The sequence below is a fragment of the Amblyraja radiata genome, chromosome 29, assembly GCF_010909765.2.
Source record: "Amblyraja radiata isolate CabotCenter1 chromosome 29, sAmbRad1.1.pri, whole genome shotgun sequence".
NCBI lineage: Eukaryota > Metazoa > Chordata > Chondrichthyes > Rajiformes > Rajidae > Amblyraja > Amblyraja radiata.
Genome location: NC_045984.1, coordinates 7,275,107 through 7,419,285, shown reverse-complemented (window position 1 = coordinate 7,419,285; position 144,179 = coordinate 7,275,107). Strand labels below are relative to the sequence as shown.

The window sequence follows — 144,179 nt, the reverse complement described above, 5'->3', positions numbered from 1 at the left end:
CGGGTTGATTGCATTAGTCGAAACAGTGTGGACCACGTGAAGGTTGCAATATCCACCCCAATGCTGGAGTAACTCAGTAGGACAGACATGTGATCTCCCATTTCTATCTCCACCAGGTTTCAACCTCTGCCAAAGCATGGGAACTATTCTCAAAGTTACAAACTGCGCTCTACATGTTTGGGTGGTAGGCACCCAATTTAAAATTCTCCCCCTTGTAATTAACTCCCATTTCTCCTCTTGCATATCCAATACATCCCCAATACTTCTATAATAGTGAAATGAAACATTTAGATGCACAAAATCTCTGGCCCAGAGTAGGGGAATGGAGGAGCAGAGGATGTAAGATGGCGGCATCTCACGGCAGCAGCCTCTGCAGTCCGTCTGTCTTTTTTTATTTTTGTCCTGTTGAGTGTAGAGTTTGGTTGTATTTTATATATTGTTTTTAGCTGTGTACATGTGGGGGGCGGAACTTTTAAATCTCTTCCCTCTACGGGGGACCCGACCTTTTCCCTGTCGGGTCTCCGCTGTTGTTGGGGCCTAGCACCGTGGAGCGGCCTCCAACTGGAACGACCTGGGGGCTCCAGTCACGGAGCCTGTGGACTCACCATCGTGGAGCTTGCCGGCTTCGGAGCGTGGAGAGCTGTGGTGGTGCGCGGCTGTGACCCGACTCTGGAGCTTCAGAGGCTCCAGCCGCAGGCCCGGTGGATGGTGACATCGGGAGCTCGCGGGTCCCTGGTGGGAGACCGCTTTTCGGAGCTCCCGCAACGGCAACTTCTCCCGCTCGAATTGCAGGGTTGAAAACGACCCGGAGCGGGGCCTTACATCGCCCGGCGCGGCTTTAACGGCCGCGGGACTTGCCATCGCCCGCCGGGGGCTCCAACATCAAGACCCGGAACAGGGCCTTACATCGACCAGCGTGGCTTTAACGGCCGCGGGACTTGCCATCGCCCGCCGGGGGCTTTAACATCGGGAGAAGAATGGAAAACAGGGGAGAGACAATGAATTTGCCTTCCATCACAGTGAGGAGGAGATTCACTGTGATGGATGTTTGTGTAAATTGTGTTAATTGTGTGTCTTGGGTTTTTTTTCCCTTCTTTTTTTCTTGTATGACTGCAGAAACCAAATTTTATTTGAACTTCATTTGAGGTTCCAATGACAATAAACGGTATCGTATTGTATGGTCTCGAGCCCTGCAACTTTTTGAAAACGTTGGCCTCTTGGGCATTCATAACTTTCTTTCTTCTTCCGTTTGGCAGGAATAGTATTCAATGTCTAAAATTCCCTTCTTAAATCTGGCTCTCTTCCCCAAGAATATTCTTTATCTGTTATTTCTCTGACGAGGTTTTTAAGCCTCCTGTGCTAATACTCCCTCAGTTAGTTGGTTTACTTTATTGTCAAGCAACTCAGACTCAGTCACCAACTTACCTTTACTTGCTAATGAATGGATTGGCACATTGACAACACAGTAAATTATAAAATATTCTTATTCTTGCTTTCCCTGACTCCCAGGTGCAAAAGTATTTGAGTGAATCTCTGTGTGTGGTCTTTTCAGGACACAATTCATTTAACAGGATCCTGCAATGAGGTCATTGAATTCCTGATGTAGCTCCTCCCTATCATTTGCAGCAGTGGGAGTACGTGGTAGAGTTGAAGACTCCACCCTGACTCACCATCCATATAAATGAACATAAGATCTGTACAGATTATGGGCCAGTGTCTGACTGTATGAAATTATTTCTGAGATGATTCCAAGGAAGTGCTTTGGACATTTTTTTAGCAAATTAAAGGAGTACTGTGAATGCAAATTGTGCTAGCATGGATCCATGCATGGGTCAGTTGTGGGCATGTGAAAAATGCCACTGTTTTGTGGCATCTTGGTTCCACAATTCCCATGTTTGTAATCCAGGAATACATTAAATCTTAAAATACTTGACTTGAAATCCTTCCTACTGTAAACTGCTCTAATTCTAGACCGCATTAAAATTTTTGATCTTCTCAGATTTTGGCCTGTTGCACACGACCAGTATCATTGTTCCATAAATGGCTTTCATGACTTGAGTTGCCCAAGCCCTCAGCTTCAGAAATCCATCCCAATGCCTCTCCAACTCAGGCCTGGTTTACCTTCTCCTTCAGAGTCTTCAGTTGCCTGTTCAGCTATCACCTTATGCAATGTGCTGCCAAATTTTGTTTAATAAGATCTCGGAATATTTAATTAAACGTGCGCTATAAATGAAAGCTGCTACTTTGGCAAACTCCCACCAAAGTCAAAGCAGAAATATATAGAACAGTTGGTGATCTTCAGAGATATTTATTCTGCAGGACCTTTTTTTGCAGAGGGAGGTTAATTAAAGCAAAGCAAAAGCGTGAAACATTGAGCAAGACGGCATAGCTTTATTCAACTGTAAGCAAATTATCACTGTATTTAAAACAACTGAATGTTCCTGTGGTGACTCACTAACCTTAACAAATGTACGAGACATTTTATGCATTATAATATTCTGTTTTATAAACATATTTAAGTGCCCAATAAGTTTGGATTTGCCCAGTGCATGATTAACAATGCTTTGATTGGATTTCAACAAACCTGTCAAGGTAGTTTTTGGAGAGCATAATGTAATCACAACTGGTTCCTTCCTTACTGTGGAATGCTTTCTAGGTGGAACTTTGCATTCCTAACATTCTCTCGTCAGTTTTAATCTGTTAAAGAAAAGATATGGCCAAATATTTTTTTGCAATGAAACAAAATAATGCTGTTAATAAGCATCATTGCAGGCAATATCTCTGCATATCTTAAATCTGGCAGATGTCTGTTCGTAGTTATGTTTTCTATTTATCAATGTTTGCAATGCAGGCATAACACAATTATGTTCTATTTACAGGGTGTGTTAGTAATTCTCCATCCCCAAATTAATTTGTCAATGGTCAATATAGATTGTTTCCACAAAAAATATTGGTCAGAGTAAGTCACTATTTTGTGGTTGAAGCCGTTTTGACTTTCACTGCCCTCAAACAGGAAACTATTCTTCTGTGTATGAGTGTGAACCAAAGGAAAGGAAAACTGCTTTCGTTTTAACAGAAAGTCATGTGCTTCTGGTCCCACCTCCTTACACTGAGGCATCAAGCAGCTCGCTCCCATTAAAAAGTAAACATATTCAGATCCTTTCAAACTAGTAAATCAGTCATTTGTCATCAATTTTTCTTTTCTTTTTAATTCCTGGCAATTTTACTTGAGGTATGTTACTGCAGTCAGGTGTGTGGCTATCCTGAATCAGAGTTATGTTTTCTGTTTTCACATAATACAAAAATGCGTATAGTCTGCTTCAATGTGTGAGTCGATAACACAACTAGGAGAGGGGGTGGGAGGAATTTGTGACATTCCCTGCAGTGGTCTGCACAAGTGGAATTGCTGACCACTGTTCAAATACTTAACCTCAGTCAAATTTACAGTAGTAACGGATGAAAATTAGAAGGGCAAAAAGAGGTCATGAAATATTCCTGGTGGGAAGATTATGGAGAATCCCAAGTCATTCTATTAGTATATTAAGGGCATAAAGGTATCTAGGGAAATAATGGGTCCCCTCAGGACAAAAGGGGTAATCTATACCTGGAGCTGGGATGTGGGTGAATTCCTAAATCAATACTTTTCATCTGGATTCAAGAGAAAGGCGTGGAGGGTAGTGAGTTCAGGGAAGAATACATTGATTGTCTGGATCATCTAGGTATTAACAAAATACAGGTGTTAGATGTCTTGGAACACAAGGATAGATACATCCCTAAAGCTGGATGGGATCGATCCCAGAAAGCTATGGGAAGCAATGGAGGGGATTTCAGGGACCCTGATAGAGATTTTTACATCTTAGTGTTGCTTTATTTAGGAAAGGCAGCAAGGATAAGCCAAAATACTACAGCTCACCAACCTTACAATAGTAGTAGGGAAATTACTGGAAACATTTCTAAGGGACTGGACTCTTGTTCCTTTGGAAAGGGAGAGACGGTTTAGAGAAAGTCAGCATGGCTTTGTGAGGGAGAAATCTTGTCTCACTAATTTGATTTAATTTTTGAGGTGGTAACGAAGGAGATTGATGAAGGCAGGCCTGTAGACATTTGGACTTCAGTGAGGCCGTTGACCCATAGCCAGCGTGGTACGCTGATTCAAATGCTGAAGGCACGTGGAATCCAAGGTGAATTAGCTAATTGAATCTAAAACTGGCTTGATAATAGGAAACAGAAGGTAGTGATGATGTTTTTTGAGAATAATGGTCTATGACAATAGACAATAGGTGCAGGAGTAGGTCATTCGGCCCTTCGAGCCAGCCATTCAATGTGATCATGGCTGATCATCCCCAATCAGTACCCCGTTCCTGCCTTCTCCCCATATCCTCTGACTCCGCTATCTTTAAGAACCCTATCTAGCTCTCTCTTGAAATTATCCAGAGAACGGGCCTCCACCACCCTCTGAGGCAGAGAATTCCACAAACTCACAACTCTCTATGTGAAAAAGCGTTTCCTCCTCTCCATTCTAAATGGCTTACCCGTTATTCTTAAACTGGCCCCTAGTTCTGGACTCCCCCAACATCGGGAACATGTTTCCTGCCTCTAGCGTGCCCAAACCCTTAAAAATCTTATATGTTTCAATACGAATCCCTCTCATCCTTCTAAACACCAGAGTATACAAGCCCAGCCACACCATTCTCTCAGCATATGACAGTCCTGCCATCCCGGGAATTAACCTTGTAAACCTATGCTGCACTCCCTCAATAGCAAGAATGTCCTTCCTCAAATTAATGGTGACTTCCATGACTAGTGGTATACCACTGCGATCGATGATATACATTAACAATTTGGATGTGAATATAGGAGGAAGCATTAGCAAATTTATGGATGAGACAAACATTGTTGATGTTGTGGATAATAAGGAAGATTATCCAAAACAGATCAGTTGGAAAGTTGGGCAGAGTTTTGTCAGATGCAACTTAATCCTGAGAAGTTCAAGGTGATTCATTTTGGGAAGTCAAATAGGGGCAGGAAATAAACTAAGGAATGTTGAAGAACAGAGAACAAGAGGACTCAGTCATCGTTCCCTGAAAGTAGCAACACATTTGGATAGGTTGTTGAAGAAGATATATGGTATGCTTGTCTCAACTCTTTTATTTTATGTCCTGACCTGTGAATAAATACATGTTGCAACTTTACAAAGCATTGTTTAAGCCGCACTTAGGAGTGTTATGCAGTTCTGGTAAACACAATATGGGAAGGTGGTGATGGCACAGGAATGAAAGTAGAAGAGAATCACTGGATTTTGCCTGGATTGCAGGACTTTAATTATGGGGAGAGATTGGATATACTGGGCTTGTTTTCCATAGATGAAGGATGCTGAGAGGTGACCTGTGGCATTGATGAGGAAGATAGTCAAAATCTTTTTCCCATAGTTGCCGTATCAAAAAACATATGACAATAAATAAACCGAACTATGGTATTTTCTTGTTGTTTCCTTTGAATCTTTAGCCAACTACAGACAATCCAGTTTTCTTTCAATGCTGACCCTTTCACCATAGGATAACTTCTCCCTATCTATCCTATCACTGTGATTTTTAATAACACTGTTATATTTCCTCTTAAATAGCTCTCCTAATGAAAACCACCCGGTCTTTCTACATAGCTGACATACTTCATCCTTGGTATCATACCAGTAAATTTGTTCTGCACCTTCTTTAAATGCAAAAATAGTATTTATGAAAATTGCCCAAAGAGCTCCATTTATTGTTAAATCAGTGTTTTATGAAGGTGTTTTATGCACTGCTTTTATGGTTTGTGTTTCATAGCTTTATATTCCCTTGACTATGGGACTAGATGTCAAAGGATTAACGTTCCTCTTAATTGAGGAACAAGGCCTCTCTTATCCCCTAATAATGTCAAAGATTAAGAGATAAGAGTTCCTCACAGAACAAAAAAAAGATATTGCTGTAATAGGATGTTGGACTGTGCTGAAATGAATATGTGTAGGAAGGAACTGCAGATTAAATTTATACCGAAGGTAGACACAAAATGCTGGAGTAATTCAGTGGGTCAGCTCCCCCCCCCCCCCCCCCCCCCCCCCCCCACCCCCCTTCCCCCCACACACCTATTTTTTCAGTCTGAAACATAGAAACATAGAAAATAGGTGCAGGAGTAGGCCATTCGGCCCTTCGAGCCTGCACCGCCATTCAATATGATCATGACTGATCATCCAACTCAGTATCCTGTACCTGCCTTCTCTCCATACCCCTGATCCCGTTAGCCACAAGGGCCACATCTAACTCCCTCTTAAATATAGCCAATGAACTGGCCTCAACTACCTTCTGTGGCAGAGAATTCCAGAGATTCACCACTCTCTGTGTGAAAAATGTTTTTCTCATCTCGGTCCTAAAATATTTCCCCCTTATCCTTAAACTGTGACCCCTTGTTCTGGACTTCCCCAACATCGGGAACAATCTTCTTGCATCTAGCCTGTCCAACCCCTTAAGAATTTTGTACGTTTCTATATGATCCCCCTCAATCTTCTAAATTCTAGCGAGTACAAGCCGAGTCTATCCAGTCTTTCTTCATATGAAAGTCCTGACATCCCAGGAATCAGTCTGGTGAACCTTCTCTGTACTCCCTCTATGGCAAGAATGTCTTTCTTCAGATTAGGAGACCAAAACTGTACGCAATACTCCAGGTGTGGTCTGACCAAGACCCTGTACAACTGCAGTAGAACCTTCCTGCTCCAATACTCAAATCCTTTTGCTATGAATGCGAACATACCATTCGCTTTCTTCACTGCCTGCTGCACCTGCATGCCTACTTTCAAGGACTGGTGTACCATGACACCCAGGTCTCGTTGCATCTCCCCTTTTCCTAATCGGCTACCATTCAGATAATAGTCTACTTTCCTGTTTACATTTACATTTATCCACATTATACTGCATCCGTCATGCATTTGCCCACTCACCCAGCCTATCCAAGTCACCTTGCAGCCTCCTAGCATCCTCCTCACAGTTAACACTGCCCCTCAGCTTCGTGTCATCCGCAAACTTGGAGATGTTGCATTCAATTCCCTCGTCCAAATCATTAATATATATTGTAAATAGCTGGGGTCCCAGCACTGAGCCTTGCGGTACCCCACTAGTCACTGCCTGCCATTCTGAAAAGGACCCGTTTACTCCTACTCTTTGCTTCCTGTCTGCCAGCCAGGTCTCTATCCACATCAATACTGAACCCCCAATACCGTGTGCTTTAAGTTTGTATATTAATCTCTTATGTGGGACCTTGTCGAAAGCCTTCTGAAAGTCCAGATATAACACATCCACTGGTTCTCCCTTATCCACTCTACTAGTTACATCCTCGAAAAATTCTATAAGATTCGTCAGACATGATTTACCTTTCATAAATCCATGCTGACTTTGTCCAATGATTTCACCACTTTCCAAATGTGCTGTATCCCATCTTTAATAACTGACTCTAGCAGTTTCCCCACTGTAGCAGTTAGACTAACGGGTCTGTAATTCCCCGTTTTCTCTCTCCCTCCCTTTTTAAAAAGTGGGGTTACATTAGCTACCCTCCAATCCTCAGGAACTACTCCAGAATCTAAAGAATTTTGAAAAATTATCACTAATGCATCCACTATTTCTGGAGCTACTTCCTTAAGTACTCTGGGATGCAGCCTATCTGGCCCTGGGGATTTATCAGCCTTTAATCCATTCAATTTACCTAACACCACTTCCCGGCTAACCTGGATTTCACTCAGTTCCTCCATCTCAATTGACCCCCGGTCCCCTGCTATTTCCGGCAGATTATTTATGTCTTCCTTAGTGAAGACAGAACCAAAGTAGTTATTAAATTGGTCTGCCATGTCCTTGTTCCCCATGGTCAATTCACCTGTTTCTGACTGCAAGGGACCTACATTTGTTTTAACTAATCTTTTCCTCTTCACATATCTATAAAAACATTTGCAGTCAATTTTTATGTTCCCTGCCAGTTTTCTTTCATAATCTATTTTCCCTTTCCTAATTAAGCCCTTTGTCCTCCTCTGCTGGACTCTGAATTTCTCCCAGTCCTCTGGTAGGCTGCTTTTTCTGGCTAATTTGTATGTTTCATCTTTTGTTTTGATACTATCCCTGATTTCCCATGTTATCCACGGATGCACTACCTTCCCTGATTTATTATTTTGCCAAACTGGGATGAACCATTGTTGTAGTTCATCCATGCAGTCTTTAAATGCCTTCCATTGCATATCCACCATCAACCCATTAAGAATCGATTGCCAGTCTATCTTGGCCAATTCACGTCTCATACCCTCAAAGTTACCTTTCTTTAAGTTCAGAACCCTTCTTTCTGAATTAATTATGTCACTCTCCATCCTATTGAAGAACTCAACCATATTATGGTCACTCTTGCCCAAGGGGTCACGCACAACAAAGACTGCTAACTAACCCTTCCTCATTACTCAATACCCAGTCTAGAATAGCCTGCTCTCTCGTTGGTTCCTCTACATGTTGGTTTAGATACATTCCAAGAAATCCTCTTCCTCAGCACCCCTGCCAATTTGATTCACCCAATCTATATGTAGATTGAAGTCACCCATTATAACTGTTTTACCTTTGTTGCACGCATTTCTAATTTCCTGTTTGACGCCATCCCCAACTCCACTACTACTGTTAGGTGGCCTGTACACAACTGCCACTAGCGTTTTCTGCCCCTTAGTGTTTCGCAGCTCTACCCATATCGATTCCACATCCTCCAAGCTATGTCCTTCCTTTCTATTGCGTTAATCTCCTCTCTAACCAGCAACGCTACCCCACCTCCTTTTCCTTTCTGTCTATCCCTCCTGAATATTGAATATCCCTGGATGTTCAGCTCCCAGCCTTGGTCACCCTGGAGCCATGTCTCCGTGATCCCAACTATATCATAGTAATTAATAGCTATCTGCACATTCAACTCATCCACCTTATTACGAATGCTCCTGCATTGAGACACAAAGCCTTCAGGCTTGTTTTTACAACACTCTTACCCCTTATACAATTATGTTGACAAGTGGCCCTTTTTGATTTTTGCCCTGGATTTGTCTACCTGCCACTTTTACTTTTCACCTTGCTACTTATTGCTTCTACCCTCATTTTACACCCTCTGTCTCTCTGCTCACACATTTAAGAAACCCTTTCCCTTTAACTCCATCCTCGACTATCCCATTTGACACCCCACCCCCCTTATTCAGTTTAAAACCACCCGTGTAGCAGTGGCAAACCTGCCTGAAGAAGGGTTCTGAACCGAAATGTCACCCATTCCTTTTCTCCAGAGATGCTGCCTGACCTGCTGAGTTACTCCAGAATTTTGAGCCCATCTGCTGAAATATAGAAACATAGAAATCAATCTGTTCATAATTTTGTCTATCCCTTGTAACATATTAGAGTTATAGAGTGATACAGTGGGGAAACAGGCCCTTCGGCCCAACTCACCCATACCGGCCAACAATGTCCCAGCTCCACTAGTCCCACTTGCCTACGCTTAGTCCATATCCCTCCAAATCTGTCCTATCCATGTACCTGTCTAACTGTTTATTAAACGATGGGATAGTCCCAGCCTCAACTACCTCCTCTGGCAGCTTGTTCCGTACACCCACCACAAACTCGGTCAATGTTTCAGGTCTGACAAATGGTTTACAAAATTTCTACTTGTGCCAGTAAAGATGCATAATCATTCAGTCGTAGTATGAATGAGTAATGTAGACCCAATAGAAAAGTCAACTTTCAATGCAGTTATCACAGTGCTGGACAAATAGGCACACAGTAATTACTTTATGCGCAGATAAATAATCAAACACAGCATATAAAGACCACAACCAACTTGGATGGGTTAACCATTCTATTTTATTTTACTTAACTGCAAATATAGTGGTTACTGTACTGTACCTTGATGTCTCAAATCTGTCTCTTTGTAAAAATGCTCTTCTCTGTTCTTACCATATTAAACTATCTTTGTTTGCTTCAGGCATAAACAGATTTTCGCTCAAAAATATGATGATATATATTTCAAACAGACAGTGACAGAGCAATCCATACTCCAACAACCTTCTGCATTAAGATATTTTTCTTCACTCTCCGACCGCACAATTCCGAGCCCTCATCATAGCAGAAGAGGTTTCATATGGTAACCGTTTTTGTCTGTCTTCTTCTTCCTCTGTGAAGACATTTGCTCTTTGTTAGAGCAAAAGTTAAATAAACAGTGACTGCCCATTAATATATTATCTAAATACCATCCTTCCTTTATGCGATATGACAATATGATAGATCATATATTCATAGATCATGTATTCAACATCCACACATGATCTTTTTGCCAGGAGTAAAAAAAAACACTGCCCGTCAATCGAAAAAATGAATCCTAACTAATTTTCTTTCTGAGAGAAACTGCAAGCTCAGGTGAAACTAGCTGACTCAGCATAAACAAAAAGTAAAAATCTTTGAATTTTTTCCACTTGAATTGTAAAGAAGTTCCTGTCATTGGAGTCATTCATGTTGTGAGCAGCCAAACTATGTTTCACCAGCTCGATAGAACCTTTGTATTCAATACGTAGCTCCATGCCTTTCATTCAAATTTGCATCATAAGAATCCACCATTCTGACTGCACAGATATGAGTATGATTTTTCACAAACTGTTGCTGGTCTTGAGTTGCAGTGGAGAGTGGAAAATAACTTGTACAGGGAGGAGCAAATTGCTGGGAACATTGGTCCACAGTCCACTTGTGAGCAAATTAATCAGACAGACATAGGTAAAAGAAATTGATAAGGACCGTGAAAGGAAAGGAAACTTATATCAATTGATAATAAATGCAGTAAATTGAAATAATTGTCAGGTGCAGCTTTATTCAGAACCAGACGGCATGCAAGACTGCTTTGTACATAAAAATCAAAGTAATCCAAGGGACAGAAGGAAACAGACCAAATGCTGGAAAATGGGAATAGTATGGATAAGAACTTGATGATCACTAGAGCCAGGATGTTTAGGCACTAAAAAACTCAGAAATAGGCAGGTAAAAAGGCATTATAAAATTACAAAAAGGGGACGAAAAGGCATTTATTGACAAAAAAGGCATTTATTTCCACCACCAAAATATGGTTTAAAATGATAATATAAAGGTATACTACATTAAATGACCAAAGTTGCCGGGTTGCACATAATTACTAGCATTTTTTTCAAATTATCTGGTGTTAAACTATGCCGTCTGTCAGACAGAATATGCTTCAGTTGTGAAAAACTTCTTTCTACCTCAGCTGAAGTTACCGGTGCATACCCAAAACAAGCTACAGACTCTATATTCAAGTCGATATCTTGTGATTTCAACTACCTTTGAGAACTTTAGCTATGTTTTCTTTTTCTTCAAGATCTTTGTTTGCTAAAATCACTCTCTCACATTTTCCTTATATGTCTTTACCTACATCACCAGGAACTTTACGAATAACGTTATTACTATGTTGAAAACCTGTAAGTTATTCACTAATGTTTCTCAAGGGAAGTGATAGCTTGTGGGAAGTTTGCAAAATTGGAAGCAATAAACACAAGATTGCGATGGAGGGACTTTTTCTGCATGATTTCACTGATGATCCTGACTGCAGCAGATTCTTTTTCTTCAAAACAGTTGATGATTTCTTTTATCTTTTCAAAATTTGCAGCATAGTAGAGTACAGCAGAGAGCCATGTACCCCACCTAGTCAAAATGGGCTTAGGAGGTAGCGGAATCTCGGGTGCCATTTCCTGCCAACAATTGCACACGTGACGGTGCTTTGAGGAAAATTTTCTTGATATTCGAAACTTGGCAATTGACATTTGGAAACGAGCTACGTATGTGCTTGGCAATTCTATGAAGTCCTTGAGCTAAGCATGTCAAATGCAACATTTTGTGGAATAAAACTGTCACAAACAGAAGAACATTCTCGTGTTTTATACCTTCTGGCCAAAGTACAGCAAGTGAAGATGCAGTGAACTGAGCAGTAGTTGAGCTGTTTGACTTCTCCAATACTTCCGGTCACAAATGCTCCTTTGATGGTTGACCTGCCTCCAGTGTACCGATGACCACATTGGCAACATATCTCCCCACAGCAACGGTTGTCTCGTCTATCTCTAATTTTCTGCACAACAATGTTGAATTTGCTGTCAACATAATGTTTTCATAATGATGACTCGCTTGGTATATGTTCCTCTGTTTATTTCTCTAAAAGACCTCTGAGAGATTTGTTTTTCAATTTCCACAGTGGAATTCCAGCATCAATGAATGCCTTGCACAGATCACTCGAAAACTCAGCTTTGCGACTGGAGCCAGCAGTAAATGTAGTGAGGAGACAAGCTTGGGTATTTCGCTTGGGTAGTCTGCACCCCAGCGGTATCAACATTGACTTCTCTAATTTTAGATAGGCCTTGCCTTCTCCCTCCTCCTCTTCCCCTTCCCAGCTCTCCTTCTAGTCCTACTGTCTCCGCCTCTTCCTTTCTTTTTCCCACTCCCCCCACATCAGTCTGAAGAAGAGTCTCGACCCGAAACGTCACCTATTCCTTCTCTCCATAGATGATGCCTCACCTGCTGAGTTTCTCCAGCATTTTTTGTCTACCTTTGACTTTTCCAGCATCTGCAGTTCTTTCTTAAATAGATCTTGGAGAAGACTGAACCAGCGGGCAGCGGCACGAACGAATGAATGACCAACGGTGGCGTCCCGGGTTTCGCCCCGGTGGTGGAAGTTTTCTTGTAAGTTATATTATGCTAACATGTTAATAATAACATTAATATTAATGTGTTAACATAGAAAACGTCATTGTAATCACGGTACAACTAGAGAAAATAGCATGACTTTTTAGCAAAACGGCAAAAAATTGCTGATTTAGGCACTCGATTGTAAAAAAGGCATTATCCTGGTGAAATCATCAAAAAAGACATGAAAAGGCATTCATGGTAAAATCCTGGCTCTAATGATCACCATGGACAGGGTGGGCTGCAGGCCTGTTTCTGCACTCTGTGACGGTGACTACATTTATACAGGAAAAAAACACAATATAGAAAATAGGATTAACCAAGGGTTAATCTGTTTTTTTGTCAGCCATTTAATCAGCCATGATTTCCAGCCTATTCCTTGATTTATACGATGCAATTATTAACATCCATCTGAATAGTCAAGTCAAGTCAAGAGAGTTTATTGTTATGTCTCCCAGATAGGACAATGAAATTCTTGCTTGCTGCAGCACAACAGAATATTGTAAGCAAAAATACAGAACAGTTCAGTTCAATATACACTTAAATAAGCAGATAAAGTGCAATAGGCTGTTACAGTTTAATAGCCTGATGGCTGTGGGAAAGAAGCTGTTCCTGAACCTGGATGTAACAGATCTCCGGCTCCTGTACCTTCTGCCCGATGGTAGCGGAGAGATGAGTGTGTGGCCAGGATGGTGTGGGTCCTTTTTGAGGCAGCGACTGCGATAGATCCCTACGATGGTGGGGAGGTTAGAGCCGATGATGGACTGGGCAGGGGTTACAACTTTCTGCATCCTTTTCCGCTCCTGGACGGAAGATAGGGCTTCCATTTAATGTTTTACGTAAAATACACAGTCTGGAAGGATAGATCACATGGAATCCAAGTGAGCTAGGTAACTGAAATCAAAATTGGCTTTGAGGAGGAAGTCAAAGGTTTGTTGTGGAGGGCTGGTTTTTTTAAAATTGGAGACCTGTGACCATTAGTATGCCACAGTGGTCAGTACTGGTTTCACTGTTGTTTGTTATCTACATTAACAATTTGGATGACAATGTACTCAACATTGTTAGTAAATTTGCAGATGACAGCAGAATTGGTGTCGGGGAGAGTGTGCAAGGATATTTAAGATTATAACATAAACTAAATCAGTTGGGAAGGTGTGCCAAGAAATGCTGAATGGAATCTAACTCTGACAAGTGTGAGGTGTTGCACTTTGATGTGTCAAAGCATGGCAGGACTTGCGCATAAATGGTAGAGCTTTTGAGAGTGTTATGGAAGAGAGAGATCGAGGCCCTGAGAGAGGCAGTTCAGGTGGACAGAGTGGTGAAGGTGATGTTTGGCATGCTTACCTTCATGGGAAGGGTATTGAGTCCAAATGTTTGAGCATCATGGTTGTATATATTCTTGGTAAGACCACACATAGAGTACTGTGTGCAATTCTGGTTGTCCAGCTATAGGAAGGATGTAATTAAGCTGGAAATGGTGCAGCAGAGTTTCATCAAATGTTACCTGGACTTGCAGGCTTAAGTTATAGGGAGAGCCTGGGACTTTTAGAATAGGAGGCTGAATGGTGACGTTGTTGATGTATATAAAATCATGAGTGGCATAGATAAAGTGAACATTCACAGTGTTATCTCTGGTGTGGTGGAATGAAAAATGTAATAACATATAAAGGGGGTCTCATGGGCGACCTTTTCGCTCAGAAGGTGGTCCAGATCTGAAATGAGCTGCCTGATGAAGCTATAGAGGATGAAACAATTATGACTTTCCAAACATATTTGGACAGACAGATGGATAGGAAGGGTTTAAAGTGATATGGATTAATTGCAGTCAAATGGAATTGGCCAAGAATTCCAAGTTGGTCGACATGGCTAAGGTTGGCCACAGGGTCTGTTTCCATGCTGTGTGGGCTCTAAGACAACTGCTCTCCTCACAAGAACTGCTGAAGTACTACATAACAACATGAGAAATAGGAGCACAAGTCCTCTATTTAATGAAATTCTCGTAGACCTGAAGGTTGTCTCAATTTCATTTTTAAGCGCAATCTTCCAAATGGACCAAATATCTATCTCAGTCTTGGGTATACATATGATGATTCAGTATACGCAGCTTCCTCTGGTATAAAGCGTCGTTGATGACCTGGTGGACAACTTCAGTGGGAAGAAATTTCTGTTAATTTCAGTCTTAACTGAGATGAATGAATTATCCTGAAATATTTCCCCTACATCATAAGCACTCCTATTAGGGGAAGTATCCTCACACCTTTAACCTTGTCAAATCCCCAAAGAATCTACTATGTTTCAATCAGAGTATTTATTCTTCAAATCTCTTTGTAATCTTTACTCATTGTATAATCCATTTATTTTACGAATCAATTCAATGAACCTTTTGCTGAACTGCCTTCAAAGCAAATATAACCATCCCCAAATTATACGCAGCACTGCAGTTATGGTCTCACCAAAGATTCAATGGTTGCAGACACTGTTAGTCTCATAATTTACCTTCCCATCATCAGCAAATTTAGATATATTTTCGAATATATTTTTATAATTATATTTAGGAGTCTTTAATGGGTTCAAGCACAGTAGACTTTTTCGGTAGGATCTACAGGATGATTAAAAATAAAGGTGACTTGAGTAAATTGTGGAAGTTGGAGAAAGACCTCACACGGAAAAACAAAAATGCTTTTAGCCACTTTCCAGAAGAGCATATGCTACAATAAAATAAATTAAATTGTCATAGCTGTTCTTGGCATTGAGAAACACTGACAAATTACAGCGATTAACACAACTTTTATATTGTTCCTTTGCCACCTATTATTGATGGGTGAGCCTTGTGTGGCAACTAAATTATTCTTTAAGATCTTCTTTAAAGTTGACAGATATCAACTTCATTCTTTCAAAAGAAATGGCATGATCCATCATTCAGGACATGCACCCTGTGATTCTCAGCAATGATGGCACAACATTACTTGTTGCTGTCATCTTGCCACCAGTAAACATGCTTTCTCACTGCCATCTAGGACAACCAGTCTGCAAAATGTACAAAATACTTTTCAGAACCAGCTTAGAGATATGATGTGAATGTGAGTGAGTTAAATACATAAAGTTGATCATCAGTTGAAGAAAGCAGAATTGGTATCATTAATCTTCATCAAAATCACTGAAAACAATCCTGAATAACATGGCCCTATAAACAATGGATGCACGTGAGTCACTGCCTCATAGCATTGCTATGTCTGATATTTGCATTGTAAATTATGCTTCCGTTGTTATTTATTCTACACTAACTTCCTGCTTTGAGATGTTGTCATTCAGATCAAGCGCTACACAGACCATAGCCTGCTCTCTCTGATGAACATAGTTTCTAGAAATACCATTAGGAAAGTCACGTAGGATATTGAAGTGTTATACCACTTGCTGTCAGTTATTAATTATGTAGTTACTGCATCAAATGTGCATCAGTGGAAAGACAGTGGAGTAATATAAATAACTTAGATCAGTGACCAAGTTAAATGCAAGAGTAATTTCTCATAATTTGAATATTATTGGATAATGTGTTATTGCAGTCACATGCAAAATGAAGTTTAAATTAAATATGAATCTGAATATCTTTAATGTTAGCCAGGTTAGATCAGAAGCTTGGGGCTCACACGTCCATGCTGCGATTTATAGCCTTTTTCCCCCCTTGTTTTTCATACTCACTTCTGGAAGCCTCTTGTATTTCTTTTCTTACATATTAAATATGTTATTATATCATATTTTAGGTTCTGACACATCCCACTTTATTTGTCACGTTCTTTCAATAGTTAATTTAAAAAAGAAACACAATTCTAGATGCCTCGATGGAGGAAAATCATTCAAGCAACTCCACACCAGAAATGTAATTATTGAAAATAACTCCAAATATTTTCTGAATATTTTTAACCCTTTTTTCCCCTGTTAATTGCCATATGCTCATTATAAAATTATTAACATAAAGAATATGTAAATATATTATATGCCAGAAGGATACTAATATGCATACTTTAAAATAACAATGAACTTGGCATTGTTGTTAATATTTTAGCTTCAAAATAAACATATTTATTCTCCTATGTTGGACTTCATTATCCCTGCGCCCCCATTCACTTGCCAATTGGAAAGTGATTAAAAAATGTTGCAATTCTCAAGAAGCTACAATCGGAATACATATGCAGATAATGTGCAGAAATGTAAAAAATGTAACATTTCTAAATAATGTAGAATTTTGTATGCTATAATATGATTCCAGAGAAACTTTGACTTTTAAAACAACCTAAAAGATGCTGAATTTGATATGCAGGGTTGTCCAGGTAAAATTCTGCATTGCAATGATCGGTATAGAAATGGTATGGTACATCAGAAGTTACCCATGTAATTTTCTAATATTCCCTCATGTGACAGAGTAATGATTTTTGGGATTTCACTGTGAACATGAAACTCCCAGGATTACTATCAGCTGTTCAACAAGCTGATGATGAATCCCTTTCTGGGAACCCAACGAGGAAACAATTATTTACTTGATTATATAATGTCAGGCTGTGCTTGTTGCAACAATTGATTTCCTTGTATATTTGAATTAAAATGAACAGATGTATTATTTTACATAAGTGATTGAGTTTATTTCATTTTTTACTGCTTTTAAGTATTTTAGCTCATTTTATGGAAATAATTCCAGCCTATCCCCTAAGTCTCCTCATAACTTTTGCATGCAATCCTCTGCACCTTATCGCGTGCAATCACATCCTTCCTGGAGTGTGGTGACCAGAATTGAATACAGTATTCGAGCTATGTCCTAACCAACCAGTTAGGATTGTGCAGAATGGTTCAAGGGTCTGCTGGTCGATGGGAAGAAGCAGTTCTTGAACGTGGAGGTAATAGTTTTCAGGCTTCAGTGCTGTTATGGGTGCTGGTACATTTAATGCATCTGGTCACTTGCTTTGCTGGACAATTTTAATGCTCTGGGTGCTGATACATTTCCACTTCTGGTCACTTGCTTTGCTGGACAAATTGATAGCACAGTAATTCATATGTTACATGCACACACTGAAAGTATTCAGGGCACAACTTTCTTAATGCCATTCTTCAAACAATGTTGACGACACCAGCTCTGCCAAATTGTGCTCTGATTATCCAGGTAAAACTGTGCCAAAGTCTCAGGGCAAAGTTGGTATTTAACTGCAAGAAGAGTTTGCCCACCTGTTCCCAACTTAAAATGATTCTCAACTATTAGAAGGGAACATTCAATCACTGGATTTGCGAGATAAATTCAGTAATTCCTGCAGAGCCTTCTGCGGTTGGGCTTGGAAACCCAACCCTGCCTTTAGTGAGTACACATGAGTAGCAATTCAGATGAATCTCAGCCTCACATTGCAACCAAAATTGCAATTCATAGCTGCACCAGGATCATTCTGTCTATAATAAGCCAGTTCGGTATTCTGACTGCGCACGCCCAGGTCATAGGTGACTCGCTATAAACATTCTCGGCAACTGTGGTGCTGCGTTTTTGTGCAGGCATGCATTTCATCTGGGGTCGGGCCCGGGTCTCCGGCGCTGCAGGGGCTGTTGAGTTGCTGCTGGGCCATCCCCGTCTCCTCTCGGGTGTCCCGTCCCTGTCCGGAGGTGTCCGGGGTGGCCCTGGGCTGGCGGGGCGGTGGCGCCTCCAGACTTGCAGCCCAGCCGGCTGCAAGTCTGGGGCCGCGACCGCCAGCCCAGGGCTGCTGGCCAAACCAACGGGACAGACAGAACCGAGCTGGAGCCAGCGCTCCTCCTTCCGCGCCGGCTGCAAGTCTGGGGTCGCAAACCGCCAGTCCAGGGCTGCCGGCCAACCTGGCGGGACAGGCAGAGCCGAGCCGGAATCAGGTAGTGGGAGAGCGGGGTGTAACAGCGAGAGAGAGGGGGCAGATGCGAGTGGGAGATAGGGGACAGTCCAGTGGTGGTTCGGCAGTGCTTGTGGCGCCGGAGAACCAGGTTCAATCATGGCTGCGGATGAAGCATGGGTCTGTGCACTCGCTCTCCCGTCTCCCATTCGCACCTGCCCCCTCACTCTCGCTGTTACACCCCGCTATATGGCACACCTGTTCCTCAGATTAAACATATTTTAATACATAAATCATGAATAAAGATAATCATTTATACATAGTTTGTACAGCCAGCCCATTGTTTGCTTTTTCTTTATAGCGAGTGACCTTTGACAAATCCCATGATTCCTTGCGTTTTTCAGAATACCAATCTCGCTTATTGCCTACAATTTAGTTTAGTTTAGAAATACAGTGTGGAAATAGGTCCTTCAGCCCACCATGTCCACACTGACCAATGATCACCTGTGCACTCATCCCCAGTTTCGCATCCTACACACTAGGGGCAGTTTACAGAAGCCAATTAACCTACAAATCTGCATGTATTTGGAATGTGGGAAGAATCCGGAGCATCAGGCGAGGCCACACACACAGAGCGAGAACCTATAAACTCCATATAGACGGCACCCATAGTTAGGAACTAACCCGGGTCTCTGGCGCTGTAAAGCTAAACTCTACCACGGTGTCACTCCCACCACTGTATTATTTCTAAACTAGCAATATCTCCCATTTTATTTTCCATTAATGAATCAGAGATGTTATACTCCCAACTCAAGGAGAGGGGAAGTCATTGCCTTCTCTTTGTGGTCAAGAAATGGTATGCACACAAGAAAATGCAAACTGAAGCTTCTCAAGATTAGAGGAGGAGATTAAATGCACCTGCAACATATTCAGGGCTCCACAATGGAGCACTAAAATGGAGTGGCATACACTGACTTTCTCTCCCTCAATGTTCAATCTATTTGCAACTAAAAACAGATGATTAGATTAGATTAGATTAGATTAGATTCCTTTATTGTCATTCAGACCTTTCGGTCTGAACGAAATTATGTTGCCTGCAGTCATACACAGAACCAATAAAAACAAAACATACAATAAACACAAATTAAACATCCACCACAGCGAGTTCACCAAGCACATCCTCACTGTGATGGAGGCAAATTCTTAGTCTCCGTCTCTTCCCTCCTTGTTCTCCCTCTGCGCTGAGGCGATCGATCAAGGACGGAGATGCCGCCCTCCAGTCCAGTGGACCTCCGTGGTGATGTCGCCGCCGCCGAAAGCCGGAACGCCGTCTCCGCTCCGAGACGGCCCGCCACAGCATCAGCTCCGGGCAGCCGCTCCAGCTCCGGGTCCCACAGTCTCCGCTCCGGGCCGCCGCCCCAGCTCCGGGTCCCGCAGTCTCCGCTCCGAGACGGCCCGCCACAGCATCAGCTCCGGGCAGCCGCCCCAGCTCCGGGTCCTGCAGTCTCCGCTCCGGGCCGCTGCCCCAGCTCCAGGCCGCTGCCCCAGCTCCGGGCAGCCGCCCCAGCTCCAGGCCGCTGCCCCAGCTCCGGGTCCCGCAGTCTCAGCTCCGAGCCCCGCTGCATCAGCTCCAGGCCGCCGCCGAAAGCCAGAACGCCGCACCAGCAAGTCGGGCCACCGCTGCCTCAGCCCCGAAGACAGCCAGCCTCTCGTTGGTGAGTCCTGGCTGGTTCTGCCTCCGGAGCCTCGTGGTCAGTCGCAGGCTGGAGGCCGCCAGCTCCGCCATTAGGCCTCAGCGCAGACGGAGGCAAAGAAGGGGGATACGACATGGAAAAGTCGCATTCCCCCGAAGGAAGAGACAGAGAACATGTTTCACCCCCCCCTCTAACACAACCCAACAAACTAAAACTTAACCAAAACAAGACAAAAAAAACAACAGAAAAAAGTAAAGACAGACGGACTGCAGGCGAGCCGCAGCTGTTAACAGCACCGCCACTTCCGGATACCGGATAAAGTCGATACCAGACAGCTGGATAACTTCCAAGACTCATTCATTCTGTGCAACCAACTGTGCATTTTGTCCTCCTGCCACCATGCCAAATGAATTGTCTTACAATAGACAATAAGTGCAGGAGTAGGCCATTCGGCCCTTTGAGCTAGCACCACCATTCACTGTGATCACGGCTAATCATCCACAATCAGTACCCCGTTCCGGCCTTCTCCCCATATCCCCTGACTCCGCTATCTTTAAGAGGTCTAACTCTCTCTTGAAAGCATCACCGGACGTTGCGGCGCTGCCTTGCAGCTGCGGCTCGCCTGTAGTCCATTTGTCTTTTCTGTTTTTTGTTTTCTCTTGTCCCGTTTTTACAGGTTATTTCGGTTTATTTAGTTGTGTATGTGTGGGGGGGGTGGGTGTAACATGTTTTTTGACTCTTCCTTCGGGGGGGGGATGCGACCTTTCCTGCCGTATCCCCCGTCTCCGTGTCCGTCTGCGCTGAGGCCTTTCGCGGAGCTGGCGGCCTCCAACTGCGACCGACCTCGAGGCTGCGGAGGCAGAGCCAGGACTTACCAACGAGGCTGGCCGACTTCGGGGCTGTGGTAGCGGGGCGACCCAACTTCCGACCCGACTTTGGAGGCTCGTCCGCGGGCCAGTGGACGACATCACCGGGAGCTCGAGTTCTGTTTCCGGAGCTCCCGCAACTACAGCTGCTACCGCTGGACTGGAGGACGGCAGCTTCGGCAGCTTCGATCGCTCCGGGCCGCGGAGTTTCAACCGGCCCGTTTGCGGAGCATGGATTCAGCCGCGGGACTTACCTACCATCACCCGGCGGGGTCACAACATCGGAGGCTTTGATTGCCTCAGCGCAGAGGGAGAGCAAGGAGGGAAGAGACCATGACTTTGGGACTTAAACTGTGTTGAGTGTTTGTTATTTATTCTATGTTATGACTGCAGGCTAAACTATTTTGTTGCACTGAAAAGTGCAATGACAATAAATTGAATCAAATCAATTGGCCTCCACTGCCTTCTGAGGCAGAGAATTCCACAGATTCACAACCCTTTGTGTGAAAACGTTTTTCCTCATCTCCGTTCTAAATGGCTTACCCCTTATTCTTAAACTGTGGCACCAGCCGCTCCATTCTATCGACATGACAGCCCCGTCATCCCGGGAATTAACCTTGTGAACCTATGCTGCACTCCCTCAATAGCAAGAATGTCATTCCTCAAATTTGGCGACCAAAACTGCACACAATACTCCAGGTGCGGTCTCACCAGGGCCCTGTACAACTGCAGATGGACCTCTTTGCTCCTATATTCAACTCCTCTTGTTATGAAGGCCAACATGCCATTTGCTTTCTTCACTGCCTTCTGTACCTGCATGCTTACCTTCAGTGACTGATGTACAAGGACACCCAGATCTCGTTGTATTTCCCCTTTTCCTAACTTGGCACAATTCAGATAATAATCAGCCTTCTTGTTTTTGCCACCAAAGTGGATAACCTCACATTTATCCGCATTAAACTGCATCTGCCATGCATTTGCCCACTCACCCAACCTGTCCAAGTCACCCTGTACCCTCATAGCATCCTCCTCACAGTTCACACTGCCAGAAAGCTTTGTGTCATCTGCAAATTTGCTAATGTTACCTTTAAACCCTTCATCTAAATCAATAATATATATTGTATATAGCAGCGGTCTAAGCTGTCAATGAAGACAGCAAATTTATTTTTTTTAAACTGTCTTTGAAATTAAAAGTTAATGTTAAGAATTAGTGATGTTAAGTGAGAAATAATTAAATTCAATTCAATGTACCTCATCTTTTCTCCCCGTATTGCCTTTTAGTTATCAGGGGTCATGGGATTGTTTACTTATTTCCCCCTTTACTTCTAGGGGTCAAGGCTTAGAAACATAGAAAATAGGTGCAGGAGGAGGCCATTCGGCCCTTCGAGCCAGCACCGCCATTCATTGTGATCATGGCTGATCGTCCCCAATCAATAACCCGTGCCTGCCTTCTCCCCAAATCCCTAGATTCCACCAACCCTTAGAGCTCTATCTAACTCTCTCTTAAATCCATCCAGTGATTTGGCCTCTGCTGCCCTCTGCGGCAGGGAATTCCACAAATTCACAACTCTCTGGGTGAAATTTTTTTTTCTCAGTCTTAAATGGCCTCCCCTTTATTTTAAGTGTGGCCCCTGGTTCTGGACTCGCCTAACATTGGGTACATTTTTCCTGCATCTAGCCTGACCAGTCCTTTTATATTTTTATATGTTTCTAGAAGATCCCCCCTCACCCTTCTAAACTCCAGTGAATACAAGCCTAGTCTTTTCAATCTTTCCTCATATGACAGTCCCGCCATCCCAGGGATCAATGTCGTGAACCTACGCTGCACTGCCTCAATCACAAGGATGTCCTTCCTCAAATTAGGAGACCAAAACTGTACACTATACTCCAGATGTGGTCTTACCAGAGCCCTTTACAACTGCAGAAGAACCCCTCTGCTCCTATACTGAAATCCTCTTGTTATGAACAAGAGGATTTCTCCTCTTATCGTATGCTTATCTCTCATACACCTATCTCCTGACTTAAGTCAAAGCTGCACTTATAAGAGAAGGTTCATCTAAATCAATACAGACAGCTAATGGCACCACTGATGTGTTGAAGAAAAGATTTCGCTGCCCAGTAATTCAGTCCAACGAAGATCTCTAAATTTGAGATGGCTTGGTGCAATTTTAATTGAGACGAGTTGTTGCATCATTCGATGAGGCTTTTAGATAGGCACATGGATATGCAGAGAATGTAGGGATACGGATCATGTGCAGACAGAGATTAGTTTATCTTGGCATCATGTTCAGCACAGTCTATGTGCACTAACAAGTTCAATTTCAGAATGTTATGTCAAGAATTAATCGAAAAGAATGGCTCTTCAGGAAAATATATCTTGACTGGACTTTGTGGTAGTTGATTCATAATCTAAGTTTCTATGTTGTACGTGAGTCAGAAAAAAAAAGAAAATACATACCAGTAATGTAAAAAAAAAATTACCTAAAACATTTTTCTCTCATGCAGTGCGAAAAAGTTGTAGATTTCAACGGGTCATTTGGTTAGTGAGGATTTTAAGAGAAAATAAATGAAAGATTTGAAATGGGGGCAATGTTTATAAGGTACGGGGCTGTCCAGCAGGTCAAGTTAATAATTTGAACAAGGGAGCATCCATGTAACTTTGTAATTGATTTGAGGACAGGATAACATGTTTGTTTTTTTGATGTTCTATATACATCCGAAGAATTGTGCAGGAATGAACTGCAGTTGCTGGTTTAAATCGAAGGTAGACACAAAATGGTGGAGTAACTCAGCGGGTCAGGCAGCATCTCTGGAGACAGGGGTGGAAATCGCTATCAAAACATGGGGGGGGACACAATTTATTGGTGGCCGCGTGCACGCACACACACACAGACGAGGCTTCAGCCGTGGGCCCTGTGGACAGTAACATCGGGAGCTGACCTGGTTGGTGACCGATTCCAAACTCCAGCAACAGCAGCTTCATCCGACCCAAATCGTGGGGCTTGAATCAGCATGTTCACGGGGCCTTTCATCGCCCGGCGCGGCTTACAACATCGGGAGCCTAGATCGCCTCGATGCAGCAATTTGATCGCGGGGCGGTGGAAGATCCCGTGGCCGATTTTAAGCTGCGCCGGGCGATGAAAGGCCCTGCAAATGGGCCGATTCAAGCTCCGTTCTATGATCTTTGCTCCACCAGGACGTCTCCCTCCTCCACTCACCGCCCTCGATCATCAGTCCCACCCCCACTGTCTCGCGGAAAGCGGAGATTTTTAATAGATTTATTTTTCACCAAATTTCAAAATCTGGATTACAAAACATGGGGGGGATTGTCCCCCACCTCTCAAAACATGAAGGGGACGTGCCCCCCCACCCCCTCGCCTCGCCGGGAGTTCCGCCCTTGTCTGGAAAGAATGAATGGGTGACATCAGACTGAAGGGTCTCGACTCTAAACGTCACCCATTCCTTCTCTCCAGAGATGCTGCCTGTCATCCTAAGAATTGTTCCATTGCAGTCAACACAGTGATTCCCTGTCACGCTACAGGTGCACAACCTTTTATCCGAAAGCCTTGGGACCAGACACTTTTCGTAATTCAGAATTTGTCGGTCTTCGTAATGGAAATTTTTTAGCGTAGATTTTAATGGCTGGCTCAGTGGTAGAGTGCTCGGCCGCAAGGTCGCGAGTTTGCGCCTTGATCCCGGCAGTTACTCGGTCGCGAGTTTGCGTCTTCAATGTAGTTTTTTCTTGCAGAATAAATGTTTGTATGAAATGCAGTGTAGGAGAGGTGTACTGACTGTGTGGGCAGAACTTTGGAAGTGATTGCCCACCAGTCTAAAAAGCCGCTGTGTCTCCCTGTTCCTGGGATAGCAGGGGGCGATCAAACAGCACAATACCCCCCTCCCCCTCCAACTCCAGAGGAATCCGCTCCCCGATGGGCCGCTACGGCGACAAGTGGCAGTTTGCCCACAGCCCGAGCTGCGCCCCCTCATCCGCCACCCCAAGAACAAGACGTACCTTGCACACCATCAGCTTCTTCCACTACGTGTTCCTCAGGAGTTGGAGCGGGGCTGGGCTGGAGTTGCTGCTGGCTGTGGGTCTCTGGGATCTCCGTGCTTGCAGTGGGCCTGGGGGTCGGTGTCCCGTTGGTCCTGACGTCTCCGGCCACCCCCCTGGACTGGAGCTGAGACTGGGAACGGTACCGCCCTTGCCCCCTCCCTCTGCAACTGCAAACAACCCCACTCTCCTGCAAGGGCGGTACAGTTCCCGGAGGATGGCAGGTGGCTGGAGACGTCAGGACCAACAGGAACCCGCTCCCCGATGGGCCCCTACGACGCCCCGAGCTGCGCCCCGTCATCCGCAACCCAGGTTCCTCTGTAGTTGGAGCGGGGCTGGGCTGGGCTGCTGTTGGCTGTGGGTCTCTGGGATCTCCGTGCTTGCAGTGGGCCTGGGGGTCGGTGTCCCGTTGGTCCTGACGTCTCCGGCCACCCCCCTGGACTGGAGCTGAGACTGGGAACTGTACCGCCCTTGGCCCCTCCCTCTGCAACTGCAAACAACCCCACTCTCCTGCAAGGGCGGTACAGTTCCCGGAGGATGGCAGGTGGCCGGAGACGTCAGGACCAACAGGAACCCGCTCCCCGATGGGCCCCTACGACGCTCCGAGCTGCGCCCCGTCATCCGCAACCCAGGTTCCTCTGTAGTTGGTGCGGGGCTGGGCTGCTGTTGGCTGTGGGTCTCTGGGATCTCCGTGCTTGCAGTGGGCCTGGGGGTCGGTGTCCCGCTGGTCCTGACGTCTCCGGTGACTGGCACGGTCCTGCTGGCATCGCCGACTTGAAGACAGTGCAAAGCCCCCGCGCCGGTGCAATGGGCGGGGAGCTGGAGATGGGAGGGAAGGGGTCACACACATGGCCGGGAAGCAGAGGGGTGTAGGTGGGGTGAAACTGAAGGGAGCGACAATCTGTTGCTCGATACACTGTGTATCGTGAGTCTATCATGGGAACTTTTTAACTCAGCGGGCAGGCAGCAGCATATTGTCAATTATTAACCCTCCCGCGCAATATACCCTCACCTTCTCTTTTATGAATGGGGATTTAGTTCCCCTTTCTTCGAGGACCGACCGGAGGTTCCGCTGTCACCTCTGCGGGCCGCCCTCGGTGAACGTTTTCAAGGACCTTTCTTCAAGGACCGAAAGAATGGCCGCTATTCGGAGGTTTTCATTATTTGGATCTTCGGATAAAAGGTTGTGCACCTGTATTAATCTATTATGTTAGAAAATAAAGCCATTCGATGAGCCATTAAGATATGCTCTAATTCTATAAATAATGTATTTTGCATTGGAGCACTTTTTCTCATTATTAATGTAGAAATATCAAATGTTTAAGGCTACATACCTCCAACAAAATCCCTAAAGTTTTATAGTTAAAAGGTAGCCCTTTGGCTGTGTCAGGAATGTCGGCTGTTTCAAGCATAGCTGACGTGTTGGATTTCACAATAAACCCAAACCAGCTTCCCTACATTCCATTTTGAAGTAGCCCATCCAGAAGATAATGGCTAAAACCTTCCATTAAAAAAAGCCTAGGTAAACAAAATGCTGGAGAAACTCAGTGGGTGAGGCAGCATCTATGGAGCGAAGGAGATAGGCAACATTTCGGGTCGTAACCATTCTTCAGACTCAGACTCCAAGAAGGGTATCGACCCTTGATGCCGCCATGGAAGGTGTAGCTGACTTGGGACCAAGAATCACTAGTAGTGGTTTGTGATCAGTCACTAGGGTGATTGGTCTGCCGAGAAGAAACTGATGGAATTTCTTGATTCCGAACACAATGCTGAGTGCGTCCTTTTCTATCTGTGCATAATTGCGTTCACTCGGTGATAGGATGCGGGATGCAAAAGCAATAGGCTTTTCCTGTCCGTCATTCATTACGTGGGAGATCACTGCACCTACACCCTAACATGAAGCATCACAAGCAAGTTTCATCTCACGTGTCGTATCGCAGTGAACAAGGAGTTTGTCACTTGTCAAGTTTTCCTTGCAGATGTCATATGCACGTTGCTGTTCCTTTCCCCACGTCCATTTCACATCTTTTTGTAGCAGATGATGTAGTGGCTTTTGCACAATTGGTAAATCTGGAAGGAATCGTGCATAGAACTGCACCATCCCAAGGAATGATCGTAGCTCTGACACATTGTTGGGTTTTGGAGCATTCACTATTGCTTCCACTTTCGCCTTCACAGGGTGAAGTCCGTTGGCATCTACTTTGAGTACAAGATAGACCACCTCTGACTGCGCAAATGCACATTTACATTGTCGCAGTTCGACATTGTGGCAATTCAGTCGTGTGAGAACTTGCTCGAGGATTTCCAGATGTTCTATCATGCCCTCTGTGAATATCAGTAGGTCATCCTCATTGCACACACACAGTGTGGAATGCCTTGTAACATTTTGTTCATGACAGACTGAAAAATTTGCGGGGAGGATTTCACACCATAGGGCAGCTTTGTATATGAATACAAGCCCTTATGTGTGTTGATAGTCAAGTACTGCTGACTTTCCTTGTCGACATTGAGTTGGGCGTAAGCATGAGACAAATCCAGTTTAGTGAAGACTCTTGCTCCGCTAAGTTCCACGTACAGATCTTGCGAGGTTGGCAATGGATATTGTTCGTCATCAACGGCTTGGTTAATTGTGACTTTGTAGTCACCACATAGTCGAACAGTTTTGTCGGCCTTGGGCACGGCCACAATTGGCGTTGCCCAGTTACTCTGGTCTGTCTTCACGAGTACACCATTCCATTCTAACCTGTCAAGTTCTTCCTCCACTTGTTGCTTTAGTGCATATGGTACAGGTCTTGGTTGACAATACACAGGTTTCACATCTTGCTTAAGTCGAATGTGTGCAGAGTACGCTGTTATTCCCGTGTAACTGTCAGCAAAAATGTTTGCATGTTTGCTTATGAGGTTTTCAAGACGTGATTTGGACAAATCGACGCTGAAAATGTTCTTCCAGTCTAACTCTATTCTACTCAGCCAATCCTATCCATGGAGGGTTGGTTTATTTTTGTAACTGGCCACTTATGCTGAACTTTACAGTTCATTTGTCCACATGTCTCCAAAACTTCGCCCGAGTAGGTTCTCAGCTTGACCTTACTTTCCAGCAATGGTATCTGTGGGAACTTTGTTTCGTACAGGTCTTTGCTCATGACCGAACAATCTGCTGCCATGTCAATACACATATCGATTAACTGTTCATTAATCAATAGTTTAGTTTGAAAGTCCGTGCCTTGGCTGGTTGTAGGCTTATCGATGTTGGTTGCATAAATGGTGTACAACCCAAGTTCATTTCCATCTGGGTTCACCTCCAAGTTGTGAACTCCTTTATGGTGTTGTCGCTTGATTCCCGCAGATTGTTGGTTTCCTGTTGTAAGCTTGGCCCGACATGCTGAGGCGAATGGCCTTTCTTCTGGCAGTTGTAGCACTTGGCCATTTTGAACTGACAAAATTGGGATGAGTGATTACCGTTGCAACGATAACAACTGGCTGAACTCAGCTCCCCGCCATACTTTGGTTTTGGTTTAGGTTTCGCGCCTCTTGGTTTGGCTATGGGCCACTGCCTTGTGACTCTAAACGGCCACTGCAGTCCATGGTGGACGAAACTCACGAGCACTCCTTGATGCCATCTCCATTGTGTTAGCAATCATGCATGCTTTCTCAAATGTAAGATCTGAAGTGTTCATGAGTTTGGACTGAATTTGTACATCCACTAGACCACAAACAAATCTGTTGCGTAGCGCGCGTCCGAGAAAGGTTCCAAAGTTACGGTGCAAACTTAATTTTTTCAAGGCAACAATGTACTCATTGATTGTCTCATTCTGCTTCTGGTTTCTCGTGCCAAATGTATAGCTTTCTGCAATTTCCATAGGCTTTGGGTTGAAATGCTCCTCCAACTTCTTTATAACGTCATTGAATGGCACGTCTTTTGCCTTTATGGGCGCAAGGAGATTCACGAGTGTGCCGTACACTTCAGGACCGATCTCCGTGAGCAGAATCGCTTTCATGCGTTCGCAAACGGCTTTATTTGTTTCAGTCACTATCTCTCCTTCACCACTAATCTCCATTATGTTGTTTGTCATGAAAAACATGTTTGCTCTCTCTATATAGGAGCTGAACGGCTCTCTACTCTTGTCAAAAGTGCCAAGGTTAAGTCCGTTCAAAAAACCCCAATTTACTGTCTGTTCTGGTGTAACAATTCACCTAATACTTAGCTGCACAAAGGCTATTCAGCTTGAGGAACACGACAAAAAAAAATCTAATACAATCCCAAGGACAGCATCTTGCCACGCAGACACAACATGGAAATAGCCTGACAAACTCCCAAACTCTAGACCACCAGGGGTGCCGGGGAGATGGCAGCCCTGCCGGCAGTCTGTTTGTCTTTTCACTCTTTTGTTATTTTTTAGTTTGTTTTAATCTTCTTCGGTTTATTTTATGTGGGGGGACGGGGGAGGGGATCGGGGGAAACTTTTTTTCAAGTTCCTACCTTCCTGGAGATGTGATCAATTTTCGGATCACATTTTCCGAGCTCTGCGGCCTACCATCGCTGGAGCTGGAAGCCTCCTCGGACTGTCGTGAGCCCCACCGCGGGGCGTGGACTTAACGTCGGAGCTGATCCCTTGTCTGGGATCGCTCCCGCTGCGGAACCAACACCAAGGGCTCGCAGTCTTCGGGTGAGGCCGAGTCGGGAGCTCCAATGTCGTGGAAGGTTCGACCAGCCCCGATGTGAGGTTCGATCGCCCGGCGCGGGGGAGCTGACATCCCCCTCCTCCCCGATGCGGGAGCTTGATCGCCTCGACGCGGAGAGCCCGAACGCCGCCGGCTACGGGAGTCAAGATCGGCCCGTCAATGGGGCTCGAGGCCCACGACCTACGAAGAACTAAGGGAAGGACTTGAACTATATTTCGCCTTTTATCACAGTGAGGAATGTGCAGGAGTCACTGTGGTGGATGTTCATGTTAAAATGTGTTTTTGAGTGTTCTGTTACTTTTAATCGTATGACTGATCTGGCCAACGAAATTCCTCGTATGTTGCAAAACATACTTGGCGAATAAAGTGTGATTCTGATCATGATTTGTCCAGCTGCTGTTTTAAACTACAGTCCCCTGCATAGAATGATCTGAGGCCTATCGTGTCCAGCTTGCAAACAACTGCGACACAACTCCCTATTTACTGTTTAAAATGTTAAACAATACTGCATGTTGCAAAACAGTATTTAAAGGATGAGTTCACAACTCTATCCCATCCTCACCGCTAATTTTGTTATATTCCGGACGGCAGAATGAATAACAACTTACACGCAGGTTGCCTGGATCACGAGAGAGAGGTTTATTACCCAACATTCCCTGCTTATATTGAACACCAACTCATTAACATATACATGAATATGTATGAATACATTACACCCACCAAAGTAGAATCCATGCTTTTGAAAAGGAAATTAATCTTTATCACTCAAAGACATCACCAGGGTGTGACCCTCTACTAAGTTTAGACTGTGGGCCAGGTTTAACAGTCACTGCACACAAATGACCATAGGGCAAAGGTTATGCAACTTCAGAACCATAAATGGGAGACCTTCCTGAGATTACAGCTAACCTTCAAGTACTACATTTTAAATTTGCAAATGTCATTTGAAAGCATAATTTTAGATCAGGATAACAGAGGACTTCAGGAAAGTGTCACTGATGTCCTGTAAACTAAGAGGCACATGGTAAAGAGAGGTGTCATTGGTGAATGAATTGGAAGAACAGGAGATTGTGTCAATGCAGAAAATTATACAATGTTTGGGATTCAAATCAGAACAGATCTTTTTATTCCATATGTTTCACAAAACGGCATAAATAGCTTAGTAATAAGATGAACCATGAAACTGAGCGAAACAACAAGCTCAAATGGCTCTACGACATACTCTCACTGTCATTTCTCGTGTTCTTATGCGGCTGCTGCAATTCAAAGAATGTTAAACAACGATTAACTGACTGATGATAGCTTTAAAGAAATGTAGATAGATATGCAGGATTACATTGAGGATAGGTGATACAGAACTGGCCCAACCAGTCCATGTCAGTGATTATGCTCTACATGCACATTCATCATTATTTCTCATCCAATATTGGCATAATGTTTACAGAGCAATTTCCACATCCTTTCAGAACTTGCAGTTCTTTCTGTAGTATAACTACAGAAATAGAATCACACAGCACTATAGACGTCATTCAGCCCATCATATCTGTACCAGTTCTCTCTCAGAGCATTTGAGCTAATCACATTTCCTCATCTGTTTCCCAGTGCCCTGCAAATTATTTTCTTTCAGTTACTATTCCAGTTCCTCTGATCATCAGAATTAAACTTGTCTCCACTACTATCTCTGGTAGTGAATTCCAGAGGGTAAGCGCAAGGATTATCCATATGTAAGCCTTGTAATAATCATGACGGTTAATTCACATTGAGACATAATTATACAGCGTGGAAATCAGATCTATGGCTCACTGAACGCATACAAGCTCTCTAGGTCCTACTTACACAAACAATTCAAATCCGTGTGCGGTGTTGTACGATGGCAGCCTCGCCAACAGTCTGTCTCGTCCTTTTCTTGTTTTGTTGTTTTTAGTCTGTTATTAAATGTATGTTTTAGTGTATCTTTAGTTTTGTATTATGTGGAGGGGGTGAGAGAAACTTAAAAAAAATCTCTTTCCTCAACATAGATGTGACATTTTCGATATCGTATCACCCTCCGCACTGCGGCCTAACATTGTGGAGCTGGCGGTCCCTTTGCTGGGGATCGACTTCGGGAGCTCCAACCGCGGGAGCTTCGACCATTCCGATCGCGGGAGCTTCGACCATTCCGATCGCGGGAGCTTCGAACACCCCGATGCGGGAGCTTCCATCACCCCGATGCGGGGGCTTCGCTCGCCCCGACTGCGGATGGTTCGAATGCCTCGACCGCAGGAGAAAAGGAGGGAAGAAGATAATATGTTATTGCCTTCCATCACAGTGCGCTGTGGTGGATGTTTATGTTAATTTTTATGTAGTGTGTGTCTTGTTGCTTTTTTGATATGACTGTATGAAAAATTAAATTATTTGTATGTTTTTACCTACATGGCTCATAAATTAATTACAATAACAATACCAATTCCCGATTTATTCTCCCTATATTCACATCAACTGTTCCCATTCCCAAATTCTATCATTCACCAATACACTTGATTCAATTTACAGAGATCAATTAATCAACCAACATCTTTAGGATGACGGAGAAAACTAGAGCACCCGAAAGAGCCTTGCGCAATCACCCATTGAATATGCAAACTCCACACGGACAGTACTGGATGTTAGGATCAAACCTGGGTCGCTGAAGCTGTGAGGCAGTAGCACTATTTTCTGCATGAGGGTCCAAACACCATTGGAAAAATTATATGATGACTGGTTTTCGAGTATATAATTGAGGGAGAAACATTGGTTAGCAAACTGGAAACATGTCGCTCATGTTCAAAATAGCGCTATAGAATCTTTTATCTCCACTTGAATGAATGGATGGAAAAAAATCTATCATGTATAATAAATCTACCATCAAAAAATCTGTTCTACCCTGAACTTAGATTTTTGTGGTCTGATCTCTGAAAGGAGAACTTGAATCTTTGCTTCGAAAGGTCCAAGTGCTACCACAGAACCACTGCTGACAATAGCCTGTTTTCAGAAATTGTGCGGATTGAACTAATTCAGGAAGATGCATTTCAAGCACATGAAACGACATTCTGGAGTGATTGATAAAAATGAAGGAGTGGTTGGATTATTTGAGGGAGCAACTTATGGTAGATATTTGTTGAATAAAACACCATTATTTCACCTACAGTTGAATTAACTTTTTGGTTAATTGCATGCTGGTAGAGACACATTTCCTTAAACAAAGCCACACAAAATTTCCATGAGCTGGAAATATTAAGGATTGACTACACGCTGGGAGAATAAATTTCTTCCCATCCTTTTGCATGAAAGGCCAGTTCTTTACTTTGAAATGTAACCCCTGGTTCTGGCCAGGAGAAAGAAAAATCTCCATTGACCATGTCAAGACATACCAAACAGGTGGGCAAAACACTCTGTATTTCATTTTTTGGAGAGTTTCTGGTGAGAAGACAAGTCAGCGTGCCAAAAAAAACAGATAAAGTTCTGATACACCCATGAAACGTAACATTCTCTCATCTATCGAATTATGCTAACTATCCTCGGAAAGTTTCCAACATTGTGTGCTTTATGTTTTTATTGCACAACGGCACTTACAAAATAAGTGAAAACAAATTGTGACCCCTGACAATCAGGAGATAAAGATAAATACATCGGACCCTCAGCATCTGTGAAGACGGATCAGAGGTAAAGATTAGGGTTCAATGGATCATAGAAACATAGACATAGAAAATAGGTGCAGGAGTAGGCCATTCGGCCCTTCAAGCCTGCACCACCATTCAATATGATCATGGCTGATCATCCAACTCAGTATCCAGTACCTGCCTTCTCTCCATACCCCCTGATCCCTTTAGCCACAAGGGCCACATCTAACTCCCTCTTAAATATAGCCAATGAACTGGCCTCAACTACCTTCTGTGGCAGAGAATTCCAGAGATTCACCACTCTCTGTGTGAAATTTTTTTTCCTCATCTCGGTCCTAAAATATTTCCCCCTTATCCTTAAACTGTGACCCCTTGTTCTGGACTTCCCCAACATCGGGAACAATCTTCCTGCATCTAGCCTGTTCAACCCCTTAAGAATTATGTAAGTTTCTATAAGATCCCCCCTTAATCTTCTAAATTCTAGCGAGTACAAACCGAGTCTATCCAGTCTTTCTTCATATGAAAGTCCTGACATCCCAGAAATCAGTCTGGTGAACCTTCTCTGTACAGTCTGAGGAAGGCAACAATGTCCTTCCTCAGATTAGGAGACCAAAACTGTACGCAATACTCCAGGTGTGATCTCACCAAGACCCTGTACAACTGCAGTAGAACCTCCCTGCTTCTATACTCAAACCCTTTTGCTATGCTATCATATGGTGGTATTTCTCAAAATAAGTATGGATTTGAACCAAAAATCAAGCTACAATTTATATAGATATATATTTAGGTGTATATATATGTATATACGCAAAATACGTATGTCAAAGATAATAAGTGAGGCTTTGGACGAACCTCCAACCAGCTTCGTTCTTTCACCCATTCCTGATCTTATTGAGCTCCCGTAGCTGCGCGCACGCGCCGGACCCCTCCTCCCTTCCCCCGCACCCAACGCGCGCACGCGCAGAATGCAGCCCCGCCTAACGTGTGTGACTGGCCATCCACCACGGATAGTGCTCCCATCTGATTGGTTGCGGCGTACATCAGCCAAGGCCCTAATCCCGCCCCACGTGTTTAATTGCCCATCTACCTCAGGGGAGGGGGCGAGGCTCCAGCCTGATTGGTTGTGCCGTACGTCAGTCAAAGCTCCCTAAACCCCCCCCCCCAATGGGTTTGATTGGCCATCCATCTGGGGGGGAGGGTGGGACGGGACGGAGTTCCCGCCTGATTGGTCGAATTGTACGTCAGTTAAAGCCCCAATTCTGAGCCCCCCCTCCCCCCCCCACCAAACATTCTCCACACGCCCTGGTTGGCGCTCGGAAGGCCAACGGTCGCCGCTCGAGCCCAACGGTCGCCGAACGCGCTCGTACCCGCGCCCGCGAGACGTGAGCGCGCGTTGACCCCCCCCCCCCCCCCTCTCTCCCCTCACATTCCCCGAGCCTTCGCTTTCCGGCCGTCAAGTTGGGTGCGAACAAGCGGGGGTGGGTGTGTAATGTGTGCGTGAGAGTGAGTCCAGCGAGGAAGAAAGGGGACGTTCTTTATTATTATTTTCCTTCCAAACGAATCGACAAAAAATACCAACAGGAGGAGCCGGTAACGGTGAACATTTCGAAGGGGAGAGAGAGAGAGAGAGAGAGAGAGGAAAAAAGGGAGGAGGAGGAAAAAAATCTGACGTACCGGAGGATTATGTGGAAAGAAAATAACCCGTAACCGGGTCTTCGTTTTTCTTCCGCCTCCCTTTCTTTTTATCCCCCCCCCAGCCCCCCCTTTATTTCTCTTCATGTCGGCGTCGCTGTGAGGAGAAAGGCATTCCTTCCTTTTGCCCCCCTCCCTCCCTCTCTCTCCCTCCCTTCCTAACCAAAAGCCCCCCCGCCCCACCACCACCTCTGCAAACAAACAATATACCTCCGGCTTCATGACTCTCGACTCTGTCATGGCGTGCTGCCTGAGCGAAGAGGCGAAAGAATCCAAGAGAATCAACGCCGAGATAGAGAGGCAGCTACGGCGGGACAAGCGGGATGCGCGCAGGGAGCTGAAGCTGCTGCTTCTGGGTGAGGAAGGCCGCGGCCGAGGGGACAGGGGAGGGGGTGTTGTGTGGGGGTGGGGTGGGCAGAATATCCAGTGACCCCCCCCCCCATCATCAACCCACCTCCTCCCTTCCACAATCCTCACCCTGCCTTATTCCTTCATATTGGATTTCTCTTTTTTTTTCTCGTTGGCATTCCCAAGGATTTTTTAAAAATTCTGTGTGTGTGTGTCAACATCGTTTGTGAACTTGATTACGCCGAATATATAAATTAGATTTCGTTGTTGGAAGGGAAGATGTTGGGTTTTTCGTCTTGTTCGTGATCAGATTGTGTGTGTGTGTGTTGTTCCTTGGGCGGGCGAGGAGATTGATCGGTCTTTGAAAGGCCTAGGCAAGGCCTGGAATATGGAGTGGTCTTTCTGTAAGCTTGCAGAACGGTGTTTGCCTTTTTTTTGTGTTTGGGCATTTGTAATTTTAATTTTTTCTGTAATTAACTTTGATTCTCCATTTGTAAATTACATTGGGGAAAATGATTCCCAACAGAACTGCTTAACAGAGTTTAATTATGAACGTCAGGTTTTTTCCCTGACTTTAAAAATAGTGTATTTTTAGCTTATTGTCTTTTCTTTGTAATCATTTTATTGCATTTTCATTTTAAGTAGTGTATGTATGTGCGACAAGTTATAGATTAAAGACTGGAAATGATCAGCAAGTTGGACAGCGTGTGTGCAGAGATATCGCTTCAGCCTGACCTCTCCTCAGAATAAGTTGTCACTTTGTTAGAATGTGATGCTAAAGAACTGTTATTGAAGATACTTTTTGCAAGATTATGTTCAACGAGACGTTTATTAGTTCTTTGGTAAATAAATAATAGGTTACAAAGGAAGCGGTTAATCTAAATGTGATTCTTTTTTTAGTAAAGAATAAGCGAGTTCGATATTCCGAAAAACGCAATGAATCATGGGATTCGTCAAAGGTCACTCGCGATAAACACCCCCAGCAACCGTGCTGCCGCATGGACACAGACCCACGCCCCATCCACAGCCAGGATCGAACCCAGGCCTCTGGCACCGCAAGCGCAGCCGAACCTCCACTTGTTTGTCCCCGCCCCCCCTCCAAGCACCCCATCCTGGTCCGGGGGCGACCGGAGACGCCCGGAGCAACCCCGGACCGATGGGACATCGGCCCGCCACAGCGGCGGCACGCGGCCACAGCCAGCGTAGAGAAGAAGCGCCAACTCCGGCTCAACTCTGCCCGTTTCACTGGGTTAACCGACAGCCCTGGACTGATGGGACACCGGCCCAGAGCAGCGGAGCTAGCTCCTCTCTGCGCCGGCTGCAAACCCCGTCTGCCGTCGCCCTGCCAGTCCAGGGCTGGCGGGACAGGCAGAGCCTGAGCCATCGTCTCCACTCCGCCCCAGCTGCAAGCCCGGGCCACCATTGCAATGGGCCGGTGCCCCATCAGCCAGGACATCCCGGGCCTCCCCCGGACAGGGACGGGACACCCGGGAGGGGACGGGGACGGCCCAGCAGGAACTCAACTGCGCTGGAGACCCGGGCCCGATTCCGACTCAAGATGAATTGCAGCTCTGCACCCACGCAGCTGCACAGCCCACAAGAATGTTTATCGCGAGTGACTCGTGACGTGGGCCTGCGCAGTCGGAATACCGAACTCGCTTATTGATCGAATCAATGGTGAGTTAATTTTTGAGTGTAGTCGTAGCCTATCATAGTTGCACTAAATGTAACTGCTAATTTTGCCAAACAGCAGTAAGTTAAGACTTTAAAATATTGGTTTCCAGTTTAATTTTTCATAAGATTAATAGCAAAATGATGAGTGCCTATACAAAATAGATGATGTCAAAACACCGCATTAATACTGTGTTGGTGTGTTTGGTATACCAGTGCAAAAGGAAAGAACAGATCCCTTGTCCATAAGCATAAATAGATTTTCTGAGGAATCTTGGCTATACTGTACAATTAAAGCAAAGAAACATATTTTAATTTGCGCTCCTATGTTGTCTATCCTTGTGGTCTTAACTGTCCAATAGAGCCAACTGAAGGCAGAAACTGACGGAGTTGTGAGCAGCAGTCTATGGTGATTTTTTTTTTAGTGTGAAATTGTTGTCTTTCAACTCAATAACCTGAATGGACAATTTAAGCATGGCTCACTGCATGACTACAGACACGTGTTAGATACAGTATTAGAAACAGACATGAGAGATGATATAGATTTTTGGTATTTCAAAGCCTACTTTTATTTCTCCCATTAGTTTAAAGTGGAAACAATCTGCGTTTTTAATTCTACGCTCCATACTGCTGAGTTTCTCCAGCATTTTTGTTTACTTAATTTTTAATCATACTGTATCGCCTTAAGGAAATATATTCTGTACCTTGCAAGTTATGCTACATAATATCATAGTATGCATGAAATTAAAAACACATCTGCCCAAAATGTCTATATTTGACCATATATTTTATTGGTTTAAAAGATCTTTTTGTAATAATTCCAAAGAATGATCATGGAAGCAACTTTGAGACTTTTGCTTTTACTATTAGAGGTGCACAGTTCTTCCTGTTTTTGCCCTCCAGCTGATAACATGAATGACAACAGTGTGCATTCATTTGAGCGGGAACCTGCATCCCTCCGGCCTTTGGCACAGCATATTGCAGTTGCCTTCCACTTGTTACACTTCATATCACTAGTGACATTTAAGTTTCTTGTTGATGCTACCAGTTTCTGTAACACAACTGTGATTGTCTAATTTTGTAAACTAATGACTGTTTTAACTTTGAGTTCATAATTTGTACATAAATATGTACAATGCCAGATTGGTATTATTTTTGATAAATATTTATTCAATTATGTACTTCGAGCTTTGGCTGAAGTAATGGGGTGCCTTTTTTCTGACAGAATGCGATGAATTCCCATTTTGGTTTGTGTTTCTATTTTTACTATTAATACCTTTTTATATACACCTTTTAGTTCCAGTTTTACAATTTTATTGTGTGGTTGGAATTATTCTGAAAACCATTTGACATCTTGTTTCACTTAAGTCCAAGCTTTGAATCAGTGCCACAGAATTGCTGAAAGATCCTATGTGATGTGAATTTCGGCTGTTTAAATCCAATTGTGTCAGATAATTTATCTCTGTTCTGTTGAATAATATCACTTCGTCTAGTGTGAGAAGAGATAGAGCTTCATTACAGTTGTGAATTAATTATGATTATGGCCAAGAGATTAGTTATCTCCATACATAAATTAATTTCTAACCTATTTTGAAAACTATTGTTTATTTACATTATGTTTTAGATATTGGTCTTCATAATCATCCCATCGACAACTAAAGAACAGTCCTGAGCTAGTATTTATCTCATTGGAAACTCTCAGACTATCTTTAATCGGACTTTACTGAACTATCTTGATAAAGAGACGTTATTCCCTTTATCCCGTATATGTGTACACTGGATGGCACAATTGTAATTATGTATAATCTTTGCACTGACTGGTTGGCATGCAACAAAAGCTTTTCACTGTACCTACCATTAAACTATTACAGGATTGATATGGCATACTTTAAAACTTACAATACCTTTGAAGTATGTGTTTTAAGTTGAGCAAGTTATGCAGGTGACAGTGCAAAATTTTTACTGTAACGCACCTTGTAGACATTTGAATGGAATGTACTCAAAAACATAGGCGGCGAGAAGTAGCATTAGATGTCTCAACCCAAAGTTTTGTGAATAATCATTCAGCATGGGCAGTTTTTTTTTTTTTAAAGTTAATGTCCAGAATAACAAGTTTTTGTTTTTGCCATTTCATAGTAGTTTTAGATCACTGAAAATTGGGAGCCAGTTCTGGCATTATTCCATTGTGCTACATCATGCAGTTATACGTGGATCTTGCTTGTAATTACATGCACTTCAGAGATTTTAAATGCTACATTGGATAGTTGCCAAGATAAAAACTGGTAATTTACTTTCACAGATTAGAAGTAGGAGCACAGGGGAATACAACAATAGGATAAATTGCCATTCTGTCAAAATTATGTGTCCTATAACTTAATGAAAGCTTTTTCATTCGGTCTGCGAATACTGGTATAGCATTATTGTACAAGATAGCGAAAGGAAATTTGTAATGAGATGGTGCAGCTGTAAGTAACCCAGAATCAGTAGTGTGTGCTTGCATTTGGTCTTCAATATTAGAACAATTCTCCAAAGTACTTTATTAAATGTGACTTAAAGTAAGCAGGTGGAAACACCCTAAAAATAGGGATGTTGTGGGACACTTTGGAAATGGAGAAAGATATGGTGAAATATATATATTTTTTGAAGCAATTATTGTCTAGGGTGGCATTATATCATCCGTGATCATAGGGAAGGAAGGACAGCAGTTGAATTAGAGGCATGCAGGACACATTTTATGAACCTTTATTAAAGAGGTGGGTAACTCGAGTAACCCCTCTTAATATTATAATCGTAGCTGGTTGTGCTGAGCAGGAAATGTGTCAGTTGGGAAACTGAAATTCTTCTTGATGTTCATTCGAAGTTGCAATTATCACAAAGTGTTGAGCATTAATTTCTTTATGTACAAATATTGGAATAATGAATTGTGTTTTGTATTGATCCACGTGTTCTTTGTTCGGACCAGCATTTGATTGTGCCAAATTAGTAACTGATATGCTTGTTCATGGTAGTTAATATAACTAAATTGCATTAGTTTAATATTGCTAAATCTTTTGTTGCATTAAATGGTGAATCAGTTAAATTTAACGGATTGGGACAATTTTCTATCCTGATATTATTTGAATGTTGCATGCATTTCCCTTTAGCAACTCAAGCATACCCTTTGGGGCAATGTTAAATGACTAGAACTATAGATTGATATAGGATTGTAATACACTATTTTAGGTGCCGTAGGATTAAGTAATTTCTACAACTTTAGCAGTTGAACATGGGAGATTCTTCAAGTAGAAATACCAAATTGGTTGCTGAACATACATTATAGTTGTATGACAAATGAAAAAGATCTGAATATTACCTCATCCTTTTATGTTATCAAAAACTGATTTTAAAGTAGATGCTGATTTTGTTTAAATGAAACATTAATATATGCCATTGCCAAAAATTGTAAGCCCATGATGCCACAAAATTTCTTCTAGTTGACATTTATCCACCCAGAGCTACGGATTAGTTGAAGATGGGATAAAACATTGGTGAACGACAAATACTAGTATAGAATTGTGGGCCAAATTGCACAAGTCATTTGTAATAATTGATTGACATGATTCATTTGAAGTAGTAAGGTCTTTGGAGCACAACTGAGCTTTTTTTTGTGATTAAAGCTAAACAGGCTTATTCTGTGTACAGCTGGAGCAATGCAATAACGAAGCAATTTCACATTTGCTGTCAGCATCCAATGTCTTGTTGCTGTGCTTGTGTTATTGTCCATTCTACATGTGCAGAACATGTATTTAAATGTAATGAATGAAACGTGTGTGTTCTTAACCAAATGGAGTATGATGTATTCGTTGACTTTATTCTGCATATTCGGGAGCAGTTCATGTCATGAAGATTTCAATTTGTTAAATTAGCACTAAATTCAACAGGTTTACACAGGAATCACTGTTTATTTGTGGCATTATTAAAAGCATTTTCCTGTGCCATTTCATAGAATCCAAAGTCAAACATTTTTAGGTTAGATGGTATTTTTTTCCATTGTTGTTATTGACCACTCTGGGCATTTTGAGTTATTTAAAAAAACTTCAGGCAAATGCGACAAGCTTCCTATTCTATAATAAATATACATTAATGATTTGGATGAAGGGATTAAAAGTAATATTTGCAAATTTGCAAATGACACACAATAGGGTGGCAGTGAGAACTGAGGAGAATGCCAAGAGGATGCAGAGTGACTTGGTCAGGTTTGGTGAGTGGGCAGATGCAGTTTAATGTGGATAAATGTGAGGGTATCCACTTTGGTGGCAAAAACAGGAAGGCATATTATTATATGAATGGTGTCAAGTTGGGAGAAGGGGAAGTACAATGAGATCTGGGGGTCTTTGTTCATCAGTCACTGAAAGTAAGCATGCAGGTACAGCAGGCAGTGAAGAAAGCGAATGGCATGTTGGCCTTCATAACAAGAGGAGTTGAGTATAGGAGCAAAAAGGTCCTTCTGCAGTTGTACAGGGCCCTAGTGAGACCACACCTGGAGTATTGTGTGCAGTTTTGGTCTCCAAATTTGAGGAAGGACATTCTTGCGATTGAGGGAATGCATCGTAGGTTCACGATGTTAATACCGGGGATGGCGGGACTGTCATATGTTGATAGAATGGAGCGGCTGGGCTTGTTTACTCTGGAATTTAGAAGGATGAGAGCGGATCTTATGGAAACATAAGATTATTAATTGTTTGGACACGCTAGAGGTGGGAAACATGTTCCCGATGTTGAGGGGAGTCCAGAACCAGGGGCCACAGTTTAAGATTAAGAGGTAAGCCATTTAGAACGGAGGTGAGGAAAAACTTTTTCACAAGAGGGTTGTGAATCTGTGGAATTCTTTGCCTCGGAAAGCAGTGGAGGCCAATTCTCTATGCTTTCAAGAGAGTTAGATAGAGCTCTTAAAGATAGCGGAGTCGGGATATGGGGAGAAGGCAGGAGCGGGGTAGTGATTGTGGGTGATCAGCCATGATCACAGTGAATGGCGGCACTGGCTCGAGGGGCCGAATGGCCTACTCCTACACCTATTGTCTATTGGAATGATAAATAATCGCTGCACATTCAACGTTGTCCATTGCCATCCAATGTTTCCCCTCAAATTAATGAGATGTCACTGAATATAAATTTCTATGACATATCGATAAGGACATTTGTTAGGATGGAAATTTGTGCACAATATTTTGATGGAAATCTACTTGTTCAGAGCAAGATGATGATAAAATATGTAAGGTCAACCAGTTAAAAATGAATTCAATTTTGATGCTGTTTTTTTGTAAATCTTGTGTAGTTTTCATGTATGAAGTCACCTCTAAGGCATTAGCATGCAGAATTCAAATAAACCGTTTTAAAAGACAGGAAACAGTTGGAATTCCTGAATGTTAGGGCAGTTAGCACCTATTCGTGGGGTACTCCAGGGATCAATGCATGACATGCAGCTGCTTTTAATTTTAATCAATTTTTTAAAATGATGTGGATAAAGCATGAAACAAATAAACTATCTATGTTTACTCGTGACACAAAACCGAGTGGTGTGAGGAGGTTGCAAAGTGATTTCAAAATAATTTGGACAAGGTCATTGAGTGGGCAAATGAATGGCAGCTACAGTATAACATTGATGAATATGATGCTGTCAGCTTTCCTTAAAAAAAGACGATTCATAATATAATTTAAATGGTGAAAGATTGGGAAATCTTCATGTACAAAGGGATTTGTGTGTCCTTGTATACCAGTCACGGAAAGCAAACATGCTCATGCACTCGCTGTAAGCGAAGGCAAATAGAGCGTTGACTTCCTTTGTAAGAGATTTTGAGTATAGGAATAAGAATAGCTTACTGCAATCATGTAAGACTTGGTGAGACCACACCTGGAGGGCTTTGAGCAGGTTTGGGTTCCTTAATATGGCCTCATATTTTGGTTAAACTTAATACCTAGTAAAAGGTATGTGATCATGAATGAGCAAAGAAACAGATTAATAATATGGAGCACTGCATAACTATGCAGAGTACATGGCTTTTGCCCATTTTATTCCATGATAGTTATGAATTTTCCATTCTGTAAGAAAGTAGAATGGAAGTTTTGTGGAATGTTATAAATGATATAACAATGAGAAATGCTTTATTTTTGTATAATTTTCAGTATTGTTAGTTTAAATCAATAAACCTTTGTTTTCTCTGTTTTTGAAGTGTTCCTGTTTCTGCCCTACCTCCCCGGGAATTTCATGGGAGCATTAACCATCGACTTATAGGTGGTGGAAACATTATAGGTGATAACGCAATAGTCTTCGTCAATTTTAGAGGTTTTGTTTAAAATTCCGAAGGAATTAAACAAATCTTAATAACATTAAATAAGCGCTGAATGGAGAGTAGTGAGTACATGCATAAAATGCAAGTTGGAGTAGGTAAAGGGGTAGATCTAGTCTGCAGGGATATTATTATATGACGGATTTACATATAAAGTAAATAAATCAGACTAGAGAATAAAAAAACTAGCAATATTGGGTTGATATGTCAAGGTCTCGTGGTATGGGATATGAGCTGGAGATTATATGATTGTATTTGAGATTGATTAGGGAAGGCTGACAATGTAGTGCTGAATGAACAGAACTTTTGTATTCCAGCAGCAATGGAATTGAGGGTGGCACGTGTGATATTTGAGAGGTGGAAGCATTTTTGGACAACCTATTATGGTGATATTAATAGAATGGGTGCATTGTACACCTGAATATTCTCAATGTTGGTAGCTCATTAAGTTAACTAATGGTAATATTAAAAGTGAAAATAACATTTGAAGAGGTTTAATTTTCTTCAGTAGGGACATTCAAATAGAGAATAAAATTACATAATTTATCTTGAGCTGTTAACCGTATTGGTATTTGTGTTACATTGTACAATAATAAGTGTTGTATTTTGTTAAGAGATTTTTACAAATAACACCAGGAGATAAGACAGAGCAATAAATGTGGACAAAATCACAAGTAAATTAACAGTGGTGATTGGGCAGAAAGTGGCTTTCAGAATACATTTTGCAGGGTTTATTTGACTTTGCTTCTTTTCCTTTTTTTGATTTTTATGTTCAGAAGTTTGAATGAAAAATGACAGCCGTATTTTTTGTGGCCACATGATAAACCTCGTGACTGAAAATAGTTATGCTGCTGGTATCACTGTTAGTTCATGGAAACTGCTATTTCTTTGTATCCAAACTCTTACTTTACAAATCATATTACAACAGTAACGCTGTGTTATTACTATAATAACGTTGTATTGCACTCAGTCATAGAATTTTTAGAGATTGGGTGGACATTTAGCTAAGTTGCAGGTGTTTGTATAAAATGGTATACTGTCAACCGACCTACATTGCTGAATTTTCAAATGATACGCAGTATTTTAATTTGTGGTGGGCAGTATTCCAGGCACTAATTTAGCTATCGGCTCAGAATAATTGTTTGAAATTTTGTTGGTTTGTGCTGTTGTCTGAATAAAGAAATGGCTTTATTCTGTGGTGTTTGATCTAACTTCATGGGGATTATTGAAAGAAATATACCCGGTATTCACTGACACTTTCATGTTGCTGATTCGAAAAGGATGTCCCAGAACAATGCAATGAGTGATTCTACAGTAGTTGCGTTTCTAAAGGATATAATTTCCAAGTTATTTAAATAATTTTAACCGATGCTGAACTCGGTATGCTGTTCATTGAATCGTTGAAAGATGCAACATGAAAAAAGGCCTCTTGACCCACTGAGTCCATGCCGACCATTGATCTCCCAACCACACTAGTTCTATGTTATTCCACTTATCCACACACTTGGGAGCGATTTACAGCAGCCAGTTAACTTGCAAACACATCTGTAAGATGTGGGAGGAAACCAGATCACCTGGATGAGACTCACAGAGAGAACATGCAAACTCCAAGCAAACAGCACCCGAGGTCAGGATTTAATCCAGGTCTTTGGCACTGAGGTGCAGCTCTAGCAGTGCCAGCACTGTACAACTTGTGAATATTTTCTTTTATTTTTAATTCCACCCCTTTCCGTTTTTGGTTTTCTTGGCATTACACAATCGTCCTTCCTCCAAATGCTTGTGGTCAATTGAGTAACTTAGTTGAAGATGTTTAAGTGATTTGTGTTAGGGAATTGTAGACAGAAGCCGGTGTCTAATCTCAAATATTGTGCAAGGTATAAATACACAGAAAAAGCAGAAAACAAAATTTATTTTACATAATATATTGGTTATGAAATAACATTGGAGTTCCAGCCACTTTGTATCATATTTTTATCATTAAGTTTTATGGTTGAATTGTGCACTGCAGCTGATTGACATTCCAATGCTTTCATAACATGTTCCCATAAAATTAATTGGATATAATGCACCTGTACATCGGGCCGTCCGTAGCGGAGGGTTCAGGGCCCCGACCACGGGTCCCCATAACGAGGAAGACTGACTGAACTTTTGCGGCTTCCATCACAGCGGGAAGTGCTGGTCCCACTGTGGTGGATGTTTTATGTTTAATTTCTGTTGTGTATTGTGTTCTTTCTTGCTGGGAGAGGACTGCTCATCCGCCCAGCTTACCCTTGAGCAAAACTGCAAAATGCAGATGGAATCACTCAACCTCGGTTGGACTGAAAGCCACTTAATGTAATGTAAAAAAAGCGATTGATAAATTAGGAAACACTATTTGTATTTTGTAGGCTGGATTAGTTATTATGCAATTTTGATTGGCAACTGGAGAACCATGTAAAAATTAGCTATCATGCAGAAAATAGTTTCCTCTGGAGGGGGCAGGGTCTGGGCAGGACATGTGCAGTGTTGCCTTTCTGCAGTAATCATTCACCATCAACTGAATTAAATCTAGTACAGGTGCACAACCTTTTATCCAAAATTCCAAATAACGAAAAGCTCCGAATAGCGGACATTTTTTCGGTCCTTGAAGAAAGGTCCTTGAAGACGTTCACCGAGGGCGGCCCGCAGAGGTGACAGCAGAACCTCCGGTAGGTCCTCGAAGAAAGGGGAACTAAATCCCCATTCATAAAAGAGAAGGTGAGGGTATATTGTGCGGGAGGGTTAATAATTGACAATCTGCTGCTGCCTGCCCGCTGAGTTAAAAAGTCACGTCTCCGGTGACTGGCACTGACCTGCTGGCATCGCCGACGTGAAGACAGTGCAAAGCCCCCGCGCCGGTGCAATGGACGGGGAGCTGGAGAGGGGAGGGAAGGGGTCACACACATGGCCGGGAAGCAGAGGGGTGTAGGTGGGGTGAAACTGAAGGGAGCAACAATCTGCTGCTGCCTGCCCGCTGAGTTAAAAAGTTCCCACGCAAGACTCACGATCCCGGCCATGTGTGTGACCCCTTCCCTCCCCACTCCAGCTCCCCGCCCATTGCACCGGCGCGGGGGCTTTGCACTGTCTTCACGTCGGCGATGCCAGCAGGTCAGTGCCAGTCACCAGAGACGTCAGGACAACGGGACACCGACCCCCAGGCCCACTGCAAGCACGGAGATCCCAGAGACCCACAGCCAGCAGCAGCTCAGCCCCGTTCCAACTCCAGAGGAAAACTGCAAACTGGCCGGAGACGTCAGGACCACCAGAAGCCGCTCCCCGATGGGCCGCTACGACGACAAGTGGCAGTTCGCCCACAGCCCGAGCTGCGCCCCCTCTTCGGGACACCGACCCCAGGCCCACTGCAAGCACGGAGATCCCAGATCAGCAACTCCAGCCCAGCCCCGCTCCAACTCCAGAGGAACACGCTCCCTGTAGGGGCAGAAGCTGATGGTGTGCAAGGTACGTCTTGTTCTTGGGGTGGCGCAGCTCGGGCTGTGGGCGAACTGCCACTTGTCGCCGTAGCGGCCCATCGGGGAGCGGATTCCTCTGGAGTTGGAGGGGGAGGGGGGTATTGTGCTGTTTGATCGTCCTCTGCTATCCCAGGGACAGGGAGACACAGCGGCTTTTGAGAATGGTGGGCAATCACTTCCAAAGTTCTGCCCACACAGTCAGTACACCTCTCCTACACTTGTCTCCCGCACTAAGATCATCTCGCAGAGAATGATCCCAGCCTAACCCTCTCTATTCTCTCCTATTCTGCAAGAAAAAACTACATTGAAGACTCAAACTCGCGATCGAGTAACTGCCGGGATCGAGGCGCAAACTCGCGACCTTGCGGATATGAGCCGAGCACTCTACCACTGAGCCAGCCGTTAAAATCTACGCTAAAAATCTTCCATTCCGAAAGCCGAAAAATTACGAATTACGAAAGGTGTCTGGTCCCAAGGCTTTCGGATAAAAGGCGGTGCACCTGTATAGGCACATTAAACACCATGAGTCTTTTTCCCCCTCAGAGATTTGTAGTGATTGAATTAATTGCCTTTGAGAACAAGTCATTAAATGGACATGGCCTTTGCTGGGAATTATAATCTTTGGTGCCAATTCCTAATTTTCCACAAACAGGCAAATGTAGTGAAATGCTGCAGTTATGGTGAAGATCTTTCTGCAGCATTCTTACCTTGAGAGTTCCATGTGATTTGACACTTTTGACAATATTTGGACCCAGGGGTAATTAAATCAGAAACCAAGTGGCTCTGGCAGAATCCCAATTGAATAATGGTGTGAACTGCTTGTTGGGGAATATGTGCTTTGTCATAATACTGCTATAGCTTCTTTTAGTTGGCTGAATTGTTGGAAAGAGTTATAATTGCCTAGACTGAATCTCCTATTTGTGAACAGAGCATACCTTTTGCAGTTTACCACTTTATTCATTAACTGGCTTCATTGTTGCCTTGCTGACACAGCTCAGCTTGGGTATGACTAGTTCATTTGCACCAAAGAAAAAACAATCCAATGGCTGGGGTCATATATTGCATAAAGGAAGATAATTATGGTATTTGGAAGTCATTCAGTTGCTCCATGATATTTCTTTGGAAATTCCTCGAGGCAGTATCCTAGGCCGAGCCATCATATGTTATGGCTTCAGTTAGTGACCTTTCATCATATTTTATAACGGAAGTGACCATCAACAAACAAAACAGCTTGTGGCTGCTGCTGCTACATAATATTCTGGCATTGGCTAAGAATTCACATAGGTAAAGTGACCATGATTAGGTAATCCATATTTTACATTCAATGGCCTTTCCATCGAAGTTTCCTGTTTATTAACTTTATCACTATTGTATCTTCTGCAAATAGTGCAGCTACAGGAATAGATCAGGCTATTTATTCTTTTGTGATTTATTGTTTTTAACTCTTTGATTTGTAATGAAGTTTCTAATGTGCTCATGTTTGAAACTGGGTTGGAACTAAATACTGAGCTGAGAAGCATAAGTTCCATCTTGTGTTGCACATCAAAATAGCCAGTTCATATTTGTCTGTGTATAACTTTCCTGTTCGATTGAAAATTTATGGTGGGTTTGCTCCAGAATGATTAGGAAATTAGTATGAACTGGGGAGAATTCAGCACAGAATTGGTCATTTGAAAATAAACACAGTAGTCCTTATAGATACATTAAAACCCATTTGTACTTCACCATATTCAGTTTAAAAAAAAAAAAAAAAAAAAAAATATCAGCTTGAAATGCGAATTATAATGAGGATTTTTAGAGTAAAAAGTTTGAAGGAAATTAATTTAAAATAATTAATCTGCTTGTTACCCAAGGTGCAGCTTTGTAATTTGAGTACCCTTGCACTTTGGTAAGTAACTTGCAAGAGCCAATTCACAAAGTGATTTATTTACATGTCACTAGGTTCTATAACCCCTCCTACCATGTCATTTTTTTGTGATTCGGCCACTGCAAATTTGCAGTGATGTCATCTGTAAACTCGAATTTGGCCGCACAGTCGTGAGTGTAAAGGGAGCATAGTAGGGGACTGAACGCAGTCTTGTGATGCACCACTGCTGAGAGTTCTGTTGCGGAGGGCATGGTGTCACCAATCGCTATTGAGGTCTGTGGGTCAGACGGTGAGGAACCAGTGGCAGTGGGGAGAGCTGATTCCAAGGTTTGGAGAGGAGTTTGGATGTGATTATGGTGTTGATGGCAGCGCTATAATCGATAAATGGGAGTCTAACATAGGAGTCCTTGTTGCCTAGGTGTTCGAGAGATTAGTTTGGGACCAGGGAGAGGGCATCTGCTCTGTGGACCGGTTGCGAAGGTAAGCAAACCACATTGGAACAGGGCTAGCTGGAGTTAATGTGTGCCATCACCAGTCTCTCGAAGCACTTCATGATGATGTCAGAACAACTGGACGGTAATCATTAAGGCACGCTACCTTACTTTTCTTTGGCACAATGATGATAATGGTATTTTTGAAGCAGGTGGGAACCTCAAAATGGAGTAGTGAAAGGTTAAAGATTTTGTGAATACTTCTGCCAGTTGATCCGCACAGGTCCTGAGGGTGCAGTGAGGTACTCCATCAGGGCACGAAATTAGCGGGGGAGAGAGGGAGAGAGAGGGAGGGAGAGAGGGGGAGAGAGTCGGGGAGAGAGGGAGAGAGAGGGGGAGAGAGTGGGGGGAGAGAGAGGGAGAGGGAGAGAGAGAGGGAGAGGGAGAGAGAGAGAGAGAGGGAGGGAGAGAGAGAGAGAGAGAGAGAGAGAGAGAGAGAGAGAGAGAGAGAGAGAGAGAGAGAGAGAGAGAGAGAGAGAGAGAGAGAGAGAGAGAGAGAGAGAGAGATGGGGGGAGGTCGAGGTTGAGGAGAAGAGATGGCGGAGAGAGGGCGCGAGCGAGGTGATATCGGTTTCTCTCTCCTACTTCTCTCTCCCCTCTCCCTCTATCTCTTTCTCTCTCTCTCTTTCTCTCTCTCTCCCTCTCCCTCTCTTTCTCCCTCTCTCCCTCTCCCTCTTTCTCTCTCTCTTGTTTACATATTATGTTGTGCTGCAGCAAGCAAGAATTTCATTGTCCTATCTGGGACACATGACAATAAAACTCTCTTGACTCTTAACTTGGACTTAAACAAAAAAGTGTTCTAGGGGGGAAAAAAAGAGCTACCTTAAATGTAATTGCTTCTGGTTGGGTACCTATAGTAAGGTAAGACTATTCCATGCTTTAATGGTACGGGGGAACTCCATGGAGCAGTCGATAATAAAATATAGTGGCACAGCTGGTGGACTTGTTGCCTCACATGCCAGAGATCTGTGTTCGATCCTGCCCTCGGGCACTGTCTGTGTTGAATTTGCACATTCTCTTTGTAGGTTAACTTGTCTCTGTAAAATTGCCCCTAATGTGTAGGGAGTGGGTGAGGAAAGTGGGATAACAGAACTTGTGTGAATGGGTGGACAAAAATCCTGGAGAAACTCAGCGGGTGAGGCAGCATCTATGGAGCGAAGGAAATAGGTGATGTTTCGGGTCGAGCCCCTTCTTCAGACTGATGTGAGGGTGGGGGGGGGTAGGAAGAAGAAAGGAAGAGGTGAAGACAGTGGGCTGAGGGAGAGTTTGGAAGCGGAGGAGAAAGCAGGGACTACCTGAAATTGGAGGTCAATTTTCATACCGCTGGGGTGTAAACTGCCCAAGCAAAATATGAGGTGCTGCTCCTCCAATTTACGGGGGGCCTCCCTCACCCTGGCCATGGAGGAGGCCCAGGACAGAAAGGTCGGATTCGGAATGGGAGGGGGAGTTGAAGTGCTGAGCCACCGGGAGATCAGGTTGGTTATAGCAAACCGAGCGGAGGTATTGGGCAAAGCGATCGCCAAGCCTACGCTGGTCTCACCGATGTAGAGCAGCTAACACCTAGAGAAGCGGATGCAATAGATGAGGTTGGAGGAGGTGCAGGTGAATCTCTGCCGCACCTGGAAAGACGGCTTGGGTCCTTGAATGGAGTCAAGGGGGGAGGTAAAGCGACAAGTGTAACATTTCCTGCGGTTGCAAGGGAAAGTGCCAGGAGAGGGGGTGGTTTGGGCGGGAAGGGACGAATTGACCAGGGTGTTATGGAGGGAGTGGTCTCTGCGGGAAGCCGACAGGGGAGGAGATGGGAAGATGTGGCCAGTGGTGGGTTCCCGTTGGTAGACAAAGCTGGAGAAAATCAGTGGATGAGGCAGCATCTATGGAGCAAAGGAATAGGCGACGTTTCGGGACGAGATCCTTCAGACTGATGTCGGGGGGGGTGGAGGTCGGGAAAAAGAAAGGAAGAGGCGGAGACGGTAGGTTGTGGGAGAGCTGGGAATGGGAGGGGAAGGAAGGAGAAAGCAAGGACTACCTGAAATTGGAGAAGCCAATGTTCATACCGCTGGGGTATAAACTACCCAAGCGAAATATGAGGTGCTGTTCCTCCAATTTCTGTCCTGGGCCTCACTCTGGCCATGGAGGAGGCCCAGGACAGAAAGATCGGATTCGGAATGGGAGGGGGAGTTGAAGTGCTGAGCCACCGGGAGATCAGGTTGGTTATTGCGAACTGAGTGTAGGTATTGTGCGAAGCGTTCGCCAAGTCTGCACTTGGTCTCACTGAGGTTGTTCATACGCTGAATAATCCAACCAGAATTTTGTTTGGAAGTGGAAAGAAATAATAGAAATTGCATTCATTGCAACATGTAAAAAGAGATGAGATACTGTATTGTAATTTTGCTGCATGTCATTGTGGTATATATCATGTCTTGATTGGTGAATATGTTTAGTTTGTGACTTTATTTGAAGCAGAAATAATATGTGAATGCTTCGACCATAATTCTGACTGGTAACTACGCACTTTGTCCGAGCACATTATCGCACGTGTCATGCGAGCCGTCTTAAATGACCACCTAAACTGTCATTTGGCAACCTAAAAAGCTGCCTAGGTTGCCCGACTGGCAACAGGGAAAAAAAGTTAAGCGAGAGCCCTGTATTCGACTAATTGCTTTCCTTGAATTCACTCTCGGGAAGGCTGATCTTGCGTCTGACTCTAACCATTGGTAGGCACACAACAGGAAGCCAAAAGTGCTGGAGAAACTCAGCGGGTGCGGCAGCATCTATGGAGCATCTATGAAGGAAATAGGCAACGTTTCGGGCCGAAACCCTTCTTCAGACTGATGTAGGATGGGGTGGGGCGGGAAGAAGAAAGGAAGAGGAGGGGCCAGAGGGCTGAGGGAGAGCTGAGAAGGGGAGGAGACAGTGAGGGCTACCTGAAATTGGAGAAGTCAATGTTCATGCTGCTGGGGTCTAAACTGCCCTGACTGCCCTGCAGTTCCTTCTTAAACATACAAAAGGAAGCCTTCAGTTTGTGCAGCTAAAAAGATCATAAACCAAATGAGATGACCTACTTTAATTGTGTTGATTCTGCTTTTTAAATTGTGTTAATTATTGTACAATTTGCCTAAAACCTAGCATTTCCAGCAGGACTTTGTGCCTTCCCCCACAGTGGGAATCACTGTGGGGGGTTGTTTTTTATGTTTTGGTGTTGAATTTCTTCATGAATACTGTGTTGTATTTTTATTAGTGTGCTGCAAGGACATCAGAATTTCCCCTGAATAAGGGGATTAATAAAGTCAATCAATCAATCAATTGCAGCAAGCTCTCAGTACTACATTTATAGTGTTAACCTTGGAGTTAAGTCAACTGAGGCAGATATCAAGTGTGAATATTTAACAAGATGATAGATACATAAGTCGGTGCAGAATCAACAACATTTTCCTTGTTTAAAAAAAATAGATTTTCAAGATGGTTAGCATTTAGTATTTACCCCGATGGCTTGATCAGGAAGAGCACTGTTTCATAGTACATATTTGTTGATTTTTACTCATGAAGACGTTAATATTTGTTCAACTTGGTCAGTATAAAAGATTGCGTCTTCAATGCTTGATCTCCAAATGTACATGACGCTGACTTTGTTGACATGGATTGAACCTCAATGTGAATGGGGGGTTTTTCACAGTGAGCATAATGGTGTGAATTTTCTTGCTTCTGGCGGGTGGTTCTGCAGGAAACTGCAGGCATTCAGCTACTAAGTGAAAATAGGTTCTGGTTTTATCCAAGTATCCATGAAATATGCTGAAGGACAGATATTGCTGGACCCACCCGTGTGCAGCCCAGGTGAATGAGAGCAGGAGTGGGCCTGCCCCAAGCAAGGAGTCACTTGGAACTGCTGCCAGTAAAAGCAGTCATACAATTTAAAGCAAAATTAGTCTTTAATTATTATTGCTATGACATATTTCCACCAGGCAAAATGTCTCCTGTCTCAATCAGCAAGAAGTGCTGATTGACTTGTTAACTTTTTTCTTATCTGATAGAGCCGTTTGTAGTAAAAAAAAAAATGTTTTACTTGTTAACTTTCATGTTCCAACTTCCCTTTCCTTTCTAATTCCTTGTCTCCTTTGCTGACATGAAATTTTCACAATCCTGAGGCTTGATGCTCTTCATTGTAAGCCTTTTATTTCCATCTCGTATTTTTGATATTGTCTTTTGTTTTGGGTGCTTTAAAGGAGTATCTATTTGTCCTGTCCCCACCTCTCTTCCAATTCTCTCCTCCCTAATAGCAATTTGAAGAAGGGTCCCAACCCCAAACATCACCTATCAATGTCCTCCAGAGGTACTGCCTGGAGCACTGAGTTACTCCAGCACTTTGTTTTGCTTGTGCATTTTCTGTAAATTCTACATTTTTTACACATTTGCTTTTGCTTGTTTACATCCCTCTTATTTATATCTCATTCCACAGTCCTTATTCAACTCTTTTTATTTGCATCTCATCCAGACAAATCAGAGTTACAGGCCTTAACCACCACCTGTTAGTTTGCTCAACCATCACCTATGTCATTACACTTGGATTAATTCCACTTTATCACAGACATTTAATTCCCTTTGTTCTCTCCATCCTTTCCATTTTGGTGCAATGGTTTGATTTGTAACTCTGCCGAGTTCTGATGATAATTGAACTGGCAACACTGGTTTTTACTGTTCCGAGAGATGCCACTTCTGCGTATTTACTTTGTGTTGGTTTGCCCTTTTCAAGAATCCTGACATTGGCCTTAAAGTCTGAGATCACAAGGTTGGCCAGGAGCTGTGGGTGCTTTTTGTAAGTGTGTTCTCCCTTTCAAAGTGTGCAAAAAGGCATTGCTCACCCGAAGTGATATACCATGCATCCTTTAAAAGTCAGTTAATTTTCTAGAAGGATTGGTGATGAATCTGGTGGAGAACAGAATTTTGTCAGGTGTTGTGTGCAAATTTTTAAAAAAACTGTTTTTTTTTCTCAAATTATTAAGTTGGAAAATGTTTTTCTTTTGTTCACCATAAAGATTTGCACAATTTTATGGCGTTTAAGACCTTAACATTGGCAAATGATTGTATATAATTTATGTTTGTTTCATAACCAGCTAGGTATAATAGACATATTAGACTTTGGTCTATTTTTGCATTGTTTTCTCATGGAATTAATTTTAATTTGCACAGCAATACATTTGTCCCTGAAAGATTATTGTCACTTTTCTCTTGGAAGTATATTTGTTATTTGTCCTCGAATTTCTATGAAATAAAGAATAGCTTCCATTGTGACCATTTCATTGGAAGATACAGCTGAATGACAACTCTTCTTTGACCTAGAGATAATGGATTCAGATCCATTGATAATTTTGGAGATACTGTCGTAGAAACCCAGGAGGAGGGCTACAAATGCACTGTATTTCCGTGAGGATGAATTTGCTCTGGAAAAGTGTGCTTTCTAGGGTTACACAAAGATCAGGATAAATCTGGGAGAGGGGAACTGAATGGCTTGCATGTTACTCAATGAATTTTGACCTCTTTAACCTCGATTTAGATGTAGTCTGGGCTGAAATGCTGCGTTCTCTACAAGCTGCAAGGGACAATAAATAAAATGTCTTCAGGTCTTTTCAATTGAGTTTGTGATCACATGAACTCTTAGTACAAATCCATTCCTAATTTGTCACTGTTTGGGATTAGTGGTTGGGAACAGATTAAGCAAATAAAATGGCCTTTATGATTTATTTTCAGTCACTTCAATGTTTACAAATCTGCTCTGTTTTCTCTTTTTTTTTTTACTTCAATTGATTTCATTTTAGTTTTTCGTGGAGTTTGCTGTATGCAACTTCCCTTCCATTCCCAAGGTACATAATGACCTGGATGAGGTATTAAAGTAAAATATCAGATCTTACGGCGATATCAGATCAAATTGCTAAAGCTTGTTTATTGGTATTGGTTTTTAATGTCAAGTGCACAGAGATACAGTGAAAACCTTTCTTTGCGTGCTGTTAAGCCAAATCATATTATACCACATGAGTCTTTTTACAATACTAGAGAGATTTTGAGGAACAAGATTATTATTTAGGTTTTTACACCATTACATAGCAATGTTACAAAATTTTGACATTTAAAAAATCAAGTCTGAAAGTTATCCCATCAGATAAAGCATAAAAAGAGTTTAATTTGACACCTAATTCACTTTCATATCTTCAGTATTAAAAAAGTTATGGCCATTTTCAAACTTAGCATCTTGTTCCCTATTGCTTTTCCATTGACAACTCAAAAGCTGTGATCGAGGACAGTCAAAAGCCCATAACTTTCTTAACGATCGTTTGGAACGTTGCGGTTGCGGTGAATTTAAACCCCATATCGGCAGGAAAAACACTGCCGGTTTGTATATTTACATAATCGCGTTTTCGCCACTGAAATTTTGATTAAAGTAATCCTAAGAAGCAAGTTTATATGTAAAATAAACTACTTACCTTATGTTTTGTCCCGTACATGAGATCCGCCCCGTTGACGGCGTTAGAAGTAGCTTTTTATTTTACTCCAGCGCTTAAATTGTCCCGTGGTTTAAAAAAAAATAATTCAGAGAACTGCAGTCGGAACGAATTTTCAGCATCAGGTAGTAGCCCGAGAAAATGTATCTCAGACAGGCAGGAGAAAATGGCATTTTAATCCCGCCCCCCCCCCCCCCCAAAGTCAGTGGCAGAACTGCAGCACCGCTGAAGTTTTGTAACATACCTACATTACACTGTTCTTAACAAAAATCTACCCATCATGTGAAACCTTACAAATAACAGATATAAATTAGATAGCTTCAAGACCTAAAGTCAAAAAATTTCATAACAGACAAATTTTCATCGTTTTACCACAATTTTGGACACCAAAAACTCTGCCACATTTAGTCATGAATATTTAATTCATAAATAAACTTCATATGGCCCCTCATACACATGTTTTGATAAAGATCTAGGGAAATATCTTCATCAATACCAGAAGCAAAACACAGTAACATGTCTGGTTTTCCGCCTAGCAAAGATCCCGTGACGGTCGTTGTGCTTGGTGTCCATTGTCACAACGACCGTTATCGGGGTCGGTACCTCTAAGTTAAACCACGGAGGCTCCAAACCTCTAATGCTTTTCAAAAACCCAACGAGGTATTCTATAGTAGTAGCGATTTTTGGTTGATTTTTTCTTATTTTCCAAAAACATCGTGGTGCCAAAAACGCGACGACCATTTACGAAATATTTTCCGACTTTTTAAAATCAATAAAAAAACATTTTTTGGATATAAATTGGTCATCAAAACAAAGAAACTGAACCAATCTTCAATTAGGTAACACGCTGTCTCTTGTTTACCGTTCGTCCGGATGTGTATGATGTGTAACGCTCGTTGCGGTGTCAAAAGGATGCAATATTCTACTGCATGATCAAGTGAATGAAGTGGAAACGGTGTTTGCAATGTTATTGTTCCATCTGGTATTCATAAACATAGAAAGGAATAAGAAATACGTGCACTTACTGTGCCAACTGTGTCACTGGTGGACATCATGCGACAACCGTTACACAAAATGTATTTGTGTATTCTGATGCCATTTTCGGAAGCTTGCCATCAATATCAGGGCTCTCGCTTAACTTTTTTTCCCTGTTGCCAGCCGGGCAACCGTGGCAGCTTTTTAGGTTGCCGAATGACAGTTTAGGTGGTCATTTAAGATGGCTTGCATGAATCGTGCGATAATGTGCTCGGACGAAGTGCGTAGTTACCAGTCGGAATTATACTCAATGAAGCATTCACATATTATTTCTGCTTCAAATAAAGTCACAAACTAAACATTCACCAATTAAGACATGATATATCCCACAATGGCATGCAGCAAAATTATATGACAGTATCTCAACTCTTTTTACACATTGCAATTAATGCAATTTCTATTAGTTCTTTCCACTTCCAAACAAAAATGTGGTTGAATTATTCAGCGTATGATCAACCTGTGTCTTATCCTGGACCATGGTAACATATATGCGTACGTATAGTTGTGAATGTTGCTCATTAAATAACTACAGTACTGATACTCCATATTAAGAGCATTGATTTGCCGTTAAAATGAATTCTGTAATAACATGTCAACGGTAGCAGTGACAATCGAACACTGTGGTTTTAATGTTTCACTTGTTCACAATATAATTAATCCAACTTTATGGATTAAAACAAATAACATTGGGAATTAAAACATATTTGATTGCATTCGTTATCAAACAGTGAATGTTAGCTCTGAAGACATTTCCAGGACAATGGGGTCAGGGAGGGAGGTGTGTGTGAATCAGTGCGGGGTGGATAGATGGCAGGGAGGGGGAGGGGGATTAGAAGGCAGTCTGTGCAGAATGGATGGATTGAGGCAGGTGAATTAGTACGTGTTGGTTGGAGTAGGTAAAATTGTGAGGGGAGAGCACGGGGGATGTCAGTGATGTTGAATGGGGGGGGGGGTTCAGTACGGGATGGATGGGGTAGACAAAAGTGCTGGAGAAACTTACCGGGTAAAGCAGCATCTATGGAGCGAAGGAAATAGGCAACGTTTCGGGTCAATACCCTTCTTCAGACTGTTCCCCCCAATTCTTCTTGAATGGGAGGATCAGTACAGGATGGGTGGGGGGGAGATCAGCACAAGATGAATTGGGGGGGGGGGGAAGGGAACGGGGGGTTGGGGGTCAGTACAGTGTGGATCGGAGGATCTGTGCAGAATGAATGGGGATTACTACAGGATGAATGAGGGGAAGGTGCAGGGTAAATGGAGGGTGGGTCAGTACGGGATGAATGCGTGGATTAGTACAGGATGGATGGGGGAGAAGTGCAGGATGGATGGGAAAGGGGTAAGTACAGGGTGAATTGGGGAACCAGTGCAGGATGAATTGGGGAACCAGTGCAGGATGGATGGGAGGGGGGGGGGGGGGTAGTGGCAGGAGAATCAATGCGAGGTGGATAGGGTGATCAGCGCAAGATGAATAGATTTGGGTGGGGGGGGAGGGAGGGGAGCACAGGGGATGTCAGTGAGGACTGAATAGAAGCGGGAATGGGGATCAGTGCTGGATGTAGAGGAGGGGTCCCAGGATAAGGGGGGGGGTGGGGGTGGGTGGAAGGGGCGTACAAGAGAGAGAGAGAGCGAGGTGGGAAGGAAGGAAGGTCAGCGCTCCTCGGACAACATCGCCCCGCTGCCTCGGCCGTTGGGAACTCCTCGCCACCGCCTCCCTCCTCCGCCAGCCAACAGCAAGGTGCGGGGCCGAGCGGTGCAGCTCAAAGATCCTATAGCTATAGTATATTTGGTGCAGCTGCTTCAGAAGTGTCGGAGCGAATGACGGCTCCCGCACAGCCGCTCCGTCTCCTCCTCATCCCGCACCCCGCCCGCCCTGATAAGGGCCGCTGCTTGCGAACCCGCTTACCAAAGATCTTATAGCTATAGGATCTTTGCCGCTAACGGCGCACTTTCAAAACAAACCCTCCCGCACGCCGAGGCCTCCCTGCTCCCGGCCTCGGCGTGCGGGAGGGTGGTTTGTTTTGAAAGTGCGCCATTAGCGTCAAAGATCCTATAGCGGAGCTCTGCTATAAGATCTTTGGTTAGCGGGTTCGCAAGCAGCGGCCCTTATCAGGGCGGGCGGGGTGCGGGAGGAGATGGAGCCGCTGTCGCTCGCTGTTCAGCGCCCGTCATTCGCTGCGACCCTTCCTCACCCCGCACCTAGACCTAGTATCTTTCCCACGCAATACAGCCGTCACCGCCGACACAAAACGTCGCGTTCCTTTTGTCCAGAGATGCCTGACCCACGGAGTTACTCCAGTTTTGTGTGTCTATCTTCGGTACAAATCAGTATCTGGTTGCCAAGCCGGGCAAAATTACTCGGTGTTTAGTTGCCCGGCGGCGCTTTGAGTGGTCAATGGCACCCCGGCAACCGTTAATTTAGAGCCCTGAATATGCAATTTTTTTCTTATATTTTTTGTTGATACTGTATAAGTCATGAACCCAATAAAGTGCTTGTCAACTTTTTTGAAAGAATTTGAAATTTGACCCCCCCTCGTCACTTTTTTGTGTGCAGTATTGTAAAAAGACACATACAAGTACAACAGGTAATGCACAGAGCAAAATACCAGTACAGAATATAGCTTTAAAGCATTGCAGAGTTGCAGTTACAGATAAGATACAGGGTTTTATATTGGGACTACATTCCATCATATGTTAGGGCTGTGTAACAGTATGATAATAGGGTAGAAGCTATTTCTGAATCTGGTGGTACGCATTTTTCAAGCTTTTGTATCTTCTGCCCAACAGGAGAGGGAATGCCTGGGATGAAAATTAGTCTTCATTAAGTAGCTGGCTTTCCTGAGGCAGTTGCTGGAGACAGACTGAGGTTCCTCTGTCTTTTGTTGGAGTGCTTTCTTGGCCTCAATATGGTTGATCCAGCACAGTGTTAGTGATATTTACATCCAGGAACTTGAAGCTCTTGTCCATTTCCTCTAGGGCATGCACATTATTTATCTGCTTGAAGTTAATAACCAGCTCCTTGCTGATATTGCCTTGACACTGTTCCTGAGCTCTGTCTCCTTCTGTATTCTGTCTCATCATTCTTCAAGATCCGGCTGGCTAAGGTGATGTAATCTGCAAATTTGTAAATGGAGTTGGAGCAAAATTTGGCTGTAAAGTGCGCATAGTAAAGAACTGAGAAAGCATTATGTTTTGTTGCCTATCCTCACTGATTGTAGTCTATGGGTCAGGCAATCAATTATCCATTTGCAGAAGGAGGGGTGCGGCCTCCTCAGTCCTGGAGTTTGGAGATCAGTTTAGATGGGTATATGGTGTTGAAGGGGGAGCTGTAGACAATAAATAAGAGTCAGCCTCTCGAAGCACTGTTGGTGAATGTCAGAGCCTGTTGAAGGCATAGAACACTTAATTTTCTGAGGTATTGAAAAAGAAATGGGGCATGAACCAGTTATCAGCAAATGTTCATATTTCTGAACCTAGGATGGAAGGAAGGTCATTGATGAAGCAACTAAAGATGGTTGGGCATTGGGTGTGTTCCATTTTGGATAATTTACCTCCAGCTTCAACCATCTTCCATTGTGTGAGGAATGACTCCAAACAATGGAGTGTTCACCCATTAAAGCCTGGCTTCCTTTTTACTGTGCTTCCTTGATGCTGATAAAGGCAGGTCCACGCAAATCCAAACTAAATTCAGTTGACTAAAGGCTTTGATGTCTGGAGTGGAGTGGTCCTGACAAAACCCAAACTAACCATTGGCAAGTCGTTATTGATAAGTATAGATTGTTGATAAGTAAGTGACACTTAATACTGTTGTTTGTGACGGTGTTCTGGACTTGGACTGGGAAAAGACTAGGCTGTGATTGACTAGATTGCATTTGTTTTGTTTTCTGTGAACAGGACATGCCTGGGCAAATACTGGGTGGATGCTTGTATTTACAACTGAACTGGAGTAGCTTGGATCAAAGTTCAGCTAATATTGCAGCACAAATCTTTAGTGGAAGAGCAAGCAGGATGTTGTCTGGTCCACTCACCATTACTACCTCTGGCGCTGTCAGTTATTTCTTTGTCACAGGGATTTAATCATATTGGCTGAATACTATCTTCTGTGATGGTGTGGATTTTTGGAGAAAGCTGAGATGTGTAGATAGATCACGATTTTTGCCTGAATCATAACAGAGTGGAAAAGAAAGTGGAGAGTTTCAGAAATGCAACTGCACAAAATTAGTTGATGACTGAAATTCAGTCTGGGTAAAATTATTTGTCATGTTATTTGGGGAGCAGGGCATTGTTAAGGAGCAGTTCAAGGGATCAGATAAGGATAGACTTAAAAATGAATTACATATCTGAAGCACTGGAAAACAACATGAACCAATACGAATATAAAAGAGTTAGCTTTGGCCAAAAGGAGGAAATTAATTCAGATGATGCTTGTGAAAGAATTGTGCCTTCAAATGATAGATGTTGGCAGCACCCGTATACAAAATTTAAATTTGATTTGGTTCTTATTCAAGAATCTGATGCAGACACAAACTCCATCAAGTAAACATTAGAGCTGTTATGTAATAGTTCCGAAGAAACCTTGTGCTATAGTTAATTGCAAGGAAAACAATTCATCGATGGAGGAAAGGGGTTTAAGGGCCAGATAGTTTCAGGCTCACAATAAACTTGAGTTTAATCACAGGATTTTGGAAAACCTTCATCTGAGTCGCAAGCAAATTCGGTCGATATTACATTCACATTTTTTTTGTTCTACCCTTTGAACTGCACATTGATTCCATTCTATATCAATCTGATATCCTTATCAGGCAGATATGTTTCCACCTTCAAATGTTCTTCTTCTCTTCACCTTCTCTATTTTCCCACCCTCTTAAATATCTTGTGCAACAATATCAATAAACCACAGGTACAAATACAGCTATTTCAAAAATCTTTTATAAAACCTTAGAGGTGCAAGGAAGCAACCAAATTAATACTTGGATTATAGATAAAATGTTACATGCATCAAGTTAGTACTTTACTTCACCACCACAATACAGGTGCACAACCTTTTATCCGAAGATCCAAATAACGAAAACCTCCGAATAGCGGCCATTTTTTCGGTCCTTGAAGAAAGGTCCTTGAAAACGTTCACCGAGGGCGGCCCACAGAGGTGACAGCGGAACCCCCGGTCGGTCCTCGAAGAAAGGGGAACTAAATCCCCATTCATAAAAGAGAAGGTGAGGGTATATTGCGCGGGAGGGTTAATAATTGACAATATGCTGCTGCCTGCCCGCTGAGTTAAAAAGTTCCCACGGTAGACTCACGATACACAGTATATCGTGAGTCTTGCGTGGGAACTTTTTAACTCAGCGGGCAGGCAGCAGCAGATTGTCGCTCGCTTCAGTTTCACCCCACCTACACCCCTCTGCTTCCCGGCCATGTGTGTGACCCCTTCCCTCCCCTCTCCAGCTCCCCGCCCATTTGCACTGTCTTCACGTCGGTGATTGCAGCAGGGCAGTGCCAGTCACCGGAGACGTCAGGACCAACGGGACACCGACCCCCAGGCCCACTGCAAGCACGGAGATCCCAGAGACCCACAGCCAGCAGCAGCCCAGACCAGCCCCGCTCCAACTACTGAGGAACCTGGGTTGCGGATGACGGGGCGCAGCTCGGGGCGTCGTAGGGGCCCATCGGGGAGCGGGTTCCTGTTGGTCCTGACGTCTCCGGCCACCTGCCATCCTCCGGGAGCTGTACCGCCCTTGCAGGAGAGTGGGGTTGTTTGCAGTTGCAGAGGGAGGGGGCAAGGGCGGTACAGTTTCCAGTCTCAGCTCCAGTCCAGGGGGGTGGCCGGAGACGTCAGGACCAACGGGACACCGACCCCCAGGCCCACTGCAAGCACGGAGATCCCAGAGACCCACAGCCAGCAGCAACTCCAGCCCAGCCCCGCTCCAACTCCAGAGGAACACGTAGGGGCAGAAGCTGATGGTGTGCAAGGTACGTCTTGTTCTTGGGGTGGCGGATGAGGGGGCGCAGCTCGGGCTGTGGGCAAACTGCCACTTGTCGCCGTAGCGGCCCATTGGGGAGCGGATTCCTCTGGAGTTGGAGGGGGAGGGGGGTATTGTGCTGTTTGATCGCCCCCTGCTATCCCAGGGACAGGGAGACACAGCGGCTTTTTAGACTGGTGGGCAATCACTTCCAAAGTTCTGCCCACACAGTCAATACACCTCTCCTACACTGCATTTCATACAAACATTTATTCTGCAAGAAAAAACTACATTGAAGACTCAAACTCGCGACCGAGTTTACTGCCGCGATCAAGGCGCAAACTCGCGACCTTGCGGATATGAGCCGAGCACTCTACCACTGAGCCAGCCATTAAAATCTACGCTAAAAAATTTCCATTCCGAAGACCGACAAATTCTGAATTACGAAAAGTGTCTGGTCCCAAGGCTTTCGGATAAAATGTTGTGCACCTGTACATTGATAGAGGAAAAAGGACACAAAATGCTGGAGTCACTCTGTGGAGAACATAATGTTCAGTTCACAAAATTGCTGGGGAAACTCAGCGGGTGCAGCAGCATCTATGGAGCGAAGGAAATAGGCGACGTTTCGGGCCGAAACCCTTCTTCAGACTGGCGTCTGAACCTCCTTTCTTCAATAGAAGGGAGGTTGGTTTGTGTAATGGTCTGGACTGCTTTCACAATTTATTGCGAGTTCTTGTGGTCTTGGATGGAGCTGTTCCCAAACCAAGCTGTGATGCATCCTGATGAAATGCTTTCTATGGTGCATCTGTAGAGGTTGGTGAGAGTTGTAGGGAACTTGCTGAATTTCCTAACCCTTCCAAGGAAGTAAATGGTGGTGTGCTTTCTTGGTCGTTGCTTCAAAATGAATGGTCCAGGAGAGGTTGTTGGTGATATTGACTCCTAGGAATTTGAAGTTTTCCACCATCTCTATTTCGGCACCGTCAATGCAAACTGGGGTATGTGTACTGCTTCGCTTCCTGAAGTCGATCACCATCTCCTTTGTCTTGCTGACATTGAGAGAAAGGTTGTTTTCAAGACGCCAGGACACGAGGTTCTCCATCTCCTTCACTATGTTATTTGATAATTATTTGATATCTGTCCCACATGGTGTCGTCTGCAAATTTGAAAATTGAATTAGATTTGTACATGGCCGCACAGTCTGGGTGTCCAAGGAGTAAAGAAGGGGGCTGAGAACGCAGCGTTGCTTGGTGAAATTTTGGGTCAGGATCCTTCTCTCAGTTTGAAACATCGCCTATCCGCCTCCAGAGAAGCTGCCTGACCCGCTGAGTTACTCCAGCACTTTCCTTTTTTGTAAAGCAGCATCTGCGGTTCTTTGTTTATTCACAAATAGAGGGACTGTCTGAACATTTTTCAACAGTTAAGTTACCCACCTCACTCCTTTATTGAAAATTCAAGAGTTCCTTTGTATAAGAAGTTTGGATTTTTTTTAAACCAACCTAAAAAAGCATCTTTAAAAAATATCTAAAAGATCAAAATATTTTAAAAGGCACCAAGACTAATTAGCCCAGTTTATCTTGGCAGAACAGATACAATAGAGATATCCCAAGATCTTAACATAAAATGATGCCTTCTTTCTTCCTTACCTGTTAATGGGAAACCAAATTCCATACTATAATTTCTAAAATGTGTAAGACTTAACAACTAACAAAGATTACATTAAATATTTGAGCCAATAATTGTAAACAGAATTATTGACTAAGTTACCAGTATAGTTTAAAAACTTGATTTACCAAATTAATGCCAAATTACTTCAAATTTAAAAATATCTGGGTAGTGTTAAAGCAAATGTGAAGGTTCACATGCACTTTCAAACTTGTCTGTAAAGTTTAATCAATTTTTTGAAATTAAGTACTGATTGACTGGAAAGTACAAATAGTACCAATGTTAAAAACAAATCACAACTTGCACTGAACAATTTAGACATTTTAAAAAACATATCAATATACTGCAGCTTTTAGCTGTGTGCATGTGAATATACATTAGTCTTTTCTACACTCACTTTTCCATTTCGTACCTGGCTTCTGCAAATATATCTCTACAAGAAACATACCAATTGATAACCAATTATCTGTGAATCACATCAATGCCAGTGGAATCATGTGCTTTCCTGACAAAGAGGCCAATATTAAATAATTTTCCTTAACAGTAACTGTCATTGCGCAGGCAATTGATAGATTTACAAACCAGCACAGATGGTTTCAAAATGCAAATTTGAAAAATTTCTAAATTAAATCATAAATCAGAATGCACAGAACAAATTAATCTAAATCCAACCACTGTTCCCCCACAAAATGCCCTCACTGTTATGAACACTGATGGAGTTCCGACACTGTGCAACAATGAAACAACGTCCTTTCCCTAATGTATAGAAGTGATAGAACAATGCAGAATTACTTTAGTCATGTTCAGCATGCTATAGTGTTGCTGACTTGCTTCTGTTGTCCTATATGGGGAAAATGGAAAATAACTCCATTAAATGCTAAATCTGAATTCTACAACTTTTTCAAGTTGAAACAATTCAATAGAAGTGTACAACAATTGTCGCTGTTTGTAGAAATTTATTTCTTGCTCCAACACTTTTTGGGACTAGTGACAGTCAGTACAGTGGAACCCATTTGTTCCCATCTGGCAAAATCCAGAAAGATTTAAAAAGCAACACCGACCATTTTATTCGTCCTTTAGGATCGGTGCTAATTACGTTGCTTGTTGAACTGGTGATTAACTCGGAGGATGGGGGTAGAAGAGAAAATATATAATCGGTAATTCTGGAACACTGACATGAAACATGACATTTTTTTTTAAACCCCATACTTGACAAGAGTTTTTCAATATTTCCAAGTATTTTCTATTTTTTATATTAAAACAAATATACATTTAGTTAAATATATGATCTGGATGTGCCAGGAGGCTGTAATGCTGCTGATATCAGTCCATGTGGCTACACTGATGTTGCAGTGGTTAAAATTACCAGACTAGTAATCTCAGATTAACTAAACAAAAATCATAACGGCCAAATACAAGCCACATTGTGCCCCCCCCCCCCCCCCCAAATGCCTTGCCAGGAGAAAATCTGCCATGCTGACCTTGTCTGGCCGAAAAGTGACTCCAGATTTATCCCTATAGTATTTAAATGCTTTGTGAAATAGCCTAGCCATGAAAGTGTTCCATTGGTCCTATATTTACATGGATAAAGGAGGATACAACTAGCAGACTGAGGCATGTAAGTGAATCAATGAGAATAAAGCCTGTTTGACCTTGACCTCACAAAGTTAAACAACAGAACCGCAATTGCCCAGAATAGAATCTAATTTTGTAATACCAAACTAGCAGTGAGAGATGCATTTGCACAGTGCCCTCCATAATGTTTGGGACAAAGACCTGTAATTTACTTATTTGCCTCTGTACTCCACAATTTAAGATTTGTAATAGAAAAGGGTCACATATGGTTAAAGTGCACATTGTTAGATTTTAATAAAGGCCATTTTATACATTTTAGTTTCACCATGTAGAAATTACAACATAGTCTCCCCATTTCAGGGCACCATAATGTTTGGGACAGCAATGCCATGTAAATGAAAGTAGACATTTTTTTGTATTTTGTTGCATATCCTTTGCATGCAATGACTGCTTAAATTCTGCGATTCATGGACATCACCAGTTGCTGGGTGTCTTCTCTGGACAAGAAATAAGAGAGACAAGAGACATATAATTGTCACATGTACCAATTGGTACAGTGAAACGTGTGGTAACCATACGAATAAAAAAGAGCACAGAACACGATAGTCTTTAACATAGACATCCCCACAGAGCGGAATCAAAGTTTTCCACTTTTAAAACAGACTAAAAATAATTTTAAAAAGATAGAAAAACAGACTGTAGGCAAAGGCTGCCATCAATGCGACGCCCCTAGTGGTGGGATGCCTGGTGATGCTCTGCCAGGCCTGTATTGCAGCCATCTTTACATTATGCTTGTTTTGGGGGCTAGTCCCCTTCAGTTTTCTCTTCAGCATATAAAAGGCATGCTCAATGTGGCAGGATGATTAATCTTCCGTTATCACAATTTAATTTGGGATATACAGTACAGTTTTTTTAATGTTGAAAACCAAAGCTACTTTGGTGGTATTTCTCTGGCATTTATCATTTGGTGATTTAAATAATTTAATCCAATATCAATCAAATATTATTCATTCCATCTTCAATAGAATGCAGTATTACTGCACGTATAGATTTTTTTTTAGTTTTTCATCTCATGCCATGCACTGACTTCCCTGATCTTAATATTTCAGATTATCTGATGTGGAATTTCATTGATTTGTTAAATGGGGAAACAGACACCTCCCCGTAGATAATGTTTCTTAAAATAGTTCATTTGGATTACCTCATTCTTTTGGATATCTTGAGTTTTATATCATTTAAAAAAAATTAAAGTACATTTTTATTGAAGCATTTAAATCCTGGCACTTGGAAAGTGACATCTTAAACATTTGCAGGTGTTAAACAGTATGTAGCGTATGCGAGTTTTCTTCTGAAGATCACAAGAGCGAGGAGCTACAATTATTGGGGAAGCAGAGTTACTCCACAAGTTCTATTACCTTGTTTGATAATGTTAAAGTCATGAATTACTACTTCAACTGTTGCACAGTTGGTGACATATTTATCCCCTCCCATCCCTTGAGCTTCCTATTAACCTACTCATTTCATACTTTTCAGTTGGATTCATTTCAAAGAGGCTCCAGTTTCCAATTAGTACATTGTTTAGTCTTAATATTTGACTGAATGTTATCTATGCAACAATACTTCCAAATATTCCAAGTGTCCCTTGAAATCCAAAATTGAGAAACCGGAGAGATTTGTATTATTCTTTGTAGTCAAAATGATGGGTTATTGTGTATTTGCGGCACCTAACAATGTAAGATTAAAATAAAACAATTTACTGCAAGCATTCAAAGGGTCAAGCAGCCATGGGGATCGAAACTGTCAATATTGTGGGTCAGAACACAGACATTGTGACAAAACATGCCTACTTAAAGTTGGTGAAAGCGATGAGTGGAGAGAACGTCTGTAACAGTGTGCAGACCAAAGATGTTAAGGTAACCATATATGAAAACTGGTGGTTGAAGGAAACAAATTAGAACTGAAAGGTTGGCAATGTGCTCAAAAAGGGAGGGGAGCAAAAGGCAAAAAATTGCATGATTTTTAATTTAACAATTTCAAGTAACAAATCTCAAGGACAAAAGATGAGGATTTGTTTGTGTTTTGCTCAAGATTCCAGCTTCCATCAGGTAGTACTGTTTTAGTGTAGGAGGTGGTGGGGTGGAATAAGGGGTAACCATTTTCAGTCACTTACCTCGACGGAGATGCGACTTTTCTTTGTCGCATCTTCGCCTGCCTCGGGGCCTAACAACTGGATTGGTGCGGCCTTTCTCGGAGACTGGCCCAGAGCATCAGCAGCAGGCACGGCGGGACTTTAACACCGTGGAGCGGGGCGATCTCTTTTCGGAGATCGCCAGAAGTGCTCCGACCGCCGGCCTGCGGACTATAACATCGTGAAGCCGCGGATCGCCAGAAGAAGTAATCCGACTGAATTTTCTTCCCTTTTCGTGTCCAACATTTTCATCCCATTTTGCGTCCTGAATTGATGCGGCCTATAACACCGTGAAGTCGCGATCTCCGGAAAGAAAGAACTCCAAGCAGTGGAGTGTGTGTTCCGATCCGTCCCGACGTTGGAGTTTCAATCATCCCGACGAGAGGGCCTGTATTTTGTGCCTTCCGGTTAGCGGTGACTACGGAGGGTTCATGGCCCCGATCACGGTGAACAAAGGAGTAAGATTGACTGAACGTTATTGCCTTCCTCCACAGCGAGGAATGTTGATTCCACTGTGGTGGATGTTTGTGTTAAATTCTATTGTGTATTGTGTTCTTTTTGATTGTGTGGCTGCATGGTAACTCAAATTTCACTGTACCTTAATTGGTGCATGACATAAATGTGAACTTGAACTTCTTTGTGTCTCCATTTTGTTACTGGAACTAATGTTGGGCATCTAAGGAGCAATTGAAAAACAGTTGTAGTGGGACAAAGCCTGACAGATGACCAGATGCTCAGGTTGTCCTTGTGGACAATATGATGTTCTATAAAATGAACATCCATCTGAAATGTAATGAGACTGAGAAATTTAGACAGGAGAGATGTCTGATAGTCCAAGTGAATTTGAGGCCTGGGTGGAAGTTAGTGATGAAGTTAATTTATAAAAAAAATTTAAAAAACAAGTTCTGCACAAGTGCAGGAGGCAATCCCAATGTCATCATAGATGTGGCAAAGGAAGTGTTGGGGAGTGGCGCCAGTGTACGTTTGGAACAAAGGCTGTTCATTGGAGCCAACAAAAAGGCAGACCTAGGGGCTCGGGAGCATTAGAAGTAAAGCCTGTATGGTAGCGAGTAGTCGCCCAAAGAGTCGTACCTTGTTCTAGTCGCCTCTGGGTTTTCAATCAGTTGCCTTCAACAAAGCACTTCACTTCAACACAGCTGCTCCCAATAGGCCGCTCCACTTTATCTTCTCTTCCTCTTATTTTCTGCTGTGCATCTCAGTGAAACAACCAATTGGCTCCTTTTAAAATGTCCCGCTGCTGCTCTGCACAACTCCATCTCCAAGCTTTAAATTAATGAACATTCCCCTACTGTCCTTATAATTGAAGGAAGAAAGATTTTTGAGGAAGCAGCTGAAGATGATTGTGCATAGGATGTGACCATGAGGAACTCCTACAGTGGTGTCTTGGGGCTGAGGGATTGATCGCCAATAATTAAGTGTTTTTCTGTGCTCATGGTACTACTTGAGGCATTGGTGTTTTGTCTCCTGTAGCTCTCTAAGGCCCCATTCCTATCATATTCTTCAGAGATGCTGCCTGACCTGTTCGGCAGCATGCGCAAGTACTGTTTAAAAGGGAGTTATGAACTTTTGGAATTTTCTACTTTGGAGGTTTATGAATGCTCGGCCATTATATTCATTGAAAACAAAAATCTATCAATTTCTGTTCATTCGAGGTATGGGGATAGTACTGAAAAAATGGGACAGAAGTAGAAGATAGCTACAATACAAGTTGAACACCAAATTTCTGGCAACTGGTAGTTCCCCCTCCCCCATAATCCAAACAAAATTCCGAGAGCTCAGTTGAAATTCCCTGAGTGGCCGCAGACGGCATTGTAAACTAAATGTGAATGGAATGACCTGCCGACCCATCCCCACCTCCCACAGTCTCCTTGGTCATTTAGAGCTCCAGCTTCTGACCTCACTCCCGACTCATAAGGTGCACTCACCTGCTACTCTTTCATGCTGGTTGGTGGTGGCTGGATCCGCTCCTTGCTCCATCACCACTGCCTGCTTTTCTCGTCACTGTCAAATTAAACTTTTTTCCCCTGCCCCCGCCTCCTTATCTTCCCTTCCCCCCACCCCCCACCCCCTACTGCTTCCTCTTTAACCTATCCCAGAGTCACCAACATACTCCACCTTGGAAGCGACAGCAGGTGATAGGGGAGGGAGCCCCACAATAAAAGCTGAGTCTCACGTTGCGAGTTGACACAAGAGGTACCCCGAGTGAAAGACTCGTGGTTGTGTACGAGATCCCAAGTGTATGATCAAGAGTTTAACCGAGTTCCCACGGGTATCACAAGTTTGCCGTTTTCTGCGATGTTCCAAGTTCGTCACCCGAGTTACTCTTGTGCCTCCGTGAATGAAGGTCTGTTTTGATAAGCAACAGTTAAAGATGTTAACTGTGATAAAAAATATATGATTATGTTATTATTTGTGGAGCTGCTGCACAATTGGGACACTGCAGAATCTTTAAAGTAGCTTTTCAATGCAGTAATCATTCAATCGGTTGCCCGTTTGCTGTTTAAAAAGATTGCGAAGAAAGATGAACCAGTCCAAAATTTGTGGTGATTGATATGGCATAAACTTGGAGGTATGAACAGTGTGTGAGATCAGATCCAGAACGAATCGGATTGGAACAGGGTGTGAATAGGGCATCAGAAAAATCAAAAGAAATGAAGAGAGATAGCAAGCAGAGCAAGAGAGATAGCAAGCACAGAAACTTTGTAGATCAATAACCGAAAGTCTGAACAAGTGTACAAAAAGCTGGAGAAACTCGGCGGGTCAGGCAGCATCTCTGGAGTAAAGGAATTAGTGACGTTTCGTGTCGAGACCCGTCTGAAGAATGGTCTTGACCCGAAATATTACCTATTCCTCAGAGATGCTGCCTGACCCATTGTCACTCCAGCATTTTGTCTGTCTCTAGTTCATGGTTGCCTGATTATGAGACTTATTAAAGATAGATTCAGTGCGGGGGGGGGGTTCATTTTTAAGCTAAACAGGTAGAACGAGCTATATAAGTGGTGTTTGGTCTCCAGGAATTCGGCTGGTTCGGTGACAAATATTAATTGCAGCCAAAAGTCGCGTAACCCTACCTCTCAACACTGTCGGCTCACCTGAAAACGGACAAAAGAGAAGCCGTTTCTGAGCTTGTTCTGAAAGGTGTCCGTGGGAAAAGGTGTTCCAAACGGCGAAGGCGGTACAATCGGCTTGTCGTGGAACAAACCAATGGAGTTTCGGGGCACCCAGATCTCGCCCCACCAACACACATATACAAGTTTAAGCAATATCCCACTGTGTATTCAAACTCATTCTGCATCTCGTCCTTATCTGGGAAACAAATAGTCATTTTCTGCAGTGAACCGCCCGCGTCCAAGCAGCGAAAGGTTTCAATGCGGTTGGCATTGTGAAGATCTGAAACGAAGCTTTGCACGGTAGTTAAAATATAATTTCACGTTCCAATATTTGGAAAGCGATTAGGCAACATGTGAACATTATTAGAGCCGCCCGCATGTCTATTTACTGAAGATGATCAGGGAAAAAAACAATGTCACAAAGGGAAATAGAAATAAAGACTTGCTCTGTATTACAGCGCCGTTCAGACTCAGGGTGGCCAAAACACCTAAATAACGATACAACCGGTGGTATATGGAGGAAACAACATGTGGATACACGTGTATTAGTATGGAGGCGGTGGGTGTAAACTAAAATGCTACTCGGTAGATTTAAACTATTCAGAATAAAATTATTACTATCGCATGTATCTTTCATCTGTCAATGGTTGGTTAGTGCTTGTAACATGCATGTTTGATATACAAACCATATTTTGAGTTCAGTTCGGCCGTAAACTTTTGAGCAAGTACGCTGAAGTACAAGGGTAACTCCAATATATGAAATCCATTGTCCTTTCATTGCGAGGTTCAATAGAAATGTCATCCCGTCACCCATTCCTTCTCTTCAGAGATGCTGCCTGCCCGCTGAGTTAAAGAGTTCCCACAGTAGACACACGAGACACTAAGGTGGCACGGGCCACTACGTTCTTACAACGAGTTAAAAACATTTCAATTCTTAACCACAAGAGTAAATTTGACTCGTGGAATACTTTAAACATGTTTGATTTTTTTCAAGAGTTGATAAGTTACACGATTACCTGCCGTTAGCGCCACGAGTCTCTAAGTTGCGTCCACGAGTTCCGTACGTTAATCATACGTTATTACCACGAGTTTTAACTCTGGGTACCTCTTGTGTCAACTCGCAACGTGAGACTCAGCTATAAGCGCGCTTAGTTTTAAAATGAAACCGGCATGGTGGGGCAATTCTTCATATTGCTGGATTGATGTTGGTGTTGTAACTGTAATGCAACTGTGTGACTGGAGGTGTGACATAAAATGCTGGAGTAACTCAGCAGGACAGGCAGCATGCCTGGAGAAAATGAATAGGTGAAGTTTCAGGGCATCAGCTTGACATCCCTCTTTTCCAACAAATCCCAGTTTATTTGAGCAAGTATGAGGTGTTGCATTTTGGGAGGTAAAATGTATGGGGAAAATATACAATTAACAGCATGATCCTTAACAGTATTAATGTACGGTGATCTTGGGTTCCAAGTCCTTAACTAACTGAAAGTGGAACACAAGTAGATAGAATGGTAAAATGGACATATGGTATGCTTGCTTTAATTAGTCAAGGCATTGAGTATAAGAATAAGGAAGCCATGATGTAGCTTTATAGGACTGATTAGGCTGCGTTTGGTGTATTTAAAATGCAGTTCTGGTTGTCCCATGTGGAGGCTGTGGAGAGGGTGCAGAGATGTTTTACCAAAACTATTGTAGCAAGGAACTGCAGATTCTGGTTTAAACTGAAGATAGACAAAATGCTGGATTTCCTCGCGGGACAGGCAGAATCTCTGGATAGAAGGAATGGGTGACGCTTCGTTTCGAGATGCTTCTTCGGACTGAATTGGGGAAGAGGGAGATGCAGAGATAATCAAGTGTGAGGTGTGAAAATGAGACAAAGTGGAAGGAGTTCAATGAATATGTAGAATAGATCATTGTTAGCTAGGAGATGGAAACAACAGAGCAATCAGAGATAAAATGTAAACCAGGGCAGTCAGACTAGTCGGAGAACTGGGAAGGGGAGAGAGAGAGAGAGAGAGAGAGAGAGAGAGCTGCTGTGACCCGACTCCCGGAGATTCGGAGGCTTACCGCAGGTCTGGCAGACAGTAATATCGGGAGCCCGCGGGCCCCTGGTGGGAGACCGCTTTTCGAGGCTTCTGCAACGGCGACTTCACCCGCCCGAGTCACGGGGTCGAGGATGACCTGGAGCGGGGCCTTACATCACCGCCCGGCGCGGCTTCAACGGCTGCGGGACTTTGCTGGCGCCCGCCGGGGGCTCCAACAACAAGACCTGGAGCGTGGCCTTGCATCGCCCGGCGTGGCTTTAATGGCCGCGGGACAATTGCCATCGCCCGCCGGGGGCTTTGACTCTGACATCGGGAGAGGAATGGGGAGTGCAGGGGAGAGATAAGTTTTTTTGCCTTCCATCACAGCGAGGAGGAGATGCGCTGTGATGGATGTCTGTGTAAATTGTGTTGTGTCCTGGATCTTTTTTTTCATGTGTGTATGACTGCAACATTTCATTTGAGCCTCTATGAGGATCAAGTGACAAATAAATTGTATTGTGTATTGTGTATTGTATTGTGTATTGAATTTTGCTCAATGAAGCATTCACATATTATTTCTGCTTCAAATAAAGTCACAAACTAAACATATTCACCAATCAAGACATGATATATGCCACAATGAGGAGGGGAGCACAGGGCAGAGGCTGAATAGAGGCAGGAATGGGGATCAGTGCGGGATGGAGAGGAGGGGACTCAGGATAAGGGGGTGGAGGGGGGCGAGAGAGAGAGAGAGAGAGGAAGGGGCAGAGGAGGTGGGAAGGAAGGTCAGCGCTTCTCGGACAACAACGGCATCATCGCTCAAATTGCTATCAAAATATGGAGGGGCCGGGGGACACTATCTTGGCGGCCGCGCGCGCATATGCGCACACTCACACACGTGCGAGGCTTCGGACGCTTTATCCAGCGCTAAATGCAGCTCAACCATGCCTGTCTCGCCTGGTCATGCCTGGACTGATGACATATTTCCCGTAAATCCAGGCAGGTTCACCTGGAGAGTGTTTTGGCACGTCTCCCTCCTCCAATCACCGCGTTCTATCCTCAGCCCCCTCCCCCCTACTTCCGCCTCTGACCGACACCTCCCTACTCCAAGGGTTTCTTTTGAAAGCGCCGTTGGCAGAGTGGCAGCAGCGACCGTTATCAGCAAAGATCCTATAGTGTTATCAGGCCGGGCGGGGTGCGGGAGGAGGAGGAGATGGAGCAGCAGCTGCTGTTGTGCGGGGCCCGTCATTTGCTCCGACCCTCCGTCACGCCACACTTAGTATCTTTCCCACGGTATATCTTCGGTAAGTTGCCAAGCCGGGCAAAATGACTCGGCGTTTAGGTTGCCTGGCGGCACTTTGAGTGGTCAGTGGGTCCCGGGCAACCACTAATTTCGAGCCCTGTATTAGATACTTATGTGCTACATTATTGTACTTCTAATAATAAATAAATAAATTAATTAATTAAAAGATTCCAGCATCAACAGTTCCATGTCTATATTTTAATGTTCCTCTGCAAAATCTCAAAGAATGGCTTCTTGGAATAAATTGTTCTCCCTCTGGGAATTCTGAGAGACCCTCTCTCACTGCTCCACCTCTGAGTAAAGTGTAAAACTTTACATTCCCTGCTGTAAATCTGTCCATTCCCTCCACATAAGCTGCCTGATCCACTGATTTCCAGCATTTTGTGTTTTGCACATGGATAGTGATAGGTTAGGGTATGGGGCAAAAGCAGGCAAGTGGGACAAGCTCTAACAAACATCGTTGTTAGCATGGATGAGGGGCCAAATGATGAACCCGAGTTTGGAAATATGTAAAAGAACAGATCAGAAAATGAGGTGCTAATCTGCTTTAGCCTCAAAACAGCTAATGATAGTCGTGCTGCACCACAATAGATGTGTTCCATGTTTTGCTGAAAAATGTTATTAAGAACTATGGTGTCTGGGAGTTAAGGTATTTAAAAGTTTCAAACTCGCAATAACCAAGTTATTTCTCCAACAGGATTTTCAGACAAAGATTTTTAATAGCTACATTGATTTTTGTTACTGCAAGCTGAAAATACTAAAGGCATGTTATTATTTAATACAGTAACCTTGCACAAGTGTCAATAGAAGTGATTCTTTCAATTTCAATGGCCACGGGTAATGGAACTGGCAAACTTTGTTCTTAAGAGACAAGAGTGCCTGATCGTTGCAGGACAGGGAGGTGACGATGCAAGTTTATTGCTTTCTTATCTGCTTAGCTATTTCCAAAGTAATTTAAATGGATCTCTAGTTCCTGATTTAAAAAAGGCTTGTTAACCAATTCAGTTGGTATAATCAGGGTGTATCCGATGTGCATTATGCAAATGTGTTGTAGCAGAATTCTCTAACACGTAATCCCACGAGATGAGTCCGTAGTCACTGATGGGTCATTGGTCTAAGTGATGAAAAACTGTGTTCCAACTGGTATTTGATAGGGACTCCAGGACTAGATCGAGCCCCCTGCCTACCCTCTGTCTCACACTCGCTCTTCCTGTTCCCTCCACCTTTCTCATGGCCTTTCTGCTTGTGCACCCCCTGACTCCTCACAAATCCCTGCCTTTTTTCACTTTTCTGGCATATTGCATGAGTTGGAGTTGATTGTATTACCAGCCATCTCCATCATGCATGTCACCAAAGGATCATGATCTACATCAATGATTTGGATGAGAACATACAGGGCAAGATTAGCAAGTTTACTGATGATACAAAAGTGGGTGGTTTTGCAAATAAGAAAGATGGTTGTGAAAGATTGCAGCAGGATCTGGATTAATTGGCCAGGTGGGCTGAGGAATGGTTGATGGAATTTAATACAGAGATGTGAGGTGCTGCATTTTGGGAAGTCTAACAAGGGCAGGACCAACACAGTGAATGTGAGGCCTCTGGGGAGTGTTGTATAGCAGAGGGATCTAGGAGTGCAGGTGCATGGTTCCTTGAAGGTCGAGTCGCAGGTAGATGAGTGGCCAAAAAAAACAGTCAAAGTATTGAGTATAGAAGTTGGGAGGTCATATTGCAGTTGTATAAGACGTTGGTGAGACCGCATTTAGAATATTGTGTTCAGTTCTGGGCACCATGTTATAGGAAAGATATTGTCATGCTTGAAAGTGTTCAGAAAAGATTTACGAGGATGTTGCCAGGACTAGAGGGCGAGGTAGAGGTTGTGTAGGCTGGGTTTCTATTCCTTGGAGCGCAGGAGGATGAGGGATGGTCTTATAGAGGTATATAAAATCATAAGAGGAATAGATTGGGTAGATGCACAGTTTCTTGCCCAGAGTAGGGGAATCGAGGACCAGAGGGCATAGGTTCAAGGTGAATGGGAAAAGATTTAATAGGAATCTGAGGGGTAACTTTTTCACACAAAGGGTGGTGGGTGTATGGAACAAGCTGCCAGAGGAGGTAGTTGAGGCTGGGAATATCCCAACGTTTAAGAAACAGACAGGTTCATGGATAGGACCGGTTTGGAGGGATATGGACCAAGTGCAGGCAGGTGGGACTCATGTAGCTGGGACATGTTGGCCGGTGTGGGCAAGTTGGGCCGAAGGGCCTGTTTCCGCACTGTATCACTCTTATGACTGTGGGCATGACACGTGGTTGCCTTCACTTCTGCATCTTCTGCTGAACTCAGCCTATTGAGGTACCAGTTGCTCTGGTGGTTGTGTCTAACATTCAAGGCAATGTGTGAACTGTTCTCTGGTGCAGTGCTATTTTTTAGCATTTTCCAAATGTTTGAATTTTTTTTCCTCTTATTAAGGTATGTTAATTGACATATCTGACTTTTTGCTGGTACATATCTCCCAATCTATTAAAAATTTCAAATTGTAATTTAATCTGTTTTCAAAACTTGTACCATTGCACGTGTCATCTTAAATTGACCAATTTATTTGGATTTTTTTTTAAGTGGCATGTTCTGGGGATTCATTATTATGATCAGAACTTGTCAACCTGAGGGCAAATTGAAGCTTGGTTAGCACGCTGATCAAAAAAACGTTGGATGGTGTTAGCATTGTTCCTTTGGGTTGAAAATGATTGGAAGTGTTGCACAAAGATTGTTGCCCAAGCAGCTGTTATCTGTCAGGTTTAGATTTAAAAGTGCAACTACAGGTGCACAACCTTTTATCCGAACATCCAAATAACGAAAACCTCCGAATAGCGGTCATTTTTTCGTTCCTTGAAGAAAGGTCCTTGAAAACGTTCACCGAGGGCGGCCTGCAGAGGTGACAGCGGAACCTCCGGTCGGTCCTCGAAGAAAGGGGAACTAAATCCCCATTCATAAAAGAGAAGGTGAGGGTATATTGCGCGGGAGGGTTAATAATTGACAATCTGCTGCTGCCTGCCCGCTGAGTTAAAAAGTTCCCACGGTCACGATACACAGTGTATCGTGAGTCAGTTTCACCCCACCTACACCCCTCTGCTTCCCGGCCATGTGTGTGACCCCTTCCCTCCCCTCTCCAGCCCATTGCACCGGCGCGGGGGCTTTGCACTGTCTTCACGTCGGCGATGCTAGCAGGACCGTGCCAGTCACCGGAGACGTCAGGACCAATTGGACATCGACCACCAGGCCCACCGCAAGCACGGAGATCCCAGAGACCCACAGCCAGCAGCAGCCCAGCCCCGTTCCAACTCCAGGGGAAAACTGCAAACTGGCCGGAGACGTCAGGACCACCAGAAGCCGTTCCCCGAGCTGCGCCCCCTCATTGGGACACCGACCCCCAGGCCCACTGCAAGCACGGAGATCCCAGAGACCCACAGCCAACAGCAGCCCAGCCCAGCCGCGCTCCAACTACAGAGGAACCTGGGTTGCGGATGACGGGGCGCAGCTCGGGGCGTCGTAGAGGCTTTTTCTTTCACAGGGAGCTTTCTGCTGTCCGGCAGAGAAGAAAGGCTCTACAACAAACCTGTCCCCCGCTCGACTCCACGGAGGAGCGTCCATCTGGGGAGGGGGGGGGCAGCAACAGAACAGACCTGGCCCCCTGCTCGACTCCACGGAGGAGCGTCCATCTGGGGGGGGGGCAGCAACAAGGCGGTAGAACCGCTTACCCGGCGCTCCGCTATCCCGACACCGTGCCGAGCCCAGCCCGCTAGCGCCTGAGCAGCGGGCTGGATCTAAAGCCAAGGAAGAGGCGTCCGGCCAGTGGCTCGGGGAGCGGGTTCCTGTTGGTACTGACGTCTCCGGCCACCTGCCATCCTCCGGGAACTGTACCGCCCTTGCAGGAGAGTGGGGTTGTTTGCAGTTGCAGAGGAAGGGGGCAAGGGCGGTACAGTTCCCAGTCTCAGCTCCAGTCCAGGGGGGTGGCCGGAGACGTCAGGACCAACGGGACACCGACCCCCAGGCCCACTGCAAGCACGGAGATCCCAGAGACCCACAGCCAGCAGCAACTCCAGCCCAGCCCCGCTCCAACTCCAGAGGAACACGTAGGGGCAGAAGCTGATGGTGTGCAAGGTACGTCTTGTTCTTGGGGTGGCGGATGAGGGGGCGCAGCTCGGGCTGTGGGCAAACTGCCACTTGTCGCCGTAGCGGCCCATCGGGGAGCGGATTCCTCTGGAGTTGGAGGGGGAGGGGGGTATTGTGCTGTTTGATCGCCCCCTGCTATCCCAGGGACAGGGAGACACAGCGGCTTTTTAGACTGGTGGGCAATCACTTCCAAAGTTCTGCCCACACAGTCAGTACACCTCTCCTACACTGCATTTCATACAAACATTTATTCTGCAAGAAAAAACTACATTGAAGACTCAAACTCTTCGAGTAACTGCCGGGATCAAGGCGCAAACTCGCGACCTTGCGGATATGAGCCGAGCACTCTACCACTGAGCCAGCCATTAAAATGTACGCTAAAGAAATTCCATTCCGAAGACCGACAAATTCTGAATTACGAAAAGTGTCTGGTCCCAAGGCTTTCGGATAAAAGGTTGTGCACCTGTACAACAATTTACAGCCAACATCCAGTTAATGGTATTTTTATTGCTTTTCAATGTTATAGCGTATTAAAGGTGTAGATTTTGAGAACTCGTGTGTAATTAGCAAATGAACCAAACAAGAAGTTGTTAAGAATAAATCGTCCTTGGAAAATGTCTAAATTGGGCAGAGGAGCATATAAAATCTTGGGTTACGGGTGCATAAATCACAGTTGCAATACATGTTGAGAAGTGTAAAGGAGTCAAGTCTGACACACTGTAACCTTTACTGAGTCTTTAATTAAGGCACATGTCACACACGTCCCAGTACTGACTGCATCTAGTCTTCAGGCGTACTGGAACAAAAAGGGAGGAACAAGGGGAGGATATCACAGTTATACTGATATGGCTGGGCGTGGTTAGTGGTATTGAGGTAGCTACATTATAGGTTGCTCTGCATAAACCATCTACATCCTTTCCCTTAGAAATTTAAAATTGAAGTTATAACAGTGGCAGGGTGGTTATACAACACCTGCAAATCTAAACGAAATCACCGTAACGGACAGGAGGTTTGACAACCCGACCCGAGCGAGTGCGCATGGCACCCTCACCCTCCCCACCCGAAAGAAGAGGAGGAGGAGCAATATCAGCCGGGAAGGAGAAAGCCAGCGGAGACCCAACCGGGAATGCGGAAGGAGACCCGACCGGCACAGGCGAGCCAGGGGAAGGAGACGGGGGAGAAGGAGGAGACGGAGAGCGGCCAGGGGAGGAGAACCCCGGAAGGGCAGAGGGAGGAGAACGCGGCAAGCGGACTGACCGGGGCATGCAGGGAGCTGAGGGGTAGTTAGTAGTGGGAGGCTCGAAACGCAACGGAGGAGCATAGGGGGCCGCAGGATGATGCTGAGCCTCGTTAACAGCCAACAGGTGCTGGCGGCTACGGCGGTAGATAGTTCCTTCAAAGTCCACCAAGTAGGATCTCGGTGAATTGTCCACCCCAACCACGGTTGCGAGTCGGGAGAATCCGGTGGCTGTCTGCATGCGGACGACCTGGCCAGGCAGTAGTGGTGAGAGCGGGTGGCAGGACTTGTCGTGAGAGCGGCGCTGTACTTCATGCCTTTGAGCAATCCGTTGCTGGACGGCAGCAGGCTGGAGGACCTTGGGCACTAGGGATTGCTGGGCGATCGGCATCGGTGGGCGAAGAACGCGGGACATCAGACGTTGGGCAGGGGATCGCATGTTAGTGTCCCTGGAAATGTTACGAAGGTTTAGCAGACCCTGGTAGAAGTCACCATTGGAGAGACGAGACTGCCCGAGCAAATTCTTGGCACTGCGGACAGCACGTTCGACCAGGCCATTGCTCTGCGGGTATTCAGGGCTGCTGGTGTAGTGAGTGAAGTTCCACCACAGCGAAAGGTTTGAATTCTGCACTGGTGAATTGACGGCCGTTGTCGGTCTGTAAGCGGACCGGGGACCCAAAAGTGGCGAAGAGTCGGCGCAGCTTACTGATGACCATTTCAGAGGTGATAGCAGGGAGAAGGTCCACCTCGAACCAGTTCGAGTAGGAGTCGACCAACACTAGGTATTGCTTTCCACGCCATTCGAATATGTCAGCAGCCAGCGATGACCAGGGCATAGCAGGGGCGGGCTGCTGCAGAAGTGGCTGGCGCTGCTGATGTGGGGCAAGAGTGTTACAATCAGGACAGGAGGCTACTCGGGCCTTAATGTACTTTGCCATGCCGGCCAATACAGGTGCACAACCTTTTATCCGAAGATCCAAATAACGAAAACCTCCGAATAGCGGCCATTTTTTCGGTCCTTGAAGAAAGGTCCTTGAAAACATTCACCGAGGGCGGCCCGCAGAGGTGACAGCGGAACCTCCGGTCGGTCCTCGAAGAAAGGGGAACTAAATCCCCATTCATAAAAGAGAAGGTGAGGGTATATTGCGCGGGAGGGTTAATAATTGACAATATGCTGCTGCCTGCCCGCTGAGTTAAAAAGTTCCCACGGTAGACTCACGATACACAGTGCAGATTGTCGCTCCCTTCAGTTTCACCCCACCTACGCCCCTCTGCTTCCCGGCCATGTGTGTGACCCCTTCCCTCCCCTCTCCAGCTCCCCACCCATTGCACCGGCGCGGGGGCTTTGCACTGTCTTCACGTCGGCGATTGCAGCAGGACCGTGCCAGTCACCGGAGACGTCAGGACCAATTGGACACCGACCACCAGGCCCACTGCAAGCACGGAGTTCCCAGAGACCCACAGCCAACAGCAGCCCAGCCCAGCCCCACTCCAACTACAGAGGAACCTGGGTTGCGGATGACGGGGCGCAGCTCGGGGCGTCGTAGGGGCCCATCGGGGAGCGGGTTCCTGTTGGTCCTGACATCTCCGGCCACCTGCCATCCTCCGGGAACTGTACCGCCCTTGCAGGAGAGTGGGGTTGTTTGCAGTTGCCGAGGGAGGGGGCAATTCACATAAACATCCATCACAGTGAGTCTCCTCCTCACTGTGATGGAAGGCAAAGACTTGTCTCTCCCCTGCTCTCCATTCCTCTCCCGAAGTCGAGGTCAAAGCCCCCGGCGGGCGCTAGGAAGTCCGCGGCAATTTACAGCCGCGCCGGGCGTTGTAAGGCCCCCCTCCAGGTCACTCTCAACCCCGCAATTCGGGCGGGAGAAGTCGCCACTGCCGGTGCCCCGCAAAGCAGTCTCCCACCGGGGACCCGCGAGCTCCCGGTGTCACCATCCACCGGAGTCGGGTCGCTGCAGCTCGCCCCCGCAGCTCTCCACGCTCCGAAGCTGGCTAGCTACACGGAGGTAGGTCCACAGGCTCCACAGGCTCCACAGCTCCCACCGCCGCCCACCGACCCCCAGGCCCACTGCAAGCACGGAGATCCCAGAGACCCACAGCCAGCAGCAACTCCAGCCCAGCCCCGCTCCAACTCCAGAAGAACACGTAGGGGCAGAAGCTGATGGTGTGCAAGGTACGTCTTGTTCTTGGGGTGGCGGATGAGGGGGCGCAGCTCGGGCTGTGGGCAAACTGCCACTTGTCGCCGTAGCGGCCCATCGGGGAGCGGATTCCTCTGGAGTTGGAGGGGGAGGGGGGTATTGTGCTGTTTGATCGCCCCCTGCTATCCCAGGGACAGGGAGACACAGCGGCTTTTTAGAGTGGTGGGCAATCACTTCCAAAGTTCTGCCCACACAGTCAGTACACCTCTCCTACACTGCATTTCATACAAACATTTATTCTGCAAGAAAAAACGACATTGAAGACTCAAACTCGCGATCGAGTAACTGTCAGGATCAAGGCGCAAACTCGCGACCTTGCGGATATGAGCCGAGCACTCTACCACTGAGCCAGCCATTAAAATCTACGCTAAAAAATTTCCATTCCGAAGACCAACAAATTCTGAATTACGAAAAGTGCCTGGTCCCAAGGCTTTCGGATAAAAGGTTGTGCACCTGTAGTATTGTTCTTGGGCATGTGAGACAGTGGCATCGGCTCCGGGATGCCCCATGTGGGCAGCGTTGTAGTACAAGTCGTACAGGGAGGCAGGGACGACCACCTTGTGACCCTTGATGATGATCCCTTCCCGGAGCACTAGTTCATCTCGAACCAGAAAGAAAGGGTGGCAGGCAGCGAGGTTTGTTTGCTTGGCCACCCCTGCTGGATGACAGCTGCGAGATGTTGCAGGTCGGGGTCGTTGGCAGTGTGCTCAACCAGGCACTGCAGCTGCTTAGAGGGAACAAAGTTGACATTGAGTACCTGCAGATCCTCCTGTTCGTAGGGATGTCTGTCGCAGGAGGACCGGGGGGCCCTGGACAGCGCGTCAGCCACATGCATCTCAGTGCCCCTCTTGTAAACGATCTGAAAGTCGAACCGCTGGAGCTGTATCATCATTCGCAGTAATCTGGCTGGAGCGATGTGGATAGGTTTGTTGAGGATTGTCACCAAGGGTTGATGATCCGTCTCGACGGTGAACTTGGTACCGAAAAGGAAGTCCTTGAACTTGGAGCAAGCGAACACAACCGCAAGACGCTCCTTCTCAATTTGTGCATAGCGCTGCTCGGTGTCCGTCATGGTTCGCGAGGCATAAGAAATGGGCTGCAGCGAGCCATCATCATAGAGCTGCAGGCAGGCAGCACCTAGTCCGAAACGGGCAGCATCACACGTAACCACAATTGGACGCTGCAGATCGAAAAACTTGAGAGTCGGCGTGCTGATCAGCTTCGTTTTGATGAAGTCGAAAGCCTGCTGGTGTTGGGGAAACCAGGACCAGGCAATGTCTTTTTTCGTCAGTTGCCTCAGGGGTGCGCTCAACTCGCTGAGGTCGGGGATAAACTTCCCCAAATAGTTGACCATTCCCAGGAAACGCTGCAGGCTGGTAACATCTGTCGGGGCAGGCAGCTCGGAGATAGCGTTGGTCTTCTGCGGATCAGGTTTCAGCCCGTGGGCCGTGAAGATGTGGCCAACATAGGGTACTTCAGCTACACGGAACCTGCACTTTGACGGGTTAAGCTTTAAGTTGATCTGGCGAGCGTGGTCTAGAATCCGTCGGAGATGGTGATCATGCTCAGCAGCATCTTTCGCATAGACCAGGATATCATCCACAATAATGGCACACGGCAGATCAGCAAACACTTGCTCCATGGAGCGTTGAAACACTTCGCTAGCGGAGTTGATGCCGAATGGCATCCGCAAAAATTTGAACCTTCCGAAGGGTGTGCCAAAAGTGGTTAAGTCTGAGGAGCGTTTGTCTAGGGGTATTTGCCAGAACGAGCTCCTGGCATCGAGAACAGAAAACACCGTGGTCTGACCGACCTGGGCAGCAACATCTTCTACAGTCCTCACAGGGTAGTGGGGACGTTTTATTGCCAGATTCAAATCTTTGGGGTTTATGCACACCCGTATTTCGTTCTTACCCTTCTTCATGGTGGCGACCATGGTGGAGACCCACTCGGTGGGATCGCTGACGGCTGCAAGCACCCCCATGTCAACCATGTTCTTCAGCATGGCCTCGACCTTGCCCTTCACGGCAAACGACACCCTGTGTGGAGCACGGACCACTGGGACGACCGATGGATCAGTTGCGATCTTGTATACAAGTGGCAGCTTCCCCAGCTTATCATCGAAGAGGTCAGGGTACTCGGAGAGTGGATTCAGCATCACACGCACTTCGTGGACCGTACGGTCGAAAGACACCAGACCGAGATCCTGACAGGCCTGATTGCTCAACAGAGTCACAGTCACAGTCAAGAATGAAAAACGATAGGTCACGGGATGATTTCTGCAGCACACAGTGGAAGGTGGCCCTCCCCACAGGTGTTAGCTCCTCTCCCCCATAAGCACGCAATATGGAGCGGTCAGCAGTCAACAGCTCATTATTTCTTAACTGTTTGAATAGGGATGTTGACATAACATTCACCTTCGCTCCCGTGTCGAGCTTAGCAGTGAAGGACTTGTTGTTGACAGTAATGAGCACAGAAGGATCGGGGAGGCGAGATCGGCCATGAAGGAGAGTGTAAACACTGACATCTCCCATGGAATTGCTGGGCTCAGAGTCGAGGGCAGTGTCGACAGAAGACTGGGAATCGAATTCGTTATCAACTTGCTGAAGGTTGTTTAAAACTTGTCTAGGAGCTGGGGGAACGTTCCCACGGGAGCGACAGGCAGCTGAAAAATGGTTCATCTTCCTACAGAAATTGCAAGCTTTGCCAAATGCTGGGCACTGCGACTGCATGGAGTGGATATAATTGCAGTTGGGACACTTCTTGACAAGCGGGACCCGAGGGGCATAAGTCGGCCGCGGCGTAGGGCGAAAGTTGTCTTGCTTGCGACGGGGCATAGCAACACCACTCAGATTAATAGCCCGATTGTCAGATCCCCTCTGCCCATGTGGCGGGGCAACTACTTCAGCTATGCGGCATGCATGCATTGCCTGAGTCAGGGTGAGGTCTGGTCTTTGCAGCAGATCTGCACGTAGCTTCTGATCTAGCATGCTGGTGACAAGGATATCTCTGGTGAGCTGATCACGCATGGTCTCGAAACGGCACCGCTGAGCAAGGTAGCGCAGGTCAGCGATAAAACATTCAACAGGCTCATCAGGCTGCTGCTTCCGTGTAAAAAAATCTAGCCCGCTCCAATATGCGGTTGGAGGGCAAGTCACAAATCTCCGCAAACTTGCGTAAGAAACATACCGGGTCATTGGCAGATTCCGCCGGCTCGACGACCTGGTCGTTGTCATCCAGGACCGCTGGATTATAGTTGAGAGCCTGAGCTCGTTTCATGGCATCGGGACCGGCAAGGTTCAGCAGGAGCGAGGCTTTGACCGCATCAGGGTCATTTCGGTGCACGATGTTGATGAAGTGGTTGTAGTCCATCACGAAAATAGCCCAGCGTTCCGCAATGTCAGCATCAAAGACAAGGGGAGAGGGCTTTCGGCATGAGAATGCCATGATGAATGGGGAATTAAACACTAGTTAGACTAGGGACAATTAAAACCCGATAAACAGGAGGCGCGCGCTTAACTTGCTGACACCATGTAAAGGAGTCAAGTCTGACACACTGTGACCTTTACTGAGTCTTTAATTAAGGCACATGTCACACACGTCCCAGTACTGACTGCATCTAGTCTTCAGGCGTACTGGAACAAATAGGGAGGAACAAGGGGAGAATATCACAGTTATACTGATATGGCTGGGCGTGGTTAGTGGTATTGAGGTAGCTACATTATAGGTTGCATGCATAAACCATCTACAAGAAGGTTATTAAAATGCAAATGGAGGGACTCCTGACTGGTATACCTGATTTACCGAAATATGACTGTGCAAATTTTCCCATACACTTTTAAAGCATTTTTTAATTGGTGGTAAATGTTTCATTGTATTCACTAATAGCTGGATAGAGTATATACTACATTTAGCTTAATTATGAGCAATGTTTGATTGATTATTTAAAGAACTGAATTGAAGCAAGTGTTTGTAAAGTGGTATGGTATGGATTACTGGTTTAAAAAAACAGACTTGCTGATTTCGAGAAATAATCCTTCAGACAGTTCTCAGGAGCTGAATCCTTGTGCGATTTGACGAAAACATGAAAAGCAGAGAAGTTGCATTAAACCTGTTATTGTGGAATATTGTGAATAATTGTAGTTTCTTTATGACAAATGGATTTTTATGCATTGGAGAATGTACAAGACAACCAGCAAGAAAGATTGTATAGCCAATATTTCTTCCCCAGATAAGCATGTTAATAGTTTAAGCTCTTTGATTGGGAGGTTGTTGTTTCAAGTCATGCTCCAAAGACTTCAGTGCAACAATCTAGGCTGAATTGCCAATTGCAGAACTGAGGTAGTGCTGCAATATTCAATATCTTGTCTTCTGCATAAGATGTTAAATTGAGGAACCATCTGTCTCCTTTGTAGAATGACTAAAATTCATGGTAGAATGACTAAAATTGGATCATAGTGTTACTTTTAAATGGTTGGTTGTTGGAGCTTGCTATATAGAAATTGGCCACTGAATTTCTCTTACTGCAATAATTTCAAAAATAACTTCTAAAATAAAATCTTGTACTTCAAATATTCAAATTTACTGTCAGAGAATAGACTAGTGAGGGATAATGTAACAGAAATCTTTGAGATAAATGCATTGGTGAGTAGTTGGAAATAAGATTATTTTTGCAAAGATAACCAGAACTAAGGATCATAATTAGTTGACCATTGGATGGTACATTGCCGTTGCTAGTCAAGCTACTGTACAGTTCCAGTGATCAGGGTCCATTCTTCACCTCCAGTGCTGTCTGTGCAGAGTTTGCATGGTCTCCCAAGATGTCTGTTTGTGTGCGTGTCCCTGAAATACTCCCCTTTGCACAACCCAAAAAGATGCAGGTTAATTGGTCGCTGAGTATTGCCCCGAAGGGGAGTTGATAGAAATGTGAGAATAAAATAGATTTAATTAGTATATGATGCAAGATGGGTGCTTGATGGTCAGAGTGGACTTGGTGGCTGAAGGGTCATTCTGTGCAGAATGACTGTTAACAAATCCATAAGAAATCTCAAGAGAAACCTCATTCTCAGGGTAAGATTTAGAATTTTAAACCTGTTGCCAAAAGAATAGCTAATGTAAGCAGCATAATAGAATTGAAAGGGAGACCTGCGTAAACAAGATAGAGAGAAAACAGAGCATTTGTTAATGTTGACTAGGGTGGAAGGAACTGCAGATACTGGTTTAAACCGAAGATAGGCACAAAGTAGGAGTACCCAGCGGGACACATAGCATGTCTGGAGAGAAGGAATGGGTGACGATTCGGATTGAGACCCTTCCTCAGACTCTAGGGTGGAAGGATGTTGTGTTGAAAATGCGATCAAGGATCTGTTGATGTGAATAACTTACTACTTTTGTTTTGTTACTGCTCTGTAACTAAATAAAAATAAATAATTCCTGCTTTGAATTTCCATTTGCACTGGATACACAAATACAAGTGAAAGAAGCTCAAAATGGATAATGAAGACATGAGGAACTGCAGAAGCTGGTTTACACAAAACAAACTGAAGTAAGCATCTCTGGAGAACATGATGAGGTGACTTTTTGGATCCTTTAGATTAATTGTAGATGGGGTGGGGGAGCTGGAAGAGAGGTGGCAAAGCAAAGTCTGGCAAGTGATGAGTGGATACGGGTGAGGAGGGTTTTTGATTGAACAAATGCCAGAGAAGAAAAGAAAAAGGGTGAAATGAGGATAGAAGAGGTACAACTTGTGAAAGTAGAGTCGTGAGGTGGTTACCTGGGGAGAGCAGGTTGCATCATGAAGGCTGGAAATATTAGTCTGAAGAAGAGCCCCGTCCTGAAACTACACCATGTTTTTCAGAAATGTTGCCTGACCCGCTCACTTCAGCACTTTGTCTATTTTTGTAAACCAGCATTTGCATGGCATTCACTCTTTCATCATAGATGAGGTGCTCACAGTACCCCACAGCCCCGCCCTTGCTCCCGCTCTGCCTAGTCACAATAGGGACAGCCCCCCCACTCCTTATCTTTCACCCCATCGGCCGTCGCATACAACACATAATCCTCCGACATTTTTGCCACCTCTGACGGGATCCCACCATTAGTCACATCTTCCCATCTCCACCCATTTCCACCTTCCTCAGAGACCGTTCCCTCTGCAACTCACTGGTTAACTCATCCCTTCCCACCCAAACCACCCTCTCCCTAGGCACCTTCCCCTGCAACCGCAGCAGATGCAACACCTGTCCCTCTACCTCCTTCCTCGACTCTGTCCAGGGATCCCGACCGTCCTTTCAGATTAGGCAGAGGTTCACTTGCACCTCCTCCAACCTCATCTACTGTAAGCGTGTTCAAGGCTTTGACTCTTGTACATCGGCAAGACCAAACTGAGACTGGGCGATCGTTTCGCAGAACACCTTTGCTTAGTCCGCCTGGGCCAATCTCTCGGTTGCCAAACACTTTAATTCCCCTTCCCAGTCCCACACTGACCTTTGTGTCCTAGGCCTCCTGCATTGTTAGTGTGAGGCCAAACACAAATTGGAGGAACAGCATCTCGTATTTCGTTTGGGCAGTTAACAACCCAGTGGTATGTGTCTTGATTTCTCTAACTTCAAGTAACCCCCTGCATTCCCTCTCTCTCTCCATCCCTCCCCCACCCAAGACATACCAGCTTCAAAGTCGTCTTGTTGAGTCTCATTGTCTACTTGTTCTCAACAAACGAACAGCGAACAATTGCCTGTTTCCTTTGTCATCATGTTTGCATAGCTTTGCATATTTTTTATTAATTTGTACTATATCTCTCTGCTTCACCGTCCATATCTCACCTTTCCCCTGACTCTCCGTCTGAAGATGGGTCTTGACCCAAAATGTTACCTATTCCTTTTCTCCAAAGATGCTGCCTGACCCGCTGAGTTATTCCAACTTTTTGTTTATCTGCAGTTCCCCATTATTTATTTTGATCTTCTTTCACTTGTATTGCGAGTAGCTAAAAGTTTGATATAAATCTACAGCAATATCAAAGGATAAATAACCACCTGAATCTGCAAAAAGTGTTAAACACAGCCCAGTCCAACACAGTCTCTTCACTTATCTTTATCCAGTCCATCTTCATGGCGTGTTGCATTAGGAAGGGTTGAAATATCAGTCTGAAGAAGGGTCCTGTGCTGAAATATCACCGATCCATGTTCTCCAGGGATGCTGCCTGACCTGATGAGTTACTCCAGCACTTTGTATCTTATTTTTGTAAACCAGTATGTGCAATTTCTAGTTTCTACAGGCTGGAAATATCGCCAAGAATGTCAACCAACCTGACTATTCCCTTTTCTCTCTTCTACTTTCTGGAAGAAGAAACCAGAGCTGACAGTTCAGAAATCTAAATTTAAGAATAATTTCTTCCCAACAGCTAACAGACTCCTGAACCAATCACCTCTTTCACACACACCTTTTCCAGAGATGCTGCTGTGTACTCATTTACTCAGTTATTCTGTTGTGTTATAATATTCTAGCTACTTGCATTTTGCATTGTAATCTGCTGTTTTGCACTTGTCATTGTATGTATTCTACATATTACTATATGTATATTTATTCAGAGCTTCTTGTGATCAAGTAATTTCAATGCAATCTGGGTTATGACAAATTATTCTGAAAATGAGGAGCAGTTTACTTGGCGAATGATTAAACAAGGTCCAGCACATTTCCTCATAATTTAGTCCATTATATTCTGTTCAAGTACCAAGTGCAAAATCTGAGTTGACCCGAGTACTATTGCCACATCTCATTCACTTGCACTGAGGAAATATTATACAAATAGAACCGCTTGGATAGTGACTTTTATATAAGCCAGGTAATTTGCAAAAGAAAAGATTAAAGTTTTCCTGAACTGAAATAAAGTGCAAACAGACAGATACACACAGGCAAAGATGAATCAAAACATGGAGGCCTGAACCGGAACCTGCTTAGCTTAGGTTATTGTTTGGGGCAATTATAGCACTGGAGGAAATTGTATTTGATATGGCTTTGTGTTGAAGAATGGGAAGCTGAATAAGGGGCCTCTTCTTAGGCCATCTGCTCTGTCTCTATGGCACATTTTTGAGCTCTGAATGTGACATAAAGGTGAAGAGTTATGGCTTGTTATGCTAGGTTTGAGACAGAATTCAAGGCTGAGAGATGATAGACTGCAGTTAGCTTTGGCTGTGTAAAATAATAATGAGTGTGATAAGGAATAAGATGTAAGTGAAGGAATAGTTGCTTTGAGAAATAATTAGATTGAGGGAGTAGTTTATAGAAGGTTGAAGCAGATGGAATTCTGACGTAATGGTCTGAGATGTAGTCTCTTGTGTTCTGCCTGGTACATGAGATTGGAAATCCTACTTCCCGATAACAGGAAAGGCACCAAACTTATATTAAGTAAATTGACAGATTTACGACCCATGTATGCTTGGTTGGGATGTGAATGGGTTTTGAACTTAGAAACTGTTATTCAGCAAACTTATATAATTAAAGCGCTTTCTCACGGGGCGACTTGACGCAAGAGTTAACCAGAGTTGAACATCGTGGGAACCCCGTGCGATAACCGTACGGCATTCGTGGACCACCGTGGCGCTAACGGCAGGTACTCGTGTAACTTGGTGACTCGGGAGAAAATTCAAGCAAGTTTGAATTTCTCCAAGAGTGACTTTTACACTTGTGGTTGAAGATTGCAACATTATATGCACGTAGTGGCCAGTGCGATATCCGTATTAACTCTTGCGTGTACCGTGGGAACTCCTGCGAACGGTGAACCCGGAAGCTGGACAGAGGGGACAGAAGGTGAGTAATCTGGAATGAACATGCTGTTAGGCTGGGATCATTCTCTGCGAGATGATCTTAGTGCGGGAGACAAGTGTAGGAGAGGTGTACTGACTGTGTGGGCAGAACTTTGGAAGTGATTGCCCACCATTCTCAAAAGCCGCTGTGTCTCCCTGTCCCTCCAACTCCAGAGGAATCCGCTCCCCGATGGGCTGCTACGGCGACAAGTGGCAAGCGACAAGGGATCTCCGTGCTTGCAGTCGGTGTCCCGTTGGTCCTAATGTCTCCGGCCACCCCCCTGGACTGGAGCTGAGTGTGAACTGTACCGCCCTTGCCCCCTCCCTCTGCAACTGCAAACAACCCCACAGTTCCCAGTCTCAGCTCCTGTACAGGGGGGTGGCCGGAGACGTCACAGCCCGAGCTGCGCCCCCTCATCCGCAACCCCAAGAACAAGACGTACCTTGCACACCATCAGCTTCTGTCCCTACGGGGAGCGTGTTCCTCTGGAGTTGGAACGGGGCTGCGCTGCTGCTGGCTGTGGGTTTCTGGGATCTCAGCGCTTGCAGTGGGCCTGGGGGTCGGTGTCCCGTTGGTCCTGACATCTCCGGTGACTGGCACTGACCTGCTGGCATCGCCGACGTGAAGACAGTGCAAAGCCCCCGCGCCGGTGCAATGGGCGGGGAGCTGAAGAGGGGAGGGTAGGGGTCACACACATGGCCGGGAAGCAGAGGGGTGTAGGTGGGGTGAAACTGAAGGGAGCGACAATCTGCTGCTGCCTGCCCGCTGAGTTAAAAAGTCCCCACGCAAGACTCACGATACACTGTATATCGTGAGTCTACCGTGGGAACTTTTTAACTCAGCGGGCAGGCAGCAGCAGATTGTCAATTATTAACCCTCCCGCGCAATTACTTTCTCTTTTATGAATGGGGATTCACAATGTTCATTCAAGATTTAACGGGAAAGCTCGGGAGACGGACAAGTCACTCGCACAAATAACAGAAATGCCGAGTACCCGTGGGAACTCTTTATCTACCCCCCGTTATATCGTGTGATATCGTGCTAGACCACGACCACTTCACTCTGGTTACATCTTGCGTCAAGTCGCCCCGTGAGAAAGCGCTATTAATGTTTTAAAGACATAGGTAAAAGTATTTCAAACTGTGAAATTATAGTGAAACAATTTATGAAATGTATTGGCTTAATAGAAAGGTACACTTTAGACTTATAGAAATTGTTTAGATTTATAGAAATATCTTTTCTCTTGGTATAGAAAGTGTGTATTACTTGTGTGATCATTGTATGTATCTTATATTTTGAGGAGTGGTCTTTGATAAGAGCCTACTGGGGTTTTGCTGTGTTGAAATAAAATAAGCAAAGTTATAAAGTTATTAGACAGGCAAACAAAGGCTGTAATGAGGCCAGGGATCATGTGACTGATGTTGTAAATTACCAGAAGGACTCAGATGATTGGTTACCAGCTTGTCATACCCTCTGTATCTTAAATGTCTAATACCTATATAAATGCCATGAGTTTGTATCAAAGTTACTCCTCTCTGGACCCGCCCCAGAGCATCAGCTCTGTGTTGGAAGGTTCAAGAGACTAGTCTCAGCTGAATAAAGAATTGATTTTAACAGCAACAAGTGTTTGAGTCAAGTTGACTTTAGATTGAAAGAACTCAGTTTAACAGCACAATTTCTCATAGCCCAAGTTCCTCCATGTTTGTTTCAACAACAGCACATGTCAGTTCTGTAACAAATAAACTATTCATTTAAAAATTCTGAATGTTAACTGGCCCAGTATATAATTGATATGAACCATCACTAAATAGCAAGTATTTTTACACTAAAGCTCGTACTTTTTTTCGCTTATTCCTCTATTATGTTTCTTCAATTAGTGTTTTTAAGACTTGAATGCAAAACTCGCTCTTCAAAAATAATTTATGATTAGTATGGTTTAAAGATAAGATGATAGTCGTGAATTACTGATGTTTGAAATAGCTCCAAATATGATTTTCAGATACATAAATTAACAATAGAATTATGCACGTGTATGATGATGGCTTAACTGCGTTGAACACATGACCCTAAATTCATTTCTATCTAAATGGTAACCTATATATATTTTGTTTTTCCTCAGAGTTCCTGTTTTGTTAGAATTCAGTTTGGTGCAATCAATCATTCATTTAACGGATTTAGTTCATTTTGTGCCTGCAATTGGTTGCAGATATGTAGGTTCTGGTAGGTTTTTATTTATAAAATACATTTCTACATTTTTACAGGAACATGTGAACTGAAGTAGGTCATTCAAACCCGTTCGCTTGTTTTATCATTCTTTTGGAATGTGACTTGCTTGCACCAGAATCCCAATGCCCAATATGTGAAATACTGGTTCCTGATTTTGCTCCTAAAGAGGTTAACTCAAAATTTTGGATTGTCGCGTTTCTTATTTTATGTTTGTTATCTGGAACCACCCATCAAATTACTTCACATATCTTGATTGGTTCAAACCACAAGCTAATAAATTAAGTGAATATTAACTAATTTTATTGAAATTCAAGTCTTTGAAGCCCTTTGTAAATCTGACAATCTTTTTATCTCTATACTTTTGCCATGCTTTTGTGTCATGTTGAGAGTGGTGTTTTGGATACAGGTAAATTGTTTCTGCTTCCTTGTAGCGTGGGTTCTTCTTTCCTAAACTGCTTTCATTCCTACATTTTTCTCAAGGGTACTTTTACCTAACCCTTCACTCAGCTGAATCTTGTGGCTTGGCTGTTGAGGAAGCTAACAGCTTGAACTTGACATTCTCCAGGAGGATTATTAGAGGCTTCCTTATCCTACAATTCCAATGGTCCAACCTCCATTTTTATCAATCTCACCAGTCTTGGTGGATGCTGGGGCTAAACCTGCCTCTGTCTTCTGCATGCTGTCCTGCTACTCTGACCTGGAAGTCACTGTTTAATGACCAATCATAGTTCCTCTGAAGTAGATGAATTTACTGCTGCTTGCAAATTCACTGTCCAGCTTCCCTGCAGTTCCCGGGCATTTAGCTCTAAAATAAGTTCCAGGAATTTCTCTCAAGCCTTAAATCTCCTTTCACAAAGCTTTTAGTTATTCATCTGGTTCTTTGGTCTTAAATCAATAATATTTTACTGATCATACCCACCGAGTATACCTTGTGATATTTTGTCATAAATTGAAATAGTTGCTAGAGTTTGAAAAATGTCATGTACAGTATAGATGCTCGATTCAATGAAAAAAGAAACTTCAGAAATAGAAATGTTACAGAATGTGTAGAAACCTTGCGTGGGGATGACCACAATTAGAAACAAAATGAAGGAGATTAAAAGTTGTTTTGATTTGGATGTTAATTCTCAAATATCAATTTGAATTTTTATTTTATTTTCAGGCATACATGTATTTAATCAGTGGATCTCTCATGAGGCGTTTTTGCATGTTTTAATACCCCTGCAATATTATTTGCCTTTTACTAAAATCAAAAACATTTGCCTCTAGTAAAACAAAATTTTATTATTAAGTCAGTTGATGATTAAGCCATTAACTATGCTGGTTTGCAGAATCTCGCATTGTTTCAGGTGCGAGATGGCCAGATGTTTCAGCCTTCAAATTCATACAGATCTGCCTGACGCATCCAAATGGAAAATATCACTCTCTTGGAATTGTCTGCTTATGCTCGGGTCTATTTCACTTTGAGAGCATAGAATATATTATCTGAAATGTTAATAGAATTTCAAGATGGGACTTTTCATTGCAATTAATATTGAATGTCGAAATGCATGCAATATTTACAACAGTGCTGATTATGCCATAGGGGCCTGTGATGCAAGTTGGAAAATAATCATATGGCTATCTTGGTGACATTTTCTTTATTGAGGATTTCAAAATATTAACTTGTTGAACCGTGAGAGAAAAATACTGTATATCGTATTTTTTCCCAAAATTTGGCTTTTCGGGTGAAGTGGTACCAACAATTGTTATTGATGATGTTGGAGGTCAAGCAATGAAAACTAGACGATGAAAACTAAAAATATTACATTATGGAAATTATATTAGCTAACCTGCGACATCAAATATGTAGGTTAACCCAATATACTAAGTTCTGTTTAATAATTTGGAAATTTTAGTAATCAATATTTTTTCCAGGCTCTTTTTGTATATCAAATGTATGATTTGTGATTCTTCAGTTCATGGCAGCAGCCTACCGTTGATGCTGTAATCTTTAGGAGATGCTAAGCAGAAATATCCATGAACATAATCCATCAATGTCCCTGCAACTCGGGAGAGAGTAGTTGTACAACCAAATATGTGAATTGAATATTTATGGTTGCTGGCAGCTTGTGGGGTGCAACAACAGATTTTTACATTCTGTGCATTGCATCTTGTACACTTATTTGCACTGTTGAAATAAAGCAAATTTGATACAAAATTAAATCAAATAATTTCAAATCTTAAGTATTAATTTAACAATATGGTAAATTAATTATTGTCAGTCAATCTCACTGGGATTGAAAGCGAATGATTGTAAGTGTAGTGTCTCTTGTTTATGTTTTGACTGTTGACAATGAATAAAATAATCTTTCCTGTCCCAGATTTTAAGCGAAAAAGGTAAATGAGGAAAATATGACCTTGGCGGAAATGAGATTTGAATATTTGGGGACTTGGGAGTGTTTGCACACACCATACCAATTGCTCCAGCTAACCAACACTTTCTTTTGAAAATTCTAATTAATGGTGAAGGTTCATAAGATCATAAGTGACAAGAACAGAATTTGTCCATCCGGCCCATCGTCCACTCTGCCATAGCTGATCTATCTCTCCCCCTCAACTTCGTTCTCCTGCCTTCTCCCCATAAAGGGCCTGTCCCACTTAGGCAACCTTTCAGCAACTGTCTTCGACCTTCAAGCTCGAGGGTACTCACCTGAAAAACCTCGAGCTGGATCGACCGTCCACACGCACACACAAGCACACACGCCAGGGAAAGCGGGGGAGCGCTGTCTGAAATTCACACCCGTGATGAACAGGAAGGTAAACGACGGCTGGCACAATGTACGTTAAGTCATTTAGAGAGCAGGGAGAAGGGGGGGAGAAGGAGTCGAGCCATTTTTAAGAAGCCAGGAAACTTCTAATAAAGTTTAGCGGGCATTTAACATTACCGGTCGGTCGGTTTTCTGAAAATTCCAATGAGCCAATTAAAATGTCCGGTCAGCAAAGGAAATGGCCTATGGCTATCTCGACTACCTATAACCACACGGCGACCCCACTACCACTGCACTACGAGTTCAAAAGAACCATGCCGACCAATTTTTACTCGCAGAATTTTTCTCACTATGCGGGATCCTCTCGAGCATGAGGGATAGTTACAGTGACCTCCTAGCACCACGTGTCAACTGTGCTGCAAGATTGTGATGAATGAAAACTCTTCTAAACTCGCAAATTAGGTTGCCATAGTGGGACAGGCCCTTAACCCCTGACACATGTACTAAACATATCCATTGACGACCTCCACAGCCTTCTGTGGCATTGAATTCCACAGATTCACCACACTCTGACTAAAGAAATTCATCCTCATCACCTTCCTAAAGGAACGTCATTTTATTTTGAGGCTATGAGCTCTGGTCCTAGATTCTTCCACTAATGGAAACATCGTCTCCGCATCCATTCTATCCAAACCTTTCACTATTCGTAGGTAGTCAGTTACTTGTGTTAATCTGCTGTTAACACAACTCGGTTCATGAAAATAAATCTAATGAAGGGTGCATCTTCATAAAGTTGGTCATTATATAATTTGTAATGCTTATTGTTAACTGTGCAGTGTTTTCATAAAGTAATGACATTAATTGATAGTGAAATGAAATATTTAAACTTAAATCTTGTGCTGACCTTATGGACTTGTTGCTTTTCTAGGCACAGGAGAAAGCGGCAAGAGCACATTCATCAAACAGATGCGGATCATTCATGGAAGTGGATATTCGGATGATGACAAACGGGGTTTTACTAAGTTAGTCTACCAAAATATATTCACTGCCATGCAGTCGATGATCAGAGCCATGGAAACGCTTAAAATTCAGTACAAGTATGAGCAAAACAAGGTAACTTGTTAAAATGGCACAATGTTTTCATTTTTGTAATGTGCACACAATTAGAAAAAAGTTGTTATCCTTGCCATTTAATAAGTCTGAACTTATCACCTCAATTGTAGTCAGCAGAAAAACAGACCCTTCAGCCCAACTCATCTAGGCCGACCAAGATGCTCCATCTAATTTAGTCCCATTTCCCTCTAAACCTTTCCTATCCATGTACCCGCCCAAGTGTCTTAAATGTTATTGTACCTGCCTCAACTACCTCCTCTGGCAGTTCATTCCATAGACCCATGAGTGGAAAGATCACCTCTCGGGTTCCTATTAAATCTTTCCCTTCTTACCTTAAACCATTGTCCTTTGGTTCTTGATTCCGGTGCCCTGGATAAAAGACTTGGTGAATTCATGATACTTTCAGGGAACTGTGCACCTACATTCCCTGGGGTCCTACCATTCACTGTGAAAATCATGTCCTGACATCCCAAAAAGCAACAGCTCACACTTGGTTGCACTAGACTCCATTAGTCATTCTTTTGCTGAGTTGATCAAGATCCTGCCGCAATTTTTGATATCCATCTTCACCTTCTATGATACCATCCATTTTATCTGTCATCTGCAAACTTACTCATCATGCCTTGTACATTCTCATCTAAATGTTGATATAAACCATAAACAGTAATAGGCCAACACCAATTCCAGAAGCACACCACAAGTTATAGCCTACAGTTAGAAAACACCTTACCCAGAGTAGGAGCATCAACAACCAGAGGACATAGGCTTAAGGTAAGTGGGGAAAGATTTAATAGGAACCCGAGGGACAAATCTTCCCATACAGGTGGGTATATAGAACAAGCTGCCAGAGAAAGTAGTTGAGGCAGCTGCTATAACAACATTTAAAAGTCATTTGGACAGGGGTTAGAGGGACATGGGCCAAATGTGGGCAGCTGGGACTCGTGTAGATGTGGCATCTTGCTCGGCATGGGCAAGTTGGGCTGAAGGGCCTGTTTTAATGCTGTGTGACACTCTGACTCTGGCAGCCTTGCTCAAGTCCATATAGACAATGTCTATGGCCTTGCTCTCATCTGCATGCACATATAATATTATCCCACAGATTTCTCTCCAGTAACTTACCTACCCAATTGTTAGGCTCGTTGGTCATCAGTTCACAGGCTCTTCTTTGCATCTCTTCTTAAACCATGGCACAACATTAGCCACCTTCCACTCCTCCGGCTCCTCGCCCGTGTCTAATGATAATTCATGTTTAGCAGGGGTCCTGAAATTTCTTCTCTAGCATCCCAAAGTGTCTTTGGATAGATCTGATCAGGCTCGGAAGACTTGTCTACATTCATAGCCTTAAGACGTACATCACCTCCATGACCATAATGGATTGTCCTCAAGACATCTTCGATACCTGTCCCAAGTTCCCTAGTCTCTGTGTTGTTATCCACAGTAAAAACAGGAGAAATACTCATTGACGACCTTGCTCATCTCCTGGGTAGACAAAAATGCTGGAGAAACTCAGCAGATGAGGCAGCATCTATGGAGCGAAGGAATGGGTGACGTTTCGGGTCGAGACCCTTCTTCAGACTTGATCAGTCTGAAGAAGGGTCTCGACCCGAAAAGTCACCCATTCCTTCGCTCCATAGATGCTGCCTCACCCGCTGAGTTTCTCCACCATTTTTGTCTACCTTCGATTGTTCCAGCATCTGCAGTTCCTTCTTAAACATTTCTCATCTCCTGCGTCTCCTCACTTGGATGTCGGCATTTGGTTTCTGCGCGCACTATTCTCTCTCTGTTACCCTCTTTCTCCTAATGTACCTAAAAAAATGTTTGGATTCTCCTTAATATTACCAGCCAGGTCTATCTCCGGCCTGCTTTCTGCCCTCCTGATTTTTTTTAAATGCTCCTCAGTCTTCTAAACTCCTCTAGGGATACACTTGATTCGAGCTGCCTTTTCATGGCCCATGTCTCTTTTTCCTGATCAGAGCCTCAATTTCTCTCATCATCCAGGGGTCCTTACTCCCAACTGCCTTGTCCTTCACTTTAGCAGGAACTCTTTGAACTATCACCAACGCACTTTTAAAAGTATCCCACTTACCGGATATCCCTTTGCCGACAAACAGCCCACAGAATTGTCTAATTATGTCAAAGTTGGCCTTCAGAACTTTAACTTGTGGACCAATCATGCCCTTATCCATAACTATTTAAAAACTAATAAAACTGTGGTTGCTGGTCCCAAAAGGCTCACTCGCTGACACTTTAGTCACTTGTCCTTCCCAATTATCTAAGGGAAGATCATACTTTCTTACCTTGTAAGGCCCTCTATATATTGGCTAAGAAAACTTTCTTTAACACCGTTAATAAATTCCAGCCCGTCTTAGCACTTGATACCATGGCAGTCACAGAACATAAAAACATCGGAAATAGGTGCAGGAGTTGGCTATTTAGCCTTTCAAGCCAGTACTACCATTCAATATGTTCATGGCTGATCATACAAAACCAGTACACCTTTCTGTTAGCCTGAAGAGCTACAGGTGCACAACCTTTTATCCGAAAGCCTTGGGACCAGACACTTTTCGTAATTCAGAATTTGTCGGTCTTCGGAATGGAAATGTTTTAGCGTAGATTTTAAAGGCTGGCTCAGTGGTAGAGTGCTCGGCTCATATCCGCAAGGTCGCGAGTTTGTGCCTTGATCCCGGCAGTAAACTCGGTCGCGAGTTTGAGTCTTCAATGTAGTTTTTTCTTGCAGAATAAATGTTTGTATGAAATGCAGTGTAGGAGAGGTGTACTGGCTGTGTGGGCAGAACTTTGGAAGTGATTGCCCACCAGTCTAAAAAGCCGCTGTGTCTCCCTGTCCCTGGGATAGCAGGGGGCGATCAAACAGCACAATACCCCTCTCCCCCTCCAACTCCAGAGGAATCCACTCCCCGATGGGCCGCTACGGCGACAAGTGGCAGTTCGCCCACAGCCCGAGCTGCGCCCCCTCATCCGCCACCCCAAGAACAAGACGTACCTTGCACACCATCAGCTTCTGCCCCTACGTGTTCCTCTGGAGTTGGAGCGGGGCTGGGCTGGGCTGCTGCTGGCTGTGGGTCTCTGGGATCTCCGTGCTTGCAGTGGGCCTGGGGGTCGGTGTCCCGTTGGTCCTGACGTCTCCGGCCACCCCCATGGACAGGAGCTGAGACTGGGAACTGTACTGCCCTTGCCCCCTCCCTCTGCAACTGCAAACAACCCCACTCTCCTGCAAGGGCGGTACAGTTCCCGGAGGATGGCAGGTGGCCGGAGACGTCAGGACCAACTACGACGCCCCGAGCTGCGCCCCGTCATCCGCAACCCAGGTTCCTCTGTAGTTGGAGCGGGGCTGGGCTGCGGGTCTCTGGGATCTCCGTGCTTGCAGTGGGCCTGGGGGTCGGTGTCCCGATGAGGGGGCGCAGCTCGGGGAACGGCTTCTGGTGGTCCTGACGTCTCCGGCCAGTTTGCAGTTTTCCTCTGGAGTTGGAACGGGGCTGGGCTGCTGCTGGCTGTGGGTCTCTGGGATCTCTGTGCTTGCAGTGGGCCTGGGGGTCGGTGTCCCGTTGGTCCCGCTGCAATCGCCGACGTGAAGACAGTGCAAAGCCCCCACGCCGGTGCAATGGGCGGGGAGCTGGAGAGGGGAGGGAAGGGGTCACACACATGGCCGGGAAGCAGATGGGGTGTAGGTGGGGTGAAACTGAAGGGAGCGAAAATCTGCTGCTGCCTGCCCCGCTGAGTTAAAAAGTTCCCATGCAAGACTCACGATACACTGTGTATCGTGAGTCTACCGTGGGAACTTTTTAACTCAGCGGGCAGGCAGCAGCATATTGTTAATTATTAACCCTCCCGCGCAATATAGCCTCACCTTCTCTTTTATGAATGGGGATTTAGTTCCCCTTTCTTCGAGGACCAACCGGAGGTTCCGCTGTCACCTCTGCGGGCCGCCCTTGGTGAACGTTTTCAAGGACCTTTCTTCAAGGACCGAAAAAATGGCCGCTATTCGGAGGTTTTCGTTATTTGGATCTTCGGATAAAAGGTTGTGCACCTGTATATCTAACTCTCTTGAAAACATCCAGTGAATTGCCCTCCACTGCCTTCTGTGGCAGAGAATTTCACAGATTCACAACTCCTTGGGTGAAAAAGATTTTCCTCATCTCAGTCCTAAATAGCCTACCCCATATTCTTAAACTGACCCCTGGTTCTGGACTCCCCCAACATTGGAATTTTTTTTCCTACATTTAGCCTGTCCAATCCCTTAAGAAGTTTATGTTTCTATAAGATCTCCTCTCATCCAGTGAAATATAAGCCTAGTCGATCCATTCTTTCTTCATATGTCAGGCTTACCATCCCGGGTGAACCTACGCTGCACTCCCTCAATAGCAAGAATGTTCTTCCTCAAATTAGGAGACCAAAACTGCACACAATACTCCAGGTGTGGTCTCATCAGTGTGTGCAACTGCAGTTGGACCTCCTTGCTCCTATACTCAAATCCTCTCACTATGGCCAACATGCCATTTACTTTCTTCACTGCCTGCTGTACCTGGATGCATGCATACTTTCAGTGACTGATGTACAAGGACACACAGGTCTTGTTGCGCCACCCCTTTTCCTAATCTAACACCATTCAGATAATCTGCTGCAAAGTGAATAACCTCACATTTATCCACAATATACTGCATCTGCCCACTTACCCAACCTATCCGAGTCACCCTGCAGGCTCATAGCATCCTCCTCGCAGCTCCCGCTGCCACCCAGCTTTGTGTCATTCGCAAACTTGGAGATGTTACTTTTAGTTCCTTTGTCTAAATCATTAATATATATTGTAAATAACTGGGGTCCATGTACAGAGCCTTGCGGCACCTCACTTGTCACTGCCTGCCATTCTGAAAAGGACCGTTAATTCCTACTGTTTGCTTCCTGTCTGTCCAACCGTTCTCTATCCATGTCAATACCCCACCCTCAATACCATGTGCTCTAATTTTGCACACTATTCTCCTGTGTGGGACCTTGTCAAAGGCTTTTTGAAAGTCCAGATACACCACATCCACTGGCTCTCCCTTACCCATTCTACTTGTTACATCTTCAAAAAACTCCAGAAAATTAGTCAAGCATGATTTCCCCTTCATAAATCCATGCTGACTTTGGCCAAATGCGCTGCTATTACATCTTTAATAATCGACTCGAGCATCTTCCCCACTACCAATGTCAAGCTAATTGGTCTATAATTCCCTGTTTTCTCTCTCCCTTCTTTCTTAAAAAGTAAGGTATATTAACCACCCTCCACAGGAACTGATCCAGAGTCTATAGAACACTGGAAAATGATCACCAATGCGTCCACGATTTCTCGGGCCACCTCCTTGAATACTGTGGGATGCAGACCATGAGGATTTATCTGCCTTCGGTCCCAACAGTTTACCTTACACAATTTTCTGACTAATGTGTATTTCTTTCAGTTCCTACCCCCCCCCCCCCCCCCCAATATATCCTTGGTATATATTAGGAAAGTTTAAAAACCCCTACACTGACCTATTAGTCTTACAACTGCCATCAATCTCCAAACATATTTGTTCTTCTATTTTCCATTGACTATTTGGGGGCTTTTAGTACACTCCCAACAAGATGATCATCCCCTTTTTATTTTTAACTCCACATAAGAACTTCATTGGACAAGCCATCAATAATGTAATCTTGGATGATAGCCTTGACATTCAGCTTAATCAGAAAAGCGATACCCTCCTCTTTGACCTCCAATTTTATCTTGCCTGCAGCACCTATACCCGGAAATGATAAGTTGCTAGTCCTGTTCCTTCCTTACCAGGTTTCCCTCACGGCTATAACGTACCAGTCGCACGTACCTATCCACGCCCTGAGTTCATCCGTCTGACCTGTCGATCCTCTCGTATTGAAATAAAGTTAATCCTTTCTGCCTACTGCCCAGTCACTGCCTACCCTGTCTATGGAACTTATTTTCATTGACTTAGAGACTCTCACTTGCCTCACTCCTGCCTTTTAATTCTGTCTCTCTGCCAATCTAGTTTAAACATTATTTTAATTAACAGATAGTCAATTGGTTTTTAAATCTGCCTTTTACTTGTGCGCGAGTAGACACCAGTTGAAGTTTGGATATGTTCTACCACCTGAATGTAACTTCAAATCTACAGTCCTATCTACTCTCAGTAACTTTTCATCCAATAGGTTATCAAGAATCTATCCAATATTGTCTTTTTAAAAAATTAAAGACAACTTCCCCCACCTCTGAGGAAAAGAGTTTCAAAGAAAATTATCATCACTGTCTTAAATTGACATCTTATTTTCAAACTATCATCTCTAATTTTACATTTTCCCACAATAAATCTCTCCACATAAAATCTTGAGGGGTTTTGATAGCATGGATATGCTTCAATTAAATCTCCTTACACTTTTAAATTCCACTAGCCTCGAGATAAGCCTGGTCTGTTTAACCTTTCCCCATGAACTCCTACCCATGCCAGTTATCAGTATTGTAAGCCACTACTTTTAGTTACCATCCTTCCTAAATAAGGAAAATAATGTGCACAAGTTGTAGCAAAACCTTTGCCTGATGACCAAGTGTCAATGGACGTGTATACAATTAATTTAGCAAGAAAACATAACAATTTTAGCTTTCCTAATTACTAACTGTTTGTGTGTGGTAGCTTTGTGTGAATCTCACATTAGGACAACTCAAATCCAATTACAATTCAGCTCAATAATTTCTTGCCATCTAGTTTTTTTTTTCAATTTCTGTCAAAATGGACAACTTCACATTTTCCCACATTATACTCCATTTGCCAGATATTTGCTCATTCGAACTGAACAATGCTCCCAATGATTATTGCTTCTCATACGAAAGAGGAAACTTGCAACTGCTTGCTAAATTAGCATGCTAACTGAAACATTAAAAAAGATTTGTGGCAATGGATATGGTTAATATTTCTAACTCGGACAACATAAGATAAGCATTTTGCAGCTCTCAAAACAATTATCATTGGAAATGAGAGTTTACTTATTAGCTGCTATTATATGTATATGTGACACAGATGTAGAATGGAACACAAAAGTGCTGAGTAACTTAGCAGGTCAGGCAGTATCTCTCGAGGACATGGATGGGTGATGTTTTGGTTATGAGACCAGACTATGCAAGATTCCAGTATCTGCAATTTCTTTTGCCTATCCATATTCTCTAGATGTGCTGCCTCATCTGCTGAGTTGCTCTAGCATTTGGTGTTCTTTGCAAGATTCTTGCATCTGCAGTTCCTTATGTCTCCATTGATGTTGCTCACTGACTATCAAATGTGTCATTTTGTGTTTTTATTGCAATTACTGGGCCCAGAAGGAAATTTGAAAATACTGCAATACAATTTGGGTTGATTGCCTTGCGTTCTTGTGGAACAGTGTCACATCGCGCAATACTTTAATTTCACAGTATTGATGTAGCTGTGGAAACTGGTACTTGCCAATTATATTTTGGCAAGACTTAATTTGAAATTTTGGAAACAGCTCAAATTACCACCTATCCATATACTCATGATGCTGCCTAACCCACTGAGTTACTCCAATACAGCACTTCAAAATAAACCGCAATGGGGTTGGGATTGCGTATTATCCAGACTAGTAAGGATGTTAGTGAGCTGTGAATATTTGCATTTCAAGTATAGAGACATTTTGCCAGAAGGATTTGATGAACCGTTGTGGTGCAGTGTGTTTGTAAATCGTACTTAAAGGCAAATAAATATTTATCAAATGTGAGATGTAATATTTTCGATATTTTGTCACTTGTTCATTCAATTAAGCACATGTGTGCATGTCATATAGCAAAGAGGATTAGCTATTGCCCTGCAGGATATTTAGCTAGAACAAAATAAATTAATTCCACAAATTTGTCTCGTAAAATTATATGGCAATCATGATACTAGTCAAAGCAATTCAGCATTTTTTTTGCACACTTTAGTGCGATTGCATATCTATTTGTATTCACATTTTTATTACCTTTTGTAAGATGTACTCGAGTTCTATATTTCTTCTTGTATTTTAATGTTAAGAAAACAAAATGCCCTTTTCGTTAAATTGTAATACCTCCTGCTTGGAAAGAATGAAAGCTGGCTTGTGTGAGAATTGTACATCTGCCATTACTTTATGATCAACCTCTAATACCAATTAATTGTTGCTGTATTAGTTTACTCTTGACAGAATAAACTTAAGTTTGTTGAAGAGTAGGTGGATAGATTTGAATTTGTTCAGTTTGGTCATAGTACATCTAGCATAATTGGCAACCATTTTTTTCAGTGTAAGGCATTTTCAAATGTCAAATGTCAAATGTTCGTCCTTTTCATTCTCTCCTTTAAGCACTTGGATTCACTCGTGCTCCTTGCGTCTCAAACTGTAGTGATTTTGTAGCTCCAAATGAGACCACTTGATTTGCAAGCTGCACCTTATCCCAACTGTGGAATTTGGGTTTAACTTTGAGAACCTGGTGCTCATTTCTTTCGCATTGGTGCATATGTCATGCTGAACAATGGTATTAATTCAACAGGACTTTTTCTCTGTCTTTGGGATGAAATCAATAATTGCAGCTCATCTTGAAAATAGTGTTTTGAATTCTTCCAGTGCTTCACACTATGTTGGATAAAACTGCAGGAAAACAAATCCAGTTTGGTTGGGTCACATTTTGTTGAACTGTGATTTAACATGAACACAAAGCCACTGCACCACAAACAATTTAGGAAAATTCTTGAATATTTTAATTAATTTGCCATGATTGCACGCAAAGTAAACTTTTTCACTCTTTGTATACATGGCAATAATAAAGCAACACCAAATAGAAGCATTGGTAAGTCATACATTTACCACTGTAGTGGTTATCAAAATAAGGTCCAAGCTGATCTACACATCATGTCATTTCTTGATTGACATCCTTATCCCTCAAGTCACTCAGTATTAATGACCAGCGAGATTAAAAGGAATGTGGAAACAGACCATGTAAATTTGATAGCAGTGCAACAATGAGACCCTGGAGAGTTTCAAAGGAGCGTGAGAAAACACTGTGGAACCTATAGGAATCTTCAAACAATAGGATAGCATATTATGAGCTTGCTATTATGCCATAATCAGTCCTATGCCCTGTCATTCTGACCCCTTCAACCTGAGAAACCAGCCTGTCAGCAAATTCTCTTTTCAAACCTTTCATGGCCTTTGGGTTTCATTAAGATGAACAATTATTCCAAACTTGCATTCCTCCAAAAAGATGATCTCCTCATCCCAAGAATTAGGCATTCTACTTTCAAGGAGAGTATATTATTTCAATGTCAATTAAAACTACATACAGTGCCTCAAATGTGGTATTCTTAAGTCCTGAATGGCTGCAACAAGGCTTCCTTAGTTCTATATTGAACTCTTATGTGATTAGGCCAACTTGCAGCTTTCATCCTGATTACTGGTTCTTGTTTTTTTCTTTGTTTAATAAAATGACGCGCTCAGATTTCATTATTAAAAAATATATATCCATCTTAGCCAAATGAATAATATCACTTTAACCAACATTATTTTGCATCTGCCTTTGTCTACTCACTGAACCTGTCTAGAATACTTAAAAAAAAAAAATATTGATACAAATAATTGAGCTGATAGTTCATTATTTATCTTTATGGCATCCTACTAGTAACTGTCTACCAACCTGAGAATTACTTTTTTTTCCCCCTACTAACTGCGACTTTCTTAATGCGAATATAGCCTCCCCAATTTTGGGAACCCTAAATTTGTCAAATGCATTATGAAAGTCTATATTGTACATGCTTCATTTACTTTCCCTTTTCCTAACGTAGTTATAATCATATATTGATCAGACACAATTTTTTTTAATGTATTTTTTATAATTTAGAGATAGTGCTGAAACAGGCCCTTCGGTCCACCGAGTCTGCACCAACCAGCGATCCCCATACATTAACGCTATCCTACACACACTATTGATAATTTCACACTTATACCAATCCAATTAACCCACAAGGCCTGTCTGTCTATGGAGTGTGGAAGGAAACTGAAAATCTCGGAATAAACCCATGCGGTCACGGGGGGAACGGTCAAACTGTACGGACAGCACCCGTAGTTGGGATCAAATCCGGGTCTCCAGTGCTGTGAGGCAGGCATTATTTATTGCCCATCCCCAGTGCCCTTAAGATAGTAGTGAGTCCACCACTTTGAATGGTAGCACTCCTTGTACTACAGACACTGTCCTTTTCGAGCTTCAGCAATTAACTTGATGATGATGCAATGCTTCATATTTCTAAGCCATGGAGATAGGGACATTGCCAACTAATGACTACCTTTGCCTTTGTAGATGAAAGTCTTCAGTTCAGAAGGTCAAAAGAACCTATGGTGGGTTGTTGCAGTACAGCATAAACGCTACTCTATGTGCCAAAAGTGTAATGACTAAATATTGAATCTGTTGGCTGAGGTGCTCGAAAGCCGAGTTGTGTTGTTGAAGCTACGCCCAGCCTCACAATTAGAATGAGTATTGTGAGACTGTATTGATAATAGGCTTTATGGCCCTGTCCCACAGCACGAGTTCATTCCAAGAGCTCTCCCGAGTTTAAAAAAAAAATCAAACTCGTGATAACCACGGAGAATGAACGTAGCGGGTACGTTGGAGCTCGGGGACGTCTCTTAGCGGCTCGTAACGCTAACGGAAGGTACTCGGGAAGACTCGCTAACAGCAGGTAAGCTCGAGAAGACTCGTGAAGATTTTTCAACATGTTGAAAAATGTCCACGAGAGCCTTGAGTACCGACGAGCGGCCATTACTGTAAATCTCAGAGTTCGAATCAGGGCAAACTCAGGAGAGCTCTTGGAATGAACTCGTACCGTGGGACAGGGCAATTAGGAAGTCAGGTAATGAGTTGCTTCCTAACTCTTTATTTTTTCTTGCCCTGGTCTTTGTCAGCCACTTCAGCAGCACTGATTTAACTTATCAACATCAGAGCTAGCCTGAATATTAACCAGGGCATGCTGCACATGGTATAAACTGCTTTGTTATTGTAGTCGATGTGAATAGACTTGATCGCTGTGATCATCAACAATTATCCACTTTCGATAGAAGGAAGATAATTGATAAAGCAGCTGAAGATGGGTGTGCCTGAGGACTTTACAGCAAAATATATTCAGGTTTTTAAGCAATCAAACCATACATTCATTTCCGAAACAGTACAGAATAATTAAAATTCCCACAGCTCCTTGTCTGAAAGCACCAGCACAAATAGTATAAATATGATTCCAGAAATCTGGTAAATATTGCCATGTGCTAGAGTGTGTAGATTCCACATTGTAAATGTTAGGAAATTCCTTCAAGTGTATGCTTCTCTGTTAAAATCCAAGTGAGCTCCATCAGTGGAGCTAGGCTAGGAAGTTTAGAGGTTGCTTGATTATATTGATTGCCCTTCAAAATTACTATATTCAAGTGGTATCATTGAAAGGTAACCCAAAATTCTAAAGTAGGGAATTACTTCCATCTTTTTTCTTTATTTGTACTGTTCTTTATTTGAATCCACATGGTTGCTGTAAATTCCTGCCCCAGCTTTGCTGTGGCAGTTTAGCATATTCCTTGAGTCTCACAGCAGTTGTGCTTTTGGTAATTACAGAAAGCAGTGCATTTGATTGTGCATGTAGCTCAACTGCAAATTTCTGAATGTTAGCCTGTTTCACGTTTTAATTCCCAATGCCACTCAACAATGAATAAAATGTATTTTTTGCTTTCAAACAATTTCATGTTACCCTTTTCAAGGCATTGATTAACAGTTCAATTTTGGGCCAGTAGCCCAATTTGTGGGACATAGCTTGAAGAAATACATAAATCATTGTCTACCTGGGCAATGTGAGGTCTGCTATTTTTGTCTTAAATTGTGTCTCACCTGTCATTCAAACAATAGTTCACATTTTCCATTTAATCTCTAAGTTCAATCTTTCCAGGAGCTATTGTAGCCCAATCTCCTACAATTATATTTCTTTCCCACTATTGAATTTTTAATCTTGACTGCATTGACCCTAAATCCAGCAAAATGCCTTTAATTATGTGACTTTGTTTTCAGGGGAAAAAAACAGATATTTGCACCCGTATGGTTGTGTCCCTTATGCATGCGTGATGTTAATTGATTCACCTTTGGCAGCTGTGCTTACAGCTGCCGAGTCCCTGAGCTCTGAAATTCTCTGACCAATTCTTTATATGGCTTACTAAAATCAACCTCCTTGAATTAAATTTTGTTCATCCAATCTAATGCCACTGTGTGATGTTTCTTATGGTGATTATATGGCAAAAAGTGTCACATGAATTTTTCATCAGAAAGAAGGAAGCAATTTGAGTTAATGCCAATTCTCGGAGCAATCCCATCAATTCCATTTCCCTTATCTCTCAGTAAACTCTTCCATATGTCATTTTCTGCACCATGATTCTCCCATCATTCACTTCGGCTCAGCATAATTTAGAGTAACCAATTAACCTACCAACTGGCATCAGTTTGTCTATGGGAGGAAACTAATGAATTTAAGGAAGGAGGAGGAGTGTTCATAATAAGATGTAAACTTCACAGTACTAAGATTTGTGATTGAAACTAGCCGCTGTTCCCTTTTGCCCTTCCAACAGGGTACAGTAGCATAATAATTAAACTACCTGACCAACATGCAAGGTCTGACTGAAAAGCAGAATTAAAAAAAAACCAATTCTGGTATGATAACTGGGTAATTTAAATACGATGAGGAAAATTATGATTTAAAAAAACAAACTAGCATCAGCAACAGGCAAATTTGATGGGCAAATCATTGGACAAAGGCCAAAGAGACTGGTGAGAGGCCGAGCGCATAAAGAGTTGCAAATTTTTAAACTCTGGGATAGTAAAGTTGCAAATTGTGCATCCATTGTAAATGGTACAAGTGGACGGGGAGTGGGGGAGGAAACCGGTGCAAAGTCAGCCAAGTTTTGGGGGAGGGGAAAACTCATTGTTGGGGGAGAAAGGGAAGGGGGAAGCAGGCTGAGGCTGTTGTGGGTTTAGTTTAGAGAAAGAGCACAGAAACAGACCCTTTGGTCCACCAAGTCCGTGCAGACCAGCGATCCCCGCACACTTACACTATCCTACACGGACACTGGGGACAATTTACAATCATACCAAGCCAATTAAACTACAAGCCTGTAAGCCTTTGGAGTGTGGGAGGATACCGGAGAGAACCCATGCAGGTCATAGGGAGAACGTATAAACTCCGTACAGACGAGCACCTGCAGACAGGATTTAGCCTGTTTGTTACTTAAAACTGGAAAAAATATAATGTCCATACCGTTGGGTTGTAAGCCACCAATGTGGAATCTGAGGTGCTGTTCATCTAGTTTGCATGTAGTCTCACTTTGGAAATAGAGGCACACAGACACGTCAGTATTGGAATAGGTAGGGCAGTTGGAAAGATAATCCAAGGTGGCGCCTGCCTGCGGCGACTTTTGCGGAGCTCCGGAAAATAAAAGGCTCAACTACAACTTCCAACAACTTACCTGGATCAGAAAAATGGCAGAAATCGGTGCCGTTTCGGACAAGCTGCTTGAGCACCTCAAGGCTCTCGCAATTTCGCGATCTCCCGCAGCTGCGGGAACCCCTGACTTTAAACTTTCCCACGCTGGCTGTGGAACTCCCGACCCGACTGTGGATCACAGGTACTGTACCTTGAAACGCCGGGATGACCCCCAGAGCCGACGGGCTGGATCTCCCAGCAACAACGGAGCTGAAGCTGCCGACTTTGAGGGAATCCCCGTTCGTTACGGAGCTGGAGCTGCCGTCTGTGAGGGAATCCCCGTTCCAGCGCAGGTCCGCAGAAACAGCAGGTACAGCAAGCACAGTACCTGGAAACAAAGGGGAAGCCTCCATTGTGTCCGGAAACGTGGCCGTCGGGCAGGACTTCAGGTCAGAATGAAGCGCAGGGGACTTCGGCCCCCTCTCCCTACTATCCTACTGGCTAATGTACAGTCCCTTGAAAACAAAGTGGAGGACTTAAGGGCAAGACTGCTTTATCAAAGGGAGCTGAGGGAATGCTCTGTGTTCTGTTTCTGTGACATGGCTCACCCCCAGCTCCCCAGACTCAGCGGTCCAGCCTGAAGGGTTCTCCATCCACCGCATGGACCGTACCCTGGCATCTGGGAAAGGGAGAGGAGGGGGCGTCTGCCTCATGGTCAACTCTGCGTGGTGTTCCGACGTGGCAGTCCTGTCCAACTCCTGCTCTCCACACCTTGAACATCTGGCGGTGAAGTGCCGTCCCTTCTACCTCCCGAGAGAATTCACCTCCGTTATCCTGACCGCGGTCTACATCCCACCCCAGGCAGACGTCCGTCTGGCACTGGAGGAGCTGCAGGCCGTGGTCAACAAACACCAGACGTCTTACCCCGAGGCATTTACCACCATTGCTGGGGACTTCAATAAGGCGAACCTCAAGAAATCACTCCCCAACTTCCACCAACATGTCTCCTGCTGCACCAGAGGACCTAACACCCTCGACCACTGCTACACCACCATCAAGAATGCCTATCGTTCTATCCCTCGCCCTCACTTCGGTAAATCCGACCATACCGCGGTGCTGCTTCTTCCTGCCTACAAGCAGCAATTAAAGAGCGCACCCCCAGAAGTGAGGACAGCACAGAGCTGGTCGGGGGGGGCAGAAGAACAACTCCAGGATTGTTTGGAGTCTGTAGACTGGGCAATGTTCAAGGACTCGGCAACGGACTTGAACGAATATGCCACAGTCGTTACAGACTTCATAAAGAAATGTGTGGAGGACTGCATCCCTACAAAAACCTTCCGAGTGTTTCCCAATCAGAAACCTTGGATGAACTTTGAGATCCGCACTCTCCTGAAGTCCAGACACAGGGCATTCACCTCCGATGATACAGTGGCCTACATGAAGACCAGATACGACCTTGGTAAGGCCATCAAAAAGGCCAAAAGGGACTTCTGCTCCAAACTGGAGGACGAGACAGATGTTCGGCAGCTGTGGCAGGGTCTGAATGCAATCACCTCCTACAAGGCAAAACCAGGAGGCAGCTCGAATGCCGGTGTAACATCACTCCCTGACGAGCTCAATGCGTTTTACGCACGCTTTGACAGGGAGAATACTGATGTGCCTTCCCGATCCCCCATTCGCTGCGATGGCATTTCAGTCTCAGTCACAGAGGCCGATGTCAGGAAATCCTTCAGAGGGGTGAACCCCCGAAAAGCACCTGGTCCTGATGGTATACCCGGTCGTGTTCTAAAAACCTGTGCGGACCAACTGGCGGGAGTCTTTACGGACATTTTCAACCTCTCACTTCTGAGGTCTGAGGTCCCCACCTGCTTTAAAAGGGCATCAATTATACCGGTGCCCAAGAAGAGTAAGGTGACATGCCTCAATGACTATCGACCAGTGGCACTAACGCCGGTGGTGATGAAGTGCTTTGAGAGGTTGATCATGGAGCAAATTAACTCCTACATCGACAAAAACCTGGACCCACTGCAGTTCGCGTACCGCCACAACAGATCAACGGTGGATGCGATCTCGCTGGCCCTCCACTCCGCACTGGACCACTTGGACAACAAAAACTCATATGTCAGGCTGTTATTCATTGATTACAGCTAGGCATTTAACACAATCATCCCCTCCAAACTGGTTACCAAACTCGCAGAACTGGGTCTCTGCGCATCCCTCTGCAACTGGATCCTTGACTTCATTGTCCACAGACCACAGTCTGTTCGTATTGGTGGAAATGTGTCAGCCTCAATAACAATCAGCACGGGAGCACCTCAAGGCTGCGTGCTCAGCCCCCTGCTGTACTCACTCTATACCCATGACTGCGTAGCGAACCACAGTGCGAACTCCATCATCAAGTTCGCTGACGACACCACTATTGTGGGGCGTATCACTGATGGGGATGAGTCAGAGTACAGAAGAGAGATCGAGCAACTGTCCATATGGTGCCAGCGCAATAACCTGGCCCTCAACACCAGCAAAACCAAGGAACTGATTGTGGACTTTGGAAGGAGTAGGAGGGGGACCCACAGCCCCATTTATATCAACGGGTCGATGGTTGAAAGGGTCAAGAGCTTCAAATTCCTGGGCGTGCACATCTCTGACGATCTTTCCTGGTCCGAGAACACTAATGCAATCATCAAAAAAGCACATCAGCGCCTCTACTTCCTGAGAAGATTACGGAGAGTCGGATTGTCAAGGAAGACTCTCTCTAACTTCTACAGGTGCACAGTCGAGAGCATGCTGACCGGTTGCATCGTGGCTTGGTTCGGCAATTTGAGCGCCCTGGAAAGGAAAAGACTACAAAAAGTAGTAAACACTGCCCAGTCCATCATCGGCTCTGACCTTCCTTCCATCGAGGGGATTTATCGCAGTCGCTGCCTCAAAAAAGCTGGCAGTATCATCAAAGACCCACACCATCCTGGCCACACACTCATCTCCCTGCTACCTTCAGGTAGAAGGTACAGGAGCCTGAAGACTGCAACAACCAGGTTCAGGAATAGTTACTTCCCCTCAGCCATCAGGCTATTAAACCTGGCTCGGACAAAACTCTGATTATTACCAACCACTTTCTGTTATTTGCACTATCAGTTTATTTATTCATGTGTGTATATATTTATATCATGGTATATGGACACATTTATCTGTTTTGTAGTAAATGCCTACTATTTCTGTGTGCTTAAGCAAAGCAAGAATTTCATTGTCCTATACAGGGACACATGACAATAAACTCACTTGAACTTGAACAGTTAAATTAGTAACAACAGGGAGATTCAGTCAGCCTTGGTGGAACAGGCGCAAATGTTCGGCAAAGTGGTGGCCAAGTCTACGCTTGGTCTTGCTGATGTACAGGGGGCCACATTGGGAATACCAGGTGCGGTAGATGAGGTTAGAGAAGGTGAACGTGAACCTCTCTCACCTGGAATGACTGCTGCAGTTACTGGATGGAGGCGAGGGAGGAGGCATAGGGACAGGTGTAACATCTCCTGCATGAACATAGATGCAAATGGGTTGGTTAGAAAGTTCGCAGATGACATCAAGATTACTGGGCTTGCAGACGGTGAGGAAGGCTGTCAACGTATATTGCGGGATATAGATCAACCACAGGAATGGGTGGAGAAATGTCAGTACTTTCTGAGAAGACAAGATATTGGGCATGTCTCCAATGACTAAAACATCTACGGATGCACCATAGAGAGCATAATATCAGATTGTATCACACTTTGGTATGGGAGCATCTCTCCCAAAGACGACAAGAAATTGCAGTGTTGTATATGTAGCCCAGACCAGCACACACACCAGACCTCCCATGATTGATTCTAACTACACTTAATGCTCTCGAAAAAGCAGGAAAACTAATCAATCTGTCCTATCCTGGTCGTTCCTCCTTCTGCCTGCTTCCATCAGGCAGAAGATACAGAAGCTTGAAAGCGCACACCACAAAACTCAGGAGCATCTTTTTCCCTTATGTTGTCAGGCTTCTGACTGGTCCTGCCATAAGCTATGGATACTTTCTAATTCACCTCTACTTCACTGTGGACATTGGACTTTGTCTATGTGACTGATGTGCTACAATGCCTAGAACTATATTCTGCACTTTGGATGTTCCCCTTTGATCTATCTATTGTATTTACATTTGTCTTGATTGTATTTATGTACAGTGTTATCTGATCTGATTGGATAGCAGTTTCACTGTCCATGACAGTAATCCTAAATCTAAAAATGGAGTTTCATTGGAGCAAGTAGTAACATAGAAAATAGGTGCAAGAGTAATCCATTCGGCCCTTTGAGCCAGCACTGCCATTCACCATGATCATGGCTGATCATCCAAAATCAGTACCATGTTCCTGCTTTCGCCCCATATCCCTTGATTCCGTTTGCCCTAAGAGCTAGTCTGAAGAAGGGTCTCGACCCGAAACATCACCTATTCCTTCTCTCCAGAGATGCTGCCTGTCTCACTGAGTTACTCTGGCTTTTTGTGTCTGTCTTTGCCCTAAGAGCTATATCTAACTCTCTCTTGAATACATCCAGTGAATTGGCCTCTGTGACAGTGAATTCCACAGATTCACAACTCTCTGGGTGAAAAAGTTTTCCCTCCTCTCAGCCCTAAATGGTCTACCCTTATTCTTAAATTGTGACCCCTGGTTCTGGACTTCCCCAACATGGGGAACATTTTTCCTAGCCTGTTCGATCCCTTAAGAATTTTATGTTTCTATAAGATTTCCTCTCATCCTTCTAAATTCCAGCGAATATAAACCCAGTTGATTCATTCTTTCATCATATTTCAGTCCCACCATCCCGGGAATTAACTCGGTGAACCTGCGCGGCACTCCCTCAATAGCAAGAATGTCCTTCCTCTGAATTAGGAGACCAAAACTGCACATAATGCTTCTGGTGCCTTCCAACCAGGGCCCTGTACAACTGCAGTAGGACCTTCTTGCTCCTGTACTCAAATCCTCTTGCTATGAAGGCCAGCATGCCATTTGCTTTCTTCACAGCCTGCTGTACCTGCATGCTTACTTTCATTAACCGATATACAAGGACACCCAGGTCTCGTTGCACCTCTCCTTTTCCTAATCTGACACCATTCAGATAATAATCTGGCTTCTTGTTTTTGCCATCAAAGTGGATAACCTCACATTTATCCAGTGTGAGGTGTTGCACTTTGGGAGGGCAAATGTAAAAGGAAAGTATTCAGTTGATGGCAAGATGTGCATTGATGTGCAGAAGAATTTTAGGGTCCAGGTTCATAGTTCCCTGGAAGTGGCAACACAAGTAGATAGTGTAAAGGTATGTATGATATATTTGGCTTCATTGATTGGGGCATTGAGTATATTAATCACGAGGTCGATGCAGTTCTATAAGACTTTGGTTTGGCTTCATTTTAAGTATTGCACCTATTTTCAGATTAATCCATTTCCTTCAGATTCTACACACCCATTCTATTTCCTGAAATAGTTGCTTTATATGGAGCTTCATTGATTCCAGATAAATTTAAATAGTAATTAAACAACTTAAATTCTGCAGATGCTGGAATCTGGAGTATTGAGTAATGATCACCCCATTACAGGAAGGATGTGAAGGAAGGAGAGAGTGCAGAAGAAGTTAACCACAATACTGCCTGGATTAGGGGGTATTAGCTACAAGGAGAGACAAACTTAAATTGTTTTCTCTGGGATGCTGGAGGTTGAAAGGACACATGATAGAAGTATATGGAATTGAGGTACCTTTACTCCGTTTATTAGCCTGAAAATATATTTTCATGGCAATCATTCGATAAAAAACTGGATTGAAGACTAGTACTTGGAAATAACAATGTTTGCGGGAAATATGGTTACTGAGTATGGGTTTTTAACGATGGTCACAAGCGGTTGGAGCATGTCAGAATCTGCAGTGGTGGAGCCAAGAGCGAGCAGTGTACTCTGGGAGTATCAGGCTTGATTGGTTTCAACGGAATGAGCCTTAATTGCTGATCCTATTTACAGAAATGAGCTTTGGTTTTGGTCCTTTGTAATTGATAGTTTGTCTTTTTAAATGTATACTAGATAATTTTAGTATCTTGGTGAAGAACCAAATTTAAGAGAATCATATTTTCTTTGTTTTCTAGGCCAATGCACAATTGATTCGAGAGGTTGATGTAGAAAAAGTAGCATCGTTCAGTAGTCCATATGTAAGTGCAATAAAGACTCTGTGGCATGATCCAGGAATTCAAGAGTGTTATGACCGAAGGCGAGAATATCAATTGTCAGACTCTGCTAAATAGTAAGTACGTGACATGTTTGACTATCTTGGATTGAACCAGGATATGTGACCCTTTTAATTTAACCTATCAACGAATATAATCTCTGAATGCTTTTAAAATAAAAAGGTGTGTGTATAAAATTGTACATTTATATATTTGCACATTTTTGGTCAATTCTCACATCATTCCAAAATAAATTAATGTTTTATTTGGATCATTCATTTGACAAATAATGAAATCCAATCAGATCTGGAAAATTAATAACCTGTACTGTTTCAAATTTACTTTCACTTAGCAGTAATTGGATTTTGTTACCAGGCTCCATAGTTTCCATATAAAACTTAAGTGATACAATTTGATTTTATCTTTGGATGGTCCTGGAAGAATACAACTGTTAAGACCTGATACTCTAAAATGTTCCTTGTTGCTCATTGAAGAACAAGAGTACTGAGGTTTGAAATCATTTTCTAAAATGTTCGTATGTGCTTTATTCCTGTTTCCTTCAAATTCTACACATCCATTCTATTTCCTGAAATACTTGCTTTAGTTGAAGCTTCATTGATTCCAGATAAACTTAAATAGTAATTAAACAACTTCAAAATTCTGCAGATGCTGGAATCTGGAGCAAAAAACAAATTGCTGGAGGAATTCAGCAGGTTAGACAGCACCAGATAAAGGAAATGATATTTGACATTTTGAGTCAAGACCCTTCCTTTGGATTGAAAGTGAGCAGGGGAGATAGCCAGTAAAAAGTGGTCAGGCGCACAGTGTGGATCCAGATGAGGAGGAGTGGATGGATGGATGGAATTAGATGGGGGAGAGAGGGGTGGAAATGACAGAGGCTGGGGCATGATTAGTGGAGGTAACCAGGGGCCGCAGAGAATAATTAGGCATTAAGGACACATTAGCATAGAATCATAGAGCATGGATACTGGCCCCATGGCCCAACTTGCCCATGACGCCATATCTACACTAGTCCCACCGGCCCGCGTTTGGCCCATATACCTCTCAGCCTTTCCTATCCATGCACCTGTCCAAATGTCTTTTAAATGTTATTATACTATCTACCTCAACTACCTCCTATAGTAGCTTGTTCCATATGCCCACTATGGAAAAAGTTTCCCCTGAGGTTCCTATTAAATCTTTCTCTTCTTGCCTTAAACCTATGTTCCCTAGTTCTTGATTCCCCTACACTGAGTAAAGAACTCTGTGCATCATCAACCCTATATATATTCCTCTTGTGCACATCTATAGGATCACCCCTCAGCCTTCTGCACTCCAAGGAATAAAATCCTGGTCTGCCCTACCTTTCCCTGTAGCTCAGGCCCTTCAGTTCTGGCAACATCCTCTTAAATGTTATCTGCATTCTTTCCAGCTTAACATCTATACGATAGCAAGGTGACCAAAGCAGAACAACATACTCCAAATATGGCCTCGCCAATATCTTGTACAACTGTAACATAACATCCCAACTTCTATGTGTAGGAAGGAACTGCAGATGCTGGTTTACTTCAATACTCAATGCTATATCCCAATTTCTATACTCAATAGCCTGGCTAATGAAAGCCAATGTGCTGAAGGCCTTCTTGATTACCCGATCTACCTGTGACGTTACTTTCAAGGAACCCTAGTAAGGGTGTCAAGGGTAATGAGAAAAGACAGAAGAATGGGGCTGAGAGGGAGAGATAGATTTGCCATGATTAAATGGTGGAGTAGACTCGTTGGGCCGAATAACCTAATTCTGCTCCTATAACATGAACTATGTACCTGCACTCCAAGATCTCTCTGCTCTGCAACACTCCCCAGAGCCATGCCATTCACTGTGAAGGTTCTGCCCAAAATGCAACACCTCACATTTATCTGCATTAAAGGTACACAAAAAAGCTGGATAAACTCAGCGGGTGCAGCAGCATCTATGGAGCGAAGGAAATAGGCAACGTTTCGGGCCGAAACCCTTTAAACTCAATTAGCCATTCCTCAGCCCACTTTCCCTACTGGTCAAGATCCTGCAGTAATTTTTGATAACCATCATCACTATTTACAATACAGCCCACTTTAGTGTAATCTACAAACTTGCTAATAATGTTTTGTACGTTCTCATCGAAATTGTTGTTAGAAACCACAAACCAGCAATGGGCCCGGCACGACCCTTGAGGTACATCACTAGTCACAGGCCTCCAGTCCGATAAACAACCTTCCACAAATCACCCTCTGCTTCCTTCTGCAAAGCTCATTTTCTATCCAGATCGACCAGCTCCCCCTGGATCCCGTGCAATCTAATCTTCCAGGGCAGCTTACCATGTGGAACTTTATCAAATGCCTTATAGATTCCTAAATCTATTATGTCTCTGGCTCTGCCCTCATCAACTGTTTTGGTTACATCGTCAAAAAAACTCACATCAGTTTTGTGAGACATGATCTCCTATGTACAATACTAAACTAACGATCCCTAATCAGCTATTGTCTATCCGAATGCATGTATATCTTTTGCCTCGGGATACTATCCAGTAACTTGCCTGCCTGCATGCTAGGTTCACTGGTCTTTAGTTCCCAGGCATTTCCTTGAAACTCTTCTTAAATAAAGGCTCAGTATTAGCCTATCTTCCGGTACCTCGCTAATATCTAATGTTGATTCATATATCTCAGCCAGGGCATTTGCAATTTCTTCTCTAGCTTCCCATAGTGCCCTCGGGTATAGTTGGTCAGGCCCGTGGGATTTGACTACCTTCGTATGCCTTAGGATGTTCAGCACCACCTCACCATAATGTTGATTGTCCTCAAGCCACTTCCACTGTTCCCAGTTCCCCCGTCTTCATTACTTTCACCGTGGTAAAAGCAAAGGTGAAATAATCATTGTTGACTCCTGCGGCTCCACGCAGTGATAGTTTCTGATACTTCAGTTATGAATTTTAGTAATTATTTGCCTGTGTAATCATCAGAAATGGGCTGGTTCTTGTCCCACTCATCTACTTGAAATTAGAAACCATGATCATTTTCCTTTGAAGTAGAAGGCTTTTTTTGATTCACTTACGTAGGTTAAATTTTTGTCTGCATCATTTTCATTCAAAAGTAGCGCAATGGATTTTATTGAAATGTATCATTCCAATAGCAAAAAAGTTCATTTGAACTTTATATTGAGCAAGGAATTATTTGTAACATGATTGAAATTTTATGTTCTCATTTTACCAGATGAAAATCTAATTTCTTGACTTGTGCCACTGTAGTCTGGAAATGGCATTGATTTAATGCATTCATTCACGTGCAGTTAGTTTAATCTGAGTACTTGTAGGGATTCATAAAATGTTGTGCCCAGTAGAAAAGTGAACATTTGGAATTCCGAAACCTAAATCGTCTGTGCAGCTGTTATTTGGTTGAATAATCTTGGAAAAGTACTTATCGAGTTGATTTATTCACATAGCGATAATGCAGTGCCATTCCTCTTATCTGCTGTCGCATCATTTAAAAATACTGATGGTTCTGCATGTGACTCGGTGATACAGACATTTTTGCTATGATATATGCGATGGTTGTGTACTTAAGAAATCTTGTGTTATGCAAAATTGTGTTATAAAAGCAATTGTGTTATAGAAACATAGAAAATAGGTGCAGGAGGAGGCCATTCGGCCCTTCGAGCCAGCACCGCCATTCATTGTGGTCATGGTTGATCGTCCCCAATCAATAACCCGTGCCTGCCTTCTCCCCATATCCCTTGATTCCACTAGAGCTCTCTTAAATCCACCCAGTGATTTGGCCTCCACTGCCCTCTGTGGCAGGGAATTCCACAAATTCACAACTCTCTGGGTGAAAACGTTTTTTTTCTCACCTCAGTCTTAAATGGCCTCCCCTTTATTCTAAGACTGTGGTCCCTGGTTCTGGACTCGCCCAACATTGGGAACATTTTTCCTGCATCTAGCTTGTCCAGTCCTTTTATAATTTTATATGTTTCTATAAGAACCCCCCTCATCCTTCTAAACTCCAGTGAATACAAGCCTAGTCTTTTCAATCTTTCCTCATATGACAGTCCCGCCATCCCAGGGATCAATCTTGTGGACCTATGCTGCACTGCCTCAATCACAAGGATGTCCTTCCTCAAATTAGGAGACCAAAACTGTACACAATACTCCAGATGTGGTCTGACCAGAGCCCTATACAACTGCAGAAGAACCTCTCTACTCCTATACTGAAATCCTCTTGTTATGAAGGCCAACATTCCATTAGCTTTCTTCACTGCATGCTATACCTGCACGCCAACTTTCAGTGACCAGTGTACAAGGACACCCAGGTCTCGCTGTACCTCCCTCTGACCTAACCTAACCCCATTGAGATAATAATCTGCCCCTTGTTTTTGCCACCATTTATCTATATTATACTGCATCTGCCACGCATCTGCCCACTCACGCAACCTGTCCAGGTCACGCTGCAACCTCCTAATATCCTTTTCACAGTTCACACTGCCACCCAGCTTTGTGTCATCCGCAAACTTGCTAGTGTTGCTCCTAATTCCCTCTTCCAAATCATTAATATATATGGTAAACAGTTGCGGCCCCAACACCGAGCCTTGCGGCACTCCACTCGCCACTGCCTGCCATTCTGAAAAGGACCCGTTCACTCCTACTCTTTGCTTCCTGTCTGCCAACCAATTTTCTATCCACGTCAACACCCCCAATACCATGTGCTCTAATTTTAGTCACCAGTCTGCCATGCGGGACCTTATCAAAGGCTGGCAATGGAGGAAAAACGGTTTAGGGACTAGAGTGTTTCAGACTCGCAATAACACTTATTTTTCCCTGCAGGATTTTCAAAAATGTCTTAGATTGTTCACTTTTGTTATTGCAAGCTAAAAATACTGAAGGCTCTGATACCTTGTTTGCCAGTAACGTTGCAGATGTGTCAATAGATGGGATTGTTTGTTAATTTTAATGACTTCTTGCAGGTGAAATTATCTGTTGTGTTATTCAGAGACAATGGTGTGACTCCTGTGGGAAGACGACATGGAAAACCATTTATGTCCTAAGACGGCCTTTTTGTTTTCCCAAAATCTCATTATAGGAATTAAGCCACTTAATACTAATAGTGTTTCCTAATTCTTCGAGAAATGGAATTCCACTGTAGCCCAAAAACCCAAGTATTGTCAATGCAGAACCTATTTCATTTGATTGCTTTTCTCATTCAGATTGATTTAGATCAATAGTTTAAAATTGTCCTGCTTGCTGAGTTTTATCCTTACCCTTGGACTAAAACTTGTGCTCTCAAGATCTTGTGTCAGTTGTTATGCAATGGTCACTCCATGTTAAAGAATTTGCATAAATGGAATATGACCCTGAAGGGGAGCCAGAGGAGGAGGATTTGCTAAATCTTAATTAAAAAACTTGAATCTGAAAGGAAAGAAACATCAGAAGGCTGTGGAGGCCAAGTCAATTGATATGTTTAAGGCAGAGATAGATCGATTCTTGATTAGTACGGGTGTCAGGGGTTATGGGGAGAAGGCAGGAGTATGGGGTTGAGATGGAGATAGATTAGCCATGATTGAATGGTGGACTTAATGGGCCGAATAGCCTAATTCCTCCCCTATCACTTATGAACTTATGAGATACAAGTGCTTTATGGGCTCCATTTATTTGACACTATCTTCAAGGTAACTGCCAGCTCTGGAGTCGGCAAATGTGACTGTTGTTAACCAATGCATGTGGATCTACAGTCCTGAGGGACAACTCAATGTATTATGGAGAATTATCAGTGTAACTCGGAGAAATAGGGAGATCACAAGGAAGTACATTTTGCCATCATATTTCTTAGTGAAAGGTATAGATCCCAAGGGAAGCATGTTGACAAATTCAACTTTGAACAAATCTTATGCTTTCATGTTTGTATTCATGCATTTATGTCCTTTTGCAGTTACCTTAGTGATTTGGAGCGTATATCAGATCCTGCCTATCTACCAACCCAACAAGATGTTCTTAGAGTTCGAATCCCAACAACAGGGATCATTGAATACCCGTTTGATTTGCAAAGCATCATCTTCAGGTGCGTGGTTTCTAAACATATTGTCGTTTTAATGTAATACGGTTATTTTGGGGGTAAATCTGGTTCATATCCATATCAATTTGTTTTAAATTCAAGGGTAATTAAAATTTAAATGAAGTAGTATATTTGTAGTAGTTTGGAAATATTGCCCTGAAAAGTTGTCTGCAGTGTGAGTAAGTAGGGCAAATATTACAAAAATGGGTCATTTGGTTTATAGTAGTGTTATTTTGGGTCTATCTCCACAAGGCATCATTTGTCAAACCGATAGGTTGACAGGTACTAAACACCTGGGACTAAATGAACTTGCAAAGATTTTTTTTCTTTTACAAAGACAGTTACCATTTGAAGTTCCCTTGTTCTTTGACTTCAATGCCCTTGAGGTATTAGTTTTGTCTATATTTTGTTTTAGAAAACCACTTGTCAGGGAAATGTGGCAAGATCCACCATCTTCTGTAAACCTCTTTATAATGAAAAAAGGTAAATGGCATTTGGAGATACAAGAAATTGTGCATGTTCAATTTTGACAAAAAAATTGTTGGAAGAATCTGGTTTATCCCTCCTTTTCCCTCCTTCCTGTCCCCTTCTACTTTTTTTTTCCTGCCAGCTTTACATTTCGGCAGTTAGTTAGCATTGTCCATCTGCAAGAGATGATGGTGCAGCTTTGATGCTCTCCCGTTTGGAGAGGGGGAATGTACTTAAGTGACATCATTTTGTCTCCTTTACACTCCAGCCTTTGTCATTATCTCTACCCACCTGTCAATCACTCACCTCACCTATCATTGCCCCACCTCTCTTTGCTGTGCCCCACCTCTCTTTGCTAGCTTTCTCCCCCTCCCGTACTCCACCAGTCTAAAGAAGGGTCCCAACCAAGGCGTTGTCTGTCCATTGCATCTGCAAATGCTGTCTGGCCCATTGTGTTCCTCCCGCAGTTTTTTGGCACTTTAAATTTATTTTGTAAATGACAGCATTTGATACAAATGATACAAATGATACAAATGACAACGTCCATGTCTTCTATTTCAATAGCACTTGAAAGAAGAAATCACAGGTCCTTGAACTAGGCATGGCTGTTTGAGAGCCTTAATCACCTCTTTCTGCTGTCCCTTTGAGTTCATACACAAAGTTTAAAAAAACAAACTGATTCCTATTTTGTAATATAAAATGCAAATTATTTATGAAATGAAATGCACGAATTACATCTTTAGAAGTGCCAAAACATTAAGTAAATAATTATTAAATACCACGATGCTAAGTAAATTTTATTTTGCCATTTGAAGCTGATGGTCAGTATCATGTAAAATTATGCATTTTTCAATACTGCTTTATCATCCCTGTGCTTCCAACCAAAAGTTTTGTTTACCATCTCTCCTCCTTACTCCTACACCAACCATTCTCTTTCTGTAGCACACCCTACCAAAATCTCAATCAGACCCATGCCCCCACTTATCTTCCATGTGGCACTCAAGATCCATCGTATTTTTTGTCCTGCCTTTTGCTGGGTTTTTTCTTGGCATTGAGCAACCTATGATTGTCTGCTCTTGAGTTGGTTACTCGGCATTGAGAAACCTGCCGTAACTTGTCTGATCCATGTTTTAATCCATCATGTGGCAAAGTGCTTAGCCCTCCAATTGATTTTTCTTTTGAAATTGAAAATCAATAGGTAGGTCAAACTCTTAATTCTATTCTTTACTCATATTTATGGCCTTAAAAATCTCTCCTCCATGCTGACCCACAGATCAGTTAAACTCAAAGGATAACTTGCACTTTAGTATGACCTTTATGAATTGGGTAAATAAATATTGACCTTGCCAATAGGTTTTGCATTCAGTAGTAAATCAACAAAAAATGGTTAGAAACATCCCGAGGCATTCATATCCTAAGTGAAGCTTCAATCCAGTTGCATTTCTTCCAGTCTGCATTCAGCATTCATGATGTGTCCTCCCTTGCAGTGGAGAACTCAAGCACAGATTGGTTGCCTAACGTGTGAAACAGTCCGCAAAGGTGATTCAGACGCCCTGTTCGCCACCATTGTAATTCTCCATCCCATTTTACTCTGACCTATGTGTGGTGTTACTTCACCATCCCTCCCTTTGGTTCTACACTTCACTCCCCACCTTTCTCCTTCCTTCCTTTATCAGATTCCACATTTTGGACCCTATTGTCTTCACCACCTCCATCCTTGGTTATTCTCGCTACCCCTCTCTCCCCCCCCCCCCCCCCCCCCCCCCCCCCCCCACCTGACTCGTCTGTCAGCCTAACCATACTTCGATCCACCCATTACAAGCTCTTACCACACCCTTTCCCTCACCTCATTCTACCATCCCTCTATTCCATCAGTCTCAATAAGGGTTTCGACCTGAAACGTTGCCTGTTATTTCCTTCTATGGATGCCATTGAGATTCTCCATTAATTTATTTCTTGCTCAAGATTCCAGCATCTGCCATTTCTTTAGTCTGCATTTCATAAATCAACTTATAATACAAACAGTTTGAATATATGAACTAAATAGAATTTTTAGAAAAGTTCATCATTCATCCCAGCTGGCTCGGATGTTTCCTCCCTGCAAATATAAAATTGTAACTTGTTCTCATTGTCGTCAGAATTCTTTACTACATCCACTTACCCACTCTCATCTTGAATGTCGATATAATTTTGACTTTAGTAACTAACCTGAGAACCAAGTACCACTTCACTGTGTAAAAAAGTTTTGCATATACAGGTGCACAACCTTTTATCCGAAAGCCTTGGGACCCGAACATTTTCGTAATTCAGAATTTTTCGGCTTTCGGAATGGAAGATTTTTAGCGTAGATTTTAACGGCTGGCTCAGTGGTGGAGTGCTCGGCTCATATCCGCAAGGTCGCGAGTTTGCGCCTCGATCCCGGCAGTTACTCGATCGCGAGTTTGAGTTCAATGTAGTTTTTTCTTGCAGAATAGGAGAGAATAGGGAGGGTTAGGCTGGGATCATTCTCTGCGAGATGATCTTAGTGCGGGAGACAAGTGTAGGAGAGGTGTACTGACTGTGTGGGCAGAACTTTGGAAGTGATTGCCCACCATTCTCAAAAGCCGCTGTGTCTCCCTGTCCCTCCAACTCCAGAGGAATCCGCTCCCCGATGGGCCGCTATGGCGACAAGTGGCAGTTCGTTTCGCCCCCTCATCCGCAACCCGGGTTCCTCTGGATTTGGAACGGGGCTGGGCTAGAGTTGCTGCTGGCTGTGAGTCTCTGGGATCTCCGTGCTTGCAGTCGGTGTCCCGTTGGTCCTGACGTCTCCGGCCACCCCCCTGGACTGGAGCTGAGACTGGGAACTGTACCGCCCTTGCCCCCTCCCTCTGCAACTGCAAACAGCCCCACAGTTCCCAGTCTCAGCTCCTGTACAGGGGGGTGGCCGGAGACGTCACAGCCCGAGCTGCGCCCCCTCATCCGCAACCCCAAGACCAAGACGTACCTTGCACACCATCAGCTTCTGTCCCTATGGGGAGCGAGTTCCTCTGGAGTTGGAACGGGGCTGGGCTGCTGCTGGCTGTGGGTCTCTGGGATCTCCGTGCTTGCAGTGGGCCTGGGGGTCGATGTCCCGTTGGTCCTGACGTCTCCGGTGACTGGCACTGACCTGCTGGCATCGCCGACGTGAAGACAGTGCAAAGCCCCCGCGCCGGTGCAATGGGCGGGGAGCTGGAGAGGGGAGGGAAGGGGTCACACACATGGCCGGGAAGCAGAGGGGTGTAGGTGGGGTGAAGCTGAAGGGAGCGACAATCTGCTGCTGCCTGCCCGCTGAGTTAAAAAGTTCCCACGCAAGACTCACGATACACTGTGTATCGTGAGTCTACCGTGGGAACTTTTTAAATCAGCGGGCAGGCAGCAGCAGATTGTCAATTATTAACCCTCCCGCGCAATATACCCTCACCTTCTCTTTTTTGAATGGGGATTTAGTTCCCCTTTCTTCGATGACCGCTGTCACCTCTGCGGGCCGCCCTCGGTGAACGTCTTCAAGGACCGAAAAAATGTCCGCTATTCGGAGCTTTTCGTTATTTGGAACTTCGGATAAAAGGTTGTGCACCTGTACTCCATTTCAATCTTTTATATTTAATCTCTTATCTGTGATTCTTAACCAATGAAGCAGTTTGCTTTTAATCAATTTTGCCCACCCTTTCATAATCCTCATGTTAGTAAGTTTGCACTGCACCCTTTCAAATACCTCAATATTCTTCCTGGGGTCCAGTGTTGCACATAATAAAATTCAATGTGCTTTTAAGTTTCTATCGCAAACTTTTTTTTTTGTCTATTAATGAATGAAATATAAACAATCAGAGTTCATGAAACAAATCTTTGTCACCCATGAAAACCAAACAGCTATTTCTGAATAAAGGTCAAGCTCTCAAATTGTGTTGTGAAATACTTTTTTTTTAATCAAGTAAAATAAGTAAAGAAATGCTACGGGAGAAGTTAATAAACTAAAACTAAATAAACCTGAAAACTGATAAATCCTAAAGACCCAATGATTACATCCCAGTGTTTTGCAAAAGGTGGCTCTAAGATGGTGGGTTCTTTCGTTTTCATTTTCCATAATTTTGTAGATTCTGGTACTCATTTTGCAGATTGGAATGTTGATAAATGTGATCTCTTTATTTAAATAACAGAAAATAGAAGGAATTACAAAGCTGTTAACCTGGTACCTGTATTTAAAAAAATGTCTAATCTATAATAAAGAATGTGATTTCAAGATGTTTAGAAAATGATTTAAGCAGAGTCAACATAGGTTTATGAAAGGGAAGATGTGTTTAATCCATTAAATTATTTGAGGATGTGTGTATGAGTACATGTGTAGGAAACAGTGGATGTGGTATGTTTGGGCTATCACCGGAGGTTGGTGATCAAGTTGAAAGTACATGGCATTAGGATGAAGTACTTATTGATTGAGATGAAAACAGAAAATGCGAGAAAAACACAGGTTATTTGGCAATCACGGAAAGAGAAAAGGTTAATGTTTCAGGCCAGAAACCCTCCATCAGAACCGAAAGATTTAAAGATAGAGAATGTGAGAGATGAGGTATGGCGGAATCAAAGGCTCTTCCAGAGGTGCAGATTGAGAGATGGTTAATAGACATTGTTTCCTGGGCTTCTGTTGATCAATTTGTATTGACAGCAGAGTTGACAAGCCCAAATATAACATTGAAACTTTATGAAAATGTGGGTAGTGATGACAAGGCAAAGAAGTTTAGGAAGAATACAGACAAGGGATTCAACGTGGCAGATGAAATACAATACTGCAAAATGTTTTAAAATAAATTAGTACTTAGTAAATGATCAGTGATTGGGAAATGTCCACTTTAATAGGGACATAGGTGTTCTTGCACATGTCACTTTTTTTTAAATGGTTGCAGCCGTCAGTTATGAAGGTGAATGATACATTGGCTTTTATTGCAGGAGGATTTATTTATATGAATTAAGATGTCTTACTACAATGTTATGGGGCCTTGGTTTGATCATACTTGGAATATTGTTTGCAATTTTGGTCTCCTAACCTGAATAATATGTATTTGATGAAGAAGGAAGTTTCCCATGGGTTATTGCAGGTATAGCGAGTGCACCATCTGGGAAAGTTAGAGTGGGCTAGGTCTCTGTTCTCAAGATGTTTGAGAATAAGAGGTGGTTTCATTCAAATGGCCTTTATTTTTAGTGTGATATTTGCAAGGATGAAGTTTTCCATATTTCTGGGGGATTCAATCCCAAAATAAGAAGTAGGTCATTTAGGTCAGAGGTGGGTCAGAAATTAAAAATCTGTCATCTTAGACAGTGGTGATTCTTTGAATCTGGAATCTTCCAAAGAGATGTCAATAAATTTATATTAAATGAATATGGGTATAGCATAGGAAAATTGAGGTGGGAAATGGCCATGATTTTGTCGACGGAGCAAGCGAAAGGGCTGATTGGCCTATTTCTTCAGCATACTTTGTGTTTTCTTTTTAGGATGGTGGACGTTGGAGGTCAGAGATCAGAAAGAAGGAAATGGATACATTGCTTTGAAAATGTGACATCAATCATGTTTTTAGTGGCACTTAGTGAATATGATCAGGTTCTAGTAGAATCTGATAATGAGGTATGTATATAATGAGTCCATATTTGATCGATGGATTGGGGATCAACATTTGTTGACAATTGAAATGTAATACCTTAGTATGTTGAATTTATTAAACTAGTGTGAAAAATATTTTCATTTTCCATGATGCGGAAATGTCATGTCATCTGTGTGCGAAAAGAAAAAGTAGTAACTTTTTTTAATTCATTTATTTGCTTTTTCTTAGCAAATTTCGTAAGCAAGTTTTATTCCGTATTTCAAATTTTGGGTCGTGACCTGTGAATTCTGTATACGGAAATTTCCATATCCGATTGGATGTATTGCGAGGGTTACCTGTTGTATCGTGCACACTATTAAAACTTATTTTTTAAATGCCCTTTTTGAAATATTATTCAATAGAAATTTAATATCAGTTTGTTACATATCATCATGATGATGAGCGTACAAATGGAAGTGTCAGTAACGTTTGGAGCTTTCAGAATTTATCTGAATAAATTTCTTTGTAGAATCGTATGGAGGAGAGCAAAGCTCTATTTAGGACGATAATCACGTATCCATGGTTTCAAAACTCTTCAGTCATTCTCTTCCTAAATAAGAAGGATCTTCTGGAAGAAAAAATAATGTACTCCCATTTGGTTGACTATTTTCCAGAATTTGATGGTGAGTAATGTAATGTTGGATATAATTTTTCTCTTGTGGGCTTGGGTAAGTTGGGAAAGGGGGTTTCAATGAGAGGTGCACAAAATAGCTTGAAGTGCTGGAGTGACTCATCAGGTCAGGCAGCACCTCTGGAGAACATGAATACGTGATATTTTGTGTTGAGATCCTTCTTCGGACTGATTATACGTGGATATGCTGCCCGAGCTGAATTACTCCAGCACTTTATCTCGTTTTGTATATTAACCAGCATCTGCAGTTCCTTGTTTCTACATGAGAGGTGGAGTATTTTGAATTCAGTTGGCTTTCATCGATGTGAATACACAGCTCATGTGAATCAAAATAATACATTAAATGTTGCATAAACTATATTGTAAAACAGAAGCCATTGAATAGATGCTAACACTATACTGTGATGTCACCATTTAACCATGTTGAAATGAAAAACCATTGCATTATGTATGTAATTATATCTATATATGTAATTAAGACAGTCAGATATAGTTGTATCCACATGATCATCACTCACCCCATTGAATCTGCTTTGACCTTTTTAGGAAAAGTTATTTGTTTCCATCGCTTGCCTCTTTTCATGCAATATTTCTTTCAAGTATTAGAACCGGATGGAGGAAGACCTTGCACAAGGAGAGTAAGGAGGGAACCAAGTGGCAGGATGCATGAGAGAAGAAAGGATTTATATGGGTTAAAGGGAGGAGGATTGAAATGAGGGGAACACTGAAGGATTGTTCGCGGTGCATGTCCTACACCGATTAGAACTCCCAAAATACATCATGAACATCAGGATTAATTTCCATTTGCCATTGTAATCTCCAATTTAAAACTAAAGTGAGCCACCACATTATTTTACCCATAGTAAGGAAGCTGGAAAGTAGAGGGCATACAAGGATATGCAGATACTGGTTTATACATTAAGACACAAAGTACTAGAGTAACTCAACGGGTCAGGCAGCATCACTGATGAACATGGATAGGTGACGTTTTGGGTTGAGACTTTTCAGATTTCAAAATAGGTTTAAGGTGAGAAGGGAAAGATTTAAGAAGGACCTGAGGGGGGCTCTATTTCACATAGGATGGTGCATTTGTGAAATGAGCTGCCAGAGGAACTGGTGGAGGCCGGTGCAATTAATACATTTAAAAGACAACAGGAATGTGGATAGGAAAGGTTTGATGGGATATGGGGTGGGCGCAGGCTTGGTTAAGCAGCTTGGTCAGCAAAGGCGAGTTGAGCCAAAGAGCATTTCTGTGCACTGTGACTATTGAATTGCCTGGATATTTATTGAATCCTTGGCAAATTGTGACCATTCATTGCAAAGGCTTTTCCTATGTCACATCTGTTACCTAAAATCGACGTGTTCTGATTATTGACAGCTGATGGAAAAGGTTTCAAAACTATTAAATATTGTAATTTTAAACTTTTTGGTCAAATATTCTCTTGATTTAACCATCAGCATAATTTTATTTCTGAACTTGCATGAATTTATTAAATGTGGCACGCCTTGATCTTGAACAACTCGAGCAGCATTTTGACTTCATATGGTTTATATGGCTGAGTATGATGTAATGGTGGGTGCTGCTTCCACTCCTGCAGATAGCTGGCTCTTGCTCCCCTTTGTTAAGATGTGTAGGATCTCTTTGTTCTTGGTTAGAATAAAATTGGGTTAACCACAAGTTCACCCTTATACAAATCCCGGTTATAAGCTTTTCCCTAGTTCGTGACCAACTTGTAGTTCCTTTCCACTTTTTAATATTGGCATAATAATACTTATAAAAAGCTGTTATAAAAAATCTAAGCAATTCCACTGCTTTATAAAACGAGATTAATAAAGAGAAGCTTAAAAGAAGCAGGAGACCTGAAACTTCAGCAGTGAGATTAGATGTTTCATGTATGGAATCATTGTTGTTTTTATGAGAAGCATTCTGTTAACACATTTCACAAGACTGAAATTTAATTAGTTTATTACTGCTGAGTGGGGGTGGGACAGAGAATTGACATAACCACATTATGTTGGTTCCTGAAATTACTTTTTGGTGTAATCTTTGAAAACACTATGTAGGAGGCAGTAGATGCCTTCATTTGCCAGTAGTGAATATTTAGTAATGTATGTTTTGTGTTTATTTTGATCATTGCCCCCTGTGTATCATGCAGGTGTTGGTCACTTTAACTAAACTTGTTTGATTTTCACTGAAGGCTCTTAACTGTTTCTGATGTTGTAGATGGCTGAGAATCGGGGAAATGTTAATGTCATTAAATGCATCGACTGCTATGTTGTCTGTCCTATTGATATTTTTTCACATATCCACGTTAGCCAAAATGTTACTTGTATCCATTTTAATGCCCGGAGAGTCAGGTCTCAACAGTGCAACTGGTTTGCAGGAAATTCATCTGCATATAAGAAAGGTAAATGGGTAAAATAGCTTAACTTCCCATGATTGCAATATAAAAGCATTAGCATAATTTAATTGAGATTGAATTACTGAACCTACTAAATTTTAACAGACGCTCGAGGACAAGATCATGTCTCTCTCAAACCTCGGAACAACCATTTTCCCCTCATAAAGTGGCAGACATTACAATTGTGTTTATTTGTTTTCTTTTAGGCCCACAGAGAGATGCACAAGCTGCCAGAGAATTTATTCTGAAGATGTTTGTTGACCTGAATCCTGATAGTGATAAAATCATCTACTCTCACTTCACATGTGCCACAGACACGGAGAACATACGTTTTGTCTTTGCAGCCGTCAAAGATACGATCCTACAACTGAATCTGAAGGAGTACAACTTGGTCTGACCTGACCAAAGCAGTAAAGAAAGGAAATAAGAAAATTTAAACCATAATGATCGCAATTGTTATGATCTGTGAAGTTTGCAAACTGCTAATTGTCATCCTGGATACTTGTCTTTGTGCGTCCACGAGTTGTAGCTTTAAAAAAAAACAGAAATGGTTTTATTCAACAATGCAGGGTGGGGAGGGACAGGGGACACAACATTTTTAATGTGCATCTTTTTTGGTGCCAATCTACATTTCCATTTTTTTCAGATCACTTAATGACTAGCTGTATAACAGATAGTTGGCTTGAGCTACAATCTCTTTAATGCTTGTTCACACAAACAAATACCAAGTGTTATTCCACTTGCCAAATCAAAATGCAATGCCACCCCTCTTGCTCTTTTGGTTATGCTGGCCTTCTGCTGTCTGATCACAGATATACTCTGTGGTGTGAAGTGGTGATGTTTCAGAACTCTGTAACAGAAACCAGGTCATCACTTCCTTAATTGATGTACTGTTTCTGGGGGTTTTTTTCCTGATCAATGAGAAAGTGTTGATACTGTGATTTTTTTTTTTGATTTTTAAAAAAAATAAATTATTGATGTTATACATATAGTTTGCTACTTGCTGTACTTCAGCCATGGACTACAAAGTTGGGAGCTCATTAAGCAATAGCAGCTTGAGCAAATATCATGGGGAAAACTGGGGGTGGCGGGGGGGGAATTTGCTCATAGTTAGAAACCAGAGATGTGGAAATAATGATTACTTGGCAAACAAATGAAGCCAAATCTAGTATAAAGAAATGAGTGTATTTATCTAATTTATGGACCAGTATACTTAGGCTTAATTTCAGATTAGAATGTTTCTGTATGAATTGGTTTACAGATACTCTCCTGTTGCCAAACTTTGATTTTTTCTTACTGCTGTACACTACAGTGGCAGGTTATGGAGTTTTTTTTAGGATGACTTGCTAAACTAAAGTAAATTGACAGTTTATGCTAAATTTAGCCAGATGAGGGTTTTTAAACCTTGAAAGTTTTTAATAGAAGGATAGTTTTATGCGGTCAGGTACTTTTTACAGAATCTTTTTTTAATAGGTGTATCAGGCCTGTTTGAAAAGAAAACCTCTGTTTTATAGGAATGCAGGTGCCAAGAAAGTTGCACTACACAGCTCTTAATTTGTGATTTCTCTAGTTAAAGGATGGCTTTTATAAATGCTGCATAGTGCCATAACTATAATGTACCTTACATTTAAAAGTTTTGACCTCGCCAAACGAATATCAAGACTACTTTGTAATATTAATCGTCAGTAGTCCTGATCTAAATGCTACATCTCAGTGGTGAATTGGTATAGCAGAATATGGCATGTTCAGAAGTATGTGTGATTTTAAGTGCAGTTGGAAACGTATTTCATCTGCATTCAGATCATTGTGCTGCTCCCTACTCAATGATAGTACAGTCAGTACGTTTGAGCTTCCGAGTTGTAGTTCTTGATATCACCAATAGGAAATGCCCTGTCATTTGTTCTGAGCTTTGGCCAACATTCAACAATGTGGTGATTGATTTAATATACACATGGATCTTCTCGCATTAAAGCAACTGGGGTAGAATGAGTTAGAGCAGCAAAGGCAGACAAGATATAACATTTTGCATTTTATTGTTTGACTATAATCCAACAAATGCTTTTTCAAATATTGCTGACTGTTCAGAAGTATAACCATAGATAATAGATTGTATATTTTTAAAATGGAATGCAGATTCATGATTCAGAGTTAAATAAATCCTATTTCAAAATTGGCCAAAAGTGTAATTGTGGAAGCACGGAACGATAATATTGAATGAGTCATGGTGAGAATGCCATTGTAACAGCATAATTGTTTATCAATATTAATTTCTAAGATAGTACAACATAGGCTGATAGTTTTGATTGGCAGAAATGTGTTGAAATTGGTGGCAGCAAAGATGTGTTTCTTCAATTCTAAGTATTTTTTGGAAAAGTAATGATTGAACTAAATTTCTGGGAAAATTGATTATCTGGCATTTGTACTCGTGCTATATGCAGAGAATATTTAACTATCTGCAGTTATGCCAAATATAAACTTAACACCCTTTCTGAAAAGGGACTTTTAAAATGAATCTACCATATCTGAATGGTTGAGTAAAGAGAATAAAAGGAGGCATTATCGAATTTAAAGCTCCTCATGTGGATATCTTTTGTTTCTACCCTTAGGATTTTTAAGGATTTTAAATATCACAGTTCAATTTTGGAGTTTGTAAATGTGAACGTAGTACATACAAGCATGCATTTGACTTACTTTAAAAGACTTTCAACGTCAGTTTAGATTAATGATTGAAAGAGAAATTTGTTTGATTTATCAAGCTTTTTATCCCCGTTTCCTCAATCTACTTAAGTTGCTGTTTAAAACAGTCAATTATTCTCTACACTACAAACCATTATTGAACACTCTAATGTCCTGCAAAAGTTCTCTGTTTTCTGTTTAGTACCATTTTTAATGAGAAATATAATGATACAACATGAGATTTCCTTAATTCTTGTTTACATGCATCTGGAATGTTTTGACAGGACTAGACAGTGTCGGGGGGAGGGGGGGGGGGGTAATACTTTGGGATATACAAGCAGAAGGAATTGTACTTCCTAACATTGATTGTGGATGAGAAAATAAGGAATCTGGACAGTGAAGTAGTGAGTGCCTTATCAAATCCTGAAATGTAAATTACCTATAATGTGCACACTTCAGCCTTGTTGCATAAGGCTAGAACAAAGATTTTTGTCCTTTGATCCTTCCTCTGTCCCTCCTTGTTTAACACTTGTATGATATAATCCAATAAGTGCAAAATGTATGTGCTTCACGAGTGGAATCAAAATGCCTCAATCTTTGGCAGAAAGATTTGGAACGCATAAAGAGATTTAGGGAATATTAGATTTGCTGAATAAAGATTCAAAATATGGTTTGTGAGCCTGACTCTAATATATAACGGTTATCATGTAGTAGAATAAAAGCTTTACTGAAACCATCTGGTATGATTTGTTTTCAGCTAAATTGCCACAAAGAAAACTACATGCCTACAGTTGAGAATATTCCACAGATACTTGTTCACACCAAACTTTTGTCCATATTCTTCACTGATTATTTTACAAAAGCTTGTTAAATTTTAAGGGAGCTCTCTCACCACAATATCCTTCCTTGTAATATCTCCCACTTCCTCAACATTCAAAAGGAATTATTTAGTTATCACAAAATGAGATATGATCTTTGTAGAGTGTGCATTTTTTTGGCTCTAATGTTTTGGATGAATGTTACTGTTATTTACAGTGAAATGCAGCTCCAGAGAACTTGTACTGAGTGTCAATGGTGTTGTTTAACTTTCCAACTAATTTTTTCAGGAAGGATGCCATTTTTGCATAATTAATTTCTTGAAGAGAAAACTAGAAAAATTCCCGAACTGAACTTTCTGTGCAGGTAGCAATAAAATATAACACTTTAAGTTGAGCTCAGTAGATAAACATTGGAATAACGTGATTTTAAGTAACACTACGTTTTTTTTTAAATTTGGATAGCAGATCATCTTTTAGATAAGAATGTCTGACCCCATAGTGTCTCAAGTCCCTTCGGAAGGAAAAACTGACTTTTAAATAGTTTGTTTACATTAATGGTGGATTTGATATTTGCAGAATGTGTAGCTATTGAACACTTACTCGTTAGCCAAGATAAACTAATTGAAAATGTCAAATGTAATATCACAGTGGGAATTCAATTCTATAATTTTCAAATATAACCAAAAGATCAATTTTCACTCCTAATATTAAACCATGTACAGCTTGTTTTGATTGTAAAGCTAACCAACTTGTGTATTTGAGATTTAATTCACTTTATACCCTAAATAATTTATATAGATATATAAAAACACTACTATGAACATATTGAGTGATCTGTTATTGGCCCTGGGTTTGTGCAGTTTTGAGTTTTTTATGCATAACTTGTACACTTCATGTTGGGAATTTGGACCCATATTCAGAAAGGTTACACAATGCATGATGTTGATTCCAATTTACACTTTTTGCACATTTACTTTTGTGAATATGGGGTCTCAATGTGAAATGAAACAATTTACCAAATTGAGGATGGTAGTTAGATTTTTAAATTTTAACCCAGACTTGCAAAAGATTGTATAAAATGTAGCATATGCTTGCATACTACAGGGAGGCAAAAAATATGGGAAATGCCTGTATGTATTGTATTTAAACTGGGGGACCAAGCTTCAGTCACAAATCTTTCTTTACAGTTTATTCCTTGAGGACTAGCAAGCTGCTTATAGCAAAGGCATATCGCATTTTAATCTTCCCAGCTATCTGCTTTTTACAGTATTGATCAGTGTAGGTTATTTTTCCTAGTTGTTTTCACTGTTTCGAGCCTCTGCTTTTGGTTATATTCTGCAGATAGCTGGACATCCATGTGAGAATTCAGGGTTTGAGTGGCCATGCTAACCTTGATTTGTTGGGGTTGATCTTTTTTGCATATTTAAAAACCTCGAGCAATCAGTAAAAAGTTTGTGCTATATGCAAAAGTTATTTGAATGATCTTTGTATTAGGACCAGGGAGTAAATTCTAAACAAGTCGTATGGCATAGAAACAGGTTCTTTGCCCATTATGTTGGCATCAAGCATCTCCCTACACTTCTATCAACTTCCCATAGATTCTACCAGTTATCCACACTAAGGGCGATTTACAGTGGCAATTAAACTACCAATCTGTACGTGTTTGGGATGTGGGAGGGAACTGGAGCATCTGTAGAAAAGTCACCATCACAGAGAACATGTAAGACTCCTGGGGCAGCACTGGAGATCAAGATTGAACCCAGGTTGCTGGAGCTGTGAGGCCATTACATTTGCAGGTATATATTACTACAATTAAATCTGAAGTACAAGTTGTGTTTAAATTTGCTGATTCATTGTTGTAAATGGACTGTCGGATTTTTGTTGGCGGGGCAAATGGTAACTAAGGAGGGCAACCCTAACGAAGTGTGCTATTTATAAACCTATTTCGCACATAATTACTTTGCCTTTTTGTACTTTTATACCTTTTGTTGGATTATTAATGAGTCTGTCACAAACATACGTTTTAAGGATTAATATGCCATAAGGATATTGTGGGAATGAAGAGAGAGTGCAGAAAGTGATGGTGAGATGATAGATCACAGTCATAATCTTAGTGAACAGTTGAATCGGTATAAGGGTGCCAATGGTCTATTCCTGCTTCTATTTCTCATGTTATAAACAATTACTTAAAAGAAAAACTAATTGATTTGATAACCTACAGAAGTTCTTAGAATAGGAAATGTTGGAAATACTTAGCAGGTAGGGCGGCTTCTTCAATCTGTTAATCTCCCCCCACTTGTTTCCTGAGGTGAGTTTTTGCAGCATTTTCTGTTTTCATTTCAGATTTAAAGCAACTGTAGTTTCTCTGTTGGAAGATTGTAAAACACAAACTAGTCTCTCTCCTTCCCCACACACAATCTTCGTTCAAACAGGAGTGATGGCATGGATCGGTTTTCTTGTTTAATTCGATTGCATGAGGATGTAATTATAACTTTTAAATAAGAGACCAATATTTCACTATGTATGCTTGATGGTAACATTTATAGTGTAACAATTGTTTTGTGGACAGGAAGGTAGCCTGTAGCTGGAGCTCCTTGTGCCCCTTATTTTCCAAGTTCTCATGAGAATTTCACAAGGCAAGGATTGGCAATTTTGCAACTGGCAAAAAATGAAAGAAAATATGAATTTGCTTGACCTATACATCTTGTCTTGACCTATGAGCAGTAGAATAAAGCCTACACTCTTGTGCATTGAAGGGTAGAAACTGAAAAATCATAGTGAGAATGGTGGAGATATTTCACTATTTCTGCTCACTTGCTAACTGTCACCTTTCCACCAGATTTCCTCCTTTGTGGGTCTTCTGGCCATTTTAACATTCATGTTACTGTATTCCATATATTTCTCCCTTTCTGGGTAGATGGGATTCGGCATTGGTCTCTGATCAACAATTATTATTACGGGTGGACCTAGCAATCCTAGCATTCACAGTGCGATTAAGAATGTTCAATTGAAGTTAGATGTTTAATATTGTTTCCATTGAGGCCTTTTGTACTGTGAATACTAGCATAAACTGTTACTATATTCTCACTGGTGGAAAGTAAAAACGCAATGTGATCACAACATTCCAGCAAGTAATCCAGTGATAGTTAGCTGAGAGTGAGATGATAAAATCAGATATTCTGTGCTATATTCTATTAGTCATAGGAACAGAGTTTGAGAGAGCAATATGTCTGCATCTTTTAACAACATTTTATTGCCTGCATATCCCTGCACCATGAAGTTGAAATGTTGCATATCATTTTGGCTAGCTGTTGATTAAGGGGCATCAGGAAGAGACTGTTTTGCACTGTCTGGCAGCTTTCAATGGTGAAGGCAACTTTGATTGTTGTTGCAGAGCCATAATATACTGTTTTCATTCATCAAGCACAGGTGATTAGAAGATTTAAACTTTCCATAGCTGGTATTTTACCAGGTGAGCAGATAAAGCCCAATGCTGTATGGATTTGAAAGGAGGGAGACTGAGCAACAATCTTGCTTTGTATCAACATCGCAAATCATATAAGGCTGGCCATCTGATAACTATGGGTACTACAAGCTCCATGAGGGCAAATAAAAATCTGTTCGGTAGGGGAAATACAGTTTGAGCTGAAAAGTCATCTTTAGCTTCAGTAAGGTTGTGTATAGAATGAATATTATACCTGTAGATGTTCTACCTTCACGCAAAGTAACTGTTCTGTCATAGGTCTGGGATGTTAACATTTTATTATTCATTTGGTGGGATATACAAACTTAATACCTTGTTGTGTATTTCTATGCTTGTATCTTTTTGAAGAAAATTGAAGCATGGCAGCCATCGGCAGTGGTGTATTGAACTAAAATATGTATTACTGATCTTTCACAGAATTTTTTTTAAGTAAACCAAATGTAAATTATGTAGAATAATGAATTAAAGTGTGCCAAGTCCCTTCTTTGTAGTGCCAGACTCTCCAAGTGCCAATGTGGTGGAAATTTAGGTTGGACTTGTATATTAGGTCCTGTTAAAAGGAAACTTTAAACTATTTAAGAGCTATAACTGCTGTTTTTAAATTGTCATTTTAATGCATGTATTGATGTTTGGGGAGGGACACAGTTTTTGAAAAATAAAAAAAAATCTTGTATAATTCACCCAAGAAGGGTCTTACTGGTTATTAATACAGTATTTTTCGGCCATAATTTTGTAATAGTTTCATTTGACCTCTGTAGCTTGACCCTCATGGAAACATGAAGTTGATTTTCATATCCTTATCCTGAAATCTCTGTTTTAAATTGGAATAAATTTTGTTCCTATATGGTTTGCACTTTGTCATTATTTTAATACAAATTACAGAGTATAATCCAGTAACACACAAACGCTTGTTGACTACAAAGATATTAATGGATTTTCACCTGCTGTTTGTTGGCAGAGCGTTTGATAAATTATGGGTCAATGAGAGGACATGCAGAGATATGATCAGGTGATTCAGCCTGGTTTGCTTTTGGCGCGGTTAGAGGTGCAAGTTCTCAGTGAGCGGCAATGGTTGTGAATTTGGTCCAGAATTTGGGTGTTGCTAGGGAGTTAAGTATATTGTTGATCTACCTGCTTCACATACCCAGTGCCATGCTGGAAGCTGTTGAGGGATGTCCTGATAAACCAATACAGCTCCAACCAAGCAGGGCTTTTATAACTTGTGGGTAGGGAATACCCAATGGAAGATGAGCTTCAGATCAAGATGACACGTTCTAAAAATGTTCCAAATGAGCACTGCATGGAGATTGACATTACGCATGCAATTACAGAAAACAGCTGATCCTCTTTGCATTGCAAAGTTTGCATCAAAATTGCCTGAGTGAATTTACAGAATTGTCTAACTCAACAGTGAAACCATCGTGGTCCCATTAAACTGGGAAATACTGATTTAGAAGTGTGATGTTGGAAAATGCGACTCGGCACAATTTCTAGCCAACTGATTCATTGGCTTTGAATATGTGCAATATCACAGACTCATTTTAAAATAATAATCTGGATTGGAGAACCCAAATGCAGATCAATTGTTTAGTCCACAAAGATGACCCTAAGATTCAAGTTGATTGCCTCTAATTTCCCATTCCATCCCTATACTTAACGCCATCTTTAATTGCTTACATTAAAGTCATAGAGATGCATCCTGGAAAAAGTCCCTTCAAGCCTTTAATTGTGAGAAAACCATTAAGGTGCACCAATCTTAACTTGATCTTTCTTATTCTCCCCACATATTTATTAATTTACCAAACTCTTAGTTTCTGGATATGGTTGACAACACTCATACTTATAAAGAATGTACAACCCTACACACCCGCGGTCATGATTTCTCTACTTCCTGTGCCACTGCTGCTTCCCCACAATTATTCCCCTGGAGAAACAGTACGTCTTCGAACAAATCGCTTTAACCTCTGGACTCGACACTGAATTAAACGATTCTACAAAACAATAACCTTTTCAGTGTCACAGAGTGAGCCAGATCAGATTAAGGTAATGTAACAGTTAAATAAACAGCTTTCTCTTTCCACAGATGTGCCTGACCTGCTGGGTATTTCTAGTTATTTCATTTATTACAGATTTCCAGGCCAAAGCAGTGCTTTGTATCTCACAGTTCCAAATCTTTTTTGGAGATGCAAATAAATGCAAATGCTGGTTAATGGCAGTGTTGGAGTAACTCAGCAGGTCAGTTAGCACCTCTCTTTCCAACTTCCCTCTCTATCCCCACACAATCGGTCTGAAGAAGGGTCTCGTCCAGAAACGTCACCTATCCGTGTTCTCCAGAAATGCGGCCTGACCCGCTGAGTTAGTCCAGCACTTTGTGTGGATTTCCAAATCTCTCTTATCTGTTGTTGTTCTTGTTTTAGTTATACCTTTTCCAAACTGATCGGATGTGATTAGCGAACATTCCCAATCAGTCAGTACCGCTATTTACTGTTATTTGTTCTCTCTTGGTCTCCACCCTTTTGTTCCCTCCATCCCTGCAATCTCTCAAATGAAAACATGTCCAATTCCAAATATTTCTAGTTCTGATTATAGATATTTGATCCAACATGTTAACTCCACATAGCCAACCTGCCCTGCTGAATACCTCCAGGTTTTTCTGTTTTTATTTAAATATTTATATTATGTCTATGTAAATGGTGCATTTGATTGGAAGCTTAAAGTGTTAACATGAAACTTCTGCAAAAGGTAAAATTGAAACCGACAAGGTTAGATTTTCTATGAATCTCATTACTGTCGGAAAAATCCACAAATAAATAGAAAAAATTTTGGCAAAATAAAACTGCAAATCCACCTATCCAATAATTTAAACATTTACTCCCTCCAATAGCAGTGCTTTGTGGGTGTAATGTGTACTCTCTACAAATTGCATTTCTGTCCCTTGCGTAAGCTACCTGCAAAAGTAACCGAAGCAAGGATGACTGTTGGAAGGATGACACCTGGTTAGAAAGCTCCCACCAAGAGTCATTCCGTACTGATTTGGAATACATTTCTCTGCTACTTTGACTGAGTCTCTCCTAGCACTGTATTCAATAGCATGAAAGTACTTTAAAAAGAATGATTGTAGCTGTTCAGAAAATGGCTAATCACCATCTCAAGAGAAAATATGGATATTTAATAATTACTGCCAATGCCAGTATTCCATTATCCTGTAACATGACAAAATATATACATTTCCCCTGAAGATACACACACAATGCTGACGTAACACAAAGTGACAATTTGCACTGTTCAGTTTTAAAACCTGTCTGTGGAAGATTTTTAGTGGGGAAACCAATTAAGTGGCAGAAAACAACGATAAGGAAATCATTGGTAGTGCCTGCACAGACATGAGTAACATTTGATGTACAGTATTGATAACATATTTGTGTGGAGGCTGAGGAAGCTGACTCCAAACTTTCATGCATGCAGACATGCTAACTTCAAAGTCGAACAAGTACTTTGGATCTGTCTTCACTCAGGAGGACACAAACCATCTTCCTGATGTACTAGCCAGAGAATCTGGGGTGACGGAGGAACTGAAGGAAATCCACATTTGGCAGGAAATGGTGTTGGGTAGATTGATGGAACTGAAGGCTGATAAATCCCCAGGGCCTGATGGTCTGCATCCCAGCGTACTTAAGGAAGTGGCGGTATTGCAAGGCTCGGTGCTGGGACCGCAGCTATTTACAATATATATTAATAATGATTTAAATGAAGGGATTACAAGTAATATTAGCCAATTTGCAGATGACACAAAGCTGGGTGGCAGTGTGAACTGTGAGGAAGATGCTAAGCGAATGCAGGGTGACTTGACAGGTTGGGTCAAGTCAAGTCAAGTGTATTTGTCACATACACATACGAGATGTGCAGTGAAATGAAAGTGGGCAATTTTTTTGAGTGGGCAAATGTATGGCAGATGCAGTTTAATGTGGATAAATGTGGGGTTATCCACTTTGGTAGCAAAAAAAGGAAGGAAGATTATTATCTAAATGGTGTCAAGTTGGGAAAAAGGGAAGTACAACAGGATCTGTGGGTCCTACAATAATCTAGCCTACTATTAATAAAGTTTATCAGTTAATGAAAGTAAGCATGCAGGACAGCAGGCAGTGAAGAAAGCGAATGGCATGTTGGCCTTCATACCAAGAGGAGTTGAGAATAGGAGCAAAGAGGTTGTACAGGGCCCTTGTGAGACTACACCTGGAGTATTGTGGGCAGTTTTGGTCTCCAAATTTGAGGAACGACATTCTTGCTATTGAGGGAGTGCAGCGTAGATTCACCAGGTTAATTCCTGGGATGGCGGGATTGTCATATGCTGAGAAAATGGAGCGGCTGGGCTTGTATACTCCAGAATTTAGGATGAGAGGGTATCTTATTGAAACATAAAATTCTTAAGGGTTTGGACATGCTAGAGGCAGGAAACATGTTCCCGATGTTGGTGGAGTCCAGAATCATGGGCCACAGCTTAAGAATAAGGGGTAAGCCATTTAGAACGGAGATGAGGAAACACCTTTTCACACAGTTGTGAGTGGAATTCTCTGCCTCAGAGGGTGGTGGAGGCCAGTTCTCTGGATACTTTCAAGAGAGAGCTTGATAGGGCTCTTGTAGATAGCGGAGTCAGGGGATATGGATAGAAGGCAGGAATGGGGTACTGATTATAGATGATCAGCCATGATTACATTGAATGGCGGTGCTGGCTTGAAGGGCCAAATGGCCTACTCCTGCACCTATTGTCTATTGATTAAGGGTAGGTCTCTATTCATTGCTGGGAATGAGCTGTTTAAATACCACTATAGATAGTGAGTTTCTTCCCCAACATATGGGCAATGTACCAAAGAGAAACACAAAGTGCTTGAGTACCTCAGCATCTCTGGACAAGGCAAGGCAAGGCAAGGCAACTTTATTTATATAGCACATTTCATACACGAGGCAGACTCAAAGTGCTTCACATA

At 43.0% G+C, this 144,179-nt stretch overlaps 1 protein-coding gene across 1 annotated transcript; it reads left to right on the top strand.

The window, feature by feature from the left end:
- The first annotated feature begins 34,819 nt into the window (after positions 1-34,819).
- Positions 34,820-140,038, top strand: LOC116989282 (guanine nucleotide-binding protein G(q) subunit alpha-like). The gene is made up of 7 exons (XM_033046494.1): positions 34,820-35,569; positions 97,086-97,270; positions 116,915-117,069; positions 122,945-123,073; positions 129,038-129,167; positions 129,653-129,806; positions 132,423-140,038. Exons 1-7 carry the CDS (start codon positions 35,434-35,436, stop codon positions 132,611-132,613), a joined length of 1,080 nt encoding a protein of 359 aa, XP_032902385.1. The 5' UTR covers positions 34,820-35,433; the 3' UTR covers positions 132,614-140,038.
- Positions 140,039-144,179: the final 4,141 nt, after the last annotated feature.

Coding starts and splice junctions, on each gene's coding strand:
- LOC116989282 (XM_033046494.1), top strand. CDS start 35,434: ATGACTCTCGACTCTGTCATGGCGTGCTGCCTGAGCGAAGAGGCGAAA. Junction 35,570..97,085: donor GCTGAAGCTGCTGCTTCTGG/GTGAGGAAGGCC, acceptor TTGCTTTTCTAG/GCACAGGAGAAAGCGGCAAG. Junction 123,074..129,037: donor TTGCAAAGCATCATCTTCAG/GTGCGTGGTTTC, acceptor TTTTCTTTTTAG/GATGGTGGACGTTGGAGGTC.